General features: G+C 45.0%; 1 protein-coding gene and 1 long non-coding RNA gene across 2 annotated transcripts; one reads left to right on the top strand and one right to left on the bottom strand.

The window, feature by feature from the left end:
• Positions 1–8,180: 8,180 nt before the first annotated feature.
• On the bottom strand, positions 8,181–45,483 carry LOC140206727 (NACHT, LRR and PYD domains-containing protein 3-like). Its single transcript, XM_072274913.1, has 12 exons — positions 45,339–45,483; positions 41,570–41,736; positions 37,376–37,472; positions 35,070–35,429; positions 34,334–34,500; positions 31,147–31,318; positions 30,982–31,047; positions 13,596–15,333; positions 12,918–13,004; positions 12,592–12,762; positions 12,269–12,436; positions 8,181–12,104 (listed from the first exon to the last, which is right to left on the bottom strand). Exons 3-12 carry the CDS (start codon positions 37,383–37,385, stop codon positions 12,017–12,019), a joined length of 3,027 nt encoding a protein of 1,008 aa, XP_072131014.1. The 5' UTR covers positions 37,386–37,472; positions 41,570–41,736; positions 45,339–45,483; the 3' UTR covers positions 8,181–12,016.
• Positions 45,484–54,081: 8,598 nt separating this feature from the next.
• LOC140206726 (uncharacterized) lies at positions 54,082–62,107 on the top strand. Its single transcript, XR_011888371.1, has 3 exons — positions 54,082–55,533; positions 55,811–56,017; positions 60,745–62,107. It is a non-coding gene; the product is annotated as an uncharacterized lncRNA (long non-coding RNA).
• The last annotated feature ends 67,727 nt before the right edge of the window (positions 62,108–129,834 follow it).

Below are 129,834 nucleotides of genomic sequence, written 5' to 3'. Positions count from 1 at the left end.
ACGGTGATTGACAGGCTGCCCGCCCAGTGATTGACAGGGAATCTGCCCAGTGATTGACAGGGAATGTGAACAACGATTCACAGAGATTCCGCTCAATGATAGACACGATGGCTGCACAGTCATTAAATGAAGACTTGCATAGTGACTGCTAGCAAGTAACACACACAATGCAAACGGACCCCCCCCCCCCCCCCCCGCGGATCAGGAAATATCTTTACAGGCTGACAAAAGTGATATGTTGGCGATAGTTTTTCAGGGACTTCATCAAGCCTGCCAAGGTAACCTCACCACAGTGACAGGGACGGCATCAATCTGGTTAGCAGCTCCGGTGCCTGCCTAACGCTCACCCGAATTCGACTGTATACCAGTACTAGCCTGATAGAGGGAAACTCCCTAGACTGATAAAACTCACTGCATTTCACCACTGGATGCTCTGCGTCAGGTGAACAGGACAGAGACACCACCGATACGTCTGTGCACAACAGTCATAAGGGTATTCCACCGCCTTTGTCTTTAAAAGACTAAACTGCCCTGTCTTTGCAGATTAAGGTCTAGCCATCAAGCTGTAGTGCTGCGTCCAAAATAGCGGAGGTGAGCCAAGTTATCATGAAGTACACAGCGGTCTCTGATGTCCGTCCAAAACGACCATCTTGTTCTATAGTCTTCAGATATATTTTCTAGAGACCGTACACCCGAAAGCAGAAGATTGAGAGTGCGTCCAGGCCTCTGAGCTTCAATCATATCCGCAGACCAGGTCCGCACCCGCGCTTCCAGTTGTTTACAGCGGATCTGCAGTCGCAACAATGTCTGCAGTGTGGGATTCGCCGATATCGCTATGTTTTATTATCGATAGATTATTTTAAAGTTATACAATGATGTCCTTGCAGCACCTGATTACCTTGTGATCTCTGTCTCGGAACTAAACGTCAGAACATCTTCAAGAGGGTCAGACCCTGATGGCTTACCTGTTTGGGTATTTGAAAGCAGTGCCAACCAACGGGCGGAAGTGCTCAGGGACATTTTCCATCTCTCACTGCTGTAGTCGGAGGCTCTCAGCTGCTTCAATCGAGCGACATCATGCCAATGTCCAAGAAGAGCATGGTGAGCTGCCTTAACAACTGTCATTCAGTTCAACTCAGATACTATGATGGAATGCTTTGAGAAGTCGGTCATGGCGAAAATCAACTCCTGCCTGAGCAAGGACATGGTCCCGCTGTGATCTGCCTACTGCCCTGACAGGTCGGCAGAGGATGCAGTCTTAATGGCTATTCTCTCTCCCTAGAATCACATGGACAAGATCAATACCTACATCATGTTGTTTTTTTATTAATTTCTTTTTATGAACGTTGGATATAATCATACCATCGAGTCAAATAACAAAGTCCAAAACCTGGCTTTCTGTACCTCGCTCAGCAAATGAATCCTTGAGTTACTCACCGGGAGACCACAGACAGTCCGGATCGGAAATAACAAATTCTTTTCGCTGACGATCAACACTGGTGCAGCTCAGGGATGCATCCATAGTCCACGGATCTACTCTCTCTACACCCATGAGCACCAAATATACATTTGCCGATGACACAAATATACTTGACAGATTTTCAGGTGGTGACGAGCAGGTCAGCGAGATAGGTTTAGCTGGCTGAATGATATCGTGACCTTGCGGGCAACGTCAGTAAGACCCAGGGATTCGTAGTGGACTTCACGAAGAAGAAGTCGAGGAAACGTACATCAGTACTTATCTAGGGGTCAGCAATGGAATGGGTGAGCAGTTTCAAGTTCCCGGGTATCAACACCTCTGAAGATCTCTCCTGGCCCCAACATATTCGTGCAATTACAAAGAAGTTTGTGGAAACTTGGTAAGTCACTAAAGACACTCGCTGTTTTCTACAGATCTCCGGTGGAGAGCAATCTAACTGGTTGCATCCACATCTGCTACGGAGGCGAAACTCTACAGGATCGGAACGGTTGCAGACACAGCCACATCGATCATGGGCACTGGCCTTCCCGGCATCGATGGCACTTTCAGAAGGCGATGTCTCCAAAAGCAGATGTCGAGCATTAAGGAACCCTACCTTTCACTCATTGCTCCCATTAGAAGGAGGGACAGGAGGCTGAAGACAAACACACAACTTTTCAGGAACATATTCTTCCCCTCCTCCATCAAATTTCCGAATGAACATTGAACCTACGAATACTATCTTTTTTTTTGTTTTCTTTTTGCTTTCTTTTTGTACGATGTAGTTAGTTTTATATACATTTCCTACTGTAAGTTATGGTTTATTTTTCAATACTATGCATTGCAATGTACTGCTGCCGCAAGGTCACACATTTAACGACATACGCCAGTGATATTGAACTGGATTCTGATTCTGTCAGGCACGTTCGTGTCTATCACCCTGTGACCGCACCACCGCCAACCCCCATACAGTTCAGCAAGTGCGTCTCCCCCACCACAACTCCACAGAGGTTCGGTTCCCACGCCTGATTGAGAAATATTTCACACCATATGGAAATATCAATATTTTTCCAATAATGTAGCATTATTCATTTTCTGCTCAATTATTTAAAACTTCATTATAAACAAATGTGAAGGCAAATAATAACTAAATTCAATTGTCAGTACCAATGGAAATCCTTAGAGCACAGAAAAGTACACCACACGAAAATACCTTTCGTCCTACCCTGTCTGTGCTGAACGATGCCAATCCAAGTATTTCATGTGAACATACGAATATAGATATAGGAACACGCAGCAGCATCTATTCAATCAGGACATGGTTGATTTGACCATTACCTCCATTCCCCATTCCCCCACCTCACCATCACCGGCGCCATAGCTCTTCACTCCATATCAAATCAAGAATTCGCAAGCTCCGACATAGCCAGAACTCCACTGGCCTTTGAGGAAGAGAGTTCCAGTTCGAGTTCCGTCTATTGTCATTCAACTGTTCTCATGTATACTAGCAACGGAATCAACACTCCTCCAGAGCAATACAGTCCCAAAAACTCACACACATATCCCATCAAGTAATATTACAACAGATAAGTTAACAGATATTAATATATGCAATGCAAGTTAAAAAGAGAAAAGTATAACACTACTGGCGATTCATATGTGACGAGAACTGCGTGGTGATAGGTGTTTCAATAATTCTACTGTCTGGGGAAGAAGCTGTTGCCTATCCTAACAATCTTGCCTTAATGACACAGTTTCTCCTTCCTGATGGTAGGAGGCCAAGGAATTTGTGGGATAGATGGGAAGGATCATTGTGAATGCTGATGGACCCGCGGACGCAGCGCTCCTGATAAATATCTCTGATGGGTAGAAGAGAGAATCCGATGATTCTCCCAGCAGTCAGCACGATCTTTTGCAGGGACTTGTGGCCAGAAGCCTTTCAATTCCCGTACCAGAAGGCGACGCAGCTGGTCAGGGCGCTCTCGATGTTGCTGTTTTGAACCCTCTACAGTTTCAGCACATCTTTTCTAAGATAAGGAGCCCAACATCGCTCACAACCCTCCAAGTGAGGCCTCGGCAGTGCTTTATAAAGTTTTAACAGAGCATCCTTGTTTTTCTTTTTATTCTACTCATCTAACATTGCACTTGCTTCCTCACCACACACTCAACCTGCAAATCAACATGTAAGAAATTCTGCACAAAGACTCCCAAGGTCCTTTGCACCTCAGATTTTTACCATTCTTCTAATCTGTCTATGTCCCTCTGTAGCCTCTCCTTTCCACCTATGTTCATATTGTCTGCAAAATTAGTTACAAAGCCATCCAAATCATTGACAAAACTCTAAAAGGAATCAGCATCAACACAGACCCTTGTGGAACACCACTAGTCGCCGGCAACCAACCAGAAAAGGCTCCTTTTATTCCCACTCTCATGCCAATGCATGCTAGAATGTTTCCTATAATGCTCGGAGCTTGTTAAGCAGCCTCTGTGGCCTTCTGAAAATCCAAGTACATAACATCATCCGATTCTCCTTTGTCTCTCCTGCCGACTATGTATTTAAAGAATTCCAACAGATTTGTCAGGTAAGATTTTCCTTTGAGGAAACCATGCTGAATACGGCCTATTTTATCACGTGTCTTAAGTACCCTGAGAACTCATTCTTGATAATCGACTCCGACATCTTCCCGACCACTGAGGTCAAATTAACTGGACGGTAGTTTTCTTTCTTCTACCTCTCTCCCTTGTTGAAGAGTAGAGTGACATTTGCAGTTTCCCAGTCTTCTGAAACCATTCCAGAATCTAGTGATCCTTCAAAGATTATTACGAATGCCTCATGATCTCTTCAGCCAACCTTTTTAGAACGCTGGGTTGTCCACGTTACTAACCTACCTTCAGACCTTTCTGTTTCCCAAGAAATGTCATTTCACATTTCATGGCCCCAGAAACTTGGAACTTCCACAATACTGCCAGTGGCTTCCACAGTGAAGACTGATTGAAAATACTTAATGAGTTTGTCCGCTATTTGGATGATGTCCACTTTCGCCTCTCTTTTACGCTTTCTGCATTTGAAGAAACTTTTGGTATCATCTTTAATATTATTGTCTAGGCTTAGTTACTTATTCCATCTTCACCTTCTTAATGACTTTATTGACATGAACAGACTGTGGCCTTTGCATTATGAAGCCCGGGGTATAGTTACGGTGAATGAACGAGAACAGTTTACCCACCAGCTTCTGTGAGATAAAAGCCAAGGTGGAGATGATGAGCAGTGTCCTGGCGTATGTGTTACTAATTCCTGGTGGGACGTGAAGGAGTGGAGGTGCAGAAGCATCAACACCATCGATTTGAGTGATAGGTGACCTAGAAATGTTTCAATAAAGATCGGATTGAATGCCATCCATAATGGGCAGCTAAAAGCAATTCATTTCTTTTTTTCAGAGGTCAGCATCTCTGGACTGCAGTCATTGAGACGTCTTTCCATCGACCTTTTTGGAACCGCAATGATGGTGGCCGCCTAGAAGCCCGAGGGGACAGTGAACTGTTCCAGAGAGATGATGAAGATAGCTCTTAGAACCTGCCAACCGGGCTGCACAGTCCCACAGAATCCTTCCACGTAAGTTATCAGGATCCGCAGCTATACATGGGTTGACCTTGGCTTGGGGGTCTTCCTCACATCAGCTGCGGCCAGACAGAGTGTCTGTTCCTTGTGGGTTTTGGGGTGGGGAGGGGTGAGTCATCGTTCCCGACATGTCGTTCCGTGTATCAAACTGAGCATAAAAGACCTGAGAACTGTCTTATTCCGCCAATATGACGGCAGAATCCCAATCTCTCACCGTCAGCCATGATTTGTCTTCACGTTGATATGTTTAATAACGGTGACTTCGTCAATGCCCTTCAGAGATCTGGCATATTCATCGATGTTAATGTGACGGTCGTAGGTAGCCGCCTCTCTGAACGTGATCCAGCCCGTGTTTTCAAAACAGCTCCACAATGCTGAGGTTTCTCCCTCTGGTCAGGTCTGTATCTCCCTCTGAACTCGTTTGACTAGTTTTGTCAGTGGCTGATATGCAGGAATCTCCACAACAGCTAAGATGTCAGAGAGGCAGACTCAGTGCAGAGACCCTCCTCATCTCCAACCTAAATCTTCTCCCCGAATCTTGAGGCAATGTCCCCTAGTTCAAGGGTCCCCACCCTTTTTCGCACTGCGGACCGGTTTCATATTGACAATATTCTTGTGGACCGGCCGACCGGTGGGGTGGGGGGGTCGGGGGTGGTAGGGTTGCCAACGGACTAGAGCAGCAGTGCAGTCAAATACGCTGGGTTTACCCCGAGAAAGACTACAATTACCGTGAAGCCGTGCGTGGGCACCAGTGTGCATGCGTGTACGATTTCCACACCCCCCCCATCGTTTTTGGCGATTGTCTTCGGAGGAGGGGGGTGGGGGGTGTTAATCACTACCAGAATATTGGTGATAAGTGGCTAATGCACTCAATTTCCTTTCTAAAAGGGTTTATCTAACGAATTTAATATTAAGCACACAGCGCTTATTTTCCTCGCATGAAAATAGTGATAAGTCAATTATCAGGGGAGCTTGAAGTAAGTGTTGAATGAACTTCCGGTAGAAGTGATAGAGGCAGGTTCGATACTATCATTTAAAGAAAAATTGGATAGGTATATGGACAGGAAAGGAATGGAGGGTTATGGGCTGAGTGCAGGTCGGTGGGACTAGGTGAGAGTAGCGTTTGGCACGGACTAGAAGGGGTGAGATCGCCTGTTTCCGTGCTGTAATTGTTATATGGTTATATAAGTCAATAGCATCATAACATTTTAAGTAACGTTTGGATATTAAACACACAGCACATATTTTCCCCGTATGAACATATAAAATCATTGCAACACACCAATATCACTGAATCAGTGGGAGCCCTGGGCTTGTTTTCCTGCAACAAGACGGTCCTATCGAGGGGTGACGGGAGACAGCGATACTCGAAGGAGGTTCCTTATGTCCAGTCTGTTCCGCAATTTAGTTTTTGTTGCATTCATTGCAGAGATTTGATGGAAATGGAAGCAACGTTTTCAGTGCTTCCGTGACTATCTCAGGATTTTTAGCCTTGACTTTGATCCAGAATGCCGGCAGAGATGTTATATCAAGCATACTTTTCAGCCCGTCGTCATTTGCAAGCTGGAGGAGTTGATCTCCTTCCCGCGCTGACATTGATGACGCGCTGTTAATGACCTCGCGTGCGTAATGGCTCCACAGTGGGCGTGACGGGGAATGAGGAAAGGTGCAGCTGACTCATATCGCCAAATCATATCGTTTCCTCGCGGCCCGGTGGCTGGGGACGGCTGCCCCAGTTCTATCTCACCTACCAATGGAAACAAATTTCCTACTTCTATCTTATGTCAGAGAGACAGACTCAGTGCCAGAGACCCGGCCACTGTGACTTTTCTCTATTAGGTCACCGCCTCACAACAGTATCCAAAGTGGTGAGGAGGCTGGCCACAGGGATACTCTGCACTGGCTCCCGAAACCCCTTTTTCTCTTCCTGGTTGTCACCCAGTTTCCCGTGCCCTGTACCTTGGGTGTAACTACCTCTCTATTTGTCTAATCCGCCACCCCTCAGCGTCTCGAATGATCCAGAGTTCATCCAGTTCCAGCCCCAACTCGTTTAACACGGCTTGTAAGAAGCTGCAGCCTCTCGCAGTTGTAGTTGTCAGGGACACTGGAGGTCTCGCTGCCTATCCACATCCCTGAAGAGGAGCATTCAACGATCCTGCCTGGAATCTCTGCTGTCCTAACTGAGCAGATGTAGTTTACCAGGAGATGTTACTTTATTTCTTTTTCTTTCTCTGACTGAAGTCTCTCTTGCTGAAGCCTCGAAGAGCCTCAAGATCACCACTCTCACTCCGTCCACTTAGACAATGGCCACTGCGACAATACACAGTTACTGAATTGATTGTACACACTACTATAGAGTTTTATCAGGTAGCAACGTAGCTTCCTGGCTTTTTCACTCAGTGCCTTGACTAATAAAGGCAACCATGCCATTTGCCTTCTTAAACACCCTTTCAATCTCTGCAGCCACAGTCAGGGAGCTGTGGACTTGGATTCCAATATCCCTCTGTTCATCAACACCATTCAGGGTCTTGCATTTAACAGTGTACTGCCTTTTTACATTTGACCCAGTGAGGTGCCAAGGAGAGGGTCTGATTCCAGGAATGAAAGGGTTATCATACGATGAACGTTTGATGGCTTTGGGTTTGTACTCGCTGCAATTCAGAAGGCTGAGGAGGATCTCACTAAAACCATTCAAATGCTGAAAGGCCAGGACAGAGTAGATGTGGAAAGGACGTTTCCCATGGTGGGAGAGACTAGGATAAAAGTGCACAGACTCAGGATAGAGGGCTGCCCTTTCAAAACAGGGATGCAGATAAATTTCTTCAGCCAAAGGGTGGTGCATTTGTGGAATTTCTTCCACGTGCAGCTGTGGAGGCCATGTCACTGGTGTATTTAAGGCAGAGATTGATAGGTTCTTGCTTGGACATGACAACAAACGTTATGGGGAAAATGCTGGGAACTGGGGTTGAGGAGGAGATAAAAAGGGTTAGCCATAATTGAACGGTGGAGCAGACTCAACCGGCCTGGTGGCCTAATTCTGCTCCGAAGTCTTATAGTCATATGGTCTTATGATCATCACTGCTCAAATCTCATTGTTTTCTCTCAGGTCCTGTTGAATTTATTGCCAAGTGCACAAATATGGGAAGGTACAGGTACAGAGAAACACTGACTTGTAGAAGCGTTATTGGCAAGTACATTCAGATAACACACGGAAAATCAATTATACAAAACTCTGCCAGTAACAATACAGAAATATACATTTTGTGTCATTATCAAGGTATAAATTTTGTGTCACGATCAATATATAACTGTACATTTTGTGTCATTAACAAGGTATAAATATAAATTTTGTGTCATGACCAATATATAATTATACATTTTATATTATTGAGAACATATAAATATTCATTTTGAATCAATAACAGACTCGGAAATGTTGAATTTGGTCCCTCAACCAAATTGTTGACACAGTTTGGGAACAACTGGGCTCCAACAACTGGTCCCTACAACACCGACTGGATCAGCCTGCAGGCCCAACAAGGGTCTGATTATTCCATTTCTTTAAACACACAGACAACAGGAACAGGAGCAGGCCACAGGAGATGGGATGGTGTGGTGGGAGGTTATCTCAATGACTGACCCTGTGTGTGTGTGTGTGATGTGACGCTGTGGAGGGATCTTCACTATGCCTGACACAAGAAATTTGTAATCGGATAGCCCAAAGTGAGACTTTCTCAAGGTCTGACCATGGAGATGTATCGTGGGATGGTGTGGAGGGAATTCGCTGTCTCTCACCCTGTGACTATGTGATGTGAGGGAGCATCACTCTGTGTCTGACACAGGACTTTTGTCATGGTATGGCCCGGTGTAAGCTTTTCCCAATGTCTGACCCTCGGAGTGTATCATGGAATGATGTGGAGGGAATTCTCTGTGTCTGATCCTGTAAGTGTGATGATACTATGTGGAAGGAGATTCATTTTGTGCCTAATCCAGGGATTCTGAGCTGGGATGGTGTGGAGGGAGCATCACTCTGTGTCTGATCCAGGGAGTGTTAACTAATATGTTGTGGTGGGAGATTCACTCAATGTCTGAGCATGTGAGTGGTGATGTGACAATGTGGAGGGAGCTTCACTCTGCGTCTGACACAGGGATATTGTAATTCAACGTCCTGGAGTGAGACTGATGGGACGATACAGACGGAGCTTCACTCTGTCCGACACCCCATGCTGTTTGCTTCTGTTCCATTCTCTTGTTCGCGACCTTTGTGGACGCAGGTCAGATATGACACAGTATATGACCTTCCTATCTCTTTTGTCGTTTTTGTCTGTGAGAGTAAGAGAGCATGGGGGTCAGAATAGTGCTCATATCTGGGGGTGCGAGGAAGCGGTAATCAGCCTGGATGGGGATGAGGAGTGAAGAGATCCTGGGGACCAGACACTATCAGACTGACATCCCTCAGCCTGGAGCTGAGAAGCTGCTGTACCAGTGTGAGGAGCTCAGACCCATTATTGCAGTTCACTGGGTGTGTGGGGGCAGCAGTATCCTCAGGTCACTGTTTCTCCTCGAATGAGACTCGAGTCTGACTCCAAGACAGGAAGTTACAGCGGTTTATTGATTTCATCAGGACAAATGTAAATTAAACAATGTGTGAGCTGCTGACGTGCAGGAATAAATAAGCTGTTCCCGACTCACTGACAGTCACACTGACCCGGGTGACAGATTGAATAATCAGCTACGTTTCTCACTGTCACTCTGCATCGGGGAACTGATGATTATAAAATCACACTTCAGGGCCGTGTCCGGGATCGCTGCAGATCCAGGGTCACTGCCGAGGTATTGGTCAATTTAACATCATTATATTGGCCAGACTGCCGAATACACCGTCCTCAGCAAAGGGAGCAAAAGGATTCTGTCAAACATGAGGAAATCTGCAGATGCTGGAATTTCAAGCAACACACATCGAAGTTGCTGCTGAACGCAGCAGGCCAGGCAGCATCTCTAGGAAGAGGTACAGTCGACGTTTCAGGCCGAGACCCTTCGTCAGGACTAACTGAAGGAAGAGTGAGTAAGAGATTTGAAAGTTGGAGGGGGAGGGGGAGATCCAAAATGATAGGAGAAGACAGGAGGAGCGGGGATGGAGCCAAGAGCTGGACAGGTGATTGGCAAAGGGGATATGAGAGGATCATGGGACAGGAGGTCCGGGAAGAAAGAAAAGGGGGGAAGGGAACCTAGAGGATGGGCAAGGGGTATAGACAGAAGGACAGAGAGAGAAAAAGAATGTATGTATATAAATAAATAAATAAATAAATAAATAGATAAATAACAGATGGGGTACGAGGGGGAGGTGGGGCCTTAGCAGAAGTTAGAGAAGTCGATGTTCATGCCATCAGGTTGGAGGCTACCCAGACGGAATATAAGGTGTTGTTCCTCCAACCTGAGTGTGGTTTCTCTTTACAGTAGAGGAGGCCGTGGATTGACATATCAGAATGGGAATGGGATGTGGAATTAAAATGTGTGGCCACTGGGAGATCCTGCTTTCTCTGGCGGACAGAGCGTAGGTGTTCAGCAAAACGATCTCCCAGTCTGCGTCGGGTGTCGCCAATATATAGAAGGCCACATCGGGAGCACCGGACGCAGTATATCACCCCAGCCGACTCACAGGTGAAGAAGTGTTGCCTCACCTGGAAGGACTGTCTGGGGCCCTGAATGGTGGTAAGGGAGGAAGTGTAAGGGCATGTGTAGCACTTGTTCCGCTTACAAGGATAAGTGCCAGGAGGGGGATTGGTGGGGACGAATGGACAAGGGAGTCGCATAGGGAGCGATCCCTGCAGAAAGCTGGGGGCAGGGAAAGGTGTGCTTAGTGGTGGGATCTCATTGGAGGTTTTGGAAGTTATGGAGAGTTATAAGTTGGACCCGGAGGCTGGTGGGGTGGTAGGTGAGGGCCAGGTTAACTCTAACTGGTGGGGTGGTGGGAGGATGGAGTGAGAGCAGATGTACGTGAAATGGGGGAGATGTGTTTGAGAGCAGAGTTGATAGTGGAGGAAGGGAAGCCTTTTCCTTTAAAAAAGGAGGACATCTCCCTCCTCCTGGAATGAAAAGCCTCATCCTGAGAGCAGATGTGGCGGAGACGGAGGAATTGCGAGAAGGGGATGGCATTTTTGCAAGAGATGGTGAGAAGAGGAATAGTCCAGATAGCTGTGAGAGTCAGTAGGCTTATAGTAGACATCAGTGGACAAGCTGGCTCCAGAGACAGAGACAGAAAGATCTAGAAAGGAGAGGGATGTGTCGGAAATGGACCAGGTAAACTTGAGGGCAGGATGAAAGTTGGAGGCAAAGTTAATAAAGTCAACGAGCTCAGCATGCGTGCAGGAAGCAGCGCCAATGCAGTCATCAATGTAGCGAAGGAAAAGTGGGGGACAGATACCAGAATAGGTTTGAAACATAAATTGTTCCACAAAGCCAACAAAAAGGCAGGCATAGCTAGGACCCATACGGGTGCCGATAGCTACACCTCTAGTTTGGAGGAAGTGGGAGGTGCCAAAGGAGAAATTATTAAGAGTAAGGACTAATTCTGCTAGATGGAGCAATGTGGTGGTAGAGGGGAACTGGTTAGGTCTCTCCCGGGATAATCCCACCCCGGGACACTGGTGTCCCAGACTGAAACCCGCCATCCTCAGGATCTTCCTGTCTGAGTTATTCCCCGGGGTTTCACGTGGGGGAATCTCGAACCTGCACATCTGGCGGAAGCTGCATCAGCGGACAACAGGTGGAAATAAGACACTGCAGGATCGCTTCCGGTGTCACAGAGCACGAGGCTGGTGTCAGTTCCATTAGAACCGTTGGGAATTACATCAGGCGCGTGGCCATTAAAGGGGAGGGCAGGGAATCGGCCAAAATATCCCCATCCCGCGGGCGGGGAGGTTCACACATTCAGATGTTCACAGGATCACTGTCAGTCCGGGTCTGGGTTCTTGCAGAGATCTCAGCTCCTTCTTCCCGGTCTCACTGAACCGATTCTTCACAAGCCTGAAACAGATCGAAGAATAAAGATGAAATAAACAGATTACACAACAGTGTCAGAAACAGGGGACTGGGGTTAATGTTTCAACAACAATCACAGACAAATATCACTAGAAAACCCGAGGATCCGCTGATATTTTATCACATTGAACATTAACACAAACACTCACTGAATCCGCTTCAGACTCGGTTGGTTCAGTATGAGGCAGCGGAGATCGGGGACAGATCGGTCTGTCAGCAAGTTCCATCCCAGCCTCAACTCCGTCAGCGACAGGTTTGTTCTGAGAGTAGAGACGAGATCCTCAGCACCAGAATCTGTGAGACTGACACTGTCCAACCTGGAGATAAGAGAGAGTGAGGGTGAAGGACACAGAGAGACAGGAGACGGTACAAATCCCCAGTGTTTATCAGTAACACACTTACTGATCACATTTATGTTCAATGTCAGACACCCAGTGACTGTAAACACAAACTCCCACAGTCTGGTACTTACCACAGTTTCTGTATTTTACACTCCGAGTTCCTCAGAGCCGCAGACAAAAGTTTCACTCCTGAATCTCCCAGTTCATTCTCACTCAGGTTCAGCTCCGTCAGTGATGGGTTTGTACTGATAGAGAAGACGAGATCCTCGGCACCAGAATCTGTGAGACCGACTCTCTCCAGCCTGGAAATGAGAGAGAGTGAGGGTGAAGGACACAGAGAGACAGGATTCAGTACAAATCCCCAGTGTTTGTCAGTAACACAATTACTGATCATATTAACGTTCAGTGTCAGACACCCAGTGACTGTAAACACAATCTCCCACAGTCTGGTACTTACCGCAGTTTCTCTATTTTACACACCGGGTTCCTCAGAGCCGCAGAGACCAGTTTCACTCCTGAATCTCTCAGGTCATTCTCCCCAAGTCTAAACACAAACAGACAAATTGATGAACAAAGTAATTCAACCAGAGAGTCTGAGGGAATTTCTCTCACATGGATATTTCAGGGAACATTAAGCCCTTCAGTAAGTCACTGATCGGAGTTCCCATCAGTGTCAATGTCCCTCACTGCCCAGCTCCAGGATGTTCACTGAATGTCAGTAATTTAGTCTGTTGGTGTGACCCTGTAAACTCCACATATTCTGTCTCATTCCCTGATGGTTAGAAAAGTGTTCCTGACTTGAGAGCATCGGAAGGGGCAGGGCCACAGTGAGGAAGATTTATTTATGGGAGATAGTGGACAAGACCCCACCTGAGGAAAGGGATAGGAAGAATGGGGAAGAGAGATCACACAGGAGGACGGGGGATGAGGGAGAGGTCCCAAAGGAGGATACCAATGGGAAAAGATAATCCAATAAGATGAACCCTCCCGTCCTTGGGAATTACTGACCGATCCTCTGGTCATTTGTCCCAATTCTTCACAATCTGATTTACTACAGTTTCACCCAAATTCTTTTACGTTGAAACAACACAATGGAACAGTTTCAGAGTTCAGAGTGAGAGATAAATAAAGTTACCTCAACTCCTGGCACTTGTGCAGCCCAGGTCCCAGCCGCTGAATTCCTTCACATTGAATGTGGCAGTTGTTCAGTTCAAGCTGTTTTATTGTGTCACAGAGTCCGATGGCATGAGACAGGACCGCGCAGTCAATCGGGGTCAGTGTCATTCCATCGAATGAAAGTGTTTCCACAGATCCCAGTGCGGCCTGAGCCAGCCCACGATTCTGAGACTCAAACAGGTAGTGCAATGTGTTCAGGAGGCTCCTTTTACCAGCTTCACTCCACGTGTTTCCACTCTGGCGTTTAACCTCCTCCTTCACCCAGTCAATCACCCGGCAGGTTGTTTGATGAGGAAATGGACCCAGAAACTCCTCCAGGCCTCGAGCTGTCATTGGGGAAGAGAGACCAGCAACAAAACGGAGAAATATCTCAAATCGCCCATCTGTCGTGTTGTGGGCTTTAGTGAGGAATTTGAGGATATTCCCAGGATGTGGATTCAGGAATTGTGCGACTGCAGCTACAAACTCTTGGATGGTGAGGTGTGGGAATGTGTACACCACACATCGGGCAGAATTCTCTCTCTCCAAAAGCTCCATCAAAAACCCGGACAGGAACTGGGAAGGCTGCAGATTGTAGTTGATCAAATCTCCATCTGTAAACACAATCTTCTTCTCGGACACTCCTCTGTAGGCCATCTGACCAACCCTGAGTAACACATCACGGGGGTTCTCAATCTCACGGCCGTGGTTTTTCAGGATGTTGTAAATATAGTAGGAGAACAGTTGGGTGATGGTCTTGGGAACTCGCTGCGGGTCCCTGACTCTTTGTGTGAAGAAGGGTCCCAGTGCCAGAGCGAGGATCCAGCAGTAGGAGGGGTTGTAGCTCATGGTGTACAGGATCTCGTTCTCCTTCACATGTTTGAAAACAGCTACTGCCACTGCCTGATCTTCAAAATGCCTGATGAAATATTCCTTCCGTTCCTCACCAACAAATCCCAGGATTTCAGCACAGACACTGATCTCTGCCTTTTCCAGTAAATGTAATGCAGTGGGGCGGGTGGTCACCAGCACCGAACACCCTGGGAGCAGTTTGTGCTGGATTAAACTGTACACAATGTCAGACACCCTGCATTTGAATTCAGGATCTGGGCACTGGTGCTTGGGTTCTGTATCTCTCCGACCGTCAGCAAAATCGATTCTGTGCTTGAATTCATCCAAACCATCGAATATAAACAGCAATCCCTCTGGGTTCTTCCAGACCTCTCTCAGGAAATTCCCAAAGTAAGGATACTGATCCAAAATCAGTTCCCTCAGGTTTACTCTGCAGTTAATGGAGTTTAAATCCCTGAATTTGAAACTGAAGACAAACTGGAATTGTTGGTATATTTTCCCTGTGGCCCAGTCATAAACAATCTTTTGTACCATTGTTGTTTTCCCGATCCCCGCGACTCCGGCCACTGCTGCTGAACTCCCAGATTTGGATTTACTCCGGGAAAAGCTGCTCTGGAATAACTGATCAGTCCGGATTTTTTCCAGCTCTCCGCGGAGATGTTTCTCTCTCCACTCCTCGTGGTCTCTGCCTCTTGCTAGCAGCTCATGTTCCACTAATCGTCGATCTCGAACAGTAGAAATGACCGTGAGCTCAGCGTATCGATCAACCAGCTGGAAAACCTTCACCTTCTCCCTCATCAGGATCGTGTTCACTCTCAGTGTCTCAGTTTGTGCCCGCAGAGTCTCCTTGTGTTTCTGTTGAACATCTTCCATGGGAACAGAGAACATTGTCAAAGTGTTAAATGGCTCATCTGACAAAGAATTTTATAAATTCAACATTCAGTGCTTGAGATTACATGAAGTAATTGAATGCTTCCATGGATATTGGGATAGAAAGTAAAACTCTGTTCACGGACACCAGAACTGACAGCGATGGATATCCCAGAAAATGCCCAACCCTCATATTCTGGTACTACTGACTTGTGAAGCTGAGCATCCCCCTGATATCCTATTGCACTTCTATTACAACAACATTTCACTACATTTAAAGCGTTGTTTGTAACATTAACAGACGATGTTAATGTTGATCTGGTGTGGAAATATGGAGAGCAGGACACTGTGCGTTTTGGCAAATCTGTACACTGGGGAGTCACAGGTGTCCACTGCTCTTGTATCTAAACAGGAGCAGAATATGCGGGAAATACTCAAGTCGGGCAGCATCTGTGGAGAGAATCACAGTGAGGTTTCGGATCGACAGCTCATCGGAAAGACAAGAAAGAAAATTGTTTACTTTCGATTTCAAAGATGGAGGAGCGGTGGACAGATGGAGTCTCTGTGAATGGAAGAGACAACAAATGTGTCAGTGATGTACGTCGTGTTTCTGGGAGAGGGCGGTGAAGTCTTGGCAACTGCTACTGATCAGTCTGGCAGTGGGGTGTGTGGAACTGTCTTATGAGGTCTCCGCCTGTCAGGGTCGACCATGGATGTTACCTCCCAGCTGACTCGATACGGGAGCCAGGACACTGCGATATGGAGAGCCAGCTGTTGCCCATGTAGCGTTCTCCCCTCTTCCATGCATCTGATGAAGACAAAGGAACGGCAGAGACTGATACAGCTTGGGACCAGAAGCATCACAGGAGTAGCCAGTTTGCGCTGATCACAACATAAGTCTGCCTTAGGAGCTCCAGCTCTAGGTTTTTGCCTGTGGGTTTACTCCCATGAGGGATAGAGTTGCAAGGCAGTGGAGGATTGAGATCAGAGTTTTCCTTCCCCTGGATGAGATGCCAATCGTGTCTGACGAAACCCAGCTGCCCGAAGCGACTAGTTGTAAGGCCCAGTAACCCGCCTTTGCCCTGTCTGCTCTCGGATGAAATGCTTCCACCGGGCTTAGTAGCTAAGCCACACATGAAGGCCAGGAGCTGGACTTGGTTGACAGAGGGTATTTGATTCGGACGCTATTGGGAGAATTTAATAGGTCATGGGGGCTTATCCCCATCACCACCCCACGGTATAACAATCTGAAGCAATCAAGGGTCACTGCATAATTGACAACAATAAATCGGTAAATTGATTTATTATTGTCAAATGTACCGAGGTACAATGGTAACTTTTCTGCATGCGATCCAAATAGATCATTTCATCACATCAGTGCATAGAGGTTGCACAAGGCAAAACAGAACAGGATAGTTCAGGGAAACAGTATTGCAGTTGCCAAGGAAATGCAGTGCAGGCAGACAATAAGGCCAAAGGATCTTCAGGGAAGGGTTCAAGAGCTTAATCCGGAAGTGTATTGAGGGTGTTGTTCCCCAGATATCAGTCACGGTCCACCCAAACCAGAAACCCTGGATTAACAGTTCCGTGCGAACAGCACTTAACACGCGGCAGACAGCTTACATTGCCGGTAATTAGAAGGAGCTCAAGAAATGCAGCAAAATCATCAAAATGCAGCAGGGAGCCCTTGGAGTGAGCTGTACTTTGGCATTGCTCCATACCCTTTACTTTTTTACACGTAACCACTCTTACTTACTTCAACTATTCCCACACTAAACGATTTATGTCACATTTATGTCATTGAACTGTGACTTTCACTCACTGAAAATGAATACCAGAGCACGAGAAGTTAAAGAAGGGAAAGGTCCCGGCAGGAACGGGAAGCAAAATGGTGATCCTGGAACATCGAAGGAAGTTCCGATAACTACGGAAGTAATGAAGGAACTTCCAGATGAAACAGTTAATCAAAGACTCACCCTAATTGAAGGAGTGTTGAAGTTGATGCAGGAAGATTCCAGATTACTCAGACGTGAAATCGATCAACAACAAGTTAGGATCTCTGAACTAGATCAAGATGGCTGCAAAAGGGATCGAAAAATTGAAGCTTTTGAAAAATGGTTAACTTCGGTAACTCAGCAGCTGGAACGTCATCAAGCTAAGACTATTGATCTTGAAAATTGCTCCCGACGACAGAATTTGCGAATAATCGGTTTTCCTGAAGATGTTGAGTCGGGAGATCCTACCAAAGATTTTTCTAAGTTGCTAATGGAAGTGTTTGGTTCCGATATATTGGAGGAGCCCCCACTACTAGATCGTGTGCATCGTACTTTTCATTTTAATCCGGAGAATTTGGCCAGACCGAGACCAATCATCATTCGGTTTCAATATGTTCATGACAAGGAATGAATTATTCGAGCTGCTCGAAAGAAAGGTATGATCCAATTTCAAGAATTCAAGTTCAGGATTGTCGATTACAGCCAAGATGTACTGAAAAAACGGATGGCTTTTAAACCACAGATGGCAGAACTTTATCGTCGGGTCTATAAAATAGCGCTACTGTTTCCAGCCCGTTTGAGAGTGGTTATGCTGGACAACTCGCACCGCCTGTTTAAAAATCCGATGGAAGCCCAAAGTTTTCTCAACAATCTGCCGCCCTCTGCGGAGAATTAATTAATGTATCATTTTTTTTCTCTCTCGTCTTTGATTTGTATAGTTCGAGGGTTTTTCCCCTTGATCTTGCAGTGTAGGTACACTTTATACTGTTAAATGATATTATGCTTTTCTGTTAGTGATCTTGTATATCTTACTCTATAATTTTTTGAAAGTTATTTAATTACAATTTTAAGGCTTGTTTTCTTTCTGAAATGTTACTGGAGTATTATATTTTAAGATGGTGGATTGTTTTCTTCTTCTTCCCAGAATCCTTTCTGTTTCTAACGTCACTTCCAATCATTTATATATGGAGAATTAATATAGTAATATGATCTGACATTTGATGTTCTTTGAAATATGAGTAAGAAGGAACTATTCGATGCTTCTAATCGCTGTAAGCTTTTTCTTACCGTTATGGCTATTTTTTTTAAAACTTTTTTGAATATGGGTGGTATTTCTTTTGATAAACATATTTCTCTTGGGTTGCCTTCTGGAAAAATGGGGTTAGGATTAGCTTTAGATTTAGCACTGGCCACTGTCTGGCTTTTTTCTGAGTTTTTGTGGGAGGAGGGTGGTATTCTTGTTTTTATTTTTAATTCATTTTTGCTTTTTAAACAGGCTGACCTGAAACTACTAAAATGTCCGAAACGCCGTAACTTCCGGTTCCTCTTTGGACCTTTTTCCCTCTTCCGGGGTCATGAGTCTGTACTCTGGTCAACCCTTTACATACCTTGTGCTCGAGCTCGTTACGATGGATAAGATTATTAATTTGGTTTCTTGGAACACAAGTGGTTTAAACCACCCAATTAAACGGAAGAAAATGTTTTAAGTATTCCATAGGATGAATGCTCATATTATTTTTGTACAAGAAACTCATGTCCGGAAAGAGGATAATCAGCGTTTTTTTAGATTCTGGAAGGACCAACAGTATTAATCGAATTCACAGGCTAAAGTAAAAGGCATTTCTATTTTTATAGATCCGTCAATTTCGTTTCTGCACTATGAGACGATTTCAGATCCGAATGGCAGATTTTTGTAAATTACTGGTTTGTTATTTAACAAAACAGTTGTTATGCTTAATGTTTATGCCCCAAATGTTGACTTTCCTGATTTTTTAAGAATCTCTTCACATCGCTTCCTAATTTAAATGACAATATGCTGATTATGGGTGGAGATTTCAATTGTTGTTTAAATCCTTTGATGGATAGATCCAAGTGCAATCAAGTACTTCCGAACAAATTGGCTACCCTTATTAACTCTTTTATGACCGACTCTGGTATCTCAGAAATTTGGAGATTCTTACATCCAAATGAGAAAGAGTTCTCATATTTTTTCACATGTATATCAGCATTATTCAAGAATTGACTATTTTTTTTAAATCGACTCTCGACTAATTTCTCGTTACTGGTTGCGAATATGATTCTATTGCTGTTTCTGACCATGCACCGTTGAAATTATTTATTAACTTAAGGGATACATTTACTAATTCTAGATAATAGCGATTTAATACCACTTTACTTCAAGACTCGGATTTTGTCAAGTTTATTGAGGAACAGATTATTTTTTTCTTTACAATGAATTCTACGGAGGATATTTCCAGTGGGACATTATGGGATACTTTTAAAGCATATATTTGTGGACAAATCATTTCATATACTGCTGGATTAAAAAGGTGAACTAATAATGAAATACTTAAACTGGTTGACAAGATTAAAGAAATTGACAAGAAATATTCTATAGCCCCTAATCAGGAACTTTATAAACAGAGAGCTGAACTTCAAATGGAACATAATCTCTTATCATCATCTTTAATTGAAAGTCAATTAATCAAAACTAAGAGTCAATTCTATATACATGGTGATAAAACTGGGAAACTATTGGCTGATCAATTGAAATCAGTCTCGGTTAAATGACAGATTCTTAAGATTTGTAAACAAGATGGCACTTTGACAGTTGACCATGACTAGATTAATAAATCCTTTCAAGAATTTTATACCTCCTTATATCAATCAGAATTTCCTGATGACTCTACTATAATGCATGGATTTTTTAAGAAATTGAATATTCCAAAATTATCATCTAATGAACGGTCAAAACTAGATGTACCTATTACAGTAGAGGAAATAAAGAACACTATTTTTTTGATGAACTCAGGTAAAGCACCTGACCCAGATGGATATACAGTAGAATTTTTAAAAAAAATTCTCTACTATACTGACTCCTTGGCTATGTAGAGTTTTTAGGGATGCAGTATCTATAGGTAAATTACCACAATCTTTTTATCGAGCTTCTATTTCCCTAATTCTTAAAAAAGATAAGGATCCTACTGAATGTGCATCTTATAGGCCTATATCCTTGCTGAATGTGGATTCTAACATTTTTTCCTAAAATATTGGCAATGAGATTGGAGAATGTATTACCTCAAATTATTTCTGCTGATCAGACTGCATTTATTTAAAATCCTTACTCTTCTTTTAATATTAGGAGATTAATGAATATTGTTTATACGCCTTCACCCAGAATTCCAGAATGTGTTATCTGATTGGATGCTGAGAAAGCTTTTGACAGAGTTGAATGGAGATATTTATTTAACACCCTTGAGAATTTTAATTTTAGTTCTATATTTATATCTTGAATTAAACTAATATATTTCACCCCTTTGGCTTCAGTATTTACTAATAATCAAAGATTCACTCTTTTTCATCTATTCCGTGGTACTAGGCAGGGTTGCCCTCTTAGTCCACTACTATTTGATATCGCTTTGGAACCGCTAGCTATTGCTATTCGTGACTCCCCTAATATATTTGGCATTACCCGTGGAAATGAGACTCATAAATTATCACAATATGCAGATGATCTACCGTAATATATTTCTAACCCAGGAAAATCTATTCCGGCAGTATTAACTTTACTTGCTCAGTTTAGTAGTTTTTCTGGTTAGAAACTGAACCTAGGTGAGAGTGAACTTTTCCATTAAATATGCAGGTTCCCATTTACAGAAATTCTCCATTTAGAGTGACCACTGACTATTTTACTTATCTAGGAGTTAAAATTACTAAGAGACATAAGGATCTATTCCATTTCAACCTTTCACCATTAATTAATCAGGTTAAACAACTGATCACTAAGTGGTCCCCATTGTCTCTATCATTGATTGGCTGAATCAATGCTATTAAAATGATTATTTTACCTAAGTTTTTATATTTATTTCAAACGATACCAATTTTTATTCCTAAATCCTTTTTTGATACTATTGATTCTAAAATTTCCTCTTACATATGGCAAAACAAAAGTCCCAGATTACGTAAAAAATACTTCCAGAAATCCAAGAAAGAGGGTGGTTTGGCATTGTCCAACCTAAGATTTTATTATTGGGCAATTAATATTCGATATTTAATATTTTGGACGCAAGATTGGAATACAACTCCAAGCCCACATTGGGTAAACCTTGAAGGCCACTCCGTACAAGGGTTCTCTTTAGCTTCCATTTTAGGAACTTCACTTCCTTTTCTACCATCTAAATTGAATAAACAAATGTTTAACCCTATAATTAAACATACATTGAGAATATGGTTTCAATTTCGTAAATTTTTTGGCCTGAATGAATTTATGTTATCAAGTCCTATTGTATCTAATTTCTTTTTTCAACCCTCAGTTTTGGACCAAGCCTTTTTGATATGGAAAACGAAAGGTATAATACGCTTTTGTGACTTATTTCTGGATAGCTGTTTTATATCTTTTGAGCAGTTATCTAAGAAATTTGATTTGCTTAGATTCCATTTTCTTAGATACTTACAAATAAGAAATGTTTTAAATACTACGTTGCCTACCTTTCCGACTTCAAATCCTACTGATATTATTGATAAAATTTTAGGTTTAAATCCTTTTCAGAAGGGATTAGTAGCTATTATCTATGATATAGTTATGAAATTACAGCCAGGTATATCTGATAAAATTAAAAATGAATGGGAAAGAGAACTTCAACTTTGTCTACCTATAGAGAAAAGGGATAAAATTTTTCAATTAGTTAGCACTTCTTCTATACATAATACATAAACATACATTAACACAATTTAAAGTAGTACATAGAGCCCATATGTCCAAAGATAAATTAGCCCATTTTCATTCCCATATAAACCCTACTTGTGATAGATGTCACTCTGAGATGGCTTCTTTAATTCATATGTTTTGGTCCTGTCCTCTTTTGGAAAAATATTGGAAAGATATTTTTGATATTATTTCTACAGTTCTATGTTTTGATTTAAAACCCCACCCTATTACGGCAATTTTTGGATTGCCAATGTTAGAACATAGATGTTTGTCTTCTTCAGCCTGTCGGGTGATAGCATTTGTTACGTTAATGGCCAGATGGTCTATTTTGTTGAACTGGAAGGAAACCAATGCTCCTACTACATTCCAATGGTTCGCTCAAACTATATTAAGTTTAAATTTAGAAAAAATTAGAAGTGATATTTTTGATCCTTCGGTTAAATTTGAAGAAACTTGGAAACCTTATATGCAACATTTTCATATGATGTAATTTGACCTTTCTGAATTTTTTTTTATTAACTTAAATTATATGAATAGAGGAGCGGAGTTGATGACATTACTGAACGTGTCTGATTCAAGATACAGGTGTCCCCCGCTTTTCGAACGTCCGCTTTACGAAACCTCACTGTTACGAAAGACCTACATTAGTACCCTATTTTCGCTTTCAGAAGGTGTTTTCACTGTTACGAAAAAAAATTCAGCGCGCAAAAAAATCAGTGCACGATAAAAGGCAGCGCGCCCCGAGCAGCTGCTCTCCCCTGGATTCTCGCCGGCATTGCTTAAACACGAGCCTGTGAGCAGCTGTTTGCAAGATGAGTTCTATGGTATCGGAAAAGCCTGAAAGAACTCGTAAGGGTGTTACATACGGTAAAACTAGACATAATTAAGCGTTTTGATCGTGGTGAATGAAATAAGGACAACGTGAGTTTGGCTTGTGGAAGTTGACAAAGATGATGTTGAAGACGTTTTGGCATCCCATCACCAAGAACTGACAAATGAAGAGCTGATACAATTGGAAGAAAAAAGGATAACAGTTGAAACCGAATGAGTAATGATAAAGTACAACTTTAATTTTGAAAGGGTACGTCGGTTTAGGGGATATTTGCAGGATGGTTTGAGTCCTTATTAAAGAACTGTGTGATAGAAAAATACGCAAGGCTCAGCAGTCAAGCAAGCCTCCACATCAGCCACAGCAGACGACGAACCTTGATCTTCGACATCGAGGCAGGCAGTCATAGGAGAAGATGTGCTGCCTGCTCTAATGGAAACAGGCAACGAGATGACACCCCAGTGTCCCACCACCCCAACCCCCAGGCCACCGACAGATACCGACTCATGGAAAATGCAACGGTAGCCGGGAGGCACACAGCACATCTTTAAGAAAAAAGCCGAAATAAACATGCTAATTAATTAGGTGCCGACGACACGTAATTGTCGGCCCAGATCAGAGACGACGCAATCGGAAATTGGCACTGATCTGGGCCGACAATTACGGATGGCACCTAATTAATTAGCAAGTTTGTTTTGGCTTTTTTCTTAAAGATATGCTGTGTACCTCCTGGCTACCGCTGGACCCCTGCGTTCTTCGCGGCAATGTATCGCTCAGCGGCCTGGAGGGTGGGGGGGGGGGGGCCACTGCACCACCCAAACTCCAACGACTCAGTCTAACACCATCATCAGTCTGCTCGGCGCTGAACCAATTCTGGTAAGTGATACTACACTGTACATACATTATTTCTACTTTATATAGGCTGTGTATTTATCATATCATTCCTGCTTTTACTATATGTTACTATTATTTTAGGTTTTATGTGTTATATGGCATGATTTGGTAGGTTATTTTTGGGTCTGCGAACGCTCACAAAATTTTCCCATATAAATAAACGGTAATTGCTTCTTCGCTTTACAACATCTCGGCTTGTGAACCATTTCATAGGAACGCTCTACCTTCGGATGGCGGGGCAAACCTGTACTGGTCTAGCTCTGTTCCTTTTTGTTTTTTTTCTTTTTCTTTTGGGTTTTTTTTCTTTTTTTCTTTATGACTAATTTCATTATGAGTTTGGAAGTCTATTATACCTATGTTACTTAAATCCTTTTTGTATATGCTTATTAAGATTATTCCAATCTCTTTGTATGAACTTTGTTACTGTGTTTATAATTTTGAAAATTAATAAAAAGATTTAAAAAGAAAAGAAAATCATCGAGGCAGCGAAACGACAATACAGGCACAACTCTCCAGCAAGAACACACGCCGCAAGGTCTGTACACCACTGCAGACTTAAAAGCTAAGCGCAGTGGTGTTGCCAACATTGCTGCCTCTCTCCCAGAGCAGCTAGATCTTTTTTACGCTCGGTTTGATATCGCCAACACTGAACCTCCGAGGAGAGCCTCCAAAGCGACCTGCACCTTGGTTATCTCTGAGGCTGAAGTTCACAGGTGTTTCCAATGAGTGGACAGTTGCAAGACTGCGGGACCAGACGGCATCCCGGGGCAGGTACTCAGGATGTGCACGGCAGAACTGGCAGGTGTGTTTACAGATATTTTTTATCTCTCCCTCTCCCAGTGTAGAATGTCCTCCTGCTTCAAATCATCCCCCATTGTCCCTACCTAAAAGACCAAGGTAACATGTCTACTGACGTCCGGTGGCACTCACCTCAATAATAAGCAAATGCTTTGAGAGCCCGGTCAAGGACTACATCTGAAGCTTGCTACTACCCACACTGGACCCTCCACAATTCATCTACCGACACAACCGATCAAAAGATGATGCAATAACCACAGCTCTACACACAGTCCTTACACATCTGGAGAAGAATGATGCTTATGTCCTTGAACCTCAGTTCAGCATTCAACACCATCATTCCCTCCAGGCTTGACAAGAAGCTCAGAGTCCTTACCTTGTGCAGCTGGATCGCGAACTTCCCGTCAGATTGCCGGCAGGTGGTAAGAGTGGGCTCCCTCACCTCTGACCCTAAACACAGATGCCCCTCAGGGCTGTGTCCTAATCCCCCTCCTTTACTGTCTGTATACCCATGACTGTGCTGCCACCCACAGCTGCAATCTTTTGGTGACACTACATTGATTAGTCTAAACTCAAATAATAAAAAGGCAGCCTATAGAGAAGTCATCACCCTGACCTGGTTGTGGACGACAGGAGGAATGGAGACAGGCTGACTCTTATTGACATCAATGGATCTGGGGTTGAGAGAGTGAACAGATTTAAGTTCCTCAGCACACACATCACCGAGAATCTCACGTGGTCTGTACTTACCGGCTGTGTGGTGAAAAAGGCACAACAGAACCCCTTTCACCTCAGATGATTGAGGAAGTTCGGGAGGGGTCTCCAAATCCTAAGGACTTTCTGCAGGGGCACAATTGAGAGTATTCTGACTGTCTGCATCACTGCCTGGTATGGGAACTGTACTTCCCTCAATTGTAGGACCCTGCAGAGAGTGGTGTGGACCGCCCAGTGGATTTGAAGTTGTGAACTTCCCAGTATTCAGGTCATTTACAGAGACAGGAGTGTAAAAAGGGCCCAAAGGATCATTGGGGACACAAGTCACTCCAACCACAAACTGTTCCAGGTGCAACCATCCGGGAAGCGGTACCGCAGCATAAAAGTCAGGACCAACAGGCTCCGTGACAGCTTCTTCCACCAGGCCATCAGACTGATTAATTCTCTTTCTACAATTGTATACATATATACACGCTCACCACACACACCATACTGTAATTGTGCAGACAATTTTCCCAATATTTGTCAGTGATATTAAAACCTGATTCTGAGAACTTTTATCTGACTGTTCTGTAATTTTTTTTTAGATCTCTTATTCTTCTTCCTCATAGTGTCCTAGTTTGGGTTAATCTAAGTGCACTCGAGTGCACATGGTATTTTCTAAAAATTGCTATTTAAGTTCTTATTTTTTTTTCCCCATATTTTCCAGATCTGTTTCAGACCAGGATATTATACCAAAAGACTTATCAATATGGGCATAGGGAGTGTTTAGTACCTTTGTTATAGTTTTACTGTTCAGCTCTGTTTGGCAGATTTTCTTGAGCCTTGAAGTAAATTGTGTTGAAAGATTTTCTTTTATCACACGATGATCTCTTTTCTTTGCTTGTAGATATCCTAAATATATGTTTCACATTCATCCTTCGGTTGTATTGCATCCTGATGCTCTGTTTTATATTCTACTGGTTCTATTGCATATTCCTTTATGTTATTTTTCTGTACTTTTCAAGTCTACAGTTCATGTTTTTTTCTTGGGAAGTTAGTGCCATTATTTGAATTGATTGTTTTAGCTTTACTGATGCAAGAGTAACTAATTTCAAATCATTCCTGTATAGCTGTGACAAGGTACAATTAGTTTTTTTTGTTCTGATTTGATACCCGATTGTTGTCCACTTCACTAAATTACAGTGGGTTTAAAGCCAGACTCTGGAAAATGGCTCCATTTATTTTGATAATGGTGTTTGCTCCTTTGTGGTTGTTAATGGGGAGATTATTGTACGTCACTGTCTCATTAGATGTTGCAGAGATTGCATGCATCTTGTATGTATTAGGAACTTCTCTTAACCTTGCAAGAGATAGAATGAAATGGTTTTTGATAGGCAATATAACATTGAAAGAATTCTGCTTTCCCCAGGGCTTGCTATAGAATTACGTAATCTATTATCAGTTGTTCCTTAAATCCGTTCATACCCTAACGGTATCTTTCCACTCTTCTGTCAGCATATTGTGGTTATCTAAGTGAGTGGTCATTAGCTATGAGATGCACGATGCTACAATTTTATATATAAGGTTGCAGAGTGGTGGTGGGGGAAGGGGAGACGGGAGTCGACTCCAGCCCTGAACTCCAGGCCAGGTCTTTATGTGCTGCTGTTGTGACTCCCGTCTCCCCTTCTCCCACCACCACTCCGCAGCCCCGTCTTCCTCAGATCCCACCGTCAACTCCTGGGCCCTCGGAGGCTCCATCTTCCTCTCACCCCAACCCTCCCCTCTCCATTGACACCCCCAGCCTCCCCCCTCCCCCCTCTGATCCCAGCTCTCATCCGTGCCGGGTCTTTACCATCCCCTCCGACCTTCAACTGTCGGAGGCAGAACGCTCTGTTCTCAGTAAGGGCCTCACCTTTGTCCCCCTTCGCCCACACCTCAGCGAGTTCCGTGTTCGCCATGATGCGGAACTTTTCTTCCGCCGTCTCCGTCTCCGAGCCTACTTCTTCAGCAAGACTCTTCCACTCCCACCGATGACCCCTTCTCCCGTCTTCAAACCTCCTCCTCTTCATGGACACCCCGCTCTGGTCTTCTGCCTGCTCTGGATCTCTTTATTGCTAACTGCCGATGGGACATCAACCATCTCGACTTCACCGCACCTTGTCCCCATTCCAACCTCACTCCTTCCGAACGCTCTGCTGTCCACTCCCTCCGCACTAATCCTAACCTTATTATTAAACCCGCCGATAAGGGGGGTGCTGTTGTAGTCTGGCGTACTGACCTCTACCTTGCCGAGGCACAGCGACAACTCGCAGATACCTCCTCTTATTTACCCCTCAATCATGACCCCACTAAGGAGCACCAGGCCATTGTCTCCCATACCATCACCGACTTTATCCGCTCAGGGGATCTCCCATCCACTGCTCCCAACCTTATAGTTCCCACACCCCGCACTTCCCGTTTCTACCTCCTACCCAAGATCCACAAACCTGCCTGTCCTGGCCGACCTATTGTCTCAGCTTGCTCCTGCCCCACCGAACTCATTTCTGCATACCTCGACACTGTTTTATCACCCCTTGTTCAATCCCTTCCTACCTATGTTCGTGACACTTCTCACGCTCTTAAACTTTTCGATGATTTTAAGTTCCCTGGCCCCCACCACTTCATTTTCACCATGGATGTCCAGTCTCTATATACTTCCATCCCCCATCAGGCAGGTCTCAATGCTCTCCGCTTCTTCTTGGATTCCAGACCTAATCAGTTCCCCTCTACCACCACTCTGCTCCGTCTAGCGGAATTAGTCCTTACTCTTAATAATTTCTCCTTTGGCTCCTCCCACTTCCTCCAAACTAAAGGTGTAGCTATGGGCACTCGTATGGGTCCTAGCTATGCCTGCCTTTTTGTTGGGTTTGTGGAACAATCTATGTTCCGTGACTATTCTGGTATCTGTCCTCCACTTTTCCTTCGCTACATCGACGACTGCATTGGCGCTGCTTCCTGCACGCATGCTGAGCTCGTTGACTTCATTAACTTTGCCTCCAACTTTCACCCTGCCCTCAAGTTTACCTGGTCCATTTCCGACACCTCCCTCCCCTTTCTAGATCTCTCTGTCTCTACCTCTGGAGACAGCTTATCCACTGATGTCTGCTATAAGCCTACTGACTCTCACAGCTATCTGGACTATTCCTCTTCTCACCCTGTCTCTTGCAAAAATGCCATCCCCTTTTCGCAATTCCTCCGTCTCCGCTGCATCTCCTGTCAGGATGAGGCTTTTCATTCTGAGACGAGGGAGATGTCCTCCTTTTTTAAAGAAAGGGGCTTCCCTTCCTCCACCATCAACTCTGCTCTCAAACGCATCTCCCCTATTTCACGCACATCTGCTCTCACTCCATCCTTCTGCCACCCCACTAGGAATAGGGTTCCCCTGGTCCTCACCTACCACCCCACCAGCCTCTGGGCCCAACATATTATTCTCCGTAACTTCCGCCACCTCCAACGGGATCCCACCACTAAGCACATCTTTCCCTCCCCGCCCTCTCTGCTTTCCGCAGGGATCACTCCCTACGCAACTCCCTTGTCCATTCGTCCCCCCCATCCCTCCCCACTGATCTCCCTACTGGCACTTATCCTTCTAAGTGGAACAAGTGCTACACATGCCCTTACACTTCCTCCCTCTCTACCATTCAGGGCCCCAGACAGTCCTTCCAGGTGAGGCGACACTTCACCTGTGAGTCGGCTGGGGTGATATACTGCGTCCGGTGCTCCCGATGTGGCCTTCTATATATTGGCGAGACCCGACACAGAATAGGAGACCGCTTTGCTGAACACCTACGCTCTGTTCGCCAGAGAAAGCAGGATCTCCCAGTGGCCACACATTTTAATTCTACATCCCATTCCCATTCTGACATGTCTATCCACGGCCTCCTCTACTGTAAAGATGAAGCCACACTCAGGTTGGAGGAACAACACCTTATATTCCGTCTGGGTAGCCTCCAACCTGATGGCATGAACATTGATTTCTCAAACTTCTGCTAATGCCCCACCTCCCCCTCGTACCCCATCCATTATTTATTTATATACACACATTCTTTCTCTCACTCTCCTTTTTCTCCCTCTGTCCCTCTGAATATACCCCTTGCCCATCCTCTGGGTTTTCCCCCCTCCCCCTTTTCCTTCTCCCTGGGCCTCCTGTCCCATGATTCTCTCATATCCCTTTTGCCAATCACCTGTCCAGCTCTTCGCTCCATCCCTCCCGCTCCTGTCTTCTCCTATCATTTTGGATCTCCCCCTGCCCCTCCCACTTCCAAATCTCTTACTAACTTTTCCTTCAGTTCATCCTGACGAAGGGTCTCGGCTCGAAACATCGACTGTACCTCTTCCTAGAGATGCTGCCTGGCCTGCTGCGTTCGCCAGCAACTTTGATGTGTGTTTCTTGCTAACTTGATTGAGTTCTTCCAGGTGTGATAGATGAAATTACACATTGATATTGTCTACTTGGATATTAGTCAGGTGTTGACAACGTCCCACATGGGAGGCTTATACAGAAAATTAACATGCTTGGGAACTGTGGTGAATTGTCCTGGCTGGCGGGGACTCACACTGGGAGAAATTTCTTCCACTGGCGGGTGGTGAATCTGTGAAATTATTGTCATAGACAGCTGATGAAGACAAGTCATTGGGTATATTTAAAATGTTCCTGATTAGGAAAATGGTCAACGTTTACTGGGAGAAGGCTGCATAATGGGGTTGAGAGGAATTGTGGAGCAAATTCACTGAGTCGAATGGTTTAATTCTGTTCCTAAGTCTTAGGGTGCATCAGGAGTATTGTATTCACTTCTGATTGTCCAGCTCTAGCAATGATTGGAGAGGGTGCAGAACAGTTTCATCAAGACGTTGCCTGGATTCGGTGGCATGTGAGACAAGTGAAGTTTGATAGACTTAGTTTCTTTACTCTGGGGTTAGAATAGAGATCTGACAGAGGTGTACAAGTTTGAGAGATAAGAGTTTGGGTAGATGGCCTGTATTTTGTTTTTTTTCCCACATATGACTGGTGTCTAATACCAGAGGGCATTTGGTTAAGGTGAGATGGGGTAAATTTACAGCACTTGTGGGTAGCTTTTCACAGAGTGGTGCGTGCCTGGAATTCACTGCCTGGGTCGTGTCGGAGGCAACTATGATATATATTGTCCTGGATATAAATGAATGTCCAAGAAATGGAAGGATATGGTCAATAATACAGGAGAGGATAACAATTTTTTTTTTCCCCAGATATATAAAGAGTAAGGAAAATGGAAAGTGTTGATATCGGACCACTGAAAAATGATGTCTATGCAGTAATGGGTGAAACGGAAATGCCAGGCAATCTCTATGGAAGTCACTAGCGGAATTACAAAATGAAAAGAGCATCCGTGAACAGAATTGAATGGACTGCAAGTACGAAGGAGGTGCTTCAGGATCTGAAAGGTCTGAAGATAGAAAAGTCACCTGGACTGAATGATACAGTGTATCAGGAGCCTGCCTGGGGTGTGTGGGGATTCCCAGAGCAGCAGGGCCTGGAGTGAAGGCTTCAGCAAAATCAACAGCTGGATTAGTGGGAAAAATTTATTCTCTGAATTGTAACCTAAATCCATAGACCAGCAAGTGATTTATGGTAAATGTTCATTACCAGGTTCTGCCAAGTCAGTGTAACATTTGAGATGTGGTTTGAACTTAGCATTTCATCACTCACCTATCAGATGAGTGGGTAACTCAGATAAGCCTTGGGCGATGTTCATGTATTCCCATGGACCAGGACCTGTTTAAATCAAAAATACGTCAATGAAAACAGAGCTAAAGTAATTTAAACTGTTTATTTCAATATGGCTTTGTGTTCACTGCGTGTTTTTTAACGTACCGAGCTCCTGTATTTCCTTCAATATTCTGTCCAACTTTGGTAACTCAGTCCTCCACGTCACAAAGGATTCCCACATCGCCCTCCGGGCCCTGGAGCCTTTGCCCATCACCAAACGGAGGAAGAGTGTGGAACTCTCTGTCCGGTTTCCCTTCTCTGTCAGTTCAGTGACTTTCTATAAAAGGAAACAATGAATTTATTGTGGAGCAGACAGACAGACATGGAGAATGTGGAGGAAAATATCTGTTCATGGCCCCAGTAGCTTCAGAACTGATGCAGTCACTGGGCTGCTGCCTCATCCTCCCTGTGTTCAGTCATTAACAGAGAAACAGTAACTGAAGGAAATTTTAAATGAATAGTGTGAAAGAATAAAGATTTACTGACACCCTGCAGTCGATGCAACGTGCTTAATTTCCTCAATCCGTCAATGTGCAATATTACATCAAAAAGATGTAACAAAAAGAATGGAAAGATTGAGATTGAGAGAGTGAAAAATGGATGGTGGGCATCACTGAATCGTGACTGAAAGAAGATCCTAGTTGGGTGTTTACATCCAAGGATAAATATTTAATCGAAAGGATAGGCAGGTAGGTGAAGGATTGCATTGACTCTGTTGTCATAAAAGGAAAAGTACTTAGAAAGAGGTAATATCGGATTGGATGATGTAGATGTTAAGAAAACGCATAGGTAAAATGAACCTGATGGAAATTATGTACAGGCCTCTTAACAGTAGCTAGGATGTGGGCTACTAATTCCAATGGGAGAGAGAAGAGGCATGTAAAAAGGTCAATGTTAAAACAGTCATGGGGAATCTCAATATGCAGGTAGATTTTGGAAAATCAGGTCAGTGCTGAATCCCAAGTGAAGGAATGTATAGAATGCCTATGAGATGGCTTTTTGAGAGAAGGTTATGGTTGAGCCCACTATAGGAAAGGTGGATCTGGATTCTGTGTTGTGTATTAAACCAGATTTGATTAGGGAACTTAAGATAAATAAACCCTTAAGAGGCAGTGATCATAAAATAATAGAACTCACGCTACGGTTTGAAAGGGAGAAGGGAAAGTTAGATGTGTCAATGTTACAATGGAATAAAGGAATTACAGAGGCATGAGAGATGAGCTGGGCAAAAATAAACTTGAAAATGGCACTAGCAAGGACAATGGCAGAGTAGGAATGGCTGCAGTTTCTGGAGAAATTTGGAAGGCACCGGATAGATAATCCCAAAGATGAAAAATTATTCCAAAGGATGGTGGACAGTGTCTGACGAGGAAGTCATTGCAGCACAAAAGCAAAGGAGAGGGCATAGAGTATAGCAAAATATCATGGAAAGCTGGAGGACTGGGAAGCTTTTACTAACCAACAGAAGGCAACTAAAAAAACCACAAGTAGAGAAGATATGAAATATGAAGGTAATCTAGCTAATAATGTAAAAGAGCTCACCAAAAGGTTCGCCTGATATATATGCTCTTTTAGGACAACCTATTGATTTTTGGGGTCATGAGATAACAGCTTTGTGCGTGGTAGTTCATGTCTAACCAATCTTAAAGCTTTTCCAGGAAGATACCAGGGAACTTGATGAATGGATGGAAGTGGGTGTTGTCTACATGAACCTCAGCACGGCATTTGACAAGGCACCACAAAGGAGGCTGGGCAAGAAAGTTCAGCTGCTCAGCAGTCAAGGTAAACTGGTAAATTGGAAAATTGGATTGGACAATGGCTTTCTGGAAGACGACAGAGAGTGGTTATAGACCATTACATCTCTGACTGGGAGTTTATAACTCGTGCGGTGCCACAGGGATCGGTGCTGGGTCCATTGTTGATTGTCATCTATATCGATGATCTGGATGAAAATGTGGTTATCTCGATCAGCAAATTTGCGGATGACGTCAAGAGTGAGGACGTGTAGCGGACAGTGAGGAAGACTACCAAAGCTTGCAGTGGTGTCTAAAGCAGCTGAGAAATGCGCTGAAAAATGGCAGATGCAATTTAATGCAGGCAAGTGCAACGTGTTGCACTTTGGAAGGGTCAATCTTATACAGTGACCGATAGGGCACTGAGGAGTGTGGTAGAACAAAGTGATCTGGGAATACAGATCCATAATCCATTAAAAGTGGCAGCAAAGGTAGACAGATCAGAAAGAAAGTATTTGTCACACAAGCCATAAATGAAAATATTGAGTACAGGAGGTGAGTTATGATGTTGAACGTGTATAAGACGTTGGTGAGGCTTAATTTTGAGTACTGTGTGCAGTTCCAGTCACCTACTAATAGTACAGATGTAAAGAAGGTTGAAAAAATACAGAGAAAATTTACAAGGATTTTTCCAGCACTGGAAGATCTGAGTTAGAAGAAAGAATTGAACAGGTTAGGTCTTCATGCCTTCAAACAGGGAAGACTGAGGGGATTTGATAGAGATATACAAATTACGAGAGGGAAAGATAGGGTAAATGCAGGCAGGCATTTTGCACTGAGGTTCAGGGGTACAACAACAAGAGGTCAGTAAAGGATGCAAGGTGAAAAGTTCAAGGGCACGTGAGGGGAAACTTCACTCAGAGGGTGGTGAGTGTGTGGAACAAGCAAGTGGTACAAGCGGTTAACAGAAGTCTGGATAGATACATGAATGATAAGGGTATAGAGCACCATGACCCAGTGCAGGTCAATGGGAATAGACGTTTTAAATAATCCGGCATGGAATAGATGGGCCAGAGGGCCTGTTTCTGTGCTGTACTTTTCTATGACTCTGACAAGTCAGCTACTCATTGTTCAGGAACTCAGATGGAGACCAGACCAGCTGTGGTTGGCAGGTTTCCCTCCTGCAAGTACCGCAGTGAAGCCAGATGGCCCAATTTTAATATTCATCCTGGATTAGTGAGCTGAGGTGAATTTGACCGACGATCCCGATAAGATGTGAAATTAGTTTTAGACTGAATGTCTGTTCAACGGTCCAGATATGCAGCCACTGCTCGTATATCACACTGATAAATACAGCAGGCGTGAGAGGAAAAGGTGACACTGAACCTGTCGTTCCCAGTGCTCCCCACCTTAACAGCTGAAACCAGATCTGCGAGAGACAAGCTTGAGCTAAAAGTCTCCACTGTCATGTACAACTCCTAGAACGTGCAGCAGATTAATATTGATCACTATTCCCTCTGATACCAGCAGTTTGGTGACAATACACTAAATACACTCACCTCATTTTCTTCTCTACTGAAGTGTCCCTCCTTTGTCAACATCCAACCGAGTCTTTCAACCTTTTCTTCAATCGCTTGTTCCAGTCTGTCCCTGTAGAACTTTGTCAGCTGGTACAGTCGATATTCACCCCCCTGCGCCAGGAGGTCAGAGATCGTAAACGCTGGCGCTGTGAATATAAAAAGAGAATGTAGACACAAACTCAAATATCGCTTGTCTCCACCGCTCTCACCCAACTTAAACCAATCATGTCTTGAACCTCAGTATTCACCTGCCTTCAGCTGGAAACAGAGATTTTATCCTAATCTCTGACACTGGCCTTAAAACCGACCCAACACCGCTCTGGGCATTATGTTACCAGAAGGACCACATTTACGAGAAACCTGTCTCTCCCACCATCCCACCCACTCACCTATTTCAGTTTAAGATGGGCAATAAATGTTCGGACTGTCAATAATTGTCACTTCCCAGAGATACTCCCTACATCCTGGTGAATACATTTCCCGTCATTCACCTCCTGGAAATACTCCCTTATCTGGAACACTGCATTTCCTCCAATACACAGCCTGGAAAACAGAGCAGGTAGTACATGCCTAGTAGTGGGTTAACAGGTGCCTCAGTAAGCCAGTTGTACCACACCCATACATTTCCCCTCTCTAGTAACCCTCCAACAAGGCCTCACATTTACCCTCCTCCCTGCCGCATTCTGTGAACACATCATGCTCATATTTCACTCACCTGCTCCTGGTTGGGGACTTGACAATTCCGTGTTTAATGAGTCTCCGAGCTGACAGACAGTCGCCTCACTTGTACCGGTTCCAGGGTCCCGATCAGTGTTCCTGACGTCACTGTCTCTGGGCTGATAGACAGTCGCCTCACTTGTACCGGTTCCAGGGTCCGGATCGGTGTCTCTGACGTCACTGTCTCTGGGCTGACTTTGCTCTCCCTCCTCTGCGGCCGGACCACATTCTATTGGGACATTGCTCTCAACCTGACCCTGCTTTGGTACCTTGCTCCCCGTGTCCCGATCATCTTTCCTTGGTGAGCTGCCTGGTAAAAACCTCTTGAGTACTTTCCGTACATGATTTAATTTCCCACCTGAAATATGTGATGAATTGCAGGTTATACTAGAGTGATTTAGAACTGAGAAGAACTGATTGACAATGGGTGTCTGCAATGGAGCCGAGACTCTGGCTGACCTGATTTGGACTGGGACTGTGCTGGTGAATGTGAACCACACTTCTTGCTAGCTGACCCTCCCGATAAGCTGCTGACCAGACACATCCACTCCCAGAAAACAAACGGGGTAGACACAGTAATACTGATCTCCAATACACAGTAGTTGAACGCACTGATGACCAGGACATCTTAGTGGAACCAGGAGATATCACTGCAATTATCTTCCACAAGCTAAAATCTCCTAGGGCCACTTACTGTCCAGACATCTGTGTCACACACAGACCAGCAACGGGATTACACATGGTCCGATCTGCTGGATCACACTTTCTCCAATCGCCTTGTCACATGATGTCCAGTCCCCTTGGTCACTGACTGACCATTGGCTTAAGATGCACATTGTCAGGTCTCCTGGGTCACAGACTGACCATTACCTTGAGATCTATGCTGTCCAATGCCCTGGTTCCCTTTCTATCCTCTGCAGGATGATCGTCATGTAACAATTTTGCAGGTCATTGGCAAAGTCTCCCTTAGAGAGCTCTGTGTGTAGTATCAGTTGCTAATCTATAGGATGGAAATGATTATGCTGGAAAGAGTGTAGTGGAGAATGACCAGTATGGTACTGGACTAGGGTGTTGGGTTTTCTGTTATGTGGATCGGCTGGGACAGTTTGCCCTGGAGCACAGGAGCTTGAAGGGTGACTTCACTCAATTACATAAAATAATCAAGGGTGCAGATACAGTTGATGGTCACAGTCTATTTCCCAGGGTAGGGGAGTCTCGGACTCGAGGGAAGAGATTTGAAAGGGACCAAAGGGGCATTTCTGTATGTGCAGGGTGATGGGTATAAATTACGTGCAGCCAGATGAGCCTGCTAACACTAATAAAATTACATTTTTAAGAAGATGTTGCTGGAAAAAGGATAGAAGTCAACTCCGAGGATAATTTGAGGAAAAACTGCATGAAATGGGGCAAGCTCGAACATTTAGATCAGCATGAATTAGTTGGGCCAAAGGACCCGTTTCCAGGCTATAATCTCTGTTTTATTCCAGCTGGAATCACAGAGTTGAGCACAATCACAATGCCTACGGGAGACAAAGACAGTTGGTTATTGGTTATACTGGGTTTCCCATCAGAGATCCTGGGAATTTAAATCCAGGTAGCAGATCATCTCCATAGGGAAATATTCAGAAATCATGTTCGCTATTTGTCCACAGCCCAGGCATTCATTGGGGTATTAAAAATCTGAAGCAGACCACATGTTTATCGACAGTGAGCTGAGCATCTGAAGCTCAGCTTTTCCCAACACCGACAATGTTCTCGGCTCAGCTACAGAAAACAGATTTTGGAAACTCCCCTCCTCACCATTGCGCAGCAGACAAGGAAACCAGGGGATTGATACCTGTTCTTCCAAAATCTGAAATGTTGTGTTATCACACAATCTCTCATATCCTGGAAATGCTCCAATCATCAGGCATTGAGCTTTTAGAATAAAAGCTGGAGATGTCTTACACATCAGGGCCTGTCTGGATGTGAAACAGACCCTGATCCTGGACATTTACATAACCCACAAGACTGCTGTGACATTCCTGTCTGTGTTTCACTCACAACCAGCTGATTCAGGACCTCCTGGTCCTTTCACTTAACTTAAGCTTTGCAAGGTGAGTGGAGTGATTTGACCATTATCGGTGTCAGGTCCCTGCACTGGAACTGTTAGATTATCAATTACTCAAGGCCGCTTTACCAGTGGGATCAATGACCCTGACGAAACTTCTCTGTGCCCTGTTAGCACCTGTGTAAGTTTCTTCATCTGATCTACTGTGGACAAACACAACAGAAGTTTAATTATAAATATCCCAGTGAACATACCTGTAGCCATTCTGATTCTGACTAACAATTGTTGATTGTCGTCTTCTTGCTTACATTTTGGTCCCGGTGCAGAAAAGCTCCGCCTGCTGGTGATGCCCTGAATTACACACAACAAGCAGACAGTGAGTCAGGGAGAGTAAAATTACCTTGCAAATGTGACAGTATCGCCATCTGCTGTATCAGAGCAACATTCCAAACATTCCTCGTTGCCATCAACTTAAACACTATGTCTGTATGTCTATCCAGTGATACCTAACACATCCTACTGATAGAGACACAGAGCAATACAGCAGATACAGACGCTCAGTCCGACAAGAAAATGCTGACGATATTGCCCACAGAGATGGTCCTAATTTCCTGTGTTCCATTTCCTTCTTGGCATTTTCATTCCATCTACACATCACAACTGCTTCTGGAATTATACAATTGTGCCTGCCTCGTCCACTTCCTCTGGCAGTTGTATCAACATCATCACCAACCTCTGCATGAAACCATTGCTGATTGTGTCGGTTTTGCAATCTATTTACTACTCCTCTGCACATTTAGATCCCCTATAAGCTATGATAATCTTCATCATTAGCACCATCTACTAATTTTGTGTCATCTGCAAGCTTACTAGTCAAGTCTTGTGCATTCGCATCCAGATCATTGCTATCAAATAGGAAGAAACCTTCAGCCACCACTCTTCGCTTGCTGCTTTCAAGGTAATGTTTGAATCCATCTAACTTTCTCTCTCTGTACCGCATGGGGCCTTATCTTCCAGACCAAGCTGTCATGTGGCATCTTGTCAAAGGCTTTACTGTAGTCCAATGTACAACATCCACTCACCCACCCTCATTGACAACCATCTTCAAACATCTTAAAAATGTATTGTTGAACACAACTTTCCATGCACAATGCCATGGTCACTCCTGATCAGACTCAGCAGATCCAAATGTTGGTAGATATTCTGTGTGTGACTGGTCCACATTGTGGAAAATTTTCTCTGTCATCTCCCCTTCCATTCTCTCTACTCATCAACAAATAGCCAAAGTGGCAACCTATAGTAAGATATTGTTTCTCCAAATGCTCAAAATTTCCTTTCCAAGCGTTTTCCGATGACTGATGTAACACTCACTGGATTTTCCCTTTTCCCTTTATAGAATGATGGAACAAAAGATGCCATCCTCCAATCCTGTGTTACTGCTTCTCTGGCCGGAGAGGACACAAAGATCATTGTCAATACCTCTGAAAACTCCTTACTTCCTGTCGTAATGTGCTGTACATTGGGAGCTTCATCAACACCTCTTTCTTAACATTGCTGTGCTCCTATGCTAACGTCACAATCACAGTCTATCTCATTGGTAACTTTGAAGCAAAGCATTCATTAAGCACCTCACCTATCACCTCATTCCATCTTTGCTCATGAGCAGTCCTACCCTCAATCCTTCTGTACTTCACCCATGTGGTGAAACGCCATGGGGCCTTCCTTAATCCTACTCACCAAGAATGTCAAGTCCCCTTTGAACTCTCAATCCCTTCTTAATCTCCTTGCTGGCTACATTATAATTCTCCAGAGCCTTGCTTGAATGTTGCTTCCTAAAACTGAATAATACTTCATTTTTCCTAAAGGTCCGCATCTCTTGTGAACCATGGTTCGTTTATATGAACATTCTTTCCCTGTCTGTGGGACGAATCTATCCAGAACCCCATATCAGTGTTCCAGAAACAACTTCCCAGTTCCATTGTGCAATGCCCTGACAAAATGTTTTTTCCAGTTTATCCTCCCAAGTTGCTATGACTACCATTGTAATTATCCATCATTAAATACTGTCCCATATCATCTGCTACCATCCTTGTCCATGATCATTATAAAAGTTGGGGTGTTGTGGTCACCCATCTGACCAGCATCATTGCCTAGTACTAAACACAGTATGGCATCTTCTCCAGTTGGCCCATCCACAGACTATGACAGGAATCATTCCTGGACACACAACACAATCTGCCCCATTGACACACTTTGAAATGACAATTCTGTTGGAATACTTTATCCTGCTTGGTTATTTCTTCAAAGGAGAATTGGTTGATATTGTGCACCCGGATTTTCAGAAGGTGTTTGACAAGGTGCCACACATGAGGCTCCTTAACAAGCTATGAGCCCATGGTGTTGCAGGAAAGATCCAAATATGGATAAGGCAGTGGCTGATTGGCAGGAGGAAAAAAAGGAGATACGGGCAGCCTTCACTGACTGACCCCCGGTTGCTAGTGGTGCTGGGACCGATTTGTATATGCCAATGATTTGGATGATGGAAATGAAGGCTTTGAATGAAGAAAGGCCTTGATCGAGTGGATGTGGAAAGGATGTTTCCTATATTGGATGAGTTTATAGACTGGCCTCAGAAGAGGGGCATCCTCTTAGAAAGGAGATGAGGGGTTTTTTTTTGGCCGGAGAGTGGTGAATCTGAGGAATTCTTTGCCACAGGCAGCCGTGGATATTTAAGGCAGAGGTTGCTAGATCCTTGACTGGTCAGGGCATGAAGGGATACAGGGAGAAGGAAGGAGACTGGGACTGAGAAAATTGGAACAGCCATGATAAAATTGAAGAGCAGATGTGTTGGGCCCAATGCTGCTCCAATAACTTATGGATTTAGGTGGGGCGCCAGAGTGATGTCACATGTGGGTGAGAGCTGTTTAATGGATGTTTTAAATTTCAGCAGGACAACGAAGGAAACAACGGGTTTCATCACTGAATCCAATGTTTTGTGATTTAAAGTCCCCTGCCAGGTGCCCTGCTCTACCATGTTGTCCGTAGAGTGGGCAGTGTGACCTATCTCTCGAGCTGGGTCACAAAGCCCCAATGTTTCTGAGGAGGACTTTCCAGAGTGATCTGGTCTGGGGTGGTTCAGTCAGTGCAGTGTCTCGTTGTTTAGTATTTTCAGAAACAACAGTTTTACTAATATACACCGGAATTGCCAGCAGGGTAAAGACATGTTCATATCAGTTAACTGAAGACCTCTCGTCCCTGTGGTCCTTGTCTCCCGGCAATCTAAACACCCCAACAGTGTAGGTACCCCTTCATCTAAAAATGAGTGAATCATTCAGTTAGCTGATCCCTGAGAGGAATTATATTTGTTGGTGGTTAAAGTTGGTCCAGATTTGGCTGGATGGAGTTAATGCAGAGTTCGGGGGTGTCACAGTGAAAGAACCGAACAGCCAGATCCTCTACGTTGTCCCTCCGACCTCCGGCCACTGGTGGCGCCGCGGGGACCTCCTGCAAATCACAGCACAGGGCCAACCCCAGCTGTTGCTGGCGGATCTCCTGGTTGGGCAGCGATGAGGAAGGGAATGATCTCGGGTTTGTGTAAATCGAGGGGCGGATGCAGTGGGAAAGGGCCAGGACGGAGCCAGCCAGCTGGACAGTCTGGGCCGGGGATGTAGGATCAGTTCGTTCTGGCTCCCCAAGCTGTAAGAGTGGATTTGTTTATGTGTATGGGTGTGGGATAAATGGTGGGAAAGTTGTGGGGCTACTGGCAAGGTGGAGGGAGGTTGGGGATGTGGGTTATCGGACACAGTGTGACCCGGGAGGATGGGTCCTTGGCCAGATTAAGTTGTAAACAAGGGAGGATCTGGTCCATTGTGTCAGGCAGCTTTCTGGAAGCAACAAATCTCCCTTTATATCACTGTCTAATCTTGCTGCTAACATTGTGTTTGTCACAGAGCCCAGAGTCTGGGAACAGCAAGATGGTAGGAAGCAGATGGTGATGATGGGAGGCTGTTTATTGGAGTCAAGGCCCGTGCCTCGTGGAGTTCCCCAGGGTTACACCCATTGCTACTTGTCATCTATGTCAATAATCTGGTTGATAATGTACAGGGTATGGATCGTGAGTGTGCAACAAGTAATTTCAAACAATTACTTCTTTTTGAAAGATGGTAAATATAAACAGCCCTCTTTCCCTCTCCACACTCAGAACCGACCAAAAGCTACTTCAGAAGATGCAAGTTCTTCAAATGAGCAAACACTGAGGGAACGTGTGTGAGTTTAAAGAGCTGGGATACTGACAGTACATTACCAGACCTGGAGTGATTGCAACTGGGTCTGACAGATGCATAACTTGTATTTCTGGGCACATTCAGTCTCACCACAACTATTCCCTGCCTTACTCTGTACAGTTATGTAATGTCTAAAGGACCAGTGTTTGAGTAAATGAGACTCACCAAACTTTCTCCTGATGAATCACTGGATTCTCCGAGTCAGATGGGTTCTCTCCAGTTGATGCTCTCAATCCTCAGGCTGGTTCACTTGTTGCTGTTCCCTCGTCTTCAGTCGTGGTTTGCTTCCAGTTGGGGTTTTTCTTCCAATAAATCTCTCAACGCAGGTCTAACTTTAACATGAAAGATAATGAAGTACGTTAACAATACAAAGGAGAACAAATATTTCTGCTCACTGAAATCTAAACATTGAAGACAAATATAATGATCTCAGTGAACAAATCTGTAATTGTCCCTGACACCTCACAAAACCTGATAAGGAATAGGAAGGAGTCATCATTCAGTCATGGTAAGACATGAGATGTAGGAACAGAATAAGGTGATTCGATCCATCGAGTCTGCTCCACCACTCAACCATGGCGGAGATTTATTCCAACACCGTATTCTTGCCTTCCTCCTGTAACCCTGAAGCTACTTAGCAATCACAAATATATTAATCTCTGTCATAAATATACCCAACTAACAGTCTCAACCAACCTCTGTGGCAACAAATTCCACAGATCAGCCATCTTTTGGCTGAAGAAATTTTTCTCATCTCAGTTTTAAAGGGAAGCATCTTTATTCTGAGTGTGTTGTCAGATCACAGACTCTCCGTCGAATGGAAACATCTTCTCCATGTCCACTGTATCCAGGCTTTTCAGCATTCAGTAGGTTTACTTAACCACCTCCCCTTTCACCACCCCGCCTGACCTCCATTGAGCACAGCCCCATAACCATCAAATGCTCCTCATTCATAAAGCCGATCATTCCTGAGATTATTCATGTGAATCTTGTTAGCAACAACTACACTGAACACATTCCCAAGTATAACAGACAATCAGGAAATGTAAACCATTCCAGTGTGAATGTAATAAAAATAAACTGGAATCACCAGAATCACTCAACAGGTAAGGAACTGCTGTGGGCAGAGCAACAAATTTAACGATTCAGGTTCACAATCTTTTGTCAGAATGGGTTCACAATTTCCCATTTTTAGTGCAGATCTCCAGCAACTTGAATTTCTGTTTGATTTCCACTGCCTGACAGACAGGTGACAGCAAGGAGGAATTTCCAAACACAGTTCAAACACTGAACCCCCAGGTCTATTTTGACTGGTGCTGTGACGCCAAACCAAGTTATCAGATGATTGAAGCTAATGAGAGAGATAAGGGAGACAATGAAGAAACGTTCAAAATGTTAATGAGAGAGGAGAGAGACATTAACAGAAAAGAGACACAATTCAGAATATTGACAGACCGGTTGCTATGAACCTGAACTGTTTGAAGTTTGATGGACAGGCGATACCTCTGCAGGGGTATAAAAAGAACAGGTTCGCTAAGGCACAGGACACACCACGAGATCATGAGATAACGAGACCCTGGAAGAGCGGTGTGCCCCCATAAGTTGGTGGGAGATTTGGAGGTCTGATCGCGGGAACCGACCATAGACTCACAGGGTGTAAATGTACGATCGGTGGGAGCCTGGTGTGAATGTCCGCACTTGCCTGGGTGCCGGGATCACCACGGAAGAACGGTCGTATCCGGAACGGAGCGGTCACAGTCGGTGACCACAGCGGGATAGAAGACATAAAAGGGTCTGCTCGAAACCAACTGCGAAGAACATCAAAGGTCTGCCTGAATCAAATTTGCATCCCCCCCCTTCTCTCTCTCTCTCCAACGGCACAACAGCGATTACTGCGAACTGCACTAAGCTCAACTGAACTCTGCGCCACTTAAGACTGATCATTTTACCCCTAGACTGCGATAGAGCTTGGTTTGATTCCTATTACCCTAATTCTGTGTACATGTGTGTATTATCATTGCTAACCTGTTGCATTTATGTCCTTACGATTAGAGTACTGTGTTACTTATTTCTTTAAAACTTTATTAGTTCCTAGTAACCCAGACTCCAATGAGTGGTCCAATTCTGCTGGTTTGGCAACCCAGTTACAGGGTACGTAACGGTACAAACACAGAACAGCCCATTTAATCACAGCCTCTCCTCGTGAGGGATGGAATACAAACTCATTCTCTCCTCAGATTAACAGCCATTGCTTCCAAAGGAACTCCAGAGACAAACATCTGATCCCAGGCCAGGAATATTCACTCAACACCTCATAAACCCTGGCAGCTTGATCCCCAGGTCCATTTTACTTTGATCTAAAACTGTGATATCCCAGGACCCAACCTCACAGAGTCACACAGCTGAATCTGCCACTTACCCACCCTGAGAGTCTCACACATCGTTCCCGCATCTCACACTGGGTGGTGCAATCCGGGATTTCCCCACAACCAATGTCCAGCTGCTCGAAATTTCTGCTTCATTGCAGCAGGATGAACATCCAGCCCCACCTGTAGAAGCACTAACCAAAGTCAAAGCCAAAACACCAACAGTTCCATATCACAGGATTATTGTCCAAGCACCAACTCTCCCAGTGCTGTTTGCTGCCAGTAAAAATGCTGCAGTGTGTCAGCCAGTCACAATTCAATAACTAGCATCTCCACACCAATACACAACAGAACTGGTAACTGATGACCCTCTGGCATTCCAGCTAACAAAAACTGATTCTGGAAATAACTCAGCGAGGCCAAAGGTGTAAATGAACACTTCACAATGAAGACAAGGTTAGAAGAAAGATTGCTGATATATAATACTGAGGTGGTAGGATACAGGGTGGACTGAGGTTAACCCAGATGGCTGATGTATATTGCTGAACCAGGGGAGGTGGGGTTAGGAGACTGGACAGAGGTTGAACAAGATGGGCAGGGATGAGCAGATGGAATCAGGTGGGAGAAGGGATCAAGGACAATCACTGATGGTCCTCCAGCAATACACAGATACTGAATGAATAGTACACACTACTGTATAAAAGATAGCAAAATAACAAAGTTAGAACAAACAACAAGAACTTAGTCATATATACTTTGACCCTCACCAAATTTTTATCAACACACCATAGAAAATTTCCCATCCGGACACTTATCATTTTTGCATGGTAACTACTCTGCCCGTGTCTGTGAGGAACTGCACAGACCTTTGGATACAGATCTTGTCTTGTGCATACTGCACCAACCACCGTCGCTGGGCCCTTAACGTGCAGGAGCAATGTGTGGTTAAGTGCCTTGCTCACGGACACAACACTCTGCTTGGACTGAGGCTCGAACTCACGACCTTCAGATTGCTAGTTCAACAGGTTAACCACTTGGCCGTGTGCACATCACAGAAACCATTCTCCCCTCTAGAGTTCCCAGTCTGTCAGTGAAATCAAAGATCCCCACAATTTGGGATGTTCTCCTTTTTCACCCACCCCAAACAGGTAGAAGACACGACAGCCATGAAGCTCAATGACAAATGCGAGGAGCCTCAGGAAGCGAGGCGAGTTGGGGGAAGTTAATGGGACTCAGTGGCCAACATCAGATTTTACAACACAACATGGAGAAATATCATCACCCATCCGGGGATTCGGAGCACACACCACGTGATATTGCGTCACAAAGCGGAAGGCGGGCAGAACTGCGGCACACAGCCTCACGTGACCTGTTGGCGGGACTTCCATTCAATTCTGCGGAAATAGACAGCCTGGGATCCTGGTTTGGATCGTTCAATGCAGATTAAGTGAAGTCTGCACATTTCTGACGAGCCCATCTAACTGGAAAATAAATGAGTAATTGGCCCTCAGTTTGGGGCTCATGGCCAACATCGGATCTCCCCGCTCAGGATCGGTCTCAATACTCACCGTTGGGAAAGTGATATCTTCGGCCCGCAGACAGTGATCCCGACCCAAGAGGCGAGGAGCCTTTGCCGATCGCGTAGACGATTCGTTTCAGCACTGAGCAGAAAAAAAACCGACCACCCGGACACAGTGAGCATGCGCGAAGTGATTGTTGCATCATCCAGAGGGCGGGGCCTAGGCTGCCCATCTGCGGTTAAACAGGTGGGACAAACGGGATCACGTGACTGGTGGGTGTCTCCCACCCCAGGCAGAGACTCCAGCTACCCACCACTCCGCAGAAAGAAACAAACTTGCCGCTCACATCTCCTCTCACCTTAAATGTATTAGACATTTCAACCCCCAGGAAAAATATATCTTCTGTCCACTCTGTCTCTACCTCTCATCATCTTACAAACGTCTATCCAGTCTCACACCAGCCTGCGCCGCTCTGGAGAAAATAACCCCCGGTTTGTGAAACCTCTCGTTATAACTCATGCCCTCTAAAACAGGCAGTATCCTGGTAAACCTCTTCTGCGCCCTCTCCAAAGCCCCGACATCCTTCCGAGAATGGGGGCGACAAGAACTGTACGAGACACTCCAGATGTGGTCTAACTAGTTTTATAAAGCTGTGTTACGAACTGTAACGTTTTAGAAACGATCCAGCAGCAACAGAGTTCACACTGGAATCTGGTTTTGATGTTAAAACCACTATCTTTATTAGTATCTACTAAAAATATAGTAACAACGAAATAAAGAAAAGTTAACAGTATTGTGTAAATATTGCTCCCAAACTATCGAGCCCGAGGGAGCAAAGTTTAGAGTCTTGAGAAGGTAAAGTAGGAAAATTCAGTAATCCATGGAATAAATGATGGGAGAGAGATATTTGTAATCCAGGGTGAAACGTAGAGAAAAGGCCGTTACATCAAAATAACCGTCGTCGAAGTTCTTATCCGTTGAATCCGTCCACATACGAGTTATCAGCGAAAGTGACCTGTCACAGGAATACCGTCTTCCAGGGGTTACCACACAAGCGGTCCCCCAAGATATTCCAAAATCCACTCCTATGGATTATACGAAGTGATAGCCACACACATTCGTTGTGGTTCCCTGTACCGATGATCAAGAGCATAGGAGATTTCCGAGCCTCAGCTGCGACAAACTGAAGCTATCAGCTTTTCCAGTCTCTCTCTCTCTCTCTCTTTAGACTGGCCGACTGCCTGTCTGCAGATCGCTCTCTCTCTCTTATGGTTAAATCCACAGTTAGCGCCGTCAGCCTGTGACTGACGTCATAGTCCCGCCTCCTCACTCCGGCGCTCTTAAAGACACAGTCACAGTCCGACCGCAGGCTCGCAACAGCCACAACACAACTTCCCGACTTTTCAACTCAGTGCTTCAACTAATAAAGACAACCACGCCATTTGCCTTCTTAACCACCCGATCAATCTGTGCAGTCTCTTTCAGGGAGGGATGAACCTGGAGTCTAAGATCCCTCTGATCATCAACACCGTTCAGGGTTTTGCATTTAACAGTGTACCGTCTCATACATTCGACCAACCGAGCTGCCAAGATCATCATCACTAATCAAATCTCACTGAGATTTCTCAGGTCCCGTTGAATTTATTGCCAAGTGTACAAGTACGGGAAGGTACAGGTACAGAGAAACACTGACTTGTGGCAGCATCACAGGCGAGTACATTCAGATAACACACGGAACACAAATTATACGATCTCTGTCAGTAACAATCTATAAATATGTTTTATGTCATTAACAATGTATAAAATACATTGTGTCGTGATCAATATTAAAATGTGCATTTCGTGTCAATAACAGACTTGGAAATGTTGAATTTTGGTCCCTGTCTCCATTCCTCCTGCAGTCCACAACCAGCTCCTTTGTTTTTGTCACCATGAGGGAGAAGTTGTTTTCTTAACGCCACCGTGTCGGGGTGATGACTTCTTCTCTGTAGGCTGCCTCGTTATTATTTGAGATTAGGCCAATCAATGTCGTGTGGTCAGCGAATTTAATTAGCAGATTGGAGCTGTGGGTGACGACACAAGTCATGGGTGCACAGAGAGTAAAGTAGGGGGCCAAGGAGACAACCCTGTGGGGTATGTGTGCTGAGAGTCAGAGAGACAGAGGTGAGGGAGCCCACTCTTACCACCTGCCGGCGATCTGACATGAAGTCCAGGATCCAGCTACACAAGGCAGGGTGAAGGCCGAGGTCTCTGAGCTTCTTGTCGATACTTCACGCCTTCGTATGGCTACTGCTCTGCCCATGACTGCAAGGAACTGCAGAGAACTTTGGAGAGCAGAGAACATCAGAGAAACAAACCTCCCCTCCATGGACTCTTCCTGCACTTCCCCTGTCTCGGAAAAGCAGGCCATGTACTCAAAGATCCTCACAACCTGGACATTCTTGCTGCAAACCCACTCCCCTATCGGGGAAGAGATACAAAAGCCTTAAAGCGCGTACCACCAGGCTCAAGGACGGCTTCCTGTCTGCGGTTATAAGCCAAATGAATGATAAAATGGACTCGACCCTACAATGTAAATCAACGTGACCCTGTACCATATGTCTATCTGCACTGCACTTTCTCTGCAGTCATAATGCTTTGTTACAGTTATTGTTTTGTCGCATATCAGGTCACTGTACTGTTGCAATGTATAGATCTGGTGACTGAAGGCAGATGCAGGTTCATGAGGGACTGTTACTGTCAGATTCTGCAGTTCTTGCAGTTGCTCATCGCACCCAGGACTGACCCCTGGTCACTGAGCATTGGAGGAGTCTGTTCTGCTGATGTTAGCCTTAAACTAGACTGGTGTTTAATATTGTGGATCTGTGAAAGATAAATCAGTTCTGTATCAAATCCCGTGTCTCAGGTACATACTGTCTTTACTACACTCACAATGTACACTAGAGAGGCCACTCGGCCCATCTGGTCCTCGCCCATATTTCCGTTCCATATCAGTATATCAAAATCTATCCCTGCTGCTCCGCTGTCACTGTCCCTGTGATGACAGGTTGCAACTCCGTGGGATAGGAGATTCCCCTTGAATTTCATAGAATCATAGAAATCTACAGCACATTACAGACCCTTTGGCCCACAATGTTGTGACAACCATGTAACTTACTCTTGAAACTGCCTAGAATTACCCTACCTATTTTCCTAATCTCCATGTATCTATCTAAGAGTCTCTTAAAAGACCCGATTGCATCCGCCTCTATCACCGTTGCTGGCAGTGCATTCCACACACACACCACTCTTTGTGTAAAAATTTAGCTCTGACATCTCCTCTGTACCGACTACCAAGGAGCTTCAATCTATGCACCCTCGTGTTAGGCATTTCAGCCCTGGGAAAAAGCCTCTCCACACGACCAATGCCTCTCATCATCCTGTACACCTGCATGAATTTCCTGCAGGCGAGGACCGCCCCGTCTGCAAATGGAGCAGCAGTAATTTTGTGCTGCTCTTAGTTTTCTTTCTCTTCGCCTAGTTTAAACTTTGAATTTAAAAATTTTATTTGCTGATTCTTGAGGGGGAAACAATATGTCTATGTCTACAAAAAGTGGGAAGAATTTACCTGAACCTAGTGATAAAGGTAATGGGAAAGGAAAGGTGCAAAAGCAAAGATCTGATGAAATGCCATCGTGGGCTGAAGATATCGTTCGGACACTGAATTCAATTAAGAATCAGAATGGATGATTTAAAGATCCACTGGAAAAGAATAGTAATGAAATGAAGTCATTTCTGGGAAAACATAAAGACCTGGAAACTCAAGTTATTACACATGAAGAGGAATTGAAGATAACTAAGCAGAAGTTGCCTGAAGCTACAACTCATTTGCAAAGATAACAAAATAAGATTATAGACCTGGAAACTAGGGCTCGCCGAAAGAATATACGAACTGTTGGGCTGCAGGAAGAAGCTGAAGATGGAGATTTAACTGCTTACTTTGGTAAGCTTTTCCACACTTTATTTCCTACCATTCTATCAAAGCCGCCTGCTATAGAAAGGGCACACAAGGCATTTACTTCGAAATTGAAGGATTCTCATAAACCAAGATCTGTTCTGGTTTGCTTTCATCACTTTAAAATTAAAGATCAAATAATGCGACAGGCAAGAAAACAGAGAGTTTTTAGATTTATGGAAACTGATCTCCGCTTTTACGAAGATTACCCAAGAGAGATAATGGAGCAAAGATCAAAATCTCACCTGGAAGGATGTTTGGATAACGGGGAGAGTTCGGCCGTCCGGCCCTTTCACTGTGACCCCCGAACTCCACATCAAATCCGTCCAAACGAATCTGGGTGAACTTTAATGACCAATAAATATAATTCCTCTCTTTGATCACTGTCTGAATGATCCCCTGACTCTGAGAGGAAGGGGTGTCTATGATCCACATTGTCGGGGTGTTGAGTTTACCAGGAGACAGAGACTGCAGGGACGGGAGGTTTTCTGGTCACTAATACACTGTGTGTGGACCCCGCTGGCAATTCTGGTGTTGTGACCCGAATCGAGACAAACACCACGCTGCCCACTCCACCAACAACACGGCACAGCCGGACACATAACAGGGGACTTTACATCTCACAACACTGGATTCAGTGATGAAACCCGTGATTAATGTTGTTGTCCCACTGAAATCATAAGAAACGTCCATTCAGGTGTTTTTAAATACAAGCGCTCTCCCACAGGTGAAGTCACACAGGCGCACCCACGCGCCTGACGTCACACATGCCCCCCCCCACACCGGGATCTGCCCTCACTTGCGCGGTGTCTTACGTCACCCACGCGCTGGTGAGCACGAGCTCTACCGGTTTAACGGCTGGGCTACTAATCACGTGACCAGTCCCTCCCCCACCGCTGTCAACAGAGGATTCAGGAGCTGCGCTATTCCCATTGGTGCGAAGCGATGTCAATCACCGGTTACAGCCAGTCGCGGAGGCGGACCAGCCGAGAGGGCGTTACCCTCGCTGACTCCGTCGTCCCCACCGTCAACTCCTCCATCAGAGCGGAACAAAATCCCAAAGTAAATGTCCGCTTTTTGATTTATTTCCATTTCCCTCCGAGGGAAGTTGGGGCGTTTGTGAAGCGTCTCCTGCGGCCGGAGTCTGAGGTATCGCTGAGAGGTAGGAGGAGACCGCTCGGCTCGTCGGTTTGATGCCGGTTCCCCGGGGAGGGAGAGGATGAAGACGGTGAGAGAGGGGGCGGACAGGATGTTTGTCCCGGTGGGGACAGGAGGGGCTCATCTGTGGAAATGTCTGAGCCCACGGTGGTGGCGATTCACCACATTGGGGGGCAAACACCGGCAGACTGTTGCCCTGCAAGCGGGGCCAATGGTCCGGGCAAAGTGACAATTATTTGTGTTTTGTTGAGATTGTACCGGGAATATGGTGTAAAATCCCGCTCCCCACACTAACACGGGTTATACAGACCAAAGAACAAACTGCCGGAGGAACTCAGTGGGTCGGGCAGCATCTGTGGAGGGAAATGGACCGTCAACATTTCGGGCCGAGACCCTCCCTCTGGACTGAGAGTGGACGGGAAATAGTCCGAGAAAAGAGGTGAGGGGTGGGGATGGGGCAAGAGCTGGGGAGTGAGAGGTGGGTCCAGGTGAGGGGGAGGTGGGAAGGTGGAAATAGTGACAGGGGTGGGAGGTGAGTGGTTGGGGCAACACGGGGCTGCAGAAGATGGAAATTAATTCCATGATGGAGGATCGAGCAGAAACATGCGGTTGAGAGGGGAGAGTTGTGAATGTGAAATAATGAGGGAAATGTTGCCGGTGGGTCAGGCAGTCACCGGGTCACGTGGGAGACCCTCTGCCGTCACGTGATCCCGTTTTATCGCAGATCGGCAGCATCTGCAGGTTGTATTCGAGGCCCGGTTTGTCCGCTCTGATGACGCAATAAGCACATTGCGCATGCTCGCAGTCCCGGGACTGGGGGCGATGTTTTTTCCCGTCTTTGTCCGGAGCGGCTGATCGTCTGCGGGATCCGGATCGGGTGAGGGTCCTCGCCCCCTCGGGCGGGCAGCCGGATGGACGGATCATTTTCTGCGGAGCGAGAGCGACAAGATCCATGCGGTGAGTATTGAGTCGGTCCCGAGCGATGTTCGGCAGTGAGTCCCGTTAACTTTCCCGAACTCGCGGTCTCACCCCGCTTCCTGGACAAAACCTGCCGGGGTGGGTCCGGGTTGTGAGACCTTCACACCGAACCTTGGAATACTTTCCATGCTGTGTTGATAAAAGTTGGTTAGGGGAGAAGGGTAAATGCCAAAGTTGCTGTTGTTCTGTTTTTGTCATTTTCATTCATGGTAGTATGTAGTGTTAATTCAGTATCTGTGTATTGCTGGAGGACTATCAGTGATCGTCCTTGATCTCTTCTCCCATTTGGTTCTATCTGCTCATCCCCTGCCCATGTTGTTCAACCTCTGTCCAGCCTGTATCCCACCACCTCAATCATATGTATCAATCATCTTGTTCAAACTCTGTCCAGCCTGTATCCCACCACCTCAATCATATGTATCAATCATCTTGTTCAGCCTCTGTCCAGCCTGTATCCTACCAATGATTATAAATCAACAATCTCTCTTCTACTGTTGCCTTCACTGTGAAGTGTTTTGCCTCACTGAGTGATTTGTGTTTGTTACCTGGAATGACCAGGGGATTTATTTAATGCAGAATGGGGAAGGATAAAGACAGTCACCACAATTTTAGTTTCAAAGTTAGCAAATGGTTGCTATGTTAATCTTTGATAACAGAAGACTCTCCACATTTAAAGTTGAGTCTGTTATTTCCTGTTTTGGTCTTTTTTGGAGAGGCAATTTCCCGGTTGCCAGGAGCAGCCGCAAGATCTGCAGGGAGTGGTGCACATTTTTACAGCACTCTGGTCACTTCCCCTCATTGAGAGTTAGTGGCCTTGGGAGCAGATGGGACAGATTGATAGAGGGGTGGGGAGGATGTTGTGAGCATTGACTGTGTTAACCCTGTGTTGGAATGAAGAGAAAATTAATGAATGTGGTCATTATATTTGTTCAACATTATTCAGGCCATCACAAACATCTTGTGATCAGTCAATAGTTGTGCGTCATTTAAGGTAAAAAGAGAAAATGCTGGAAGTGTTCTGCAGATCGTGCAACATCAGTTCTGATACTCAGTTTTCCACATTTACTCTTTCCACACCCCCAATCTGATGTACCGAGTTTCCAGCACTTAATTTCAATTTGAAATGAAAAGCCTGTTCATCCTGTTAGCCTACAGAAAATGTAATGGCCAATTGTGCTGGGCAAAATCTCATTTAACAATAAGATAATGATAAAATGTGTTCATTTTAGCTGCTGGAGACCCACACCCAGGTTTTCCAGCCCAATATCTGGCCCAGTCAGACGATTATCAGGTTCCCGTTCTACCACAGGTTGATGCAGGAGTGTCAGTTTTTCAACTCTGAATGGTCGATACACTGCAGCATGTTACCGGCAACAAGGGAGTCCTGGGAAAATTGGTGCTTGGGCTGTAATCCTGGGATGCAGACTCCAGGCATATGGAACTGTTAGTATTTGGGATTTGACCCAAGTCAGTACTTCTGTAGATGAGGCTGAATGTTCCTCCTTCCACAATGATTCAGAAGACTCAGGTTGCTGGACATTGGTTGTGGGGAAATTCCTAATGTGGGGACGATGTGCGAGGATTCTGGGGTTGGTAAGTGGCATGTTCAGCTGCGTGACCCTATCACAGATTTTCACGAAGGTAAAATGGATTTGGGGATCAAACTGCTTGGATTTATGAGTGAGTATTTCTGGTCTGGGATCAGATGTTTGTTTCTGGAGATCCTTTGGAAGCAATGATTGCTGATCTGAGGAGAGAGTAAGGTCACATTCCATCCCTCACAGGGAGAGGCTGTGATTAAATGTTTGGAAAGGTAGAATTGGATCCAGGGGTTCAGAGTTCAAACCATGTTTGGAAATTCCCCCTCACTGTCACCTGTCTGTTAGTCAGTGGTTCTGGGCCTGTGCTGAATGGAGTTCAGAGAGATGCTTGTTTAAGTAAACCTACCAAATGTTGAAAAGCCTGGATACAGTGGACATGGAGAGGATGTTTCCATTAGACGGAGAGCCTGGGATCTGACAGCACAGTCTCAGAATAAAGAAGCTTCCCCATAAAATTGATCTGAAGAGAATATCTTAAGTAAAGGGTGGCTTATTTGTGGAATTTGTTGCCACAGAGTGTGGTTGAGGCTGTCATTTGTGTATATTTGTGGCAGAGGTTAACATATCTGTGATTGCTAGGTAGCTTCAGGGTTACAGGAGGAAGGCAAGAATATGGTGTTGGAATAAAAATCAGCCATGGTTGAATGGTGGAGCAGACTCGATGGATCGAATCGCCTAATTCTGCTCCTACATCTCATGTCTTACCATGACTGAACGATGACTCCTTCCTATCCCTTATCAGGTTTTATGACGTGTCAGCGATATTTACAGATTTGTTCACTGACAGCATTACATTTGTCTTCAATGCTTAAATTTCAGTGAGTTTTATTTTTAGGAACATTGAACAGAATTGTTTTGTTCTCCTTTGCATTGTTAACGTGCTTCATTATCTTTCATGTTAAAGTTAGACCTGCAGTGAGAGGTTTATTGGAGGAAAAGCCCATAACTGTAAGCGAACCACAGCTGAAGATGAGGGAACAGCAACAAGTGAACCTGCCAAAGGACTGAGAGCGTCAGCTGGAGAGAACCCAATGTTGCCTTGGGCTTGAGTGGGTATTGCAGAAGGGATGGGAGAGTCTGTCCTTCTTTCACGGTGATCTGGACAGTGGGGCAGTGGTACGGCCGACTTCATGGCTTCAAATTGCCCAGAGATGGGGAACAACATCTTGGGTTCGGTCAATATTAAAAGAATGTCTTACCAGATGTCCCGTCTTCACCTCAGACTCCTTCCAGTATTGGAGTTGGCCCACCACCAAGTCTTGCCAGTCTCCCTCTGTGTTGGAGGCTTGTTTCATCAAGGTGTAGGCAAGGAACCCTAGGCTCTTTGGCTTGAATCCAGGGCAAACCCTAACGGTGGTATGGGGAACCACCAGTCCTGTCTGTCGCCAAAGGAAATCTGGAACTTTGGCCAGAAATGCACTGCCCTCTCTTCCTTTCACCTCTCCAATCACCGTGACTGGGAACTTCTGTCCCTCGAGGAGTGTATAATATTGGCTTTCCTCAGCTGAGCACCCCGTAGGCTCATAGCACAGAGTCACACGAGAGTCAACCGCTGGCAGAAGGGGTTCAAACGCAGTGGAGTCCAGGTTAAGTGCCCACCACTGGGGGTCGGTAACTGGGGAAACTGCCGGTTGTTCACTGGTCCCAGGGTCGTACCCTTGTCTGAGCATAGAATCTCGGCTTCCAAGGTACATAGCAAGTCTCCCCCTGCGAGATTACACCCCAGTCTGGTGGTGGCTGTAAATGAAACATCACACTGGTTCCCCTGGAATTCCACCTGCACGTGAGTACATGCGTTGCGTGCTTTGGTTCCCATTTCTGATCCCCAGATGTAGCCTGCTTGTGTCGTTCTTCCCGCTGAACATATTCACCTTTGATATTACTTCCCTTCGGGGTTCGTCAGGATTCAAAAGCCGGGTCCCAGTAATATGTCAAAGCTCATCGCATTCGATTTTGTTCATAGTCAGGCCAATCCATATTACTTGTTTTAATCATGTTGGCTAACTTAGTTGGTAAGCATTGGAGCAGTAAGGCATTTAACTGGGGGGGACAAATTTCCATCATTAAAGGCTTGGTCTCCTGAGAAAGTGCCATAGCAGCCCACAATTTGCTCCCAATACTCTGGTCCCAATTCTCCAGGCTTAGGTTTGCATTCAAGTACTTTAATGATGTTTACAGATTGCTGGAGAGTCCTTCCAAGACTTGAATAATCTGGTCTGTCTGTTCATTCCCATTATGTCATTCCGTCTGTAACTCCTGATAGGTTTGGTATCTCAATTCGGCCTTCCATTTCCACCCCTCATCAGCTGAGAGAATCATGCAGCAGAGACTGAATAAATCTTGCAGGGTTGCATTAAACATTTGTTTAGTACTGCGGACATACTGAGCAAACTGTGCTGTTTTTTCTTTTCTATGTGGGGCCTGATTCATGATCATTATCATTTCCTGAGGCTTCAAGGGTGAATCACTGAGGGCTGTCCCCCCTCCTGCTCGTGGATTGGGCAGCATTCAGGTGGGCAATGGTCTTTGTGGAGCCATTAACTCTGCGGTTTTATTGGATTCTTCCCTCCCTGTCTCCGAATAATCCTCGGTATTCCCTTTCTGGATCTCAGGGTATAGAGTGCCTCCCCTCCCCTGCCGCCACTGTTTTACCTGAGTGGCCACCGTACCTGAGTACTGGGAGGATTGGGGTACGGGAGCACTGGGTGCACTTAGCCCCTGGTAAACTGGGGGGGAGGGAGGGGTACGGTGGGTGCCCACTCCTCATCACAGTTATTGTCCTCAAACAGGTTCGGTATGCCAGACATGGGTTCGGGATCCCTTGTTTCCTTATCAGTTTGAACTTTAGACTTGCGTTCCTGCCCTTCTCTCCTATCTACAAGATGTGTATCCAGCTACAGCTTGTAACCCTGCACTTTAAAGAACTGGAACTTGAAATGGATGAATTCTGGATCATCCAGAAGATGGAGGGGTTGATAGACATGACATGAAGAAAGGTGAGTTACACCTAAGGTGCAGGACACGGGAAACTGGGTGAGAGTCAGGAAGGGGAATGAGGTTCAATAGCCATGGCAGAGTACTCTTGTGGCCGACCCCCACAACAACAAGTGGGCCTCTTTACAAATTGTTGGGGGGATTATCTAGTTAGGGCAACAGAACAAGAGGGGACTAATATCCTAGTGGTAAGGCTTGCTAGTGCCAGTGTGTGGGGGAGGGGTGATATGGTTAAAATAGGTTGCAGGGAGAATGGGAGCCAGGATGACAGAACAGAGAGTGGAGATGGTGAATTGAATTGAATTGACTTTATCACATACATCCTTCATATACACGAGGAGTAGAAATCTTTACGTTACATCTCCATCTAAATGTGCAATGTGTAATTTATAGTAATTTATAATAGATAGTTTATACACCTGTCAGTCAATATAACATAGAAATGCATTTGTATCAGCATGAATTAATCAGTCTGATGGCCTGGTAGAAGATGATGTCCCAGAGCCTGTTGGTCCTTTGCTGTGGTACCGTTTCCTGGATGGTAGCAGCAGGAACAGTTTGTGGTTGTGGTGAATGGGGTCGCCAATATCCTTTGGGCCCTTATTACACACCTGTCGCTGTAAATGTCCTGAATAGTGGGAGGTTCACATCTACAGGTGCTCTGGGCTGTCCGCACCACTCTCTGCAGGTTCCTGCAATTAAGGGAAGTACAGCTCCCATACCAGGCAATGATGCAGCCAGTCAGGATGCTCTCAATTGTGTCCCTGTAGAAAATTCTTAGGATTTGGGGCCCCATCCCAGACTTCTTCAACCGACTGATATGAAAGAGGTGCTGCTGTGTTCTTTTCACAACACAGCCGGTAAGAACAGACCATGTGAGATCCTCGGTGATGTTTATGCTGAGGAACTGAAAGCTGTTCACCCTTTCAACCCCAGATCCATTGATGTCAGTAGGGGTTAGACTGTCTCCATTCCTCCTGTTGTCCACAATCAGCTCCTTTGTTTTTGTGACAATCAGAGAGAATTTGTTTTCTTGACACCAGTCAGATGTTGTTCAGGACACAGAGAGAGTCAGCAATCAAATGGCTGAGCATGGTGCGATGAATGTGCTGAGCTGTACATATCACATCGTAGGAAAGCCAGATGAGCTGAGGACAGGGAATTATGATATTGTAGCCATTATTAGGACTTGGTTGCACCCAACATTCAGAAAGGTTTAGAGGAACAAATTTGTGAAGAGTTTGCAGACCATGCCATGAAACAAAGCTTAATTCATTAAGCGATTTTAAGTTTCCATATATTGACTGAGACTCCCGTACTGTTAAAGGACTAGATGGGGTAGAGTTTGACAAATGTGCCCTTAATTAGTACGTAGAATTCCTGACATAAAAGAGTGCAATAAGCTGTTAGGAAATGATCCAGGGCTGGTGACAGAAATTAGTGATCATAATTCCATAAGATTCAAAGTAAAAAAAATGAAAAAAGTGAGGTCTGGACCATGGGTTGAGATTCTAAATTGGAGAAAGGTCAATTTTGATGGTACCAGAAAGGATCTGACAAGTGTGGCTTGGGACAGGCTGTTTTCTGGCAAAGGAGTACTTAGTGAGTGGGAGGCCTTAAGAGGTGAAATTTTGAGTGTGTAGAGTTTGTATGTGCCTCCAAAAATAAAAGTTGAAAGGTAACTGGTGCAGGGAACTTTGGTTTTCAAGAGATATTGAGGCCTGGGATATTTTGTTCCTCTAAATGCCTCAGAATTTTGAGTGCTACCAAGACTTATTAATGACTGCAATATCATAATTACACCCCCGAGCTCATGTGACTTTTTTTTTAGTCGTCTGCTGTTGGTTTCTAAAAGCTTCTCAATAGTTTTTGCTCTATATTTTGCCCTCTCTTTGGCCTTTATATTGGCTTTGGCTTCTCATTTCAGCCACAGTTGTCTCCTCCTGCCCATCCAATGCTTTCACTTCTTTGAGATGTATCTATCACTTAGCTCCCGAATTGCTCCCAGAAACTCCAGCCGTTGCTGCTCCATTGTTACTCCTACCTTTTCCCTTCTGAACAAGTTTGGCCAGCTTCTCTGTCACAGAAACATAGAAACATGGTTCAGTATGGAAACAGGCTATCTGGCCCATCTAGTCAATGCTGAAAATACATTTAAGCTGTCTAATGCAACTACCTGCACTGGGACCATTGCCCTCCATACCCCTACCATCCAGGTACCTATCAAACTTCTTTTAAATGGTGAAACCAAGCTTATATTCACCACTTGTGCTGGCATCTCATTCCTCACTCCAACGCCCATTTTAGTAAAGAACTTTTCCACTTGTTCCTGTTAAGTTTCTCCTTCCCTACTTACCCAGGACATCTGGTTGTCGTCCCACCCAACCTCAGTGGAAAAAGCTGCTTGCATTTACCCTATCTATACCCTCATAATTTTGTATACTTCTAACAAATCCTCAAAGCAATGTATAATTTCTTTGTTTATGTTTAGAGCCTTTTTTAGGTGAATAGGATGATGAGGGGCATTGACGTGTGGATAGCCAGAGGTTTTTTTCCCAGGGCTGAAATAATGAACACGAGGGGCATAGTTTTAAGGTGCCTGAAATAGATACCGAGGGAGATCGATGACCTGCGGATCATTCGGGAGAATGCGGATATTATAGATCGTAGCTACAGGGAGGTAGTTACGCCAAAGGAGCAGAGGACAGGAAATTGGGTCACTGTCAGGCGAGGGAAGGGGAAAGGGCAGGCAGAGCAGGGTTCTCCTGTGGCCATTCCCCTCAACAACAAGTATACCGCATTGGATACTGTTGGGGGGGATGACTTACCTGGGACTAGCTGCAGTAGCTGGATCTCTGGCACTGAGTCTGGCTCTGCAGTGCAGAAGGGAGGGGGGAAAAGAGGAGAGCAGTAGTGATAGGGGACTCGATAGTTAGAGGTGCAGATAGGAGGTTCTGTGGTCGTGACAGAGAATCCAGGATGGTTTGTTGCCTCCCGGGTGCCAGGGTCAAGGATGTCTCTGATCGATTGCATGACATTCTGAAGTGGGAGGGTGACCAGCCAGATGTTGTGATGCACATCGGTACCAATGACATAGCAAGAAAGAGTGAGGAGGTCCTGGAGAGTGAGTATAGAGAGCTTGGTAGGAAGTTGAAAAGCAGGACATCAAGGGTGGTAATCTTAGGATTGCTACCTGTGCCAGGTGCCAGTGAGGGTAGGAATATGATGCTCTGGAGGAGGAACAAGTGGCTGAGAAACTGGTGTAGGGGGCAGGGTTTCAGATTTCAGGATCATTGGGACCTCTTCTGGGGCAGGTGGGACCTGTACAAGAGAGACGGGTTACACTTGAACTACAGGGGGACCAATATCGTTTCAGGGAGGTTTGTTAGTGCTATTGGGGAGGCTTTAAACTAGATTTGCAGGGGGATGGGAACCAGAGTGCCCGAGCTGACAGTGTGGCTGGGGTGAAAATAAATGATGTTGAAAGTTTAAGCAAATCAACTGATAGAAAGGTTGTGAGTGGTGGTAAAAATCATCTGAGGTGTATATATTTCAATGCTAGGAGTATTGCGGGGAAGGCAGATGAGTTGAGGACGTGGATTGACACATGGAATTACGATGTTATAGCAATTAGTGAAACTTGGCTACAGGAGGGGCAGGACTGGCAGCTTAATATTCCAGGGTTCCAATGTTTCAGATGTGATCGAGGCAGAGGAATGAAAGGTGGGGGAGTAGCATTGCTTGTTAGGGAAATTATTACAGCAGTGCTCAGGCAGGACAGATTAGAAGACTTGTCTACTGAGTCCTTATGGGTGGAGCTGAGAAACAGGAAAGGTATGGCCACATTAGTGGGATTGTATTACAGACCACCCAATAGTCAACGAGACTTGGAAGAGCAAATCTGCAGAGAGATAGCAGGCAACTGCAGAAAACATAAAGTTGTGTTGGTAGGGGATTTTAATTTTCCATACATTGATTGGGACTCCCATACTGTTAGGGGTCTAGATGGTTTGGAGTTTGTAAAATATGTTCAGGAAAGTTTTCTAAATCAATATATAGAGGGACCAACTAGAGGGGATGCAATATTGGATCTCCTGTTAGGAAATGAGTTAGGAGAAGTGATGGAAGTCTGTGTAGGGGAGCACTTTGGTTCCAGTGATCATAACACCATTAGTTTCAATTTGATCATGGGCAAGGATAGATCTGGTCCTAGGGTTGAGGTTCTGAACTGGAAGAAGGCCAAATTTGAAGAAATGAGAAAGGATCTTAAAAAGCATGGATTGGGACAGGTTGTTCTCTGGCAAAGATGTGATTGGTAGGTAGGAAGCCTTCAAAGGGGAAATTTTAAGAGTGCAGAGTTTGTATGTTCCTGTCAGGATTAAGGGCAAAGTGAATAGGAATAAGGAACCTTGGTTCTCAAGGGATATTGCAACTCTGATAAAGAAGAAGAGGGAGTTGTTTGACATGTATAGGAAACAGGGAGTAAATAAGGTGCTTGAGGAGCATAAGTGCAAGAAAATACTTAAGAAAGAAACCAGGAGGGCTAAAAGAAGACATGAGGTTGCCTTGGCAGTGAAAGTGAAGGATAATCCAAAGAGCTTTTGCAGGTATATTAAGAGTAAAAGGATTGTTAGGGATAAAATTGGTCCTCTTGAAGATCAGAGTGGTCGGCTATGTGCGGAACCAAAGGAAATGGGGGAGATCTTAAATAGCTTTTTTTTTTACTAAGGAAACGGGCATGAAGTCTCTGGAACTAAGGGAAACAAGGAGTGACATCATGGAAACTATACAGATTGAAAAGGAGGAGGTGCTTGCTGTCTTAAGGAAAATTAAAATGGATAAATCCCCGGGACCTGACAGGGTGTTCCCTCGGACCCTGAAGGAGACTAGTGTTGAAATTGCAAGGGCCCTGGCAGAAATATTTAAAATGTCGCTGTCTACAGGTGAGGTGCCGGAGGATTGGGGAGTCGCTCATATTGTTCCGTTGTTTTAAAAAGGATCAAAAAGTAATCCGCGAAATTATAGGCGGGTAAGTTTAACGTCGGTAGTAGGTAAGTTATTGGAGGAAGTACTAAGAGACAGAATCTACAAGCATTTGGATAGACAGGGACTTATTAGGGAGAGTCAACATGGCTTTGTGCTTGGTAGTCATGTTTGACCAATCTATTGGAGTTTTTCGAGGAGATTACCAGGAAAGTGGATGAAGGGAAGGCAGTGGATATTGTCTGCATGGACCTCAGTAAGGCCTTTGTCAAGGTCCCGCATGGGAGATTAGTTAGGAAAATGCAGTCGCTAGGTATACATGAAGAGCTGGTAAATTAGATTAGACATTGGCCCAACGGAAGAAGCCTCAGAGTGGTAGTAGAGAATTGCTTCTCCGAGTGGAGGCCTGTGACTAGTGGTGTGCCACAGGGATCAGTGCTGGGTCCATTGTTATTTGTCATCTATATCAATGATCTCGATGGTAATGTGGTAAATTGGATCAGCAAATTTTCCGATGATACAAAGATTGGAGGTGTAGTAGACAGTGAGGAAGGTTTTTCAGAACGTGCAGAAGGACTTGGACCAGCTTGAAAAATGGGCTGAAAAATGGCAGATGGAGTTTAAAACAGACAAGTGTGAGGTATTGCACGTTGGAAGGACAAACGAAGGTAGAATATACAGGCACTGAGGAGTGCAGTAGAACAGAGGGATCGGGGAATACAGATACAAAATTCCCTAAAAGTGGTGTCACAGGTAGATAGGGTCATAACGAGAGCTTTTGGTACATTGGCCTTTATTAATCAAAGTATTGAGTATAAGAGCTGAAATGTTATGATGAGGTTGTATAAGACATTGGTGAGGCCGAATCTGGAGTATCGTGTTCAGTTTTGGTCACCAAATTACAGGAAGGATATAAATAAGGTTGAAATAGTGCAGAGAAGGTTTACAAGGATTTTGCCGGGACTTGAGAAACTCAGTTACAGAGAAAGATTGAATAGGTTAGGACTTTATTCCCTGGAGCGTAGAAGAATGAGGGGAGATTTGATAGAAGTATATAAAATTATGATGGGAAAAGATAGCGTGAATGCAAGCAGGCTTTTTCCACTGAGGCAGGGGGAAAAAAAAAGGAGGACATGGGTTAAGGGTGAGGGGGGGGGAAGTTTAAAGGGAACATTGGAGGGGCGTCTTCACACAGAGAGTGGTGGGAGTATGGAATGAGCTGCCAGACGAGGTGGTAAATGCGGGTTCTTTCTTAACATTTAAGAATAAATTGGACAGATACATGGATGTGAGGTGTATGGAAGGATATGGTCCGTGTGCAGGTCAGTGGGACTAGGCAGAAAATGGTTCGGCACAGCCAATAAGGGCCAAAAGGCCTGACCCTGTGCTGTAGTTTTTCTATGGTTTTCTATGGTTCGAAAAGAAGGAAGGTTGTGCAGTGTCTATTCTCCAGAGGAAAAGGTCAGTTCCTTGAACCCGTTTTATTTCTGTCGTCGTGAATCCTATGGACAAGGCAGGTTCCTACTGCGATCAGCAGTAACGTCAGGTCTTCGAGGAGATCTTTACTTCAGGAAAGTCTCTCCTAATTGACTGTGTAAACTCTTGGACTTTCGAATTTACAATTTTAAGACCGTGTTCGCATTTACCACTTTAAGAAGTATTCCAGAGTTTGATGGTTGGCTAAATTGCCGTATAGCTGCTGACTTCCGTTTAAGTTAGTCGTTTGTTTATTTTTCACTATCGCTGAGCAGTGTTTAATAAATGTTATATGTTTGTTTGTATAATACTGACTAAAATTCTATATTCCTTGCTGCCTAACACCATAGCACTTCACATACTTGTAGAATTGCTTGGCGTTTTCCTTAATCCTGCCCACCAAGTTCAGTATTCTCCAGTCAGACGGACATTTGTGAGGAGAGCGTTAAACGGGCCGATGTACGACGACATATTGAGGTTGAAAGAGAGGATGCACTGGAACTTCTGAAAAATAGAAACTTTAGGACAGATAAGTCAGTTTGTGTGGTAGGGAGAAACCCTGGGAGACTGCGGGAAGCGGTGAGTCCTACATCAGTGATGGGCAGATTATCGGAGAACATTCTTAGAAACAGGATTTACGAGAATTTGGAGAAGCATTACTTGATTTTGGAGAATTAGTATGGCTTTGAGAGTGGCAGATAATGTCTCACAGGCCTGCTTTAATTCTGTGATACAGAGGATAGTTGGGATGGACCGTTTTCTCTCTGGATTCTGGTGCCAGTCGAGTCCTGCAAAGATTTGCTCTGAGCCCCCGGATTTTTGTGCTTTAAGATGATGTGAACAAGGAAGTGAAACGGTGGGGTATTGTATTTGCATTGATGTGGAAGTTCGTGGAATTATGGATAGTAGAGAATGTAGCCACAGATTAAAACAGGACGCAGAGCAGCACTGCAAAGTTACAGAGGGAGTTCAAACCGGAACTTTACGGAGTGAGTCACTTTGGAAGGATGAACTTGAAGGCAGAGGTGATACTCTCGAGTCAACCGAGGGCGGCACATTTGTTAGAGTTCCACAATGGAAAGAGAGTGATGAGACTCTCTCCAGTAAGCGGAGGGCCGCTCATCGGTACGAGAACCACAATAGGGACGGAGTGTTGCACTGCAGGAGCAGGAAGAAGTGTGATTGAAAGGTGAGCTGGAACCCATCCGCTGTTCTGCACATATTTATAATGATGCTCAAAAGGCAATATACTTGAAAGCAAATCAGGAGAAAAGAAAGAAAACTTAATGGCAAATAATAGAACAGCCTGGGATAGTTCACAGATTTCCCTTTCTACTTTTGTTCAAACAGAGAATGGATGGAGAAATAGCGGTAGAATTGTGGCAGTTTTGAGAATAACTTTAAAGTTAAATAGACTGTAACGCTCCTCAAGGGTATGGGGAGTCAAGCCATTGACTGGAAGTGGTCAGAGTCCTGCCAAACGGCCCATGTGTGCGCTGGAAAACATTGCTCTTCAAACCGACTACAGCCCTCGCTAATCTCCCGAGGACACGTTCCCTTTTTGATCACAGATCTCTGGAATATCGCTGTGGATCTTTTAAAGTGTTTGGAGGAATATGTGCAGTGTATTTTATTGTAACGTATGTCAGCTGTCACTATGATTTCCAACAATCAAAGCGCCCGGAATGAATGGAACGAATGAAAGAGAAGAATGAACGAATGTTCCCCTTTAATAAAGAAGTGTTCTCCAGTTCACTTGCCAGAACAAACTTCTTCCCTCAATTTCAGAAGCGAATGTTCTCCGTGAAGTGTTACAAAATAAATCGACTTCAATATAAATGCCAACTTTAACAGCAGCACAGATATGAACATATACTATTTAAATAGCTGAAGCCAGGTATAATGGAAAGTAACGTGGAAAATTTGCATCATATTTTGTTTTAAAGTAAATAGATTGCAATATCCCTTGAGGAGTCAAATTCAAGACACGGGAACAGTGCGTAAAATTAGTTTAACGTAAGTGTTTATGCAGTTGTTTTTCACTAATGTCTCTGACGCTAATTGCCTCAGTGGAATTGCTCTCACCGCAATAAAAGTCTGCTAAACTGATCAGCAGTCCATCTGAGCAGCTGAAACGTTCCGTACAACTGAACGCTGCTTCTGACGGAATATGGGATATTCGATGATTTACTGCCTCGCAGCCGTTTACTATCCCACACTTGTAGCGGTTGGTGTCCCCGGTAAGATGCCGGAGCTGGTCACTTTACGTACGGTACCGTAGTCTTGCTGTCACTCTGCTGCGGTATCCACACTGTTACTGAGCACAAATGCTGCCATCGGCTGTAACGTGTTTCAGGAAAGGAGGAAACAGGCATCTAATGGTTTTACTTCTATCTTCCATACTTCCATCACAGTGTTTCTTCTTTTGTCAATTAAGTTGGTGCCAATATTGTCACTTTCATAATTTCACCTCGTTTGGCTTTCTGAAGTGACGTTAGGCTCTGCTTTTCTAGGTCCGAGTCTCTATCAGTGCAGACACTTCGACCTTATAACAACTTGGCAGCTTATTTAAATGACGGTCCAGTCTATTTTCGACATGTAGGGCTCTTCTTCTGTAAGTCAGGAAATGGGAACTCGTGCTTTATATCTCCTTGAATCCACTTTGTCACCGCTATAAACAATCCCTTCAGCTATTTCACCTGTAATAATGGAAATGGTGTTGCTTACAGGAGTGATCAACTGCTCGCCAGTACGTGAGTCGTGGAACTCGGATGCCTCGCTCTAAGCTGTGGGAAGGTCGCCAATCCACGGACACTCACATCCGTCATTGTCCTCCAGCCGGAGCGCAGCGACGGAGACTGCACACACTGGGTTTTCGCTTTCCACTTCCAAACAGACCATACCCTCCATAGCATCGGTAGAATCGGGGCATTCAGAGAGCTGACCATATTTCTATTTTGTTTCCAAATTTCTTGCAGTTAACCTAACGACGATTGTGACCCTTTCTCGGGGTAAATGCGGAATCTCCAAATGCATCACCCGTTACCTGGTTGGAATGGCAACAGCGGATCTGATGGTAGATGTCGTTGTTGCTTTAGTGGAACAGACCAACAATATCTACATTTATTCCAGATCCCTTCTCATCACTCCTGTATGCGCTCTGACACTTATATTTCGGGTTGTAAAGACCGACTGTTCTGTTTGGTTTACGGTCAGTTTTACCTTCGATCGCTTCATCGCTGAATGTTGCCAAAAGCTGCGGAAACGATACTGCACGGAGTGAAGAGCAACGGTGGTTATCGTGACCGTGGTTATACTGAGCTGCGGAAAATGTGTCCCGATTTACCTTGCCCTTGAACCTTACGTCATCATTGACAACACGCCGTGGCGGTGCACCCGCACACATGAATACGCTGCTTCACCCGTGTGGAGAGGATACACATTACTGGGGAGTATTTTAAAACCATTGCTACCAAGCGGCGTAATCCTGGTGTTTAACGGGTTAACCGTAAGACATCGTTGTGGCAAATAGAGTCCGCAGAAGGCTTCGGCACAGCAGCGACAATCAGAAAGATGCCGAGGAGGAAAAACGCAGAAAATCGATGATTTTCTTGTTTTCTATATCAGCTAATTTCATATTATTTTGGATGCCCTATGTAGCTCGTTCCCTGAAATAGCAAGCACAAAACTATTTAATCAAGACAGATATTTGTGTTCCCCGGTATACATCCTACAGCAATTTGGGTTCATTTTGCAAACACTCAGCATGTGCACCAATACTTGCATCTATACAGTGACAACGAGGAAATTCAGAGAAGAGCTGAGGAATGTAATGACATATGTGTTTACATTAAATGGCCATCTGTATAGATAACACCCGCGTCTAATGACACATTCAGCGGAGTTTTCAATAAAAGCCTTTTTACAATGACAAATATGTCATAAATTCAAATAATCATATGCCTGGTTATCCGGAAATTGCAGAATTGGCGGAAGATTGCTGACTTCATACAGTTCTGAAAAGTAGCAATACAAACATTCAATGCTGCTGGCGTGATTCTTACGTTGGTTGAAGTATCTTCCAAACTATCACAGACACTCGACTGTCACAAGGGCAGGAATGGCTTCAGGACTTTCCGTGTTTCAGGCAGGGTCCCGTAAAAGTGTGTAAAGGGAGTACGATGGCAAATCAGGGATAGTATAGCAGCTACAGAAAGGGAGAACAACATAAAGCTTTCATTTGTTAATAGACTGTGAGACTAACACAGAAACTTGAAGGGAGAGATCGCCTCATTTGGAGTATTCTATACAGCCGCCCACCAGATTAACAAAAACAAACGCAACGGAAACAATCTGGAACCGATCCGGAAGCGGAGCTTGGACATTTTCCATATGTCGACACGGGCAGCGGAAACTTCCCGAATATACTTCGGCACCTCCCCAGGGTAAAAGGTTTAGGTATGGCATAATTTCCCAGTTGTGTCCAGGAAGGATTCATGTCACTATAAGAAGAGAGGCAGACTAGTGAACAGTCCAGACCGGATCTAATATTTAAAAAGGAAACGGATCAGGTGACAGATCTCTCCGTGAGTCAGCATTTCAGAGCGATATGGCAGAACTCCCCGATATTTGTCTTGCACCGGAATAGGACCACGGAGCATAGGATGTATTTAACTGGGGGGTCTGCGATGAATGGTGCTACCTGGCAGGAACTTGAGAACGTACATTGGGAAATGATGTGCGCAGGCAAATGCGCAATAGATATGTGGAGATTGTTTAGGGAGCAGTGACATGGGGTTCAGTATAGGCTTGTCTCACTGATGCAGGGAAAGGATGACAGAGTAAAGTAACCCTGGACGAGAAGAAAATTGGAACAAATCGTCAAGAAGAAGAAAGAAAAGTACTTAATGTTTAGGAACAAAGGATAAGTTAGGGCTTTGGGGAGTTACAATGTAGACAGGAAAGAACTTAACAATTGAATTAGAAGAGGTAGAAAGGGACTTGAGAATGCCTTGGCGAGTTGCACTCAGGTAAGTGAAGAACGGGAGGATGACTAGAGAGATTGTGGGTAAATGAGAGGTGAAAGAGGAAAACTTGTGTCTGTAGTTCAAGGAGGCAGTGAAGCTCCTCACTGAATACATTCATGAATGTGAACATAGGGTGAACAGGCAGGTATGCTAAGCAAGAGGATGCGCTGGAAATTTGGAAAATATTATGATAGGTGATTACCCAGTTCCCAGAAGGGATATAGTCCAGGTAATTTGGGAAAGCGAGCAAAGGTATTGCTAAGCTTCTGGACAGGATATTTGAGTCTTCGGTGGGCACGGAAGTAGAACAAGAAAATTGAAAGATGGGAAATGTTATTTTTTTTGTTGACGAAAGTTAATAAGGACACTGCTTGGAATTACAGACCAGTGAGTCAAACTATTGGAGAAGATGATTGCAGACGGCATTTATGAGCATTTGGAGAAACGTACTCTGGCTAAGGAGAGTCAACAAGGCTTTCTGAGGAGCATGCTGTCCTTTATTAGACAGATTTAATTATCTGAAAAAGTGAAAACAAAACCAACAGATGAATCAGGATAGTGGATCTAGGTGTATTAATTTTGGTCAGGCGCTTGATCAGTTCCCCACAGTAGACTCATTCAGAAAGTCAAGAGGCATGGGATCTGGGGAAATCTGGCTGCATTGATTCAGAATTGGTTTCCTAACAGAAGGCAGATTATATAGTTGGTAGAGTGAATTCTGGCTGGAAGACAGCGGGCAGCCCTGTTCCGCACGGAGGGTTGAAATTCTGGTACACTTTACAACTCTATTTGGACTCTGCAGTTACAATGCTTCAAGAAATAGGGCTGAGGGAAATGACCGATTTAACCCGACCACCCAGCAGCAGCTGAATAACTTATATGATTAGGGCTAAGGATCTAAGCAAATCGCTGAGCTACTGACTGCACCGCCACGTTTTCTAAACTGACCTGCCATTTACATATAACGGGGAAGATGCTACAACGACCTCAAAACAATCTTTTCCAATGGAACCCTACAACTTAAAAACAGCATTTCAAAGTGTTCAGCAGCAGCTTTTTCTGCTCATTAAAATAAGCAACCTTCCAAAATGCCAATTCCAAATTCCCAGTTCAAGTACGCGCCAATTTATCTCTGAAATGTTGTTTATTCGTATCGGGTGTAGATACGCTAATATTTCGATCCATGTAACCCTGAATCCACATGACCGGTGTGGAGTCTGTGTCTCCCTCTGAAATCAATAATAAATGAAACATACAAAACGACACAAACTGAAACGCAGCGCGAGCAAAGCAACATCCGGGCTCACACTTGTCGTCCTTCCGAACCATCGCAGGCAATTGGAGAATACAGAATAAACAACTGCCAAAGCAAAAGGCCTCAGCACGTATTCTAAAGAACTTAGGAGAGTGAGATATGGGGAGCTGAGGCTCACATACACTAACACTTTATAGAATTTCAGAAAGATACGCAGCCTCCGAATTTCGCATCAGTTCCTGGAAATCACTTCTCGCAAGGAGACACAATATTTCTGCCACATGTACAGTGAAAAAGATGATTAATTCAAACATCCCCGCAACACGAACTAAAGAAACACACGACTCCCATAAAGTTATTCATGGCCGTAATTTTCCTCTTTCTCTTTCAATTGAACACGCTTATGTTCACACCTTGTGCAATGCATTAAATCCGCAATGCATTCATATATTTAAAATATCGCAGAAAACAGCATGCTCTTCTTTGTTCAACCGTTAACAAACATCTGTAATTGCAATAATACATTTAATAAAGCCCTTCGACTCCAAGACAGAGAGACGCAAAAAGTAATGTATAGTGCACGAATTAATATTCAACACAATTAAGATATGACATCTCCACAACTCCAAGCATCCAACGACTGCCAGGATTTCTCACCTCCAATTTCTGACCAAGGATAGGATTCGTATTAAATGACCGCTTTGCTGTATACTATTGGGGCCAGTCATCCCCATTACCACCGCTGAAGCATCAGATTTGTTCACCGTACTGGAGCCAATGTCACACCCATCTCCAGCCGAGAACTATTGTCTTTATAGCCTTACCGAAGGAGTGAAGGTATTTTCCTGTATACTCCCTTTATTAGCTCACACCTGCACTTCCATCTTCTAATGCTATAACCATCCATTTTACTCAGTCTTCAAGCTGCAGTGTGTGCAAGGACAGAAGGATTGAAAGGTATCAACGATTGGTCGGTGCTTTGAGACACTAAAGTTCTAACCTAGACTTGCAGTCAGACAGCCACAGGAAACCACTGCACAGAAACAGGGTCTCCAGCCCGTCAGGAGAGTGTGAAAATATTTAAACCGCCTACTTCCATCGAACTGTACCCGGACCGTTGCCATCCATCTCTCTCTCTCATCTCTGTACTTATCCAATCACCTCTTAAACGTTGACATCGAAATCTCAATTACTATTTGCGTTGGCAGCACTGTCTACACTCTGACGACCCTCTGGGTCAAGTAGTTTCCCATCATGTTTCCCTTAAACATTTCACATTTCACCCTTCACCCATGATTTATAGTTGTATTCTCGCCCGACATCAGTGGAGAAAGCCCGCTTGCATTTACAGTCTCCATACGCCTCATCATGTTGTATACCTCAATCAAATCGTTATGCAATAGTTCAGCAAAACTGTTCACATTTTTTTTTCCAAATTAGGCCGCAATAAAGTCTTAACATCAACATAACATCCCAACTCATGTACACAATATTTTGGTCTGTGAAGGCCAATGTGCGAAAAACCGTTTTTTTTAATGACACTGTCTAACTGTGCAGCGACTTTCATTGAATAACGGATCTGCATTTTCAGATTCGTTTGTCCTATCGTACTCCTCAGTGCCCTATGTCTCATTGTGTCAGACCAACCCTGGTTGGTCCTCCCAAAGTGCAACAACTAACAGTTGTCTGCTTTAAATCCGTTTCTCCATTTTCAGCCGATGTCTTCAACTGGACCAGACCCCGTTGCATGCTCCGGTATTTTTCCTCGATGTCCTCTACACCGGTATTGTCGTCGTCATCGGCAAATCCAGTTACCGACATTATTATCCAGATCGTTGCTATAGATCACAAACAATGGACACAACAACGATCCGTGCGGCACTCCACTCGTCACAGGTCCCCACTCAGAGAGACAACCATCTATTACCACACTCTACTGTCCCCAACATAGCCAATGGCGAATCCAATTTACTACTTCATTGTGAAAGCCAAGCGACTAAACCATCTCGAGCATCCTCCCATACGGAACCTTGACAAATTCTTGATTTACTCCCAGTAGACGGCCACCGCTGCCTTGCCTTCAACGCCATTTCTGGTAACTACCTCGTAAAGCTCTGTAAGATTAGACAGACATGACTTACAATGCACTGGCCCAGACTGACTATCGCTAATGTTCCTGTTTGTCCAGATACATCCCTTCACACCCCATGATTAGCTTAGTCTGAACATCGAGGGCAACTCCTCATTAGGTAGCACTTGAGTGGTCCCTTCCAAACAAAGCTATAGGTATCATCCAGCGGCCATCACTGATATTTATGGCCTATTGTTGTTAAATTCTCCCGCAGTATTATCACGGAGATTGAGAGTAGTCTGGAAAAACAAGGCGTTGTTGCTTTAAATAATTAATCGACTGGACTTAAATAGTAAGATATGGTGCACTAGTAGAGAGCATTACAGCAAGTATCCTTCGTCTCACAGGGGTCCGATAGCCTTTCAACTAATTTTAAGTTCAATCAAACAGATCAACACCCCCTCCCACACATCTGAATAAGAACCAGAACCAGATTTAATATCACACGCATACATCATGAAATTTGTTAACTTCATGGCAGCACTACTGTACACCGAAATACAGGATAAATAAATGTAGAGAAAATATACTGAGTTACAGGTGGCGGAGGGAAAGAAGCTGTTTCTGCATCGCTGAGCCTGAGCTTCCAGGCTTCTGTATCTCCCACCCGATGGTAACGCTGTGTCAAGGGCCTGTCCTGTTGGTGGGAAACTTTAATGATGGACGCCACTGTTACAAGAATCGCCACTTGTAATAATGATCAGTGAGGCACAGGGAATCGTTTTTTACCAACAAGTAACTTTTGTTATTTCAACTAAAAACTCGTAGGTTCACATGCGATCTAACTGTATGCACCCCACTAAAACCCCTGACACTCCCTGAACAGTCAATGAAGAGAAAAGTTATTACCCGGGAAAGGAGTCGATGCTGGCCAGAGAGACGGGAGAGGCAGACTGGGGAGAAAGAAACGGGGGCAGAGACTGGTGAGGTAGCGAGAGAAAGTGGAGGGTTGAGAAAGACCACGGGGAGAGACGCCCGGGAAGTTGAGGGATCTGGTATGTGTAAAGAGATCTGGGATTGGGGTAAAGTTTCAGATGGGGAGAGAGATCGGAGTCGAGAGTTTGGTGTCGGTTAAAAGCGGGAGGGGGATAGCCGGGAAAATGAGTGAGAAACGCGGAGGGAGAGGGAGATGGGAAAGAGATATTATGCAGAGAGACAGGAGGCCTAAGGAGTGACTGGATGAGAAACAGAATGGCGGAGAGAACGTACGGAGGAGGGCGAGGGTTTGGCGTGTGTAGAGAGAGAGAGAGAGACAAAGCCGGGATTTTGGAGAGACGGGGTGGAGAAACTGTGAGAGATGCGTGGGAGGAGAAACAGACTGGGGAATGTAGAGAGACGGCGGCGAGAGTCTGAGAAGAGAAGGACGAGAGAGAGACACACACACACAGAGCCGAGAATCTCGGAGAGTGGAGAGAGTAGAGGGAGAGGGAACCGGAGGGAGACAGAGTGGGATCGGGGTAGGGGGAGAATTTTATGATTGATCTAGGGTAGAAAGATGGAGGAGAAACTTGGAGAGAAAGCGGTGAAGTAGAGAGAGACCAAGAGGTTAGAGTAATACCAGGGAGAGGGAGGGCGGGGATGGGGAAAGATCGGTGTCAGGAGGGAGATTGGAAGTGAACTTGGAAGGGGAGAGCCTGAGACGTGGTGGGAGTGGGGGATAGGGGAGGAGTGACGGCGGAAAGGGAGAACAATTTATGGGAGGGAGACACAGGGATTGGGGAGTGAATCTGGGAAGAGAGAGGTAGGGTTAGGTAACGGTGACCGGGGGTTTGGAGAGACTGGTGGATACATAGACGGGAGGTTCAAAGACTTGCGGGGGGAAATAGACACTGGGGGTTGAGAGGCAGAGAGAGACTGGGATGAGGTAGGGAAGAGTGAGTCAGAGCACACTGTTCCTGAATGCACTGAGCGATGAGACGACTTTCCTTCCTGCAGGGCATTTTGGGATTACAGCGGTTTCATTCCGAAACAAGCAACCTGTGCAATCTCGCTGACGTATCCGGGAACTCCCTTTCCTCAACTGGTTTTGGCGATCTTCAACCCCGTCTCTATGACCACATCACACTGCTCCTGTAACGAGCGCACGGAGTAGTATAATGAACCCCTTATACTGAGTCATGTTATGTAATGGGACACTCTGGGCAATTTAGCGTGGGAGCTACGAACCCACCCGAGACGAAAAATACGGATATTGTAAAGCCCGCGCGGAGACAGCGCTTGTTACGCGCAAGAGGCACACCTGCCACTTTGTCGCAATCGATCTGATAGACAGGTTCACATCCTTCCGCTGCACTTTTTTCTATCTTCGCGACACCATATCTGCCCTCCGACCTGACCCTCGCTCCCTCTCTCCACAGAAATCACCCTTGCTGCATCTGAACCCAGCTCTTTTCAGACGCTACTGTCTCCCTGCCTATCGGCGGGAGGCGAAAGTTCCCCAGGAGGATCAAGCCGGGGACATGGTCAGCATCCTGTTCATCCGAAATCGCAGATGGTGTTCAGTGCACCCTGGAGCCGGCACGGAATGGAGCTCGGGGATGGTCCTTTATCGAGGTTCTGACCTGGGTCGTGGTCGATCATCCCCTGGAGCACCCCAACCTCTTCCGTTCCCATCTACCTCTCTTCGACAGGGAGATCCGCCGGTGCTTAGTCTCATTTCCAGGCCCAAAACTTCCCAGCCTTCTGTGTGGCCTTTCGGAGCTACCGCAGGCTTCTTTCTCAGGCGCTGAGGGAGCGGGAGGAGGGGGGCACCTAACGAGACGGTGCACGGAGAGGCTTCGCAACCCTTTCGGACCCATGAGGGGTAGGCGGCGAGTTTCGCGTATTTATCTCGGCTTCAGTTTCCCGGGAGGAGGCGGAGTCTTTTACCGGACGGCGTGCGACCATCCAGACGGCCGGAAGGGTCATGGCAGGCTCCTCCTCCCGCTGCCCCGGCGAGGGGTAGCAGCTGATAGGTTGACATGGTCCTGAGACTGGCGAACGAAGGGGATGGAAGGTTGGAGATTTATCTGACCACTGTGGGGATGATGCAGGGAGCCAGCAGCGGCAGAGAAAGTGGGGGGGGGGGGGGTTGGGAGGGGAGCCCCGGATTCCCGGCACTTGCGGGGTGGGCGGTGCTCCTGGGCTCTGTAGTCCGTGGTCTTGAGCTCAAAGGAAGTGTGGAGTGACAGTGCGGTAATGCGGCGCTGGGTCGTGAGGGGGAGCCCCTCGATGGAAAGGAAGGAGTTCCCTGCATGGTCTTAAATTAGCTCAACAGATCACTTTAAATACTTATGGAATAACACAAACAGAGGACTTGTGTAGAATATAATAATATTAATATTGTATTGTGATTCACTCTGTTCCAGCAGCCTCCATGCATGAACAGGGAACACACATTAATCCCACAACCCTGCGTCAGTCCTCAAAATAATCCGCTATAAACGCGTCAGATCCGAAGTATTCCCAATGCACCACGATTGTCCCACAGCCTCGTGTCAGTCTCCAAACTAAAACTACCGCCCTGCTCATTACCCACAGGCTTGTGTCAGTCCCCAAATTAATCGCACTATCCCACTCTCTCCCCACAGTCCGTATCAGTTCTCGAACTAATCGCACCGTCCCACTCTCTCCCAGGGCCCGAGTCAATCCCCAAACTAATCAGACTTTCCCACTCTCTCTCTCTCCACAGCCAGTGTCAGTCCCAAAATTAATCACTCTGTACCACTCTTTCCCCATAGCCCGTGTCAGTTCCCGAACTAATCACACTATCGAACTCTATCGCCATAGCTCGGGGCAGTCTCTAAGCTAATCACAGTGTCACACTGTCTCCCCAGAGTCCGTGTCTGCCTCCGAACCAATCACACTGTCACACTCTCTCCGCACAGTCCACGTCAGTCCCTAGACTAATGACACTGTCACACTCTCTCCCCACAGCCCGTGGCAATGCCCAGATTAATGCCACGGCCCAGTTCTCTTCCCACAAGCCCACATCAGTCCCCAAACTAATTCCATTGCCACAGTCCCTCAACTCATCCCGCCCTTGTCAATCTCCAAATTAATCACACTGCCCCATGACCTCCCCACAGCCCCTGTCAGTCCTCAGATCATGCGGACCCACTATCTCCCCGCTGCTCTGTTTCAATTCCTAAAATAATTAGTTGTGGAAAGTGAAATTACGATGCTATATTATGATGCTTTAAATCGGGAACGGTTGTGCTCTGGGAAATGCACAACAGAAATGGGGAGTTATTTTAGGCAGCACTTGCATGGGGTTCTGGATAGTTTGTCTGATTGAAGCAGGGAAAGGATGGTCGGGTGAAAGAACCATGGTTGCCATGAGAAACATGCGCCTGGAGACGGGGGCGGTAGGGTAAATCCTTAATGAAGACTTTACTTCAGTATTCACCAGTGAGAGAGATCTTAATGTTTGTGAGGGCGTTAACTGGGCTGAAGTGCTGGAACATATCCAGCTGAAGAGAGAGAATGTGCTGGAAATTACACGAGCCTGCTTGAAGCCTCTGATGTGACAAAGCATATGATAAAAATAGAGAGTTTGATCTGGTGATATTTAATAAGATATTTGATAAGGTTTACCATGGTTGTGTCCTTCAGAAAGTAAGTAGGCGTGGTCTTCTGGGAATGATAGCTGCAGGATTCAGAATAAGTTTTGACCATAGAAGACAAGGGATGATTACACACAGAGGTGGTGTTCTGAAGAGATCTGGTCTCGGACCACCCCCACCCCCTCCACTTTTGTGATATTTATAAATGATTTGAATCAGGAAGTGGAAGGGAGGAATTAGTAAATTGGCGGATGATATGCCAGGTTGGTAGAGTTGTGGACAGTGTTACAGATTGTCATAGGTTACAACAGGACATGGACAGAATGCAGAGCAGAGCTGAGAAGTGATTCACCATGGAAGGACAAATTTGAAAGCAGAGCACAGTGTTAATGACAGGAATGTTAGCCGTGTGGTGGAACAGAACAATGATAGGGTCCAGATCCAATGATCACTCAAAGCTTCTTAGCAAGTTGATAGGGTGATTAAGCAGGGATATTGGGAGTTGCCTTCATTTGTCAGGGGCTTGAGTTTAAGAGCCACAATCTACTGTTGTAACTCTGAAATCCTGGTTAGATCACACTTGGATTATTGTCTTCAGTTCTGAACGCCTCGTTACAGAAAGGATACGGAATCTTTATACAGGTTGCATGGGATGTTTACCATGACGCTGCCTGGATAAGACATTCTGTACATTCTCTTTGGAACAAAGGAGGTTGAGAGTTGACTCGATAGATTTGTACAAGATACGTCTCTACCGAATCAGGGCCATGTGAAGCTGTGGAAGAATGTGGTGGATGGTAGCATGAGCAATCAACGCAGGTCTCACGTTGTGTTTATGTGATCACTGACACTGGGCGGACAACATCTGAAGAGCATTGATCATGGCTGGAGTCATTTGCCTTGTAAAGATAATCTCTGGGAGAAGGCAATAGAAAAGCGCTCCTGTCGAAAAAAAAGTTGCCAAACAATGAGCGTCATGGAAAGACCATGATCACCGATATCACAGCAAAGAAAGGAAGGTAAGCTGGGACATTGTTAGTACAAGTGGTTTAGAGGCGGCATCCAGGTGGGTTTATCAAATTAGTATGTATATTGTCCAACAGGAGCAGAAGCTGTACTGGATCTGACGTTGGGTAATGAACCTGGCCATTTCAGACCAAACAGCTACCACATCTCCTTAAATTGTACGATAGCAACAGATAAGGATAAACATGGAGTTTGTGAAAGGATGTTAAAATGGAGCAAGTTACATTACGAGAGCTCCGTGCAGTACCTAGGGAGAGTTAATTGGGAACAGCTGCATTTGAGCAAGTCCACAACCAAATGTGGAAGGTAACTAATGTCTAACTACACAGACTACAGGACAGGTATGTTCCAGTCAGAAGGAAGGACATGGATGGCAGGGTAAGAGAACCGTGGATGTCGAGAGAGGTCATGCGTGTAGTCCAGAATAAAAATGAAAAATAGGTAAAGCTGAGGAAGCTAGAATCAAAGGGTGTCTTGGAGGATTATAAAGAAGCCAGAAAATAACTTAGGAGGGGAGTTGGGAAAGCTAGGATGGGCAATGAAATGCCCTTGGTATGCTCTATATACATCAGGGGCAAGAGATAACAAGGGAGAGGGTGGGAAACACACAACGATAAAGTGAGAGGGTGGGGGGAGCATTTGCTTGAGTTCAAAGGATGTGGGTGAGGTCCAGAATGAGTATTTTACATCAATATTTACCAAAAAGAAGGACGTGGAGGATGCGGAGATCATTGCCAAGAGTACTATTATGCTGGGGCTTTTTGAAGTATAGGAGGAGACAGTGCTCGGTATCTTAAATAGCAATAAGTTGGATAGGTTCCGAGTGCCTGATGGGATATACCTCAGGTAATTGAGAGGAAAATGAAGAGATTGCTGGGGCCTTGACAAAATATACTTCTGTCCTCCGTAGCCACAGGCCAGGTCCTGGAGGACTGATGAGAATTTCATGTTGCTCCATTATTCAAGAAGGACATCAGGGATAATCATGGAAACTATAGACCGGCAAGTCTCACCTCAGTGGCAGGGAAGGTACGGGAGTATTGTGACAGATAGGATTCATGAGTATTTGGAAAACCTGATTAGGGAGAGTTAGCATGACCTTTCGTTTGGCAAATTGTGTCTTACTACCTTGATTGATTTTGTTGATAAGGTGACGAGGATGATTGATAAAGGTAGAACTATGGTTGCTATTTCACCTCATTTCAGAAAGGCGTTTCACAAGGTCCCACATGGGAGGCTCATCCAGAAGATTAAGATGCATGGCATCAGTGGTGATTTGGCCATTATTGAATTCAGAATTAGTTTGCCCTTTGAAGACAGAGGGTGGTGAATGAATGGACCTATTCTAGCTGGAGCTCCATGATTACTGGTGTTCTGCAGGGATCGGTACTGTGACCTCTGCAGTTTATGATGTATATAACTGACCTGGCTGAAAATGTACAGGGGTATGGATAGCACAGATGACTGGCAAAGAATAGAGTGGGATGTACTGCACATCAGTTGCAGACATGGACAGAGAAATGGCAGATGGGGCATAACCCAGGCAAATATGAGTTCTTGCACCTCGATATGTCAAATGTAAACATACAATACACTGTTAAGTACAAGACGCTGACTAGGTGTTAATGAACAGAACGATCTGGGATTGAAATTCAAACCTCCCTGAAATTGGCTATGCAGGTTGATTATTTGGTTAAGAAGGCATTTGTCATACTTGACTTTCTTACTCGAGACACTGAGTCCAAAAGTCAGGAAGTTATGTGCACCTGATAAAACTCTAGTCAGGCCATATCTGGAGTATTGCGAACCATTGCGGTTGCCTCACTCTTGGAAAGATTCTGAGGCCTTGGAGAGAGTGCAGAAGAGGTTTACCAGGCTATTAGCCCGATTACAGGGCATGTGGTTGGACAAACGTATTGTTTTCTCTGGAGCGGTGGAGTGTGAGGAGCAGCATGATAGAGGTTTATAAGATTATGAGAGGTATATATATATAGTAGGTCGACTCACTTCACCTGTGAGTCGGCTGGGGTGATATTCTGCGTCCGGTGCTCCCGATGTGGCCTTCTATATATTGGCGAGACCCGGCGCAGACTCGGAGCCTGTTTCGCTGAACACCTACGCTCTGTCCGCCAGAGAAAGCAGGATCTCCCAGTGGCCAGGCATTTTAATTCCACGTCCCGTTTCCATTCTGATATGTCTATCCACGGCCTCCTCTACTGTCCGGATTAAATATATATATATACTTTCTCACTCTCTCCTTTTTCTCCCTCTGTCCCTCTGACTATACCCCTTGCCCATCCTCTGGGCTCCCCTCCTCCCCCTTTCTCTTCTCCCTGGGCCACCTGTCCCATGATCCTCTCATATCCTTTTTGCCAATCACCATCCAGCTCTTGGCTCCATCCTTCCCGCTCCTGTCCTCTCCTATCATTTTGGATCTCCCCCTCCCCCTACCACTTTCAAATCTCTTACTAGCTCTTCCTTCAGTTAGTCCTGGCGAAGGGTCTCGGCCTGAAACGTCGACTATATCTCTTCCTAGAGATGCTGCCTGGCCTGCTGTGTTCACCATCAACATTTATGTGAGTTGCTTGAAATTCCAGCATCTGCAGATTTCCTCGTGTGAGACGGTATCTTTGTTGAGATGTTGAAATGTCTAATACCAAAGGATCTGCATTTAATGTGAGAGGTCGTACGTTCAAAGAAGAAAGGAAACCCTTGCGTGAAAGGCAAGCTCGTTTACACAGTTTCGGAGTGCCGAGGATGAGAGCCGAGTGTTTTGGTGGAACCATATACAGTAGAGACTTTAAAGAGACTCTTAGATCGGAACATGACTGTGAGGAAAATGGAAGGAGATGGATTTTTTGAAAGAATAATGGATTAGTATCCATAGCCGTTGGATTACAGATTTACTTGGCCACTTCCAGGGAACTATAAACATTGTGGGCCGAAGGGCCTGTTTCTGTGCTATACTGTTCTATGTTCTATGTCTATGTTCTATAACATTGTTCAGTCTACAATGTTTCAATGCAATTTTCATTTCAGTGTGTTACACACCGAGCTCGAGAACTTCTTTTATCATTTTGTCCATCCTTACCAAGGCATTCCTCATTTCCACAAAAAATTCCCACATCACTCCCTGGGACTGGGAAACTTTCTCCATTACCAGACTGAGAAAGTGTGGGTTCCTTTCTCTGTCAGTTCTGTGACTTGCTGTAGGCAATGAACTTGTTCCGTTACAGACTGAGAGAAAACGACTGGAGAAGACAATATCTTTACCGTGAAGAGACGTCCCAATAACATTGAACACAGGACTAGTCACTGCGCAACCTCTTCACCCATTCTGACATTTCTGGGTTCAGTCATCAGCAGTAAAGCACTGACTGTGGAAATTACAAATCAGAATACTATTAGGTTAACAGAGCCCAGCAGCACTGAAACAGGCCCTTCAGCCCTTCTAGTCCCTGCTGACCTGTTTTTATCTTGCTGTTTCGATCCGCTGCATCATCTCCTCCACAAATCTCCCATCCTGTACCGATCAAATTTCTGCTAAATATTGAAATCCAGCCCCAATCAATCACTTCTGCTGGCAGCTCGTTCCCAAATGTCACCATCCTCTGAGTGAATCGCCCCTCAGTTTCCCTTAAAAATTTCACCGTTCACCCCAAATCTGGGAACTCTGAAGGACAGAGAGGGACAGATGGAGTGGAGAGAGAAGACAGGTGGTATGTGGGGTGGAGACAGAAGGCGGGAGGGGAAGGGGGAGGCTAAGTGGGGAGAAGGAAACGGAAGGGAGTGTTTATACTTATTAGCTTTCAAAAAAAGTAATTGTTGGAACTTACTTGCTGCAAACTCACTACTCATACCCTGTACATTCACAACCAAGTTATTGATATAGTTGACAAGTTGCAATTGGCGTAACAGTGGGGACCAGCACTGGGCACTGGCCTCGAGTCCAATAAAGATCCTGCCGCCATCACTCTCTGCTTGCTACCATCAAGTCAAATGAGCATCCTGTTAGTCAGCTTTCCCTGGATCCATTGTGATCTAACTCTCCGCGGGAAATTAACATGCTGAACCTTATCAAAAGCCTCACTGATGCACATATAGGCCATGTTCCTGGAACAGGTGGGTCAAAGATCATATGGCACAGATTTAAGCAGAGCAAGAAGAGGTATTGAGGGACCTGAAGAAGAGATTTTTCACACAGAGGGTAGCTGAAATCTGGAACACACTGTCCGAGGTGGTGGTGGAGGCAGGTCCCTTCACAACATTATGAAGTGGATGAGCATTGAAACTGCCGAGATACAGTCGGATATGAACCGAGTGCTGATAAATGGGACCAGTGTAGACAGTGAGTGGATGGTCAGAACAGGTATGGCCGGCCAAAGGCCTGTTTCCGTGCTGTGTGATCCACCACTCCGGACATGCTTGATTGACGATGGTGGCACCGCAAAGCATTGATTTCACAACCCCTCACCCCTCTCCAACCTGAAATAAACCAGATGGCATCCCTTTGTCGCCATTGCGAATATCTGTTTTGTCAAGATAACGTACAGGTTGATCATTTCTGCTAAACAACTGTTAATTGATGACGCTTCCGTGTCTTCTTCCATTAACATCGCTTCCTTACAGCAAATCAACCCTCTCACTGTGTCAGAATCAGTGATTAAACCGGGCCCAAAACACTGTGCTTTCATTCCTGTACATTGTAACTTGAAGCATCTCACTGGGGGTCTGATGGAGACGTACTGCCTACACACGCAATTACATCTGCCCTGCTTCTGACATATCAACCACCCTCGGATTTTTTTTTCTGATTCAGTCTGAAGGCGACGGATTATTCAGCTCGTTATAACAGCAACTCACATCATTGTCGCACTCAACGTTCAGAGTTCAAATTAATGTGTCATCACCACACACCAACCTGAGATTCTTTTTTTTTACTTGCGTGCTTACTCAATAAATCTATTATAGAATAATTTATCAATGAAAAAACACGCCATCGAGGGCGTACAACCAATGTAGAAAAGTCAACAAGCTGTAATAATAATAATAATAATAATAATAATGATAAATATTCAGAACATAAGCTGAGGGACTCCTGAAAGTGAGTCCATTGGTTGTAGGAAATTTTCAATGATGAGGCAAGAGAAGTTAAGTGAAGTTTCTGCATTTGGTTCAAAAGCCTGATGTTTGAGGAGTAATAACTGTTCCTGAATCTGCTAGTTTGAGACCTGAGGCTTGTATACTTTCCTCCTGATGCTATAGCAAGTGGAGAGCGTGGACTGTATGGCGGAGTTCTCTGATGATGGATGATGCTTTTCATGTAGATCTGCCCAGTGGTGAGAACGACTTTATTCCTGATGGATGGGGCCGTATCCAGTTCTTTTCATGTGACTTTCCGTTCAATGGCACTGGTGTTTCTATAACAGGTTGTGTTGTATCCAGCCAATGTGCTGTCCACTACACATCTATAAAAGTTTGTCAGTTTTAGATGTCATGCCAAATCTCCGCAAACTACTCAGGAAGTAGAGACACTGGCATGCGTCCTAGGTAACTGCATTTACATTCTGGGCCCAGTCCAGGCCTTCCAAATAATAACGTTAAGGAGCTCATGGACCTCTGGTTTCCTCCTCTTGAATTTATAAGCAGCTCCTTGGTCTTGCTACTTGGTCAATCTCCTTCCCGTATGCTGATTCGTTACCGCTTTGGATATAATAAGCCTATTTAGTGCAATGTTAATTTTCTCTTCAACCTACGAACAATTGGCATGTGTCATTGATTTCCTTCTGCACATACTAATGCGCATAGGCCACTCACGCTACTCCTGGCGGTAAACTGATTTAAACTTTGCTTGTCAGATTCCCACATCCAGCACGCCCGCTCCATAGAGCTCTTCACCCCCACGTTTATCGATCATCTGGCCCTTGAATGTAATCGAAAACTTTGCTTCCATTGGCCATTGTGAGATATTACAAACGCTCACAATCTACCCAGAATATATATTCATGTACTCATCTGAAATGAGATGTTTTCAAAATCTAGCGGGCGTTGGCTATTGCCCAAGAATATTCTGACATTGTCGATGTTTTCAAGTCGTGGATTTCAACTCGCCCGGCTCACTGCCCCACAGGAGTCCTATCGGGGTTATTTTGCAACCACGGCAATACATAGTATACTGTAAGAATTCAGTAGGTCAGGCAGCATCCATGCATGCAAGTGAACAGTCGATGTTTCAATCCGATAGCTTTCGTGAGGACTGGAAATGAAGAGGGAAGAAGGAGAATTGACTGATTTTTAAGGTGCAGGTTGTTGTTCTGTAAGACTCGGAGTTCAGGTTCTCTCGTAAGCAGCTGCGTGTTGTAGCACATTTCTGAGAACAGGGTGCGGCTTTCCGACTGAAATCATGTCTCATCCGTTCCTCAAAACACTCACCTTCAGATGTGAGCAAAGTCGCTTTAATATTGTAATTAACCATTTCTGCTGCAGGGACTAACACTTCATACTCTAACATACATTTTGTTTAAAACGAGTCTTTAATTGATGTTAGACTCCAATTTTCTCAACAAAATATTCTTCACGATTCTTTTTGGTTAATCAGCCCATTGCGTCTCAACAACAACATTCTTTAATATATAAAAAAAACAACAACATTATCTGGAGAATGGAACAGTTAAAATTTCCACTTACATTTTCAATGCTCTATATGTAAGTGTGAGGGTGGGTGTGAGGAAAAGGGAGAGAGTGAGGGTGAGCATTGGGCTACAGTTTATGATGAGGCGAGAGCGAAGGTCGGAGTGAGTGTGGGGGGCTGTGGTAGTGAGAGTAAGAGTGAGTGTGGGGGGAGGGTGACGACTTTGAGGATGAGGTTTAAGCTGAGGTTTAGAGTTAGCGGTGAGAGAGAGAGAGGGCGATGGGGAGTGTAAGCGGAGGGTGAGGCGGAAGGAGTGGAAAAGTGAATCTAAGAACGGTCTCTAGGGGCAAAGGAGGGACGAGGAGAAAGTTGACGGGATAGGTATGTGGAAAGTTGATGCGGTTGATGACATTATGGTGAGAGGGAGAGTGGGGAAAAGAGGGAGTGAGGGTGGGAGTGGGTGGTGAGTGTGAGTGTTTGAGGAAGCGAGGAGAAAGGAATGGTGAAGATCGGTACAGAGGAGGGATGGATGAAAGGGAAGTGAGGAGTGGAAGAACGGTGACAGATTTGGTAGGGCAATGAGGCAGTCGGTGTGAGGGAGACGAGCGTGAGGCAGAAGGAGTGAAGGAGTGGGGTAAGGACGAAGGGCTGAGCATGCGCGATCGGTGAGTGAGAAGAGCAGGTAGAGGAAGGAAGGAAACTTGGGCGAGATAGGAGGGGTGAGTTGAGAGGAATGGAGAAGAGGGATGGGTGAGAAGGGGCAATGAGGAGAGACGGCTGGGAGAGAGAGGCAGCAAGCAAGGAGGGATGAATATGGCGAGGAAGGGGAGGTGATGGCAAAGGGCAGGTGGAGGGAGGTCTGGCCAGTATTGTTAGACTAACTATTTATTCATTCCACAGCGAGAATGAAGTTATTCCCCGTTGTTCAGAAGTCACCGAACAAGTTCACAGTGAGATTATATTTCCTTGTCTCTGTATCGCAAACCCGGGGGTTTGCCACGCACTGTTCCCTTTCTCCATGTCCCACATCGATAGTTTTACCTCACACGATTACCAGTCTCTGTAACCCACCACACACCATTTCCAGTCTCCGCATGCTACATGGGAGTTTTACTGCGCATAATTCCCAATCTGCCACCCTGAGAGGTTTAATGTGCACGGTTGCAGATCTCCGTGCCGAACCGTTAAACTACCGAGACCCATTACTTGGTCTCCCTACTCCTCCCATCCCACTACATATCCAAGTTTCTCAAACAGATGTTAATATCTCTGACATGTCGGGAATGAAAAGATTAAGTTTGGTACGACTAATATTCTGAGCTGCGTGCATTCCATTCCAAGAAGTATTGCATAAAAGGGTATGGGGAGAAAGGGACGTAGAAAGAGTGGGTGGAGGAGAGGGGGGCGGGAGAATGAGAAGGTTGGAGGAGTGGTATGAGACAGATGGAGAGGTGGGGAGGTGGAGGGAGGAGAAAGGGCGAGCGGTTTAACAGAGAGAATATGAAAGGAAAGAAAAAGGAAGGAGAGAGGCGAGAAAAAAGGAAGGGGAGAGACGATCTACAGATGAGAGAGCAAGGATTATCGCGAAGGCATAGACCGAGGGTGCTGAGAGAGAGATAGAGAGAGTGGCATTGAGCGGTACGGCGAGGGAGAGAGGGAAGACACAGAGCTTGAAGGACGGTTTATTATCTTCTTTACCTCTGTCCTCCCTTTTGTTGGCAAAATCCCTCACTTATCTCTGAACACTACCACTCTCTCCCCACACCTGTGTCCCTACAAAAGATAATGGGGCTCCATGCTGTCCAGCTCGCAATCGACACCTCGTCTCTATTTGTCCAGCAATTCTGAATCCCACTGCCGCCTTTGCTGGCCAATTTGACAACATCCTTCCCGCTTCACAGCCTGGAGCTGTCCGGTCCTATCCTCTGAGAGGGCGGGAAATCTCGGGACGGGGTTTGGAGACGAGATAGGGAGGGGGCAGCTCCTCCTCATAGCAAACTTCTTCCACGCGCGTTCCACAATTTGAGTACACCATGGCGTGAGTCGCACACAACCTCACCATCCCGTCAGTTATAACTTCCTCCCTCGGTAAAACTTCGGTCCAATTGGAATAGGCGGCTTTTAGCAGCGACAGACACCACAAATGTTTCTGGCGGGATGTGGATCAGCAACCATTGCTCGTGAAATGAAACTCGTTTTTCAGCGTGGGCGAGGGAATTCAGGTGGCAACAGCTGCCCGGATGGAAAAGCAAAAATCTCTGAATGTTAGTGTTAACAAAATAATATTAATAAATTGTCCTAAATCGAGAAGCTCACTGAAAATCTATGACAAAAGTTGTTCAGATTTCCTCTGGGGGCAAATTGTCGAACGTGTTTGGTTTTGATTTCAGCAGAAAGGCGACTCCCTGTACCGGGGTAGGTGAGGGATGTTCCAGCTGAAACTCGTTCTGCACTGGGAAGCTCTGTTCTCACACAGGGTGGAGTTCAGAACCTTCCAGAACCCAGGATGGATCAAATCCACAGCCTGTGATTCGCTGAATTAAATAAAGAATCTCCGTCCCTTTGGTTGTGATTGAAGAGCAAGGAGGGAAATCGTGAGATTTACACGGAAATCCAGACAGGACCATAAGGCAGCCTTTGATATTCCTGTCTGTGTTTGCTCCTCTTGCCGCAGTCCTCTATCCTCCCGCAGTCGGACATGTCCCGGGCCGCCGAGGGTGTGCAGACCAGAACTGCGGCCGTGTGCGCGTATACCAGCTCAATCAGATCAGTGTATCTGTAATGAACGACGGAGACTATATAACCGAATAAGCTCGGGGGTAGCAGCTTGGACTGAAATCTCTGTGAATGGTAAGCACACTGCTCACCCGGGACGGCACTGAACTCCGCCCGGTTTCAACATCACAGTAAGTGTTGTCTCCGACTCTTCAGAGTTAGGGGGCGTTTACAGAGGGGCTCGGCTGTTTTCCGGACCGGGAAGGAATTCAGTGAGAGAAAGAAGCTCTGAAATGCTTAAGTTAACGAATGAATTATTTACCAAATGGGTTAGGGGAAACGATGTTGTTACCTTCAATCACAAACATAGTCCAGTCGGTTTCTACTGAGTCAGTGCAGAAGAAACTTTCACACCGATAGTGATATCCGAAATGTACCATAGGGCAGGGTGCCGTCTCCGATCTCCGATCTCTCTGTCTCTCTCTCTCTCTCTCTGTCTGTCTCTCTCTCTCTCTCTCTCTCTCTCACACACACACACACAGTAAAACTAACTACTCAAAATAACAGAGATCCGTGAAATTTTACTGTGCGAGTTGTCCCATTTCAGAATGCCGCAGATCGCTTTATGAAATTACATTAAAAATAATAATACTAAAGCCACAGATGATCGGATGTTGAGGTAAATTAAAATACTGGAAACTCACAAAGTCTGATAGCAATTGTAACAAGGAAACCTGCAGACTGCAGACACTAGGGAACTTTTTTTATATATTATCCTGCACCAATAGTTTTTTTCTTCTGTAACAAAAATATTTAAATACAGCTTTAAATTAGCTTTGTTCACAGTTGTATGTGAGGGCGAAATGTCGAACTGGCTTGCTTGTCTTCAGCCGTGAGGCCGCTCCCTGCTCTGAGGAATGTCTGCGTGTCGGAGTCCGCCCGGTTGACAGGCAGCCGCTTGCACACAGAAAATCGCGCTGTGAGTCTCACAGAACAGCAACACCGGCCCCTCCCCACAGCTACTAACTGAACTTCACCTGATTGTCTGCTATGCATTTGGAAGAAAAGGACTTGTGAATATATCCACACGGAAACTGAACATTCCATATAACCATATAACAATTCCAGCTCGGAAACAGGCCATCTCGGCCCTTCCAGTCCGTGCCGAACTCTTACTCTCACCTAGTCCCACCGACCTGCACTCAGCCAATAACCCTGCATTCCTTTCCTGTCCATATAGCTGTCCAATTTAACTTTAAACAAAGACATCGAACCTGGCTCAGCCACTTCTGCTGGAAGCTCTTTCCACACAGCTACCACTCCCGGAGTAAAGAAGTTCCCCCTCAAGCTACCCCTAAACTTTTCCGCTTTAACTCTCAACTCATGTCCTCTTGTTTGAAGCTCCCCCAATCGCAATGGGGGAAAAAAAAACTATCCACGTCAATTCTATCTATCCCCCTCATAATTTTACATACCGCCCTCAAGTCCACCCTCAACCTTCTACGTTCCAAAGAATAAAGACCTAACTGGTTCAACCTTTCTCTGTAACTTAGGTGATGAAACCCAGGTAACATTCTAGTAAATCTTCTCTGTACTCTCTCTATTTTGTTGACATCTTTCCTACAATTCGGTGACCAAAACTGTACACAATCCTCCAAATTTGGCTTCACCAATGCTTTGTACAATTTCAACATTACACCCCAACTCCTATACTCAATGCTCTGATTTATAAAGGCCAACGAGCCAAAAGCTTTCTTCACCACCCTATCCACATGAGATTCCACCTTCAGGGAACTATGCACCATTATTCCTAGATCCCTCTGTTCTTCTGCATTCTTCAATGCCTACCATTTGCCAAATATGTCCTATTTTGATTACTGCTACGAGAATATAGCACCTCACATTTATCAGCATTAAACTCTATCTGCTATCTTTCAGCCCACTCTTCTAGATGGCCTAAATCTCTCTGCAAGCTTTGAAAACCTACTTCATTATCCACAACTCCACCTATCTTAGTATCATCTGCATACTTACTAATCCAATTTACCACCCTATCATCCAGATCATTAATGTATGTGACAAATAATATTGGACCCAGTACAGATCCCTGAGGCACACGACTAGTCACCAACCTCCAATCTGACACACAGTTATCCACCACTACTCTCTGGCGTCCCCATCCAGCCACTGCTGAATCCATTTTACTACTTCGATATTAATACCTAACGATTGAACTTTCCTAAGCAATCTTCTGTGTGGGACCTTGTCAAAGGCCTTACTGAAGTCCATGTAGACAGCATCCATCGCTTTACCCTCGTCAACGTTCCTAGTAACCACTTCAAGAAATTCAATAAGATTTGTCAAACATGACCATCCCTGCAGGTCCATGTTGACAGTTCCTGATCAGAACCTGACTATCCGGATAATTATATATACCATCTCTAAGAATACTTTCCACCAATTTACCCACCACTGACGTCAACCTCACGGGCCGATAATTGCTATGTTTACTCTTAGTGAATTAAGAGTAAACCTGGCAATTATCTTGGTGAATTAAGTTGAGAATAATTCAGTTTCTGATATTTATTTCCGATCTTTGTTTCAATTTATTACGGCTGTAAGATGACCGGGTGGGTGCTCATTGTTACAGATCACAAGAATGCTGTGTGTGAACAGCAGCTCAAAAGCAAAGAGGCGACGTCGACGTTAAGTGAGGATTCCGAATGTTTTTTTTCAATTTTGATATAAGTTACAAGTAATGCAAAGAGGGTGCGATTGTAAATCAATGTTAGCAGGGAAATCGTGCTACGAAAATAGTGAACACCAGAGAGTCTGCAAGAGGTGGATGATATTAGGAACAGTTCTCTAACCAGGTGTTACAATTGCAAAGCAAGCGTGCGAAGAGCTGTTCAGGCAACATGAGTTCCCTTTTAGCAAAACTTGCCGTTTCAGATGAATGATGTTGGTTTTTGTTTGAGACTGTGTTTATTGTGGGTGTTTCTGAGCTGATGTCCTGAAAGTCCTGTCGAAGCAAAGACTTTGTCTCTTCAAGGCCTCGATACATAGCAAACAGTGGGGGGTGACCAGTTACAGAAAGCGGCGGGCGGCATTCGAAGGGTCTCGGCCTGAAACGTCGACTGTACCTCTTCCTACCGATGCTGCCTGGCCTGCTGCGTTCACCAGCAACTTTGATGTGTGTTGCGGAACGAAAGCTTGGGGCAGAAGGCTCAGTGGGCTGGTGGCAAATTTAATCCTGTTATTTTACAAGAAAAGCTCTGACTACAGAGTGATTGCAAACCAATTTAATGAGGTCGGACCAAGACTCGCGGGTATCCTTCTAGAAGCCTCAATAGTTTTCTTTACTATTCAGAAAGCGTTATGTCTGAATCCGGCCAAATAGCGCTTACAGATGACTGGGTCTGGGTGCTCATTATTACAAATTGCAGGATGCTGTGAAAGAACAGAAGCTCAAAGGGCAGAGCAGATGTTAAGGAAGGAATCCGAATATTCTTCAGTCTTGATATAGATGTAGCGGTAATTCAGAATGGGCGTGATTTTAAAATCAGACTATCGAAATAGTAAACACAAGAGAGTCTGCAGGTTCTGGAAATTTAGAGTAACACATGCTATTTGCCGGAAAAATCCAGAAGTTCAGACACCATCTATGGGAAGGAATTTCTCGACGCGAAACATCGACTGTTTATACTTCTCCGTAGATGCTGCCTGCCCTGCTAATTTCCTCCGGCATTTTGTGGTTGTTATGGGAACAGTGTCAGAGAACCCAAACTCAGATCTCTCGATTGGACGAAGGTAAATTGAATTTGAGGGTATGCATTTTATATTGACAAACGAGCAATTGCCAAAGCTTTCACTGCTTATAGAGTCTGGCTTATCGCTTCTCAGTGTGTATGTTGCTAACCTACCAGGAAAAAGTTTGTTTGCGTTTGCTTCGCCCTGTGAAACAAATAAGAAATATTGTGAATGTCTCTATGCTGCTGGGTGAGGGATCAGGCTCCTCCCAGTGTGGCTGAGTCAACGGGCCTCCAGCGATCTGCAGCCCCGTCACGGCATTAGCTGGATCTGGAGCGACAGAATGTTTGTGAAACAGGACTGGCAGGGATGCTGTGCGCAGATTTCGGAGTGTCCTGATGTGGGCGTTAATACCAGAGTAATGCGGGATTAGACACTGTGTTACTGGGAAGGACGGGCACCTGCAGAACGGGTAATGTGCGACTTGGCTCAATGAGCTTTTTCGCCGTCTGTAAGCTTGTCTGTATCTACCTCTTCCTCAGTAACGGCTTATCCCCACTCCTCCTGTCACGTTACCTTTCCAAACAGCTGCCCCTGTCAGGAAGCAGGACTGGGACCGTTCAGTCCCTCTCTCTATGCTTTGCACTCTCGGGTAGGAGCGGAATGACTCAGTCCATGCCTGGGTACAAATCCCCCTGTACGCCAGGCGCATTCTCCGTATCCAGGGGGAGGCCACCGAGCGGGGTTTATCTCACCTTCCCATTGGCGCCGGGCTTCCTGGAGCATCAGGAAGGACGGGAGGATCCTCAGCTGAGTTAGATACTTCCAGCCTGTGGACACAAAAGGGGAAGAGACCGTTATCAAGCTCCACACCTGAGATCCACCGCCATTCTTCTCAGAGAGGGGATTGTGTCACTGGGGCAGTGGCCAGCGGCCGGTGGTCGAGGAATTCCCGGGACGGGGGAAGGCGTGATGTGCGGATGTGGTTCGACGAGTTCATCCTGGTTCGCTTCCCAGTTGCTCTCAGAAGTTGCACTGATGGTCAAGTCCTGAGCTTTGCCTTCTGTCACAACATTAATCTGCGAGTAGTTTGTTAACAGCTTAAGTTAAATGCAAATACATTAAAAATAAAACAACAGACCACCAACAGCGATTTTACTTTCACTGCTCTGGGGAGAAACTAAGCACGGAAGTTATGAAATGGGGGAAGAAATTGTGTAGTCGTGCTGTCGCCCAGTTTCCAGTGTCTGAGTCCATGAGCTGATATTCCCGGGGCTGCGACAGCACCGTCCGCACTACAAGTGCCATCTCAGGTTGGTGGGAGCGCGTCTGCTTCAAAAAGCCTCGGATGTCCCTGTGAGCACAGCTCCAAATCGGCAGCGACCAGAGTCCGCCTTTCCGGAAAGTGAAACGAAAAAGTTGGGTTTCCACCATTGACGAGCGGGACAGCGGCATGACTGGCCCACGACGGCCTCCGTCTGTTATTGGGTTCGTCTGTCCCTCTCTGTCCGTCAGTTTGTCATTGGGGAACAAGGAAGACCACAGGAAGTGGCCCTCAACCCGATGGATAAATCGGATTCAATCCCGGAAAAGCTATCAGAACTAGATGTCATATTGCAGGCATATATCGTAAACATTTTTGTCTTGGCGGCAGCAGTATAATGCGACGATAAGATATAGGATATAGCGTATGATCCTGCCTGATTCCCAGTTACTGTTCCCACTAAACCTTTCAATACTGTTGATGTAAGGGCGAATGTTGGGGGGGGGGAGGGGGGGAGGTGACTGTGAGAGTAAGGAGGAGCGTGATGGGGAGAGCAGGTTAGGGGGAACGGCAGGGTGAGTGTGTAGAAGGTGGAGACGGTGAAGCTGAAATTGTGTGGGGGCAGGTAGAGAGTGTGGGGGGAGACTGCGGGAGTGAAGGATGGGGAGAGTGAGGGCAGAGGGCGATAGAGAGAGGAGGAAGAGCGATGGACGGAGAGAAGGGAAGAAAGAGTGAGACGTGGGAAGGGAAAGGAGGAGGGACAGAGAGGAGAAGGTTTGTGGAGAGAGGGATAGCAGAGTGAGAGAGATCTAGAAAGAGGAGTGAGAGAAGGACGGAGAGAGTGGGACAGATACGGAGACGGAAAGAAGGGGAAGAGAGAGGGAGGGACAAAAACGGGGGGAAAAGCTGGTAGAGTGATGGAGTGACTGAGAGACAAGAAGTGAGAAGGTAATGGGAGGCGTAGAGTGAGGGACGTGGGATAGGACAGAAGACGAAGGAAAGCGGAGAGAGAGGAGCGAGAGCGTTGAAGGAGTAAATGTTAGGGAGAGTGAATGACTTGAGTAGTGAGGGAGTGACAGAGGGAATTAGGGAGAGTGGAGGGGAATGTGTTATAAATGGTGTGGAGGACAGGATGAGTGAATGGGATGTGGAAGAAGGGGAGTGCATGAGGCGTCGAGGAGGACTAGGTGAGCGAGGGGTGCAGCGAGGAAGGAGTGCATCTAGAATGGTAAGGAGAGAGGGTTGAACGAGGAGGAAGGTGAGGAGGGAGGGGTGGTGGCCTGTACAGTGAGGAGGATGTGTGACCGAGTTGGGCGACGAGAAAAGACGGGAGACTGACAATAACATCAATGACGGAACAGTGTGGGAGCCGGGATTGGGGCAGAAGAAGTGAAGGTGTGGTTTGCGGACGGGGAGGAGTGTGAGCGCTAATCCGATGATGAGAAAGGAGGGTGAGGTTGACGGGTGGCGAGTAGAGTGGAGTGATTTCGGAGGGGTGAGGGAGAAGGTTGGTGAAGAGAGCAGGCTGAAGAGCGGCGGTCAGGAGGTATGGACAAGTGAAAGAGGCCAGAATTATTGGACTAAATATTTATTCTTTCACAGTGGCAAGATGTTCGTCATGGCTTATCACTAGTCACTGAACTAATCCTGCGTGAGACTGCGGTTCCCGGTCTTGGTATCCCACAGTCGGGGATTTTACCACGCACGTTTCCCGGTCGCCAATCTCACATGGGTATTTTTCCGCAAACGATGCACGGTCTCTGGATCCTATCACGCCGGCTTTTTTACGGTGCATAATTGTCATTCCCCCTTTCCCACGCACGGAGTTTTACTGTGCACGGTTTCCGGTATCCATATCGAACTGTTAATCCGTCGAGTCCCATTGACCTGACCTCCATCCCCTCCCGTCCATGTACCTATCCAACTTTCTCAAACAGATGTTGTTAAGATCTCAGACAAAGTCAGGAATCGAAAGGTAACCAATTTGTGACTAATGTTCTGAGCTGCGTATATTTCAGTGCAAGAAGTATTGAAGGAAAGGCAGATGAGCTCAGGTCGTGGATCAACAGATGGAATTATTATATCGATGCCATTATTGACTTGCAGAGCAGTAGCAGATCAATATTCTGAAGTTTCGTTGTTTCGACGTGACATGGCATGAGGGATAAACCACCCAAGAGTCCGCGGGATTTAGAGGAACAAGTTAGTAGAAGTCGCAGAATATTGCAAGAAACATTATATGTTATCATTAGATTTTAACCTTCCACATATGGACTGGAACTCTCATATTGTATATCGAGCAGATACACTGATAACTTTGATTCATATGTTCAGGAAAGCTTCCTTAATCAGTACATTGAATTCCCAAAGAGAGAGTGTGTGATACTTGTTGTCCTAGTAGGGAATGAGACAGGACACAAGTTACAGAAGTCTGTGTGGGAGAACCCTTTGCATTTGGTAATCACAGTGCCATCAGATTCAAAGGAAGTACGGACAACGATACCTCTGCTCCATAGGTTGAAATTCCAAATTGGAGAAATATCAATTTTGATGGTATCAGAAAGGATCTGACTCGTGTGGATTGGGTCAGTCTATATTCTGGCAAATGCGAACTTGGTAAATGGAAGACCTTGAAAGATAGAATTTTTAGAGTTCAAAGTATTTATGAGTCTATCAGATTCATAAGTACCAGTTCTTGGGAACCTTGGTTTTCAACAGATATTGAGGACCTGGGAAAGTAAAGAAAATAGGAGGTGCATGGCTGGTGTAAGCAGGTAGGAAAAAAGTGAGGTGCTAATGGAGTCGAGGAAATGCAAAATGACACAGGAAAAAGAAACCAGGAAGGCTATCGGGTGGCATAAGCTTCTCCTGGCAGACAGGGTGAGGGATTATAGAGGTATTTTAAAAGCAAAAGGATTGCAGTGGACAAAAGTGATCGTCTGGATTATCAGAATGGTAATGCATGCAAAGAGCAAAAAAGCGAGAGGAGTTCTTAAGGGGATGTTTGCAGCTGTGTTCACTCGGGAAAAAGACACAGAATCTCTAGAAGTGAGGCCATAAATGTTATATTACGGATGAGTAAGTGTTCAGTAACTTGGACAAATTCGAGTTGATAAATCCCAGCGACTGACAAGTTCATCCTTCGGACCCTGAGGGAGGCGAGTGTGGAAATTGTAGGAGTGTAACCGATACGTTGAAAATGTTCAGCGATAGGAGAGGTACCAGAGGATTGAAGGATAGCTAATTTTGTTCCGCTGTTTAAAAAAAAAGTCTCCAATATTAAACCAGAAAATTGTAGGCCGGTGCGTCCGACATCAGAAGTGGAAATGCATTGGAAGGACGGGAATAATGAGTATTTGAATCAACAGGACTGAATAGGGATATTCAACATGACTTTGTGTATTTTGGACAACTGTGTAGAGTTTTTCGAAGAAGTTACAATATATGTTACAAAGAAAGTTGATGAAAGCAAAACACTGTATATCGTCTACATGGACTTTAGCAAGGTATTTGACAAGGTCCCGCATAATATGTTGGTCATTCTCTTAGCATTCAAGACGAGGTAGTAAATGAGAGTAGACATTGACGTTGTGGGGGAAGGCAGATAGTGGTAGCAGATGGTTGCCTCTCTGATTGGAAACCTGTGACTGGAGGAATATACCGTTTTGGATACTGTTGGTGGGGATGACCTACCAGGAACAAGTTGCAGTGGCCCTGTCTCTGGCACTGAGATTGGACCCTCGACTCAGAAGGGGAGGAGGGAAGAGAGGACAGCGGTAGTGATAGGGGATTCTATAGTCAGGGGGGCAGATAGGAGATTCTGTGGGGGAGATCGGGAGTCTCGGATGGTATGTTACCTCCCTGGTGCCGGGGTCCTGGACATCTCACATCGGGTGCAGGTTATTCTCGAGAGGGAGGGCAAGAATCCAGATGTTGTGGTCCATGTAGGGGCCAACGACGTGGGTAGGAAGAGTGAGGAGGTCCTGCGTAGTGAGTTCAGGGAGGTAGGTGCGAGGCTGAAGGGCAGGACCTCCAGGGTAACAGTCTCAGGATTGCTACCTGTGCCACGTGCGAGTGAGGCGAGGAACAGAAGGATTATACAGATCAATACGTGACTGAGAGGATGGTGCAGGAGGGAGGGCTTCAGGGTTTTAGATATTTGGGCTTTGTTCCAGGGAAGGTGGGATCTGTTCCGGCGGGACCGTTTACACCTGAACTGGAGGCGTACTAACATTCTTGCAGGAAAGTTTGCTAGTGCTGCTTGGGGGGTTTAAACTAAATTTGCAGGGGGCAGGGATCCAGAATGTGAGAGAGGATAGCGAGATGAAGTATAAAGGACAGGTGAGGACCACACGGTTCCGGACTATTAAGTGTGAAGTAGAGAAAGGTGAGGCGGAACGAGTGATAAGGAGGATACATGTGCAGAGGGATGGTCTGACGGAGCATGGAGTTAAATGTGCAGAAAGAGTAAGTAAATTTAAGAAGGACAGCAAAATTCAAGGGGCGTATAGCCCGGTGAAAGTTCGGGGAGTTGGGTTATGCACAATAGGTAGCGATTTAAACAGAGAGAGGAACAATGGGTTAAGCATTCTATATCTGAATGCGCGAAGTGTCAGAAATAAGGCCGATGAGCTTGAAGCTCAGGTGCAAATGGGTAACTATGATGTTGTTGGGATAACGGAGACATGGCTGCAGGGGGATCAGACCTGGGAATTGAATGTACAAGGGTACACGTGCTATCGAAGGGACAGAAAGGTGGGCAGAGGGGGTGGGGTGGCCCTGTTGGTGAGGAATGAGATTCAGTACCTTGCAAGAGGGGACATAGATTCAGGAGAAGTAGAGTCAGTGCGGATAGAACTGAGGAACAGTAAGGGGAAAAAAAAGACCCTAATAGGTGTTATCTACAGGCCCCAAACAGTAGCATGGATATTGGGTGCAAATTGATCAGGGAGTTAACAATGGCATGTGGCAAAGGAAATGTTGCAGTAGTTCTGGGGGATTTCAACATGCAGGTGAACTGTTAAAATCAGGTTGGTACTGGACCCCAGGATAGGGAGTTTGTAGAGTGCCTACGGGATGCATTTTTGGAGCAGCTTGTACGAGAGCCGACCAGGGATAAGGCTATTCTGGATTTAGTGTTGTGCAATGAACAGGATTTGATAAGTGATCTTGAAGTAAAGGAGCCATTAAGAGGTAGTGACCATAATATGATAAGTTTTTATCTGCAAGCTGAGAGGGATAAGGGCAGATCAGAAGTGTCAGTATTGCAGTTGAACAAAGGAGACTATGGAGCCATGAGAGAGGAGCTGGCCAAAGTTGACTGGTCGGATATCCTAGCAGAAAAGACAGTGGAACAGCAATGGCAGGTATTCTTAGGAATAATGCACAAGGTGCAAAATCAGTTCATCCCCCGGAAAAGGAAGGATTCAAAGGGGAGGGGGGGAAGAGACCACAGTGGTTGACAAAGGAAGTAAGAGGTAGCGTAGTATTAAAAAATAAGAAGTATAACAGAGCTAAGCTGAGTGGGAAGACGGATGATTGGGAAATTTTTAAGGAGCAACAGAACTTAACTAAAAAGGCAATACGGGGAGAAAACAATGAGGTATGACCACAACTAGCTAGGAATATAAAGGAGGATAGCAAAAGTTTTTTTTTTAGGTATGTGAAGAGAAGGAAAATAGTTAGAAACAATGTTAGACCCTTGAAGAATGAATTGGGAGAAATTGTTATGGGAAACAGAGAAATGGCAGAGGAATTTAATAAGTACTTTGGATCTGTCTTCACTAGGGAAGACACAAGCAATCTCCCAGATGTATGGATGGGCCAAAGACATAAGGTAACAGAGAAACTGAAACAGATTGACATTAGGAAGGAAACTGTGATGCGTAGACTGATGGGACTGAAGGCTAACAAATCCCCAGCTCCAGATGGTCTGCATCCTAGGGTACTAAAGGACGTGGCTCTGGAAATTGCGGATGCATTGGTGACCATTTTCCAATGTTCCTTAGATTCAGGATCAGTTCCTGAGGATTGGCGAATGGCTAATGTTATCCCACTTTTTAAGAAAGGAGGGAGGGAAAAAACAGAGAACTATCGCCCTGTTAGCCTAACATCAGTAGTGGGGAAGATGCTAGAGTCCATTATTAAAGATGAAATAGCGGCTTATCTTGATAGCAGTGATAGGATTGGGCCGAGCCAGCATGGATTTACCAAGGGCAAATCATGCTTGACTAATCTATTGGAGTTTTTCGAGGATGTACCTAGGAAGATAGACGCGGGAGATACAGTGGATGTGGTGTACCTTCACTTTTTGAAGGCATTTGATAAGGTACCACATAGGAGATTGGTGGGTAAAATCAGAGCTCATGGCATTGGGGGGAGGATATTGATAGAGATAGAAATCTGGTTGGCAGATAGAAAGCAAAGGGTAGCAGTGAATGGGTGTTTCTCGGAATGGCAGGTGGTGACTAGTGGGGTGCCACAGGGCTCGGTATTGGGACCACAGCTGTTTACGATTTACGTCAATAGTTTGGAGGAAGGCATTGTGAATAACATCAGCAAGTTTGCTGATGATACTAAGCTGGGTGGCAGTGTGACATGTGATGAGTATGTTAGGAGATTTCAAGGTGACTTGGATAGGCTGGGTGAGTGGGCAGAATCTTGGCAGATGGCGTTTAATGTGAATAAGCGTGAGGTTATTCACTTTGGGAGCAAGAACAGGAAGGCAGATTATTATCTGAACGGTGTAGAGTTAGGTAAGGGAGAAATACAAAGAGATCTAGGAGTACTTGTTCATCAGTCTCTGAAGGTGAATGAGCAAGTGCAGCAGGCAGTGAAGAAGGCTAATGGAATGTTAGCCTTTATTACAAAGGGAATTGAGTACAAGAGCAAGGGAATCCTTTTGCGTTTGTACAGGGCCCTGGTGAGACCATACCTGGAGTATTGTGTGCAGTTTTGGTCTCCAGGGTTAAGGAAGGACATCCTGGCTGTGGAGGAGGTGCAGCATAGGTTCACTAGGTTAATTCCTGGGATGTCCGGACTGTCTTACGCAGAGAGGTTAGAGAGACTGGGCTTGTACACGCTGGAATTAAGGAGATTGAGGGGGGATCTGATTGAGACATATAAGATTATAAAGAGATTGGACAAGATAGAGACAGAAAATATGTGCCAGATGCTGGGGGAGTCCAGTACCAGAGGGCATGGATTAAGAATAAGGGGTGGGTCATTTAGGACAGAGTTGAGGAGGAACTTCTTCTCCCAGAGAGTTGTGGAGGTGTGGAATGCGCTGCCTCAGAAGGCAGTGGAGGCCAATTCTCTGGATGCTTTCAAGAGGGAGCTAGATAGGTATCTTATGGATAGGGGAATCAAGGGTTATGGGGACAAGGCAGGAACCGGGTATTGATAGTAGATGATCAGCCATGATCTCAGAATGGCGGTTCAAGCTCGAAAGGCCGAATGGTCTACTTCTGCACCTATCGTCTATTGTCTATTGTCTATAAATCTGTTCCATCATTCAATCACTGTTGATCCTTTTTCTTGATCTTCTTCTCAACCACAGTTCCTGGTCATTTCCATTGATATCATGTCCAATCAAGAAGCTATTAATCCATGCCTTAAATACGCCCAGCGACCTGGTCTCCACAGCTGCATGTGGCAACAAACTCCACAAATTCATCACCCTTTAGCTAAAGAATTGTCTCCGCATCTCTGTTAAAAAGGGCGACCCTCTGTCCTGTCGCTATACTCTCTTGTCCTAGACTCTCCCGCCATGGGAAACAACGTTTCCACATCTACTCTGTCTAGGCCTTTCAGCCTTCGAAAGGTTTCAACGAGATTCCCCACTTCATCCTTCAGAACTTTAGCGAGTCCAGACCGAGAGCTGTCAAACGTTCCACGTATGATAAGCATTTAATTCCTGCAATCATCCTTGCGAGACTGTTCTGGACCCTCTTTAATGCCAGAAAATATTTTCTAAGATGGCCACCCAAACTATTAACAACGCTGAGAGTGAGGCTTCACCAGTGCCTTATAATCCCTCACAATCGCATCCTTGCACTTATATTAAAGTTTTCTTGAAATGAATGCTAACATCGCATTTGCCTTCCTCACCACTGACTCAACCTGCAAGTTAGCCTTCAGGATGTACTGAACAAGGGCTCCTAGGTCCCTCTGCATCTCAGATTCCGGGATTTTCTCCACGTTAAGAAAGTAGTCGAAAGAATGAATCTGATAAGAGTGCACAGTGGAGTAAGCGGATGAGACAGGAACCAGAGGGGGTGATGGGTAATTACGAGGACGGGGAGGAGAAGAGAAGGATGGTAGTAGCTATCTTCTGCTTCTGTACCCTTCCACTCCAGTTCTGATGAAGGGTCTGAGGTCAAAATATCCGGCGTTTATTCTTCTCCACAGATGCTGCATTTATTATCTGCATTTACACAGTTTATTTACAGTTTACAGTCCTGATGTTGACAGTTTACAGATCCTGTAGACCATAGACCATAAGACATAGCAGCAGAATTTGGCCATCTTGCTCATCGAGTCTGCTCCGCCATTCAATCATGGCTGATCCTTTTTTTCTCCTCTTCAGCCCCATTTCCTGGCCTTCTCCCCGTAACATTTGATGCAAATCCAATCAAGAACCTATCAATCTCATCCTTAAATGCACCCAACGACCTGGTTTCCACTGCTGCATGTGCGAACAAATTGAGCAAATTCAGCACCCTTTGACTTAAGAAATGTCTCCGCATCTCCGTTTTGAAAGAGCTCCACTCGATCTTGAGGCTGTACCCTGTTGTCCTCGACTCTCTCACAATGGGAAACATTCTTTCCACATCGACTTTCCATCTCCAATACCAACACAGATAAATAAATAGATAGATAGACAGATATTCATATCTTCACTACTATGAACTCGGTATTTCATTTATCAGCTCTGTCAGAGCAGTTTGTTCTACTCTCAGCCCGTCTGGGTTATTTTTGAAGAAGAGTGATGGTGTAGAATGTGTGCCATGTGAGAAACGACGCTGGGGAGCGTTTCATTGTTGGGGTATCGTCCGGGATCGGTTTCGCTGGATGCCGTGTGATTAGCCTGTATATTGATCAAGTGGGTTGTGTGCTTAAGTCTCTCTTAAACTATTAATCGTAAGAGTGATTGCGATATATGGTTATGGATGATGCAGGGGTGGAACGGAAGTTTGATAAAATGGTGGGCAGAGACTTTGTTCTAGTTTAGAGTCAGGGTCTCGGCCCGAACGTCGACCATACTTCTTCTTATTGATGCTGACTGGCTTACGGCGTTCCACCAGCATTTTGAGTGTGTGACATGGTGATGAAATTAAGTGTCTGCACAAATACGTTTATTTATGGGGTAACTTAGCCCAAGTTCAGAGCGCCGTTCATGAGCGAAGTGAAATACCTGCTCATGTCATTATTCAAATAATTACTAAAAAAATCTATGCTCTTCACACTGCAGTCACGGTGTTTACTACCTTGACACTACAGAACTGGCGGTCATTGGAGAACGTGGCAGCGGCGAGAATAAATCTAGTGTAGAACACGAACGAGTCACGGTACTGAACAGACCGCGACCTACAACTGCTACCAATTATTCAACTCACCGCAACTTTTATATTTAATTTTTCAGCATATCCGCGCTCTCGTCACCGCTAAACAACGTGACAATGAATCCGATAACACAGTGTAAATGCACATCCGTCAAAAGCCTTTGCTTCTCGGTGACAGAGAGGAAACGGATCATCCAGCCGAAGTGTTGCCATCACAAGGTGAACGGGCGCAATTCACACTGAGCCTCTTGCGATCATATCGGGCCTGGTGCAGATTGGGAGAGATTAGGCGGTGCTATACATGGATTTAGCTGATTGCATCGAACAGGCGATGAACAAACAAATCCAAGAGTACAGATGTGCGAACTTCAACTGTAAGTGTACCTGTGGCCAGTGACCTGGTATCAAATTAGTAATGTGTTTACCTGCCCAGGGACTGTCTGCCCAAGCTCCAGTTATCATCTGCAAAATTCTACTTCTAATTATGACGATCGAATGAGCAGGGATAAGATCATCGTTAAATAAACAGCTAAAACTTTTGGATAAGAATTCTACGAAAAAGAAAGTCAACAGCCTTCAGAAGCTAGAGTAAACATTGCACTTGTCCTTCGTATTAGATAAACCAGCTGTGCAGGCATGCTTAACGCCACAGAACTCAATCATTCTATTCATAATTTCTATAGAAAACCCAAATTGCCCTATCTCTGCTAAGGGTCAGTCGCAGAGTAATTTGTGGGACTCTAAATCTGAATCAGTATTGTATTCATAGTAATGTATAGGATCTTTCATGCGTTTCTATTTTAAAGCATGATTTTGGTGATTGATGATTGCCACTTTATTATACCTGTGTAAGTAATCAGATTGAAATAAACTGTCGCAGGATCCTGGAACATCCTTCTCTTCGCATTTACCGCTTTTATCGCCGTCAATCTATTGGCCTTTTATTGTGTATCGTTTTTGTGTGTTAAACAACCGGTCTTGTATTGCCACAGAGGGGAATTCGGTTCTTGTGAAAAGGACTCCAATCCTGAGCCAAGCGATCGACGCTTCCTTAGAGTGTACTAAGAAAGAAAGAGTATGGAGAGAGGGAGAGTCTGGGGAGAAAGAGACGGGGGAGATAAAGAATAGGATGGAGAGAGACTGGGGGAAGTGTAGGAGAGAATGACCGATGGAGTTCACAGAGAATGGCGTGACAGAGAGGGAGTGAGAGACATAAAGAGGGAGAGGGAGGGAAATAGAGGGAGGGAGAGAGAGAGAGGAAAAGAGAGGGAGAGGGAGAGGGAGGGGAGAGAGAGAGAGAGAGAGAGAGAGAGAGAGAGAGAGAGAGAGAGAGAGAGAGAGAGAGAGAGAGAGAGAGAGAGAGAAGGATAGGGAGAGAGACTAATTAACATTTCCCCCCTCGGCAATTCTCGGAGGGGACGGTTTCGTAACTGCCAGCAGGGGGCAAGGGGGCAGAGTCCCCTGGGAGGACGCGGACGGCGACGCAGCGGATTTTATATCTCCTCTGTAGTCAGAGCTGGAGTCACAGCCGGAACTCAGTGCAGCCTGCAACCCGGCCGGACGAGAGTTCGGGGAAGGTTAGGGAGAAAATATCTCCCTCACCGCCCCTGAGCGAATAGTTGGCCCGGTCTGTGGTCGCCTACCGATACACCGCGCATGCGGACCTGCAATATTGTCGCAATGAATGTGATACGTACACACCCTTGCCCTGCAATTTTTTCAATCTGCACGATTGCCTCCCACCCCTCCTCCGACCTGACCCTCACTCCCTCACACCGCGATGATTAACCTTCCCGTCCTCTGCGATTCTAGGAAGGCTACCAGCAGGGGACGGAGAGTCACGGGGAGGACGCGAACAGGGACACAGCCATCTTCCGATCTCGTCTGGAGTCGGAGCTAGGGTCACAGCTGGAACTCAGTGCAACCTGGAGCCCAGCCGGACTGGAGATCGGGAAGATTCGGGAGAAAACATACCCTCCCTGAAAGAAAAGCTGGCCTGCCCCATGATCGCCTTTGTTTTGAAGCAAACCCCTACACTCTCCGTCTCTTTATACTCCCTATTAAAGAAGGACACCTGCCAGTGCCTAGCATCCCGTCCCGGAACAAAATAAGAACACATCAATCTCCTGCCCCGCCTTTCAGACCAACCGCTGGCTACTGACCCGCATGTTAAAGAAGCTGAGAGGACGCAAGGAGGGGGAAGACCCTGGTTTACTATTGAGGTTAGCAACACACATCAAAGTTGCTGGTGAACGCAGCAGGCCAGGCAGCATCACTAGGAAGAAGTACAGTCGACGTTTCGGGCCGTGACCCTTCGTCAAGACTTTGCCTGGCCTGCTGCGTTCACCAGCAACTTTGATGTGCGTTTCTTTAACGTCCACCTTCTGCAGATTTCCTCGTGTTTGTGTCTGTATAGAGGGTCATCGTTCCCTTTTGGGATCCCGGTGGGCTCCCCATCCCCATTCCCATTAGAGAGGCACATGCTGATACCCCCTTGTGAGGATTTCCGGGTCGACTGTGTCCTGAAGACGAAGGGGCTGTTGGGAAAGTATGAAAGGGTCATGTTCCTCCCCTCAGTGGAGTGATCCTACAGCCGGTGTCGAACAGGAAAGGTACAAAATGATTCACTTTAGAAAGACGAATGTGATGGCAGAATGCAGGGTTAATGGTGGAGTTGTTAATTAGAAACAGCTGGTTTTGGGTAAATCCACCTCCGACCTGCAGACGGTGCTTAAAAACCATCTGCACAGAGTCTGGGACAGGTATGTTCCATTCCGAAGGACGAGGACGGCAAGCTCAAAGAACCCGATATGTCGAGTGAGGTCATAATTGTAGTCAAGAAGAAAGAAGAATGTATGGAAATGTTGAGGAGCTCAAATCAGAGTGTTGGAGGATTATAAAGAAGCCAGAAAAGTACTGAAGAAGGGGTTTGGAAAGATAGAAAAGGTAATGAAATTTCTTGGCAAATCTGGTTAAAGAGAATCCCAAGGCATTTTATGCGTTCATCTGGAGCTGGACGATAATTGGAGAGAGGGTGGAACCACACAAAGATAAAGATTAGTGGAAGAGTTTGCTGGGATGCTAAAGACGTGATAGAGGTGCTTAATGAAGACCTTACGTCAGTATTTACCAAGAAGGACATGGAGAAATGAGACATCAATGTTGAGAGTATTCTCTGTTAGGGTATTTGGAAGTATCGGTAGTGCTGCGTCTCTTATACAGCATTAAGTTGGATAGGTCCCACGGTCTCACGGGATATAACCTAGGTTATTGAGGAAAGCAAGAGAAGAGATTGCTGGAGACTTGCTGAAAAGCTATGTACCCCCCCCCCCCCCCCCCCCCGCCATAGTCATAGTCATGTCCTGGAGGACAGACGAAAACGTAGTGTTGATCGATCATTCAGAAAGGGAACCACGGATAACCCTGGAAGCTGTAGAGCAGTGAGCTTGGCTTCAATAGTAGGGAGTTACTAGACAGAATTTTTAGAGATAGGAGTTATGAGCATGTGGAAAACCATGGCCTACTGAGAGACAGTCATCTTGGTTTTCTGTGGAGTGAGTTGTGTCGTTATAAACTTAACTGGCATTTTTGATGGGTTGACAAGACTGATTGACGGAAAATCCAGTTCTCCATGTTCTTTGGATGCATTATAGGAAGGTCTTTGACAGGGTACCAGAACGGAGACTCAAACAGAAGATTATGATGTTGAATTGGCTGTTTGGTTTCAGAACCAGATTTCTCATTGAAGGTAGTCTGTGATAGTCGAGGCAACTTATTCTAGACGGAGATCTGAGATCAGTGGTGTTCCGCAGAGATCTGAGCCGGAATCTCTGCTGTTCCAGATATAGGGAGGGGGCGGGTATGGGGAGGAGAAATGGCAATTGGTGGTTAACCCGTCTAAATGGGAGATGTTGCACCTTGGCAGGGCAAATGTAAATAGGCAGTAGACTTTTAAAAGCAAGACCCTTAACAGTGTTGATTAGCAGAAAGATCCTGGCAGTCTAGCCTTTATTAGTTGTGTCATTGAGTTTAAAGGTCATGATGCAACTTCCTAAACTATGGTGCTTTACATTCAGTTTTGATCATGCCATTATATATGGAGGTAAAGAATTTGGAAAGAGCGGAGAAGAGTATTTGCCGGGATGTTGCCTGGACTGTAGAGGGCACGTACTACAATGCGTGGCTGGCTGAGGCTGAGGTGTTTTAACATAATTTGATAGATGTTTATAAGATTACGAGAGGTACAGGCAGTGCAGACAGCCAGAATTTTGAACTCACTGTTGAAATGTCTAACACCAGAGGCTATGAATTTAATGTGACAGGGGATAATCTCAAAGATGTAAGAGGCAAGCTCTTTTATACACAGATTGGCCGATGGCTGGATTAACCACCTGGGGTGGTCGTAGAGACAGATATATTAGATACTTTTAGATTATGAAGACATGTAGTCCTCTTTTATTGTCATTTAGTAATGCATGCATTAAGAAATGATACATTAGTTCCTCCGGTGTGATATCACAAAACACAGGACAAACCAGGACTAAAAAAACTAACAAAACCACATAATTATAACACATAGCTACAACAGTGCATAATACCATAACTTGATGAAGAAGTCCGTGAGCACAGTAAAGTTCAAAGTTTCTCAAATGTCCCACACCTCACGCAGACGGGAGAAGGAAGAACTCTCCCTGCCATGCCGACCACAATCCGACTCTGAGTCAACCGAACACTTCGAGCTCTGATCAGATCTCCGACACCGAGTACTGAGTGCCACCTCTGTCCGAGCGATTCGACCTCTTTCTCGTTCGGCAAAAGCAGGCAAAGCCGGGGATTTTGAGGCCTACCCTCCGAAAGATTCCCGACCACAAATTAAGGACAGCAGCGGATGGGCGTTTCAGAAATTTCTCCAGATGTTCCTCTGTGCTTTCACGTCCAGAGGGAGATTATGTGTGGAACGGACAGTCAGCTTGTTTGCCGACATTAGCTGTCGCACACAACACAAGTGCAGAGAGACCATGTTGCAACTTTACAAACTGTTGGCTGGACCAGTAGGAATTGCGTGTGCAGCTCTGGTGACACTGCCACAGGAAGAATGCGTATGTTCTGGAGAGGGTAGAGAGAAGTTTCAGCAGGGTATTGCTTGCGTTTTAATATTTCAATTGCAAGAGAATGGATATGATGTGCACATTTTCTGATTTAGAGTCCTGGCCCACAGATCAATTATTAATTTCCCTCCATAGAAGCCGCTTGACACATTCCATGTTCTAGATACCCTCTTGAAATGCCGTGGGATTCATTGTAATTCTACTCGCCAATGACATTACACCAATCTCAATATCTCTCCGAGTCTCGCTTCAAGTTATTTTTTCCTTCTCCTCTTTTCGTCTGCTTTGTGCAGGCATTAGAAATGTCAAGCAGGATAGGGGAATGTTCCTCTTGCGGGATCTGGGAAGGCATCCAGTATCAGCCATTTACATTCTGCATTGCGGAGTTGGAGCTGGAACCCAATAAAATCCGAATCAATCTAGAATCTGAGTAGGTGATAGGACATTAGAGAGATAAAGATATTTTTTTTTTTAAAAAACCTCAGGGGAAGGAGATCATCATATGATCGAATTCAACCTGAACTTTGAGATGCAGAAGCTAATGTTAGATGAACCAGTATTACAGTGGAGCCAAGGGAAGTACAGATCATGAAAGTGGAGTTGACCAGATGTGATTGGCAAATAACTCTGGCAAGGATGGCGACAGGACAGCAATGGCTCCAGTTTATGGAATCAATTGGGAAGGGATAGGATATATGCATCCAAAGAGGAAGACGTACTCAAAAGTTTATCTTGTTAACCGTGGGTAACAAGATAAGTCAAAGTCAGGATAAAATTCGAAGAGACTCCACAGAATGGATCAATAGTAGGAAGTTGAGGATTGGGACACATAAAAACACAACACAAGGAAACTAAAAGGTCATTAAGAAGGTAAGATGGAATACGAAAATAAGCTAGCCCCCAGTATTAAACAGGATAGGAAAAGCTGATGTTTCTTTCAGATGTATGAATTATAAAACTGAGCTGAGTGTGGATATCGGACCACTGGAAAATGATGTTGGACAGGTACTAATGATGAACAATGAAATGGCTGATGAACTGAATAAGTATTTTGCTTCAGTCTTCTCTGTGGAAATCACTAGCAGTATGCTGGATGTTCCAGATGTCGGGGTATGCAGTGTGTGAAGTCGGCATAACGATAGGAAAGGGTCTTGGGACATTGAACGGTCTGAGGGTTGATAGGTCTCCTGGATTAGATGGTGCACACGACAGAGTCCTGAAAGTGGTGGCTGAAGAGATTGTGGAACACTGGTAGTGAGTTTTCAAGGGTCACTAGATTTCGGAATTGCTTCTGACAGACTGGAAAGTTATAACTGTCATTCCACTTTTCAGGAAGGGAGGGAGGCAGAAGAAAGGAAGCTATAGGTCAGTTGGTACGAACCAATGGTTAGGAAGATGTTGGAAAATGAGGTAGCTGGATTATGAATAAATGCAATGTGTAGTGTGGGGAGGGAATTGATAGGGCTAATTTCAGTCAACAGGATGACACTGCGGAATTCCTTGTCACAGACTGTGAAGGCCAAGTCTTTTGCATATTTCAGGCAGAGGTTGGTAGATTATTCACTGGTCAGGGCAGATCATCAACCATGGGTATTTGGAGGCACATAATAAAACAGCCCATGTTCAGTATGGTTTCCGCCATGGAAAATCTTGCCTGACAAATTTGTTAGAATTTTTTGTGGTCATGCATTTTGGTAGAGGAACTGAAAGTTTGACTAAATAGGGAGAAAATACAAAAATAACTGAGGTGCAAGGCGACTTGTGCAGGATTCCTAGGTATGTTAAAAATAAAAGAGACATGAGAGCGGATATATAGGACGGCAAGAAAATGAGGCGGGGAATTAATAACGGGAGACAAAGAGATGACTGATGAATTAAATATTTTGCCGCAATCGTCACTGTGGAAGACATTAGCAGTATGTTGTAATGGTGAGGAAAGAGAAGTGGGTGCAGTTTACTGTTGCAAGATAGAAGGTGCTATTAAAACTGAAGGTCCATAAGTCACTCAGACCAGAGGAACTACATTCAAGGTTTCTGAATGATGCAGCATTAGAGATTGTAATGGCATTAGAAATGATTTTTCAAAAACCATTCGACTCCGGCATGGTGCCAGAAGACTGGAAAATTACAAATGTTACTCCACCCTTTAAGAAAGGAGGAAGACAGCAGCAAGGAAATTATAGGCCAGTTAGCCTGAGCTCAGTGGTTGGGAAGATGTTAGAGACAATTGTTAAAGTTTAGGTGATGGAGTACTTGGTGATACAAGGCAAGAAAGCACACAGTCAACATAGACTTCTTCGGGGAAAATCCTACCTGACAAATCTGTTGGATTTAATTGACGATATTCAAAGTAGGATAAATAAAGAGGATGCAGTAAATGTGTATTTGGATTTTGAGAAGGCCTTTAAGAAGGTGCCACACATGAGGCTGTTTACAATGTTAAGTGCCTATGGTATTACAGCAAAGTTGCTGAAATGCTTAGAGAATTGGCTGATTGGTAGGAAGCAGCCAGTGGGAATAAAAGGATCATTTTATGTTTGGCTGCCAGTGACTGGTTTTCGCAGGGGTGGGTGTGGGGGGCACTTTTTTATGCTCTGTATAAATGATTTAGGCGAAGGAATAGATAGATATTTTGCGAAGTTTGCAGATTCTACCAATATTGTGGCAGGGGCAGGTAGTCTTGAGGAAACAGATAGGACTTAGACAGATTTGGAGAATGGACAAGAAAGTAGCAAATGAAATGCAATGTTGGAAAATGCATGGTCATGCAATTTGTTAAAAGGAATAAATGTGTGGACTATTTTCTAAATGGGGACAAAATCCAGGATTCTGAGATGCATCGGGTCTTCGGAGTCCTTCTGCAGAACACCCTGAAGGTTAACGTGCAGGTCGATTCGGTGGTGAGAAAAGCAAACGTCATTTTAGAATTTCTTTCAAGAGGTCTGGAATGAAAGAGCAAGGATGTGATGCTGAACCTTTATAAGATATTGGTGAGGCGTCACTTTGAGTATTGCGATCAGGTTTGGGACCCTTATCGTAGAAAAGGTGTGCTGGTACTGTAGAAGGTCCAGAGGAATTTCATCAGGATGATTCGAGGAATGAAAGGGTGAAAGGGTTATCATACGATCAACGGTTGATGGCTATGGGTCTGTACTGGCTGGAATTCAGAAGAATGATGGGGGATCTCATTTAAACCTTTCGAATGTTGAAAGTCTCAGCAGAGGAGATGTGGAAAAAATGTTTCCCATTGTGCGAGAGTCTAGGACAAGAGTGGACAGTCTCAGGATTGGGGGACGCCCTTTAAAATCAGAGATGCAGAGATACTTCTTTTGTCAAAGGGTGGTGAATATGTGGAAATTTTTGCCACATGCAGTTGCGGAGGCCAAGTCCTTGTGTGTATTTAAGGCAGATCATGATAGATTCTTGATTGGACAAGGCATCAGTGGTTACGGGGAAAAGGCCGGGAACTGGGGTTGAAAAGGAGATAAAAAAAAAGGCATCAGCCATGACTGAATGTCGCAGCAGACTCGATGGGCCTCATGGCCCAATTCTGTTTCAATGATTTGTGATCTATGTTTTGCATGGTGAATGGCATGACCGGAGCATTTCCGGTTAAAGGTCCAATAACTCAAGGTGTTTTTTGCAGTGAATTCAGTGACCCAGTTTGCTCAAAAATATTTTGCCCACTTAGCACCAGCATAAGTTACTTCCTCTGAACTATTGATAATTCGGCTGTAGGTGTAGCAACAGAACAAAATGTTAATGAGAAAGAACTCAATGAGCACACTGTGCCTCTGTCCATTCCATTTAGATTGACGATGCTTCTTGCTTTCGGTCCATGGTGGAATGCTCCATCTACAGGCAGTGCTCCGAATTACACACAACAAGCAGAGAGTGAGTAACAGTGTGATTACTTTGCATCTATGACAGCATCTCCATACACTAGAATAAAACAAAAGATTGATTATGAATCAAGCATTTCTCATCCGTATTGCATTTACGTCATTCATGCCTGTGCAGTGGTATCTGGTGTATGCCGCTGATAGATTAATTAAGCAAAACACCACAGTTACATGGCATTTGGCCCAGTGAAAACATGACGACCTGGGTGCCAAGCAAGCTGGTCCCGACTTCTTGCTTTAGGCGCATATCCATCCAGTCCCGTATTTCGATGATACCGTGAGCAGAATTAGAGTTATTTACCCCATCGGGTATGAACCGCCATTTCATCATGGCTGATGTTTTCCCATCCCAGAACCAAAGGGGTGGGGCACGACATCACCTATCAGCTACTTACAATGCAGTCCCAACACTTCTAACCCGGCGTTTTCACAACAATTCACATCTCCATTCACTCACAGACAGGACTAATGATCTCATTACCTCTACGACTCTTAAAGTCTCTCATGAGATTGCTGTAGATTTAAACAACCGACAGAATTTATAAGCCGGAAAACTACCCACCATGGTTTAGAACTGAGGTGCCCTCGCCGATGTGGCGAAATCTCTTCTAGACAACACAGCAAGCCCAATTGCCTTTCTTTGCACTGCTTGATAACCCTTTCATTTGTTCTGACAAGGTGCATGACCATACATTTCCTGACACTGTAATTAATATGCCATTTCTTTGCCCCTTCTCCTACTCTGTCTAAGTCCTTCTGTAGCTTCTATACTGTCTCAAAGTTACGATCCAAAAGGCCGCCGTTATAAACACTTTTTTCACTATCCCCTGATATCGAATTGAATACTCATCATCCTAAGTCCTTGTTTTTCATTACAGGGTCCATTGCCCTAACATTCATATCACAAGCCCTCCGTATAGTTGATTTCCATCACTTCACACTCACCTGTATTGAGATCATTTGTCCACTCCTCCGTCCAATCTTCTACGTAATCAAGTCCCTCATAACTGTCTGATAAACCTCAGTATCAATAGCACCTCCTACGTTGGTGTCATCTGCAAATTTGGATTAGATTAGATTCAACTTTATTGCCATTGTGCAGAGTACAGATACAAGCCAAAGAAATGCGGTTAGCATCTGACCAGAATTGCAAAGAATAGTTTTATTTACAAAATAACTGCGAATAAAAAGTAAGTGCTACAGCACACAAATGCAATAGTACTGATACAGTACAATATGGGCGCAATACTGCTTAGCGCATGTGATGATGTGAGCTTCAGCAGGGTCACAGCCTCAGGGAAGAAGTTCTTCCTGTACCTGCTGGTGCGGGAACGGAGGCTGCCATAACGCCTACCGGATGCGAGGAGAGTGAAAAGTCCGTGGTTAGGGTGAGATGCATCCTTGATAATGCTTTTCGCCCTGCCCAGGCAGCGTTTATAGTAGATGTTCTCAGTGGTGGGCCATTGGGTGCCGATTTACTGATCAAGACGTGTACTGTCCATCGAAATCATTGACCCCTGTGGCACAGCATATATCACCAGCATCCGTCTATCACACATATTCACCTGGATCCATTTATTCCTTCCCAGGCCTTGCCCCACCATCACTCTCCCCGTACTGGCCACCTGCCTTCAACATTCACTCGAGACAGAGTACGTCGACCAGAAATATCGTCAAACGATTTCCTTCGATAGCCACTGGTTGAAGCGCTGAGTTCCTCCAAAATTTTGTCCTTTGCATTATATGACCCGTATTAGGGAAGAAGAGCAGGATGTTACACAATATTGACATGCAACCTCAATACAATCCTAAATAATCGTGCAATGTCATTTCCACTCCTTTACCCAATAACGCTTGGAACGAATACGCTGTATCTTTGACCATGCCATTGGAAGTATTTAGTTGGTAGTGGAAGCTTGTTACCATTACCAACACCGGCTATAACAACCTGAAGGAACATTGGGACGTGCACCTCAACTGGCCTCTGACAACCAGATCCAGCGTCTGGCCTTCAGGTGTGACTTAGCTAATGACCTCGGAGGAGCCATTTCTACTGGTAGGAGACGGGGCCGTTACTGCCGGCTGAAACACGGTCGCTTCGGGCTCATGGGACTCATAGGCCGTAGTTGGCAGCTCATCCAGGATATATAAAACTCTGTTCTCAAATAGCCGCTGCTGTTCCCTCCCATCGGCAGGCTTGGGAGTAATTCAAAGGGAAAATCCGGAATTGGAGCCTCTTTGTTAGTCTTACGTTGATTTCAGTGGTGGTTGGCAATGTCTTCGACGCTGCTGGTACCTAACCGTATCGGTTTCTGCTGTATCTTAGGGTTCAGCGGTTTCGTAAAGAGTGAAAGCTTGCTACATGGCAACAGCTGGCGCTCCATATTGTACTGCCCAGACCTAGGTATCAAGACAGCTAGGACGAAATATCCTTGGTCAGCTCTGACTGACGGAGGCCTCTAACTCAAACATACCTTTGACTTCTGTCAGTGCTTAAGCCATTTCAACACCTCACTCACTGTACTGTACACCCAATTAACACTCAGGACAATTACCGCTTCCTTAAAAATGTGAATACCTGGAAATGTTGCATTCTGTTCCTCATCCAAATTGTGGGTATAGATTGGAAACAGCCAGGCTCAGAGGATTGGTCTCTGCAACACCCATCGAGTTTAGCTGCATTCTGAAAGAGGGTCTGGTAATTCCTTGTCTTTAAACATAGAGGCCCGAGAAACAGGAACAGGCCACTAGTCCTCTCCACACCACACTGATATACAATGAGACCCAGGCTGGTCCACCTTGTCCCCAACACCACTCCTCAAGGTGCGTGGCGGTTAACTTTACTCCCGTGTCTATCGCCAATATAGCGAAGCCTTTCCCTTCTTCCTCCCTAGGTTGGGGCAATGTCGTCCCAATTTCTTTCGCCGCCCTCTCAACGGCGCTAATTTATCTCGGAGTGAAACTGACATAAAACGTGGAACATTTGCTATCTACATCTTCACCGGAAATTTGGGGAAGGAGCACGAAGCGAGTTCTGCAGGAGTGTCGCCCTCTTGTCGAATCCAGTATCCCCACTGGATTGACACTTTTGGAAAACAAGGAGAGCTGGATAATACGCACGCACGTGACAACAGTTACAGGTCACCTGGCAAAAGACAGGCGCGTGGACTGATCCCGCGCCAGCCCGAGAGCGCGAGGGGGTGAAGCTAAGTGGTTGACAGTGGGCGGGGCCGAACGCACGTGCACGAGTGCGATGGGGAGTCTGCAGACTGAGCGGTCTCTCGGTCCGGTACCCTGCTGCCAAGCTGAGCGAGTGTCGTAACTTCAACCCCCCACCACGGATTTCAAACGCAAAACTCATGCAAATATGTTATTAGGCCAATTTCCATTTGCTGTCAGTCAACTGAAAAATCACATGTGCCGTCGTTAGACCACTGTACACTCATTCAATTTTATTGTTTTCTTGTGAACATACTAATAGGAGGAATTGGTTCACTTGTCCCGTCGAACCTGCTGTTCCAAACAACAATCTAATTTCAACGTGATCGATCTGGATTGGCCTTTAACCCTCATTCCCGTGTGCCGTCCTTCTTATGGCTGTCTTGGTCACGATTTATTAAACATCTTGGCGTGAATATAATTAAAACCATTGCTTCCTCTGGCCATTGTGAGGCGCTAAAACACTCACAACCAACCCAGACGAAAAAGAAAGAAATGTATATATATAATCCGAAATTCGGTATTTTGAAAGCGGAGCAGTTGCTGGCTAAACAAATACCGCACCATTGCTCTCACACTGATGTTGCTAGTTCTAGTACAGTTTTTAAGCTGGAAGTAGGGTGTGAAAAGTATCAACCGCGCAAACAAGTTACTGCAGGAAAACAAACACCTCCACCCCCCCACCCCGCCGACAGAAGAGGCTTAAAACAGAAATGATGCCTTCTTGAAGACTGATTCCAAAGTCAGACAGCAGTTTGACTGGAAATAAAGTCCTTAATCAAATATTTTCACCCGAATTCCCAAAGAATATTCCGGCAGTGTGGGTTTAAACAACAAACCTCAGTGCAAGCAACCAGGCGAGGGAGATTTGGCTGATGTGGGAAGTGCGAGTTGCTGTTGTATGAGGCTCAGAGCTCAGTGTCTGTGCAAGCAGCGGCCCGTCCCACAAGCGCACATTCTAAAGAAATGGGAGAGGGCACTCTGCTCAAACACAGTCCAACCCAGTTCCACGCTCACTTTCAACTGTGAAAAGGGTTTCTCTAACGTGTATGTAACCCTTTGCGCCACAAGAAAGACCAATAACACCCATAATAAGATGTACAATCGCATTAACTAGGGTCTGGAATCTAAAAGTTTAATGTTAACGTTGCTGCGAGTTTACACCATTTGTCCCTTAACATATGATTCCAACCACTGTAGATGTTTGTATCAATATTTCTCACTATTCCTTCAAATAAATCAATCTGTGGCACTATCAATTATAAAATCCCACTGCCTGTTATTCTGTTTAGTTACTTTTTAAGGATAGAGAGAGATCGGTGACGGGACCCTGGCCCGTGCGACATTGCAGCTTAATCTGCCGCTGTGAAAGTTACTTTCTGCACGAACACCTTGGAGAGTGTTTGTGAATGGAGGCACCCATGTCATTTGAAGTAATCTGATTCGATAATAATTAACTCCTTAACTTGGTCAGCTGAGGGCTCCCTTCTCTCATTGTTCCCTTCCCGATCCCAACGGATTTAAAGCCAAGCCTCGCTCTAAACGCTGAATAATTGTGCAGCTTTAGAGACAGCACTTAACTCTGATGTTTGGACTGAACGGCGTTAAATGTGGTCCCGGGTAATCACAGTCTGACTACCGGGTGAGCGACAATCTTCCTGCCCTTGTGTCCTCACCTATTACGGAGAGTTGCGTCTGAGCTGTTGCTCCTGAGGCCATTCGTCTATAAAATGTCCGTCGCTCATTACAGACTTAAAGGGCACGGTGAACCTCTGGAAAGCTAAGCTGCGTAGTCCGGCTCACACTTACTCTCACCGGCCCGAGTCAAGCCCGGCAGAGTGAGGAGAGGGGATTAGAGCAAATGTAGCAACCGTAACCCGGAAAGCAAACAGGCTGTGTTAACTAATCCTCGCGGCAACAGGCAGTTTTTGTCTGGATTTCCTGGTGACATTCCCGCCTAGCTCTTACATTGCAAACACTGCTGCGGAGTTTCTCTTTTTAACTGATCGAGTCCAGGCTGCAAATTTGGTCCAGCCTGGGTTCGTGAGGGTCTGAGGACGGCCCGGCGCGTAAAAATATCTAACCGAAGCAGGTCAAGTTTCAGCTCAAACATCGCTCAGCTGCCTCGGTACAGGGAACTGCCTTTCTGCTGATATTAAAACAAACTGTTTCGACAATATACTCCCATTCAAGTGGAATCAATTTGGTCAAAGATTGTCAGATCAGTGGAGTTTATTGACATTCGTTTAATAACATCAGCATTAAGAGATGTCAAAGTTGCTGGTGAACGCAACAGGCCAGGCAGCATCTCTCGGAAGAGGTACAGTCGACGTTTCAGGCCGAGACACTTCGTCAGGACTAACTGAATGACTTAGTAAGAGGTAGAAGGCGAATGTACCAAAAGCATTCTTTCCGACTCTATCTACCTGTGACACTACTTCAAATGAAGTGTGGACCCATAATCCCAAATCCATTTTTTTTTTCTGTAACACTCAGTTCCCTAACTCTTACTTCTGAAACCTACCCTCGTTATTTCTACAGCAGAGCAACAGCTTCCACTTGCCTGCATTAAATTACATCTGCCATTTTCACCTCTGTTTTGTAGTTCTTCCAGATCCTGCTGCAAGCTTTGATAGTCTTCCCCGTTGTCACCTATCACGGTGTCATCGGCAGATTTTCTGGTCCAGTTAACCACATTATAGTCCAGATCATTCTAAAAGATGAGAAACAGCAGTGGCCCCAGCACAGACCCCGCGGCCCTCCACTAGCCGCAGGTCTCCACTCAGAGAGGCACCATCTAGTAGCACTCACTGCCTTCCCCCGCGCCGGCCGCCAATTGCATTGCTGAAGTCCATACAGACATCGTCCACTGGCTTGCCTTCATCGACATTCCCGGTAAATTCCTCGTAACCTTGCCGGAAAACTCTCTAAGATTACCCAGTACAGAACGCCACATTGACTATCGCTAATCAGTCCTGCCCATTAAAATCTCACCTGTACGGTCCTTCCATTAATTCTCCCAATACTGATGTAAGCAGCAACGGCCTACAATTTCCTGGTTGCTTTCTGACCCGTTCATAAACAGCGGAAAAATTAAAAAAAAAAAACTATCCACCAATCCTCCAGTACCTTACCTGTCACTCAGCATAATTTAAATATATATGCTGCGACACCACCAACTTCCGTACTTACATACTTCGCTGTCCGAGTTGTTTCCAATTCGGCTGAGAGACAGGATCCAACATTTCATGTTTCTTAATGACATAATACCTGTGTTCAAATTCTATTAACGAAAAAGCAGTTCTGAGTTTTATTTGAATGGACTGTATTTCCACGAGCTTCAACACTTGGCAATCTACTGGACTGGGCCTCACAAAACCCAATGAGATGTCAGTAGTGATGGACAAGGTTTTGTGTTTTAGGGTGTGGGAAAGCAGCAGGTCAGATGGAGCCCATTGTTGTTGAATGAAGTCACTCGCTTCTGTGGAAGAGTCAGAGCTGGTGAAGTGTTGAGGTGCGGAGGCAGATGCTGGAATGAGGCAGGAACTGAGGGAGGTCAGATGATATAATCCGAGCGTTATTTGGTGTAGGACTGGAAACATGTTTATTTAGGAGGTTGGTGACATTGCATTGCTTTTGGCACATTGGCCTTCTTGATTTTCTGGTTGACTGCCGATTACCAGTGGTGTTCCACAGGGTTGCGTGTTCGGGCCGCTTCTTTTTACGTTGTACATCAACGATTTGGATTATGGAATGGATGGCTTTGTGGCGAAGTTTTCTGATGCTATAAAGATAGGTGGAGTGGCCCGTAGTGCTGTGGAAACAAAGAGTTTGCAGAGAGGCTTGGATAGATTGGGAGAATGGACAAAGAGGTGGCAAATGAATTACAATGTTGGGAAGTGTATGGTTATGCACTTTGGCCGAAGAAATAAACGGGCAGACCATTATTTAAATGAGGAGAAAAATCAAAGTTCTGAGTTGCAGAGTTGCAACGGGACTTGGGAGTCCTCGTACAGGATACCCTTGAGGTTAACCTCCAGGTTGAGTCGCTGGTGAAGAAGGCGAATGCAATGTTAGCATTCATTTCTAGAAGAATGGAGTATAGGAGCAGGAATGTGACGTTGAGGCTCTATGATGCGCTGGTGAGACCTCACTTGGAGTACTTTGGGCAGTTTTGGGCTCCTTATTTAAGAAAAGATGTGCTGACTTTGGAGATGGTTCAGAGAAGATTCACTGGAATGATTCCAGGAATGAGAGGGTTAACAAATGAGGAACATTTGTCCGCTCTTGGACTGTATTCCTTGGAGTTTAGAAGAATGAGCGGGGACCTCAAAGAAACATTTCGAATGTTGAAAGGCATGGACAGAGTGGATGTGGCAAAATTGTTTCCCATGGTGGGGGAGTCTAGTATGAGATGGCATGAATTAAGGATTGAAGGGCGCCCATTCAGAACAGAGATGCGAAGAATTTTTTTTTTTTTTTTTTTTTTTTCTTAGCCAGAGGGTGGTGAATCTGTGGAATTCGTTGCCCCATGTGGCAGTGGAGGCCTAGTCATTGGATGTATTTAAGGTAGAGGTTGATAGGTATCTGAGTAGCCAGGGCATCAAAGGTTATGGTGAGAAGGCGGGGACTGGGACTAAATGGGAGAATGGATCAGCTCATGATAAAATGGCGGAGCGGACTCGATGGACCGAATGGTCAATTTCTGCTCCTTTGTCTTATGGTCTTATGGTCTTAATTCGATATTTTGAGTACAGCAGACGGGAATTTTTTTGAAGTTGTGTTAGGCATTGCTCAAGGCGAATTTGGAGTATTATGTGCCGTTATGGTTACCTACCGACAAGAAAGAATAAAGGGAAAGAATACATAGAATTTTACAGTGAAGCTGCTAGTGTGGAGGACATGAATTATAAGGAATTATTGGATAGTTTCGGAGTTTATTCCTTGGAAAGTAGAATATTGTGGGACGAATGTTAGATGTAGACAACAAAGATGCGGGGTAGAGTTGGGTTAAACGCAAGCAGACACTTTGCATTGAGTTTGTGTGGACATGCCATCAGAGATCATGGGTTAAGGGTGGAATGTGAAAAGTTTAAGAGGATTACGAGGGAACTCTTCTTCATTCAGAGGAATGTGAGAGTGTAAATGCTGCTGCCGGCACAAATGGTGCATGCGAGTTGGATGTGAAATTTTAAGATAATTTTGGATAGTGGTGCTATGGGTAACTATGGCCCGGGTGCAGGTGGATGGAAGTCTGCATTGCGAGGACTGTGCCGAAGGTCCTGCTTCCATTCTGTACTTTCCTTTGAATCTATAACTCCTTACTCATTGATTTACAATACCGACAACTGTTTGAATAAAATAAGATCCAAAATAAATATCAGAAGTTCAATTGTTCACAGGTTAAATCTCCAAATATAGTCTGACAGCGTGCTTGTGTTTGGAAGTTGTTTCAAACTGCCCGCCCAATGCTCCCACATACTGTCTTTCGCCAATCTTTCGTACCTACAGTAATACACCAAATGCCGGACGAACTCAGCATCTCAGGCAGGGTCTATGGAATTGAAGAAGAATTCGACCTTTCGGGCCGACACTCTTCAGTGGAACTGCAAAGGAGGGAAGAAGAGGCCAGGTAATTGATTGATAAGGAAGGTTATTGAAGTCGTTTCAACCTGCCTACTGCATCTGCACACTCCCTTTTGCCGACCGCTCGTAACGATGGCAACACAAATCAATGCTAGAAGAACTCAGCCGGTTTGGCAAGATCTATGGAATTGAACAAGAATTTGACCTTTCGGGCCGACGCCCTTCAGAGAAATGAGAAATAAAGCAGGGAGAATCCAGACTATTGATTGATTAGGAAGATTTGAGTTGTTGTGTGAGATTCGGAGCTCAGTATCTCTGCATGATCAGCTACCTCGCCCGCACATACCTGAGAATAGGGAGAGGCCGTTCTGCTGAAATGGTATGCAGTTTCACTCTTATTCAGGTGTGAACAATTTGTCTTTAATATTGCATTTAACCATTTCTGCTGCAGGGAAGAGAGACAGAAAATTTAAACTTATAAAGAAAATTAACAGGGGTCAGAGCCTGCACTTTATTTTAACTCAGACTCAAATCATCTGCAGTTGTTTAAAGAAATATTTCAACGATTATTTAAATAAATCAGCCCATTGCGTTCCTAACATTTCGCCAGCAATATTTTAAATCTTGTTGTGAGGTTGAAGTTCAGAGTGAGGGAGTGAGGGCGGAGGGAAAAGGAGTCAGAAGGAGAGAGAATGGGTGAGCAGGGAGCAGGGAAACGGCAGGGTGTCTATGGAAGGTGGAGGAAGGGAAGCTCAAGATGGAAGAGCGTGTGGGAAAGTGCAGAGCTGGACTGAGATGAGAGAGGTAGAGGAAAAGAGAGATCGAGATGGCAGAGAGAGGGGAAGTGTAGGAGACAGGCAGTGGATGATTGAGTGCACGGGAAAGTGAAATGGTTAGAGCGAGGGTTGTGGGAAAGTCTCACAAACCAGCCAGGGAGTTTTGGCCTGTGCTCCTGATATATGCAGTGGGAAAGTGGGAAAGCACCGTATGTGTGAGTATTTTAATAGAGAGGACTGACTAGGATAGTCAGCATGGCTTTGTGTATTCTAAGCAATTTTTTCGTGCAGTCACGAGGTAAATTTCAAGGAGAGTTGATGAAGGTAATGCAGTGAATGAGGTTTTCATGGATTTTATCAACAGATTTTATGAAAATCCGGCATAACAGATTCATCAGCAAAATCCATTAGCTTAGCATTCAAGATGAGGTAATACTTTGGGGTGGACATTGGCGTACTGGGACGAGGCAGAGAGTGGTGGCAGATGGTTGCCTTACTAAGTGGAGGCCTGTGACGAGAAGAGAGACGCACGTGTTGGTGCTGGATATGGAAGCAATCAAAAGACACTCATGTCGATGGAACACAAACTTACATTCCGTCTGGTTAGCCTCCCACCTGATGGTGTGAGCATCGATATCTCGAAAATTCGGTAATGCCCCCGTTAACTGCAACATTCCTAATTTTCATTTCTCCTTTCTCTTCCTGCCTGCATACCTGAAACCCCAACTGCTTGCATTGCCAGAAATCGGAAATAAAGCATAACTCGTGTGGAGAATCGAAGGAACGACAGATATGAGGATTTTTTAAAATCTATTTATGTTCAGCTGGAGAGTAGTAAATCGCTGTTATTAATTTCCCAGCCGGCTGTGCAGCTATGCTATTGGGTATAGTTATTAAAGCGAAGGTTAATATGTTTGTGATCAGTTAGGACATCAAAGGTTATAGGACGGAGGCAGCCGGATGGAGTTGCTAGGAATAGTAAATCAGCCACGATTGAATTTTGGAGCAGAATGGTCCGAATGGCCGAATTCTGCTACAATTATAGGATGATGTGGAAAGTTTAAACACGATGCAGAATAGATTTACCGACATACCTCTCAGGTAAGACAATAAGTCTTATGAGGAAACGTTGAGGCATCTCTGTTTTTTTGTCGAATTAATGTTCTGAGCGTTATTTGAAAGGACAGTTTCACCCCCAACTTGCGCGGTTGGCAATAAATTCGACTGGGCCTCACAAATCCAATAAGATTTAAGTATTGATGGACACGTTGCGGGGGTTCAGGTTGGGGCGAAGCAACAAACCAGATGGAGTCCATTGCTGGAAATGAAGTCACCCACTTCTGCAGAAGAAGCAGAAATAGTGGAGGGCTGAGGCGGTGAGGGAGGTTTTGACATGAGGTAGCTACTGAGCGAGGTGAAAGGTACTATATATATTCCAAACGCCACTGGGTACACAAGTGGAAATAACTTAGCTGAATTATTCAGGACATTACTGAGAATGCATTGATTTTGGCACATTGGCTGTCATAAATTAATACTTTTGAGTACGAGAGATGGGAAACATGTTGAGCTTGTTTGAGGCATTGTTCAGGCCGAATTCGGAGTATTGTGTGCAATTGTGGTCATCTGCCTACAGGGAAGGCTACAGAGTAATAGTACAGAGAAAACTTAACTGGACGTTGTCTGGTATGGAAGACATGAGTAATAAGGTGAGATTGAATAGAATCGGACTTTATTCCTTAGAAATAAGAACACCAAGGAATATTTGTTAAAGGTACACACAAAGATGAGGGATAGTGATAGGGTAAATGCAAGTAGGGATTTTCAGTGAGTTTGGGTAAACTTACAATCAGAGGTCATGTCTTAAGGGTGGAAGGTGAAAAGGATAGGAAAAGGAAAGTTACCTCGCATCCGGAGTTTTTCCGGTTAGCGGACAATTTCCCTCCACGCCCTTCTGACGTAGTGGGGAACCGCGTACGAGGCAATTGACAGTAGTGGTTTGCAATTGCCCTCTGCCGGGTGAGATTCCAAAGATATCACCAGCTCATAACCCGGCAAGGATGGAAAGCGTGCAGGGGAGCCGGCTGGATTCGAACTCGGGACCTTTCGACTAATGCCACTACGCCACCAGCCGAGTCAGAAAAGTTTAAGGGTATTACAAATGAACACTCCTTCATTCAGAGGATTATGAGAGTGTAAAAAAATGCTTCTGTGGCAAGTGGTGAATGCGGGCTACATTTCAAACTTGAAGGGAATGTTGGATAGTGGGGGCCTCTGTACAGGTGGATGGGAGTTTGCAGATGAGGGCCATTGGTCGAAGGGCTTGTTTCCATACTGTACGTTTCCATGACTCACTAACTCCTTAATAATTGATTCGTAACACACACAAACGGATGATTAAACTAAGATCCAATATAAATTTCAGAAGTTAGACTGTTCACAGCTTAGTTCTCCAAAAAATATGTTTTGATGCCGTTTCAAACTACTTACTGCTTCATTACTCCATTTCGCCAATCTTTCGTAACTATGGGAACGCAAAACAATGCCCGAGAAACTCAGGCAAAATCTGTGGAATGGATCAAGAATTCGACCTTTCGGGCCGACACCCTCAGAGAAATTAGAAATCAAGCAGGAAAAGTCCAGATTATTGCTTGATTAGGAAGGTTTGGGTTCTTACTCTGTGAGATTCGGAGATCAATGTCCCTGTCTAATCAGTTGCCTGACCCCACAGTTTCCTCATAATAGGGGTGGCCTTTCTGCTGAAATGAAATGCAATTTCACTCTCATTCAGGTGTGAACGATATGACCTGAATATTGCATTTAACCAATTCTTTTTAACCAATTCTGCTTCAGAAAAGAGTGATGGAAACTTTAACCATATAAGGAAAACTACCAGGGTCAGAACTTGCACTTATTTTACACTCAGACTTCATTCAGCGGCATTTGTTTAAAGAAATATTTTAAAGATTAATTTAAATTACTCAGCCCATTGCATTCCTAACCTTTTCCGACCAACATGTTTAATGCGGATGTAATGGTGACTTTAACAGTGAGAGCGAGGGTAAGCGCTATAATGAGACGGAAGGAGAGTGAGTGGGTGAGCAGGGAGAGGGAAAAGGGCAGGGTGTGTGCGAAAGTTGGAGAAAGGGAAGCTCAAGATGGAGAAAGAGGGTAGAGTGGCGAGCTGGACTGAGAGGAGAGAGGTAGCGAAAAAGAGCTTTACAGAGGGCAGAGGGGGGTAGTGTAAGAGAGGGGGAGTCGATGGTAGAGTGCAAGGGTTAGTGAGAGGGATAGAGTGAGGAATGTGGGAAAGGCTCAGAAATCATCTGTGGAATCACAGGTCCCTACTTGTGACATCAGTAGTGGTAAAGTTTGCAAGCACCGTATGTATCAGTATTTTAATAGACGGGACTGACTAGGGCTAGTCACGGCATTGTATATCCCACACTATGTTATAGAGTTTCCCGAGGAAGTACCGATTTTTTTTTCCCAGGAAAGTCAACAAACGAACTGTATTGGATGATGGCTAAATTGACTTTATCAGGAGAATATATCAAAGTCCCGCATCGGAGATTTGTCAGGAAAATCCGTGAGCTTCACTTTCAAGATGAGGTATAACATTGGAGTAGACATTGGTGTAGGGGCAGGAGACAGAGAGTGAAGGAAAATGGTTGCCTTTCTAATTGGAGGCCTGTGTGTAGTGGAAAGCTGCACATTTCTGTGCTGGATATTGAAGCAATGAGGCCACACTCATGTTGATGAAACAGCAACTTACATTTCGTCTGGGTAGCTTCTGAACTAATGGTTTAGAGTCTACCCAGACGGAATACCTTGATATATCGGATATCTTGAACTTCCGGTACTGCCCCCTTCCATTTCACATTTCCGCATTCTCATTTCCCTCTCACTCTTTATCTGCCTACCTGCAAACCCAACTACTGGCAGTGCCAAAAATTGCAAATAATGTGTAACTCATCTGGAGAATCGCAGATGGACAGAGATGATTGTGATTTATTCATTTATTAATTGATTAATTAATTTATGATTATTATTATTATAGCCAGAGAGTGGTAAATCTCTTATCATTTTTTTCCAGCCATCTGTGGAATCAACGTTATTGGATTTAGTTTTGAAAGCGAAAGTTCGTATGTTCTTGATCAGTCAGGAGTTCAAAGGTTACGGCAAGAAGGCAGCAGCATGGAATTACGAGGAATAGTAATTCAGCCATGATGGAACGGCGGGGCAGAATGGCGGAAATGGCCTAATTCTGCTGCAATTATAGGAGTATTTGGAGCGTTTAAAGTTGACCCAGAATAGATTTTCCGAGATGCTATTCAGGTATGACAAAAAACCTTTTAAGAAAACGTTGATGGATCTCTGTTTTATGGATCTGGTAGGAAGGAGTATGACATATTGCTTGATAGAAGAGTGATAAGTGATAAGAGGTTTTGGGATATTGGACAGCTAGACATTGTCGAGGACGTAAGTGGCTAATACGAAGGGCATAACATTAAAAGAATCGGAAGAGATTATAGTCTGGATGCGAGAAGCAACATTTTGTTACACAGAGATTGCTGCGGTCCTGGAACAGGCTGCCAGGGCTGGTGTTCGGTGCTGAGACATTAGGGACATTTCAAAGACATGTGAGCGAAAGAAAAAAAATACAGCATTAAGCTGATGGAGTGGTTTGGTTGATTTTGGAGTCGGCTGAAAGGAAGTTCGTATGCACGTGAACTGAAGACTATTAATATCCTAGCCGGAAGGCTTGCTAGTGCTGCTCGAGGTGGGGTGGGGTGGGTGGGGGAATTGGTGGTGGGAGGGGGAAGGGTAAATCCAGACTTGCAAGCGATAACAACAAGGCTGCCGCAGAACAGAAAGTGAATAGATTGTGGAGACAGATGCTAAGGCCTCAGACAGAATCAGGAATTTAATTTACATACATCAACGTTTCTGGTGAACTTTGATGTGTGTTGCTAGAATTTCCAGCATCTGCAGAATTCCTCGTGTCAGGAATTTAATTGTTGATCATGGTGCGAGTCATGTACTCAGCTGCAGATACCTCAATGTAAGAAGTATTGTATTAAAAGGCGGATGAGACCATGGCATGAATGAGCACGTGGATTTACTATATTATCGCCATTAGTGGGATGGTTGCAGTATGAGCAGGACTGGCAGCGCAGTATTCCACCGCTCCGCTGTTTAAGATGAAGCAGAGGGGGAAGGAATAAATGAGGAGGAATGGCGTTACTAGTTAAGGAAGATGTCACATCAGGGTGGATTAGAGAACTCACCTAGTGAGGCGTTCAATGTGGAACGTAGTAATAAGACAGGTATGGCCATGTTAAAGGGGCTTTGGCTTTGGAGCGGTGAAGTATGATAGATGTATTACACGGCATTACAGCCCAGCCAAGTGTCCGTGGGAGTTAGAGGAACAAATGTGAAGAGAAATTGCTCAGAATTTCAGCAAACGTCAGTTTGTTATAGGAGCTGGGGTTAAATTTCCAGGTTTTGACTGGGACTGGGACAAGGTGGAATAGACGTTGTCATCTATTTTCTGGAATGTTTTCTTAATCAGTAGATAAAAGTCCCAAATGAGGGAGTGTGCGATATTGATTTGCATTTAGGGAAGGAGGATGGCCAGGTGGCACCATTTTGTATAGGGGAACACGTTGCATCCAGTAGTCCGAAGGACATTAGTTTTAAAGTAAATGTGCAAAAGAAAAACAGATCGGGTCCGCAGTCTGCGTGCTTAAACCAGCGGACTCGGGGAGAGCCCAGCATTCTTCCGTTGCTTAAGATAGGCTCTAAATTAATCTGTGAAATTTTAGCCCTCTGAGCTTGCTATCAGTCGTGGGAAAGTTGTTAAAAGATATTGTAAGGGACCAAAGAATTTAATTGTATCCGCTGCGGCCCCACCAATTTCCGCACTTACCTCCCACGGTGTCTGACCTATTCCTAATCGGAGTCTACAATTCGCCTAAGGGACAGAAAGCAACATTTCCAAGCTTTATGAAATATCATGTAGGCTCATATTTTATTAATTACACAGTAATTGTCGAATTTATATTCTGAGCAGTATTTGACGTCCCCGAAATTGCATAGTTGGCAATAAACTGCACTGGGCCTCAGAGAATCCGATGAGATTCGAGCAGCGATGGACACGTTCTGTGGATTCAGCTTGGGAGAAGCAACCGGTCAGATGGAGTCCAATGTTAGAAAGGAGGTCACTCACCTCGGTCGAAGAGGTGGTAATGGTGAAGAGCTGAGGTGGTGAGGGAGATTTTGAAATGTTGTAGGCAGTGAAGAAGGTCAAAGGTACAATGTATATAATCCAAGCGTTATTGGGTATACGACTGGAAATAACTTTGCAGGATTATTTCTGACTTTACTGAGACTGCATTGTTTTTCGAACATTGGCCTACATAAATCAATACATTGAGCACAGGAAATGGGATTTTTGTTGGTGTAGTATAAGGCATTGCTGAGGCTGAATTTGGAGTACTGTGTGTAGTTTTGGTCGCCTACCTACAGGAAAGGATACAGAGTAAGAGTACAGAGAAAAATTACCAAGAGGTTGCCTGGTATGGACGACCTGACTGATAAGGTAACATTACAGAGTATTGGACTTCATTCCTTGGAACTTAGAGCACTGAGCGAAGCTTTGAGAGTGGTGCACAAAATTATGGGGGTATAGATATAACCATATAAACATACAACAATTACAGCACGGAAACAGGCCATGTCCGCCCTTCTAGTCCGTGCCGAACTCTTACTCTCTCCTAGTCCCACCGACCTGCACTCAGCCTATAACCCTCCATTCCTTTCCTGTCCATTATCTATACAATTTAACTTTAAATGACATCATCGAATCTGCCTCAACCACTTCTGCTGGAAGTTCGTTCCACACAGCTACCACGCTCTGAGTAAAGACGTTCCCCCTTATGTTACCCCTGAACTTTTGCCCTTTAAATCTCAAATCTTGTTTGAATCTCCCCCACTCTCAATGGAAAAAGCCTATCCACTTCAACTCTATCTACCCCCCTCATAATTTTAAATACCTCTATCAAGACCTCCCTCAACCTTCTACGCTCCAAAGAATAAAGACCCAACTTGTTCAAACTCTCTCTGTAACTTAGGTGATGAAACCCAGGTAACATTCTAGTAAATCTTCTCTGTACTCTCTCTATTTTGTTGACACCTTTCCTATAATTCGGTGACCAGAACTGTACACAATCCTCCAAATTTGACCTTACCGATGCGTTCTACAATTTCAACATTACAACCCAACTCCTATACTTAATGCTCTGATTTATAAAGGCCAGCATACCAAAAGCTTTCTTCACCACCCTCTCCACGTGAGATTCTACCTTCAGGGAAGTATACACCATCATTTCTAGATCCCCCTGTTATACTGCATTCTTCAATGCCCTATCATTTACCGTGTATGTCCTATTTTGATGACTCCTACCATAATGTAGCACCTCACAATTATCAGCATTAAACTGTGTCTGCCATTTTTCAGCCCACTCTTCTAACTGGCCTAAATCTGTCTGCAAGCTTTGAAACACAACTTCATTTTCCACAGCTCCACCTATCTTAGTAACATCGGCATACTTACTAATCCAATTTACTACCCCATCATCCAGATCATTAATGTAAACGACAAACAACGTTGTACCCAGTACAGATTCCTGAGGCACACCACTCATCACCGGACTCCAATCTGACAAACAGTTATTCACCACTACAGTCTGGCGTCTCCCATCCAGAAACTGCTGAATCCATTTTACTTCTTCAATATAATTACCTAATGATTGAACCTTCCCAACTAACAGTCCATGTGGAACCTTGTCAAAAGCCTTACTGAAGTCCATATAGACAACATCCACTGCTTTACCCTCGTCAACTTTCCTAGCAACGTCTTCAAAAAAATAATTTAAAAAATTTGTCAAACATGACCTTCCACGCACAAATCCATGTTGTCTACTCCTAATCAGACGTTGTCTATCCAGATAATTATATATACCATCTCTAAGAATAGTTTCCATCAATTTACCCACAACTGACGTCAAACTCACAGCCTGATAATTGCTAGGTTTACTCTTAGAACCCTTTTTAAACAATGGAACAACATGAGCAATAAAACAATCCTCCGGCACCATCTCCGTTTCTAATGACATTTAAGATATTTCTGTCAGAGCCACTGCTATTTCCACACTAACTACTCTCAAGGACCTAGGAAATATCCTGTCAGGACCCGGAGACTTATCCACTTTTGTTATTCCTTAAAAGCTCCAGTACCTCCTCTGCTTTAATCATCATAGTTTCCATAACTTCCCTACCTGTTTCCCTTATCTTACACAAGTCAATATTCTTCTCCCCAGTGAATACCGAGGAAAAGAAATTGTTTTGCATGGCCAAATCTCTTTTGGCTCCACACATAGCTGTCCACTTTGATTCTCTAAGGGACCAACTTAATCCCCCACTATCCTTTTCCTATTAATACAACTGTAGAAACCCTTTGGTTTTATTTTCACCTGACTTGCCAAAGCAACCTCATATCTTCATTTAGCTTTTCTAATTTCTTTCTTAAGATTCTTTTTACATTCTTCATATTTCTGCAGCACCTCATTTACTCCATGCTGCCTATATTTATTGTAGGTATCTCTCTTTTTCCGAACTGTGTTTCCAATATCCCTTGAAAACCATGGCTGCTCAAACGCTTAACCTTTCCTTTCAACATAACAGGAACATAAAGATTCTGTACCCTCAGAATTGCACCTTTAAATGACCTCCATTACTATATTACATCCCTCCCATAAAACAATTTGTCCCAATCCACTCCTTCTAAATCCTTTCGCATCTCCTCAAAGTTAGTCTTTCTCCAATCAAAAATATCAACTCTGGGTCCAGACCTATCCTTCTCCATAATTATATTGAAACTAATGGCATTGTGATCACTGGACCCGAAGTGCTCCCCAACACAAACCTCCGTCATCTGCCCTATCTCATTCCCTAACAGGAGATTCAACACTTCTCCTTCTCTGATTGGTACCTCTCTGTATGGCTGCAAAAGAAAGATCCTGCGCACATTTTACAAACTCCAAACCGTCCAGCCCTTTAACAGTACTTTTACAGTATGGGCTTCCCAGTCTATGTTTGGAAAATTAAAATCTCCCACAATCACAAGCTTATGTTTACTCCACATATCTACTATCTCCTTACAAATCTGCTAGGATAAATGCAGGTTGGAATTTTCCACTGAGTTTGGATGCACTAACAATCAGAGTCATCTGTTAATGGTGGAAGGTTTAAGGGCAACATGAAGCAGTTTGCAGTTGGAAGGCGGAGCTGAAGGGCCTGTTTCCATATTATACTGTTCTACAACTCGCTGACTCATTCATCATTGATTGATAACGCAGATATCTGGATTAATGTCCAAATAAATACCATAAGTTAAATTCTTCACAGCTCAATTCTCCCAAAATGCTTTAACAGCGTGCTTATGTTGTGAAGTCCACTCATACTGCCCACCTGTTGATCCCACACACTCCCTCTCGCCGATCATCCATAGCTATTGTAATACACAAAATGATGGAGGAACTCAGCAGGTCAGGCAAAGTCGATGGAATTGAATAAAAATTCGACTTTTCGAGCCGAGACGCTTCAGAGAAATTAGAAATGAAGAAGCAACATTGATTGATTAGGAAGGTTTTGGTTGTTGTTCTGTGAGATACGTAGCTCAGTGTCTCTGTGTAATCAACTGCCTGGACACGCAAATATCGTTCTGCTGAAATCAAATCCACCGTCACCCTTGTTCAGTAGTGAATACTGTGTCTTTAATACATTAAACCATTTCTACTAAAGTGAAGACCGATGGAACCTTTAACAGTCTAAAGAAGGTTACCAGGGGCCAGAAGCTGCATAGTTATTTTTAACCCTAATCCAAACATCCGCAGTTGTTTTAAAACATTTTTTTTTGCCATTTGAACAAATTAGACCATATCAACCTTAACCTTTGCCACCTTTTAACTGATGTTGATGTGCGGCTGAGAGTGAAATGGGGAGTGCGGGTGAGGGGAAGGAAGAGGCAGAAGGAGAGTGCATGGGTGAGCATGGAGAGGGGATGGGGCACGGTGTGTGTGAAGGGTGCAGATAGGGAAGCTGAAGATGGATGAATATGTGGGCAAGAAGAGGGATCGAGAGTGTGCAGAGTGGAGAGAGAGAGGAGAGGGGAGAGATAAAGAGATATAGACAGTACAGACAGAGCGAAATTGTGAGAGAGGGGGAAAAGGAGGTAGAGTGCACGGGTAAGTGAGAGGTATAGAGCGTAGGATGTGGGAAAGTCTCACAAATCAACCAAATAATTATAGGCCACGCTAATATTTTGAAACAACGACTTATATTTCGTCTTCGAAACAAAAGAGTGTAACAGGATTTACAAATAAATGACTCCGAATTTCTTTTACATATACGAAAAACAAAATGGACCAGTGACTCGAAATGTAAACCCGGCCCAATGTGATGACAAAAAATAAAGCCTGAACGTTTATCCCTGACCGCCGGGTCACCTGTAATATCAATCCACAAATAAGTACAAAAGCCTAGAACGAATACTGTACCATCATGTTTCACTGTTATCTTATTCATTCGTTGGTAAATATCTCCTCTGAAATGTTTATCAGATATAAGCAAGTCCCCATAACGTTATGTTGAAAGGAAATCCGGTCCACATCACTTCAGACATATCCCCCTGTGCAGGGCGCTTTAAATATCATTGATTACAGCACATTTGTGATAGTGATTCTGCAGTATGTCAGTTGTGCCGGTTTTATTTGTACAAATGGCCAGCACTGAGAAGTA

This window comes from Mobula birostris, chromosome 13 (assembly GCF_030028105.1).
Source record: "Mobula birostris isolate sMobBir1 chromosome 13, sMobBir1.hap1, whole genome shotgun sequence".
NCBI classification, from domain to species: domain Eukaryota; kingdom Metazoa; phylum Chordata; class Chondrichthyes; order Myliobatiformes; family Myliobatidae; genus Mobula; species Mobula birostris.
The sequence above is the reverse complement of the archived record's forward strand: the minus strand, read 5'-3'. Positions and strand labels throughout refer to the sequence as shown.

What these genes read in the sequence shown, in the direction of transcription:
- LOC140206727 (XM_072274913.1), bottom strand. An exon ending in TCAGTAGAGAAGAAAATGAG is followed by an intron (nt 31,319 to 34,333) that starts GTGAGTGTATTT and finishes TTCCTTTTATAG; the next exon opens with AAAGTCACTGAACTGACAGA. An exon ending in CCGAGTCTGAAGCGGATTCA is followed by an intron (nt 12,105 to 12,268) that starts GTGAGTGTTTGT and finishes GATCTGTTTCAG; the next exon opens with GCTTGTGAAGAATCGGTTCA.